General features: G+C 40.3%; 1 protein-coding gene across 2 annotated transcripts; it reads left to right on the top strand.

Annotated features, from left to right (window-relative positions):
- Nucleotides 1-46,523: 46,523 nt before the first annotated feature.
- FUS5 (Proteasome component (PCI) domain protein) lies at nt 46,524-137,356 on the top strand. 2 transcript variants are annotated; one of them, XM_089414524.1, is made up of 9 exons: nt 46,524-47,029; nt 50,949-51,024; nt 84,137-84,225; nt 84,397-84,486; nt 136,022-136,066; nt 136,210-136,280; nt 136,587-136,719; nt 136,836-136,941; nt 137,056-137,356. In XM_089414524.1, the coding sequence occupies exons 1-8, from the start codon at nt 46,868-46,870 to the stop codon at nt 136,905-136,907; spliced, it is 738 nt and encodes a 245-aa protein (XP_089270650.1). In that variant the 5' UTR covers nt 46,524-46,867; the 3' UTR covers nt 136,908-136,941; nt 137,056-137,356. The 2 variants fall into 2 exon arrangements, with proteins under 2 accessions (XP_089270650.1, XP_089270647.1); XM_089414521.1 differs by having other exon boundaries at nt 46,525-47,029; nt 136,856-136,941.
- Nucleotides 137,357-144,179: the final 6,823 nt, after the last annotated feature.

Below are 144,179 nucleotides of genomic sequence, written 5' to 3'. Positions count from 1 at the left end.
GTCTGTCCCCGACCTGGATATTCCTGAAGATGTGCCAGTGGATGAACAAATTCAGAAGCTCGCTCTCGGACTGCGCATAGCGAGATCAGAGCTGGCAAAATTTTAATTGGAACTGAACCTTAGGATCATAGAACTTTCCTTGAGGGACCAGCCCTCGACTCCGCCAGAGGTAAAGGAGCAATGCGAGGCCACTGTTAGAGATGCGGTAGCCACTGTAGATAGCGTAATGAAGGAGTGCATAGCGCTCTTCGAGCAGGCGCTCGAAGTGGTTACCAATTTGTGGGAGGATCCCACCTTGCAAAGGTTGGAAACGAGGCCCGGGAGCTGTAGCAGAGAGATGATGAAGTCAAAGCGATGGCGCGCGTGATTATTATGAAAGTTGTTTCAATGATAATGTTATGTTTTGAATTTATTATGGAGTTACAAGGTTAATAAGGTCATTTAATGGACTTAGTTGAGGACCCCGCCTACTTTATTGGGAAGAAAAAAAAAATCCTCCCTAGATGCCTTCTTCCGATCAAAAAAAGACATTTGTCTTAACACATAATTATCTTAAAAACATATTTTCCCTCCAACCACCTAAGGGAGGTATAAAATTAAATTGAAGGCAAGGAAGGAGAGAATGGAAAAATGCTAGTGAGGATAGGTATGCATAAAATCTAGAAGTTGTCATTTCTTCCTCTGATTTATTCTTCCAAAAGTACTAGAGCTTATTTGTTTTTATGGTGGTAGAAATCCTTTCAGGAGTAACAAGGAGTAAAGTGCGTTCAACTATATTTTGGTCCTTTTCTTAAGGTTGTTATTATTTCTTGCATTAATTACTGTGGTTTGAAGGTTTGGTATTCTTTTATTTTAGAAGTTGTCATTTCTTTGTCTGATTTATTCATCCAAACGTACTAGAGCTTATATGCTTTTGTGGTGGTAGAAATCCTTTTAGGAGTGACAAGGAGTAAAGTGCATTCACCTATTTTCTAGTCCTTTTCTTAAGGTTGTTATTATTTCCTGCATTAATTACTATTGTTTGAAGGTCTAGTATTCTTTTATATTAGTGCTGATTGGTATGATTTTTGCAGAGACATTTGTTGTTTGGTCTTATCAGAAAGAGAAAATGTTGTCTAGCATTATATTTTACTTTATTGGTTGATGTCATGGTGTCTATTGTATGATTTTTGTTACATTGTAGACATTCTAAGCAATTTATGGTCTTGCTTTTTGCATAAATCAGCAAAAACAAGAAGTTGTACTTACGTTTTGTCAATAAAATCAACATCCAAAAACTGATATCTTTAACATGCTTTTCCCCCTTAATTTGTTGTGAATTTTCTAATTTCATGAGGCATATTTATTTGATATTCACAATAGAAAGTTATTATTATTTTTTATATCATATTTTAGACATGTGTATGTACAACTCCCTAATAGGGCATAATTTTTTAGGAATATGCTTGCAAACTCGCCTATCCAATTGTTGTAACTTTATTTAAATTTCATTTGGATAAAGTACGATATATATATATATATATGAGTCTTCTTGTTTATTTTATTGTTTATTGTACATTTTTAAAAGTTTTTCTTAAATTTTGTTGCACGATTTTGTCATATGTATACATTTTCTTTTCTTTGATTGTAAAAAGATTCTGTAAATAGTTGTAGTGCAACTTGTGGGCTTAAAACTTTTAGTTTTTATAGCATCGGATGGTGTTATAGTCTCAAACTTTGCGAAGAGGCTAAAACACATGAGTTCTCCAATACCCATAAATCGTTTATGAAAATTCCACCTAAAGACAACTCAATTAAATTAATTAGTCAATAATTAAAAAATGCCTAAGTCTAACTTAGGAAAATCGCTTAATTAATAGGAATTAATTGAGAAAGGTGAGAATTCTCTAGAAACTCACACGGATCAACTTATAGACGATCTCACCCACCAATTAATATTTAATCTTGGTCGTTGAAGACTCAACTAGAGATTATAAAAGGAGGTCGATGGGTTAGATGGAGAACACACCAGTTGCAAATACTCGTGATCAAGGCAGTTCGATTTTCTGGTATTCAATAGTGAGATTGAGCCAGTAATCGAGTATCAGGTGGCAAAGGGGCAGAGGCAGTCAGTCCAGAGGAGGTTTTTTTAGTTCTGGAGAGGAAACAACAAGTGGCAAAGGTATTTCACACTAAGGTTGCACATTGCCTGCACATAAGCTTCAACAATGCAGTTCGATTTAACTGGAGAGGAGATTGATTTAGCTTCCAAAGGTCCATAGAGTCACTTCCAGCAATAGAGACAGGAAGGACGACTTGATTAGAGGCAGAATAGAGCCACATGTGTGAGGGTCTACACAAAGGCAGGGCAGAAGGGCATGTACAAGGGTTGGACAACCAGTTTTCTAAGGGAGCCAAGTGTTGGGACTGCAAGTGGAGAGAAATATATTTTTTTCTCTAATTATTTGTCAGATATTTGCTAATTGGATAGCCAGTGGGGCATCTATAGATTATACTCAATTTTTTTTCCACTTTTGCAAAATAATAAAACCCTCATCTGCTGCACCAATTTGCCCGCATTGGGTTTTTCTGGGGACAATTATCGAAAAACAACGGTGTCAATTTGTGTGTGTTATTGCTCTAAATTTCTCAGTTCCACATATTTTATTACTGCAACATAATTTTTATTTGTGAAAAAACCGCAGTGTGATTAATTCAATATTTTGTCGTAACAAAATAAACTCCATAATTTATTCAATTAGAAGAATTAATTCCAGTTGTTACATTTCAAGGAATTTTCACAAAAACCCTGAGCCTAGTCCCACTATCTCACCTCCGAGCAAGATTCGAGGGTGTTGGCAGCAAAGCTTAAAAATTTTGCTCGTCAACAACTAACTCCTTAGCTTCTCTACAATCCTCAAACTCAAATCTTATTCCATTTCACTATATTGTTGTTATCCACCTTTACAACTTTCTTTGATTTCCATCTTGTATTTAGTATTTATATATGTTATTTCTTTCCCTAGTCATTATAATGACTAAGCAAGCATCCTTTGGCTTGGTTTTGCTCCATAATTAAGGGTTTCTTTCCCTAGTCATTATAATGACTAAGCAAGCATCATTTGGCTTGGTTTTGCTCCATAATTAAGGGTTTCTTTCCCTTGTTTTTTAACCCCCAACATCCTCCCTCCAAGGGTGATTGTTGTTTGAGAATTTGTATTGTTGTGATTTTTCTTATTTATTATGTGTTTTTTGGGGGTCTCCTAGATGTTCATAATCTTATGTTTTCAACTATAATAGGGGGATATAGGAAAAAATTTGAGGTAATTATATTATATCTATTTTTTTCAGTAATTGAATGAATTGTAATTTTTACCCTGCACAAAAAAAAAAAAAAATGAAAGATGCCACATAGATAAAAGAAGGGATGAAACACTTTTTGAAAAAAAAACATGAGATGACCTCCCACTATGTTTCAAAGTGACGAGATGCTTCTTGTAATGTACAAAAACAAACCACCTCCAAAATAATAAAATGTATATACAACAATTTATATCCACTATACAACTAATATAAAATGTTACCAAACAATAAAATATTGAGTGTGCCCTCAATTGTTAGTTATTGGCCTTTTAGACAGTGTGTTACTATCCCTTCTTGGAAGGAGGTTGAAGAGGATTAAAAAAAACCCTATATCTAAGTCAAACAAGGTAATAAAATGAAAAGTTAACCAAAAGATTGAATAAATCATTGAGAGGAAGCCTCTAAAATAAGAGGGATGATGGAGGTAATTATAAATCTAGGCAACCTAAGAACTTGAGAAGAAATGTGAGAAAGCTTGAGTCACAAATTTGACAAGTAATATTGCTTTTTTGAAATTAAGCTAGGAACCTCAAATAATATGAGAAGGGGGCTATTTTTAAACGAGGAAACCACATGGGGGGTATAAGGTGTGACAAGTAAGGACTAAGAAAACATCATACTTCTTAATTATTCATTTGTGTGTTTAATTGAGCCACCCACAATTTTTTTGATGTAAAGGTGATCTTTGGTTTGCCAATTCATGGAAGGTAGAAGTAGAGTTGCTTGCACAACTTGTGGTTGATGTGTTATAGATAGAGAAAAATGGGGGGGAATCATATTTGACCCTATTAAAGATTTTGTGAACCTGCAAATGACTGTGAGGATTGTTGATGGTGTTGGACCCGCCAACATGTCAGGGGATCTCCCCGATAAGAAGCCCCAACAAGACGTGAGACCATTTGGTGTAGGAGTGCCAGCAGTGGGTAGTACAGTATTGTCTTGACTACAGTTGCACACAGAGGTAAGTAGGATGTCCTTGTTGGTAGCAAGGGTGTGACCTTGCAACGAGTCAAGGAAGGTGCATGAGAGGGTCTAACACACATAATGGGGGGTGAGTGTGCCCCTTAGAAACCTGTGATATCACGCAGCTTGAAAGGGAACACACGAGCAGAAAGACACCACAAGATGGAAATCAGGATGGCCGACGATCCAAAGTGATGGATTATATCAACAACACGCTTCGATAAGATTCATACAAAAACATATGTAATAGTCCATACATACATGCGTAAATAACAACTACATACATCATTAAAGTAACCAGGATAGTTGAACTACAATAACAACATATGCATGAAACATGTTGGCTCTATTATATTAAAAGAGTGAAAGATCCAATCATATATACAACCAAGACTTCCACTAGCCCCGATAGCGGAACATTACAATCATTACCGCCTACTCCTCCAAAGAGATGTACTAGCTCTACATTGTGGAGAAGCCAAGGCTCATTACAATACTTCCAAAATTTCTCTAAGTTATCCCTATAGGAAGATTGGCTCCCAAAAGCCTGTACAATGATTTATGAGGTTTTATAAATAGCAAAGGGTGGGGTGGCCCTTGACATTCCCCTTTGTGACTCTTCACCTACCCTCATGACTCTTCAACTACTACATGACTGTTACATTCTACTATTGAAACTTGGTCTTTCACTTCTACAACATGTTTACATTACAATCTACACGTACCCATGTGAGACAAAATAGGCTTGAGTAAGCCATGCCATACATCACTAAGATTCAGATAGTTGTGGGAAGACTAACTCTTCTACATCCTCGCGATGATCGACGGTGTCGAATTGATGCCAATCTTGGTAGTCTATTATGGTGTCTGCGTGCTCTTCTAAAAGCAAACTCTTGCCTCTGTTGCATCTAGATACACTAATTTGGCACCTCTGTCCAAATCATCTGATAACATGTGCATCATAGTCTTGAGTGTAGCCGGACCAGCAACATACTAATGCATAGTGTCTTCGTTGATCTCTAAGTCTGCACTGGTGGCTACGCACATAAACTGATCAAAGTACATGTCTAGCTCCAGTCAAAGTTGGTTCTTTGACTTCGCCTCAGTGAGTGTTCCAATGGATGGGATTGCATGCATGTGCACAATGACATCCATGCTCCTGAACACCCATGCATGTGAAGCCTGCAAACTGGTGATGAACTACGAGAGTTCCTCATAGTTCTGGATCTGACTCTGGATACGTGCCTTTAACTCTACCGCCTTTGGCTTCATCATCTTTGGCAAGTGCAATGGGGCTCCTTTGTACCTCATTGTCCATGTTTGCATGTAATCAACATCAGTGTGTAGATCTGACAAGATACATGCTCTCCTAGCACAACGCTATTGCCAACCATTGAGATGGACAACTGACTTATGCACGGTGATGAATCTGGAGTACAACTTCCACATGATTGTCTCGAGAGACGATACTTCAACTCGTATCGCTCTCCTCAAATTTGCTTTGACAGATGTTTTCACCTACTCTCCTCCCTGCTTGGCTGCTTGTAATTCCTTAGCCATGCGCTCGTTCTCAGCTATCAAGAATCTAACACTCGAGCTGGTGGCTTTGGCATATGCTTGGGTAGAATCGGCCAATGCAGTTGGATGTCTTCTCACATCAGATATGATCACTCGCTCTTCAAACTGTACAAGAGATATGTGGACATCCGGAGTAGGAAATATGCGCTACTGCACAACTCTGTGTTGTGACTCGTTGAAAGATATGTTGTGCATCTTCGCCTTCGGATTGTCTTCAAGGATTTATGTGTCTCCTTGATCACTTGGGACTTGCTCTGCTTCCAAATCTAGTGAAGTCAATGGGGTGACCTCTTGGTTCTGAGGCATGAGGTCAATATCTTGATCTAACTCTGGCTAAACCATATCCGTGTCCATCTGCTCTAGCATCTGTTCAATCTCTTAAGCCAAGTCCTGCTCCTACGACTGCTCACCCTGTCTGCTTTGTGCCAGCTGCTCAGATGAGTCAATAACCTGTATGGGCATAGTTTCATCAATATGTGCATGTTGCGGGTCCCATTATTCTTATTCTTGTTGTGCTTCCTTCTCTCTTCTACGTAGCTCTGGTTCCTCCCTGAGTTGTCGCTTCAACTCCTGCAACTCCCTTTCTGTTTCGTCCATCTTCTATTTCTCTCTTTGCCTTTGTGCGATCCTCCTGTCGCATTGTCGCCTCTTAGCCTCAATCTCCAAATATTCTCTCAACATAACTGGACCTTCTTTGAACTTGCAGCTTTGCTTCGCCTCTGCACTGTCAACAACCTTCCTCTTGCCTTTGTCACGCGCATGTCTGCTACCCTTTGTTGTTGCTGATGATGTTGCTCTCTGAGATGTTGTTTCCTTCTGCTTTGCTAACCACTCTAAAACTATGTTGACCAGTTCATTGAGCCTTGAGAAGTGATAGCAATATCTCCATGGGTCTTCCTCAAGCCAATGACACGCCCCATGGATCCAAGGATGTTGCACTCTCACACAGTGGTGCTTCACTAAGCAATGTGAGTCATACGGATTGAAACTTCTGGTGCCGAAGGTGAATCTCTTGAATTCTTTCGTTGATCTGATATTCACCCTATGAGTGACATCAGTTAAAGATTTATTAAACAAAGGTATTACAGACTCATGTGTTGGTGTGTGTTTTGTGTTATTTAAGCAATGGATCGATCAGATTGCCAATACACAGACATTTAAATGGGAAGACAGCAGAGAAATACAGTTAGCAAACACAAAGACACAAGAAATTTAATAAGGAGTTCACCATATTCTGCAGGGCTACATCTCTGGTCCAGCTTTCAATGGTGGCCTTGTTTTATTGTGTCTTGAAGCAGAGAATTACAATGTAGGGACTCAATGTGAGTTCTCCTGAAGTAGGTTTTGCTTGGCAGGGTGGTACTTGGATTCCGCAAGCCACTAAAGTACACTGACTCTTCTTCTTCTGCCAGCTCTGTGACCTTCTAGTCTATAATGGCAAGAGCCCAATGTGGTGCTCAACCTGGATAGATCCTCTATGGGATGGCTTGAGTCTTCAATCTCTCTGGTGCTCGATGTTGCCGCTAGTCAGCTCGGTCCTCTGTCTCTTCTGCTTTGCTTTACTGTTCTCCGTGTTCAGTCCTCCTCTCGGGGTTCACTGTTCCACTTCTTCGTCTCTCGATTTCGACTAGCCGTCTAACTTCCTCTCTTTTTTTTAATTTGACTGTCCCTATTCATGGCTTTTAGCCATCCGTCCCCTATGCCTGTTCGGTTCCTCTTCCGCCTCTGTCGATTCACCTTCTACAGTTGCGCTTGGAGTTCCCTGTTCAGCATCATCATGAACGCTCAGGAAGTGGCCACTTGTCCTCCTCTAAACGGCACTGGCATGCTTCGCCGATTCGTTTCTTCAGTTACGTCATGGATGCGTTCTTCCTCCACTGTGGTAGTCAAACGGAGTCCAAATCCTTCTAAAATGTGGCGTAATCCTTCGTCAATTCCGCTTCCTCCATCGGGCGCGACCTCAATTGTCTGATCTGAGCCCTCCAGATCTGACGCCATACGCACGTTTCATGCGGTTGACTTGCTCGACCGATAGCGCGCAATCAATGGCGGTTTTCTCTCACCTCCGCTTGCCAAGTGCCGATCGATGTATGGAATCACTCAGCCCTCGTCCAAAATCTTTTACCGTTCAAGGGCGCCCCGATCAATACCACCGGTTTTCCAGAGCGCGGGTCCCGCTTTTGTACTTTAACGCTTGTACCTTTTCCGCCTGTGATTCTCCGGTTCCCAATGCGACCCTGTGCTCGGGCTTCCCATTTCAACCCTGTTCGCCCATCAATATCCACCTCCATTTCCTGATCTGGGGCTCCCAGGGGCTAATTCGGCCTCCCGCGCAATCTCCATGGGCCTCGGTCAGCGCACTTTGACCGAGGTCCTCGTCGTCCCACATTGGCTGCCATTGCCACTGGTTCAGGGTGTTTTTGATCGCTGTTTGGATTCTTTAGATATTTGTTCCGACCTGATACATGCATGGTTCTTTGACAGTCTTCTATGGATCTAATTTGGATCATGGCCTTCCCACTGAAAAAGCTTTTGGACCACCAAAAGTTGGTTTTCAAGCATCGACTAAGTGAGGGTATTGCTTTCTCACTTGTCCAATCTCAATCCACTTTGCGCTGCTTGGCTTTGAACCTTTAAGCCCAATCCCAAGGTATTCGACATTTGCCCTGCGCATCGTCCTTACCCTCCTGTCCAGCACTGTGTCTTCCTGTAACTCATTGAGATATTTAGGTAGCAGGTCATCAATAGAAGGCAATTGACTCTGCTCTTCAGGGTTGTCAATCATTGAAGGTTCCAACAATCTCAAGCAATCTGCATTCATGACTAAGTAGATGTGCATGTAAGCTGATAGATCAAAGCGAAAATCATTTTCACCAATCTTCTCAAGTATCCTAAAGGGTCCATACCTGATAGGCTTTATCTTTTTACCTTCACCTTGCATCCAGTCCTTGTTGATATACAGCCAAACTTGGTCTCCAACTTGAAAACTATGCTCCATCCGATGCTTGTTATGCCTAGCCTTATACTTGGCCTGACTCTTTTCCAGCTATTCCTATACTGCCTGGTGGATCTCCTCGATTTGTTCAATGAACCTAGTTGCCTTGTCCACATCACTGTGTCCATCAACCATGGTATCTTTACCAAAGACAAAATCCAAAGGAGACCTTGGTGTGAAACCAAAACAAGTCTCAAAAGGAGATCTCTGTGTAGAAGAGTGTTAGGCTCTGTTGTAAGCATGTTGCAAATAACACAAGTGTTCATCCCAAAGCTTATGATGTTTGTTGCAATAACCTCTCAGTAACTGGATCACTATTCTGTTTACTACTTCTGTCTCGCCATCTGTTTGTGGATAAAAAGTTGTGCTTTTCTTCAGTTTGGCGTCCATCAGTTCCCATAGACTCGACCAAAACTTCCCCAGAAATAGGGTGTCTTGATCAGATATAATGGAAGTGGGTAATCCAAAATGAACCCATACATGTTCAAAGAACAATTTTGCAATCTGTTCAGCTGTAATCTATTTACTACAAGGTATCAAAATACACATTTTGCTGAACCTATCCACAACAACATATAAATAATCATGACCCTTCCTAGATTTAGGCAGTCCTCCAACAAAATCCATGGAAACACTTTCCCAAGGGTGAGAAGGAACTGGAAATGGAGTGTACAAGCCTAGTTTTCTATTGTTGGGCTTTCTTTTAGCACACATGGCACACCCTCTTACATATCTATAAATTGTCTCATTAATTTTCGGCCAATAACAGAATCTTTGCAGCTATGCAACTGTTTTACTTACCCCAAAGTGACCTGATAACAGAGAAGTGTGTGCTTCCCTAATTATCTTTACTCTCTCAGTTTGTGGAATGCAGAGTTTCCCAAAATGATATAAGAGTCGGTCCTTCATGTGATAGTCCAATTCTTCTACTCTTTTGCCTTGACTCAAAGTTGTATATACATCCTTAAAATCCATATCCTGAGCATATTGTTCTATGTAGCTCTCATGTAGCTTAAGTATGGTAGATGCATTTATAATGGGTCTAGATAACATGTCTGCAACCTTGTTATGTATGCCCTTTTTATATCCGATGACTAGATGAAACTGTTGTAGAAAACCCATCCATCTATAATGTCTTGATTGTTGCAACTTAGTTTGGGAGTGTAGATATTGAAGTGGTTGATGATCAGTATGTATTACTGTTTCTTTGCCCATTAAATAATGTTTCCACGTTTTCACACTCTGAACTAATGCATACAATTCTTTATCATATGTATGATAGTTAACCACTCCAGGATTAAAAGTTTCAGAATGATAACATATGGGTTTACCGTGCTGTGTCAACACTGCTCCCATGGCATAGTCGCTCGCATCAGTTTGGATCTCAAATGGTCTTTGCAGATTTGGTAGTGCTAGTACAGGTGTTGTACTAATTCTCTCTTTCAAGGTGTTGAAGGCTTTCTGATGTTTGCCTCCCCACTAAAACACCTTATTCAATCCTGTTAAAGCATGTAAGGGAGCTGCAATCGAGGAGAAGTTAGAAATGAACTTCCTCTAATATTGTGCTGCTCCTAAGAAGCTTCTCACTTCTGTAGCAGACATGGGTTTAGGCCAGTTCACAATGACTGCCACTTTAGAGGGATCTATTTTCAATTGACCTCCCCCTACTATATGACCCAAGTAGTTTAGAGATGTTTTTCCAAATTCACATTTTGAGAGTTTAACATGAAGTTTTTATCTTTTCAAAACATCTAATGTCTACTTAACATGCTTTAAATGTTCTTCCCACGTTTTACTAAAAATCAGAATGTCATCAAGATACACAATAACAAAATCATCAAGAAAAGGTCTGAGTACATCATTCATTAATCTCATGAAAGTAGCAGGAGCATTGGTCAAGCCAAAAGGCATAACCAGCCATTCATGCAATCCCTGCTTTGTTTTAAAAGCAGTTTGCCATGCATCTTACTCTGCAACTCTGACCTGATGGTATCCACTGCGCAAATCCAGCTTGGTGAAATAAACAGCTTCCTTTAATTGATCTAGAAGATAATCTATGCGAGGAAGGGGATAATGATTTTTTATTGTTATCTTATTCAATGCTCAGTAATCAATGCACATTCTCCATGAGCCATCTTTCTTTCTCACCAAAACAATTGGTGACCCACATGGTGATGTGCTAGGCCTGATGAAGCCCTTCTCGAGCAACTCCTGCACCTGCTTCTTGATTTCAGCATTCTCTAAAGCAGACAACCTGTACATCCCAATATTAGGCAAGGGAACATCTTGCTGCAAAATGATATCATGTACTATTCCCTTTTTGGGTGGCAGACCTTTAGGTTCTTGAACAAGACATCATACTCTGAAACAACCTTTTCTATATCAGCTTGTTGTTTAGCATTACAGCCCTCAAAAATATTTGTTTTATCAGGTTTCTTTTCCTTTGCAACCATCAATAAGAATCGTTTACATGAATTTATCATTCTTCTCATCTGTCCGGAGTTTATGAGAGTATAATTATTCTTGAGCTTATGAGCTCTTACAAAGTATTTGATTCCATCTTTAACAAGTAGATACTTGTTCTCAGCTCTAAAGAAAATAGCCTTTCTATCATACAAGTAAGGGCTTCCTAAAACAATTCCACATATATCCAAAGGAATTATGTCTAACTCAACCTCATCTACAAATGCTGACCCAAAAGAAAACTTGAGTTTGCACTGTCTAGTCACTTGTAGTTGTGCTTTGTCATTCAACCATCCTAATGGGTATGGTTTCTTGTGAGGTGTAGTTGCTAATCCCAATTTCTTTACAATTTCTTCATAAATCAAATTTACTTGTGAGTCACTATCAAACAAAGTATCAATCTTTTGATTTTGAAAATAACTCAAATATGGAAAAGCTCATGTCTTTTTCTCTCATTTTCTTCATCAATAACAGATTGAGCATAATTACTAATAGAAGCTTCAGAATTCTTACCTTTTATACATGTGGCTGCTATAGTGGTTTCATCTCCCGAGTCTGACCCCAAATATTTCTGAATAGTTGCAGCTATCTTCTTCTTCTTGCCCTCGGACTTCTTAGGTATTAGCTCTGGATGCAAAATCCAACAATGCTCATCATCATGCCCCTCCTTTTTACAGTGAGTGCATGAAGCTTTGGCTTTCTGTGCAGTGTTAGCCTTCCTTGCTTTCCACTTCTACTTTCTTTTCTCCTTGCTCTTACTTACAGTGGGTTGGGATGGTCCCCCAACTTCTGGATTTCCATTCTTTCCTCTAGCTTCTAGATGAGTAGCTTGTACAAATACCTTATCTATACTAGTGCGATTAAACATGAGGATGGTATGCCTCATGTAGCTGTGTAGACCACCAATGTACTTCAAAAGAGTCTCTGGTGAGTCTAATGAGATACCCAACGCCAATGCTCTCTTTCTGAATTCTTGAGTATACCCTTGCACACTTTGCCCCTTCAACTGTCGAAGAGTTTGCTAACTCATCATGGCTTGTTGCATGTAGGCCAATGGATAGAACTACTTTTTGATTGCAGAAACAAAGTCACTCCAAACAGAGATGGTCTTACCAAGTCTTTTCATATCAGCTTGGGTTCTGTCTTCCCACCAAACCAAGGCAGTGCCTCCTAGGCGTAGGCTTGCCAGCTGAATCTTACTCTTGTCTGAGTTTATGTTCTGTACCCTACAATACACATCAATTTGTCTAGTCTAATTGTCCAACTTTTCAACATTTAGCTCTCCATCATATATAGGAAAATCAAATTTAACATCTAATTTAATCAAAGATGCTTTCTTATAATGCACAGGGCTATTAGGAGGTGTGAGAAAGCTTTCCTCTTTCCCCTTTCCTTTGGAGTGGTCATGGCAGTGAGACTCATCTTCTTCCTTATCTTGTTTAGAATCTGATGAATCTTCAACCTTATGCTCTCTAAAGTCTCTATACATTTCTTCTACCATAGACTTTATAGCTAGGAAACTCTATATGAATTGAGGGTCTAGCCCTACAGAACCTTCTTCTGACATTGTCTTCCAAGAATAGACTCTCCCAATTTCAGGATTAGTTTCCACCAACTCTCCTTCTCCTAATTTGAGCTTTGATCTTGTGAGAATTCACACCTAAACCAACACAAGCTTGTCTAACCTTACAACCTAGAGCTCTGATACCACTTGATCTGATATTCACCCTATGAGTGACATCAGTTAAAGATTTATTAAACAAAGGTATTACAGACTTATGTGCTGGTGTGTTTTCTGTGTTATTTAAGCAACGGATCGATTAGATTGCCAATGCATAGACATTTAAAGGGAAAGACAACAAAGAAATATAGTAAGCAAACACAAAGACACAAGAAATTTAATAAGGAGTTCACCCTATTCTCCAGGGCTACATCTCTGGTCTAGCTTTCGGTGGTGGCCTTGTTTTATTGTGTCTTGAAGTAAAGAATTACAATGCAGGGACTCAATGTGAGTTCTCCTGAAGTAGGTTTTGCTTGGCAGGGTGGTACTTGGATTCCCCAAGCCACTAGAGTGCACAGACTCTTCTTCTTCTGCTAGCTCTGTGACCTTCTGGTCTACAATGGCAAGAGCCCAATGTGGTGCTCAGCCTGGACAGATCCTCTATGGGATGGCTTGAGTCTTCAAGCTCTCTGGTGCTCGATGTTGCCGCTGGTCAGCTCAGCCCTCTATCTCTTCTGCTTTGCTTTACTATTCTTCATGTTCAATCCTCCTCTCAGGGTTCACTGTTCCACTTCTTCGTCTCTCGACTTCGACTAGCTGTCTAACTTCCTTTTTTTTTTCATTTGAATGTCTTTATTCATGGCTTTTAGCCATCCGTCCCCTATGCCTGTTTGGTTCCTCTTCCGCCTTTGTCGATTCACCTTCTACAGCTGCGCTTGGAGTTCCTTGTTCGGTGTCATCATGAACACTCAGGGAGTGGCCACTTATCCTCCTCTAAAAGGCACCAGCATACTTCGTCGATTCATTTCTTCAGTTACATCATGGACACGTTCTTCCACCACCGTGGCAGTCAAACGGAGTCCATATCTTTCTAAAATGTGGCGTAATCCTTCGTCGATTCCGCTTCCTCCATTGGCCGCAACCTCAGCCGTCCGATCTAAGCCCTCCAAATCCGACGCCATACGCATGTTTCACGCGGTTGACTTGCTCGACCAATAGCGCGCGATTAATGGCGGTTTTCTCTCACCTCCGCTTGCCATGCGTCGATCGATGTATGGAATTGCTCTGCTCTCATCTAAAACCTCTTACCGTTCAAGGGCGCCCCGATCAATACCGCTGGTTTTCCAGAGCGTGGGTCCCACCTTTGTACTTTAGCGCTTGTACCTTTTCTGCCCGCGGTTCTTCGGTTCCCAATGCGAACGAGTGCTCAGGCTTCCCATTTCAGCCCTATTCACCCATCAAAATCCACCTCCGTTTCTCGATCGGGGGCTCCCAAGGGCTAATTCGGCCTCCCGCGAAATCTCCATGGGCCTCGGTCAGCGCACTTTGACCAAGGTCCTTGTCGTTCCACGCTGGCTGCCATTGCCACTGGTTCAGGGTGTTTTTGATCGTTGTTTGGATTCTTTAGAGATTTGTTCCGACCTGATACATCCATGGTTCTTTGACAGTCTTCTATGGATCCAATTCGGATCATTCGTCTCGGGCTCAGCATGCTTGAGATTTCAGATTCATACATCTCGATCCATAAAGGAAAAGCAGGCCAAGGTGCCTTCTTCTTCTTGTGCATTCTAGGTGACAACCCTGTTGAGATGTGATATGACACTTCTTGCATGACAAGCTTATCCATGGAAAACTTCGGTAAAACAAGTGGAGCCTTCTCCGTGTTGTACATCTAGATGAAGGTGCCAAGGGGTGAGGCATACCAATTTGTTATGTTGATATATGCCTCCGTCGTTGCCTGCGACATGAAAGGTGGATCCTGCTCAAAGATCATCTTGTACACCGGGGTGACGAAGTTATCTGATAACTACATGACAACTCCATGAAAGCTGCATTCTAAGAAAAACTTGCAATAAGTGTGCACAGAGGTTTCCGAAGATGTCCATGCCAAACCCAAGCCTCAGAACTGTTGACGGGCACACACTGCATCAAGTATGTAAGCAGACATGTATATCTTTTCTTACTGACCCTTGGGTGGATGTCGGGCTTCTGTTACATGTTCCTTCAACCTAAGAGCCAACATTTTGGACCAGTTGCAAGGTCTTCCTTCGCTTGTCAGTTGATCCAACACAATCACCCAACTCTGCAGGAAGGTCTTTGTGCTCTCTTGGCCGTATAAGCGGCATGCAAAGATGACCAAGAATTGATATGACTTCCACAATATCCTTGTCTTGTAAACCTGGTTGGGTGTTGTCCTAAACATGGATGGCTCTTTCACCTAGCTCTTTAAGATATCTCTTGAGTTTACACTGCTGCTGGGTCTAGTGAAGTGTGTATCCATTGTGATCACCAATTGCAGCAGGTGATACATCTCCTTAAAGTCCTTCGCCATGAAGGTAGAGAGTTGTGTTCCACTGGCACTGCTCAACACCCTTATCTCTAGATCAATATGCAAGAAAATCCAGTGGATCATGTCCACGCATGGAAATGCGGGATACCTGCATGCAATCTGGTACAAGCCAAACTTGTGTATGTTGACATAGACCCTACGGTCTTCCAGATTTTCCTCAAATGTGCCTAAGAAGGTGTCATTGATGTCCTGCCATTTCATATTGATATCCTTGTCTATGAACAACTTGGTGTCTTCATAGATAGGCAAGCTCATAGATACTTGCTCAACTGCATCTCCAGTTGCACTCTCGATGGTGTCCTTTGACCCTGCTATCTTGGAAGCCATTATACCTATACTTCTAAGAGACGGACAAACACCTGTGATACCTAGACATAGAGAAACACTCATGGCAAGAAATATGTCAGTTGAAAACCAAAAGCAACTTGAGGACTGACATGCAACACACCTGGGTGACTGACTAGAAAGATTGTGCAATTTTCACTGGGAGGCTAGGAGACTAACTGCCAAAATTGTGCAAAGGAGAGCCCAGACTGTCAGTGGGCTTATTGATTGCTGAAATTGTGTAATGCACAGTCCAGATTGGCCTGCTGAGGACTAGTCGGCAATGACTGCAATAGCAAATTGCATTTTCACAATTTCTAGGGCCAGCAAGGCACTTCCTCTCAGAATTGTGCAGAGCAAGCCTGGAGGCCAGTTTTGGGTCAACTTTGCACAATTTCTGGGAGGAAGGCAGAGCCTTCACTCTCATATATGCGCATTGCAAGTCGGGCAAGGGAAGGTCCGGGCCAAGGCAGCCCAGACCCGTTGACAGGCGATTGAAACATGAAAATTTTGAATGCATGGCGAAGATGAGTACAAACAAGAGTGAATGATCATGCATGCAATCAATGAGTGTAGGATTCAAAAAACAGGTAAAAAAGCAAGTGTGTGAAGTGAGTTGCCGCAACGACAACCGTAAGTGCAGAAATAGTGTCATGCATACGATAGTAGTGAGATGCAATTAAAAACTTGAAACAATGCTTCTACAAGTTAACATGCATTAAAATGACAAAAAGTGTTCATTGAAACGAAGCAAACAACACCCACACAAACCAAAATACAAAAAGCGACAGAAAGGCATCAAAAGACATGAAAAGGGAACTTACCTGGAAAAAGCTGAGTTGAGTGTGCCAAGTGCTCCTAGATGAGATGTGGGATGTCACAGCTCCAAGATCGATGTGAGGAATGACCTTTGCAGCGTCGAATAAATAAGCTTGATAAGATCGAGGCTATGATGCCCATGCCACAAATCTAGGAAAAAACAACACTTGGCAGGAGGTTTCTAAAATGACTTTTGCATGTAACCTCCAACTACTAAAAATGGATCCCTAAAATCAAGGGATACTTTTTACTTTTTTTATTTTTCGGAAAAAGCATCCCATGCATGCAAATCAATATTTCTCAGTCCTTAAGGGAATTGGTTAACCTGGGAGCACATGCAACAGTCTGCAAGCATGGGAATGACTTTTGCGCAGTTTTTGGGCTGACCAAGTCTAGTTGTCCCTCGGCCATTGCGCAATTTCTGGAGAGCAGCAGGCAGCCCAGATGGATTGCACAATTTTGGAAAGGAAGGTTGCCTAGTGATGGGCTGCATTGTGCAATTTCCAGAGGGAAGGTTGCCTGGCTATTCTGCGCATTTCTGGAGAGTAGCAAGCATCCCAGATGGATTGCACAATTTTGGAGAGGAAGGTTGGTTCTCCTCCAGAATTACGTAGTTTTCCAGATGAACACAGCAGCCGGAAAATGACCAAGGTCCGAAATGTCAGCTTGCAGTGAGAGGCAAACAAGCGAGCAAACACAAGCAGATAAACAATAGAAACTCAACTAAAGAATATGTACTTGGACAGTGCAAGACATGCTACTAAGGATGGTTGGTAGGAAGACCCCAAAATGAAACTAAGGAAAAATTTGACGGGTGGTTGTAGCCACTACAATAAGGATGTTGGAAACCTCCCAAAGGCATCTATGATGAACTAACAAAATAATTCAAACATGCATGTAAAAATTGATCTAAGGAGGAAGAGCATATATAAGAAAGAATCCAACAAGGGTTAGAGAATACTAAATGATGGTTAAGGAAAAAATACCACTAGACCTGCCCTAGGCATTAGACATCAAATGAAGAAAACATAATCACATGTGCCTATACAAGGGGATTAACAAATATATACCAATGACACACATAATCCATCATGATAATTTGGGAATCCTTATGCAATATTTATGGTTTGAATGAATGGAATCATTAAGCATGGAATCCATATAATACACATATCACCTTGTAACCAATCAACGATTATGTTAACAGGAGAGGCGCTACCTTTGTAGATGCCCTCACTGGCATAAGGGTCATGGCATATTAGGGCCTTTATGTTGTCATGAACCAATACTCACATCCACTGTGGGATAACAAGTGAAAAGTGATAAGAGATGTTGTAATTGCGTAAGTATTTTTAGGAACCATTTGCAATGTATCCAACTTTATTGTTCACACAAATGCACACACCCAACAAATTAGTTATAAAGACAAGGGGTAGGAAAGTAGATCAAGCAAACATATCAACCCAATAACCAATCAACCATTATTTTAGTAGGAGGGACACTATCTTGATCAATGCCCTCATTGGCATGCAATCATAGTATATTGGGTCTTTATGTTGTCATAGAGAAATCCTTGCAACAAATGGGGGATAATAAATATGGAAGGATAGGGGATTTTTTAGTCATAAAAGCATTTTTGAGACACCATTCGTGGCATATTTGACTCTATTATTCACTCGCACACATTCACACCCATCATATATGTCATACATAAGAGAAATTGGAAAGCTTATAAAATGAGCATATCATGGCATATTGATACCTTTATATTGTCGTAAACCACTCCTCAACCCATATGAGATTACAATGTAAGACAAATAAATGATTTTATATTGAGAGAAGCATTTCCAAGATGTCATTCATGGATGTAACACACCCTCCCACCCCCTGGACTTATTTTGGTTGTTGGAGGTGTTACCTATTGGGTTCACAAAAAATTCAAATTTCAAACTTTGTGGAATTTAATTTCAATACCATCATTGTGATAATCTTGTTGAGAGTTTTCCAATTATATAAATTTTAACTCAATTCAAGTTATGAATCAAAAGTTATGCTCATTCGAAGTTTTTCAATTATAAGGGTCTAAATTAGTTCATGGATCTCCATGTGGCACTATTATGGTCGCCTACCTATCTGTAGGGTCACCTGACCTGTTGCGCTCTATGCTAGGGTATGAAACTACCCCGACAAAATAATTGGTAGTGTGGACCTCCCCCCCAAAAAAAACAAATGGTGGTTTCGAATTTGAGGTAGCGGGGCCTTGCAATTATTCTAAATCTTCAATTAGAGATGGGCAAGTTTGCATTAATCCCAACCACACCCTCCTACTCATTAAACGTCAACCAACAAGGGGGGCCCTTCAATCAATCTTAATCGTCGATCTTAGCCAGGTAGATATTTTGCCTAGTTAACTTGCAAGGAGTTCAAACAAACTCCACAGGTGAAAAGGTGATATATATGAGCCAATCATAGTGATTTCGCCCCATATTGGGAGAGTTATAACCTTCTTTACATGTGGGGAAAAACCACTGGGATTTAATGGAGAGTAGGGTCCTCCCAAAGCCACATCACCTCAAACAAGTCATCCCAAATCACATCACCTTAGCCGCATCATCCCAAGCCATGTCATCTCAACTTTGGAATCTCAGCCTTTCCTCTACTCCAACCTTAGGTGGACAATGCCAAGGTGTTTAGAAATCTAGGGGAAACTAGATTATGTGATTTTTCTTACTTTGATAATTGCTTGTGATGTATTTTTACTTAAACTTGATTAGCTTCTTCTTTCACTTGATTATTATTAGTGTTTTATATCATCAAACAACGACCAAACAATGAAGATCAATGTGATAAGGAGACACAAAATGTAGGTTTTTAACCAAGGCCAAAACCTCTCCTCTTGAGAGGAAAACCCACAAGAACTCTTCTCTTCTTATAGAACTTCAAATGATGAATTCCAAGACCTAAGACCCTTGTCAAAGACCTCTCCAAGACCAAGTCAAACCTTCCTTTTATGAGCTTCTCTTTCCATCAATTTTGACCCCAACAACTTCTCTAGTAGCTTCTCCAACAAATTTTACTTTCCTAACAACTTTCCAACAACTTTTACTTGTCCAACAATTTTCCAGCAACTCGACTTGCCCAACAAGTTTCTAGTAACTTCGACCTTCCCATCAACTTCAACAACTTTTACCTTCCAACAACTTCAGCAACTTTGACCTTCTAGCAACTTTGAACCTCCCCAATAGTTTCTTCTGCAACTTCGATTTCCCATTAGTTTCTTCTGCAATTTCGACTTCCCTACAATTTCTTATACAACTTCAAATTTGTTGTAGTAAGGTTGCGCAATTCACACGTGTGGGGAGAAGATAGGACAAAAAAAATATTTAAAGATTTTGTTCCTTTAGTCCTCCTTTTCTTCATTCTCTTTCTCTTTCTTTATCACATTTCTTGTTTAGTGAGTGAGTGTTCTTCAAGTGAGGTCAAAGTCTCTTATATATAAGCTTCACAAAGTGGTCGAATAGCCCTTCATGATGTTGACTCACTCTTTCATGTAGACCGACGTGTTGCTACTTGTTTCACAAGGTCTTGGAGGGTCTTTATGAAATTTTTGGATACAACATGCCTAAAGGCGTCTTTCATGTATGACAATTACTTTTTTGACTTCATAATTCTATGAAAAACCTAGAAGCACTCAATGGATGCTTGACCTATAAATAAATTTACCTTGAGCATGAAATCCATGCATCAAGAATGACAATAATAAATTTGTTTTTCCCTTTTCATCAAATACATAAAATCATGATTATAATAGACATTATGAAGACTGAACCTAGTTACACTTTTCAACACTCCCTCTTAACTAGGGAGGTATTCATAATCCATACGTGGTACTTGGACATTCTCAAACTGAAGAATTCTCATAAGAATAGTCGGATTGCTAAGCCATCTTATAAGCTATTAATTAAGCTTATCTCATTACTTCTCATCATACCAACCAACAATGTCACATTGTAAGGCCTTGACTAATAACTCTATCTTTGTACAATATCAGAGCACAACATTGGCGAGACAATCACTGATAGACAACATCATCATTGTCTCTCAAGGCACATACCCCACCCGAATGTTCACAAGGTATGTCCTTCTAGGACAATTCCTGTCTTGGATTAACACATCCTCAAGGAATTTCCTCTTCGACTACTCTTAACTATTGGATTCCCTACCACATCCTCAAAGAGTATCAAAAACTATATGCTTACCCAATCCTCCATTCTTTCTTCATAACATGAAGACAATAATGATGTGTATATCTATCCTCATGGCCTTCTCTAAGACTTACAATTGTTAGTTTGGGTCTAGTGCATGACACATGAAGTAGAGAACCATATCTTTCACTCCCTCTTAACCAGGTAGGATCCACTCATTCCTATAAAAGGAATATACCCAAGCTCCCTCTTAACTAGGGACTTTCCCAAGCTCCCTCTCAACTAGGGACATGTTTCCAACAACAACTATCTACTCTATGGCGAAGATCATGGTATTATCAGCTGCTTGTAGGACTCCTCTTTTTGCATCATGTCATGAACTTAATCTTCTTCATCATGGAGCCTTCTTCATCATCAATTTATCATAGGGCATCAACCATCTTTTCCATCACTTTCCCTTCAACGAACCATAGTGTTGAACCAATAGTCATGTCATCCTTCTTTTCATTGAAAAGTGATATTCTAGTCCACATATCGCTTTTCTTCATACAACTACCTCTTCCAAGTCATGTTTCTTTCAGGATCTTCCTTCCAATCACATGAGTACAAGTTGTAGATGACATCTACAACTCATTTTTGGTAGCCTTGTTTCAACCCAACCAGATGTTTTCAAAAAAAAATGAACATCAAATCAAAATTACCTTTTTATGATGGTATTTCGTCATGGTATCAACTTCTTGTAACATCAACATCCTGCACATGTACCATCTCCAAGACATTCAATTTCAAGGGTCTCCTTCCTTTGCAGACTTTATCAGGGTCTTCATACCTTCTTCATGGAGATGTCATGGCTAATCCTTCTAGTTATCAAATGTTGATTACTTTTCTTATCTTGCTTGACTATAGTTTCATATTTCACGAACTCTCCTTCCTTTCTTCACATATTACTTTCCTAAGGATATTGTTTACATGGATATTTCAACATAGGAACCATGATTGTCAACCACCTCATATTCCATATGAGGTCATATTATGTTGATTTCATCTTATCAATATGTAGACGAGTTCAAGGCACATTGTCCACATGCCTTCATGCAGCATTCTGATGGACAAGATCCTTCTTCTTCGATCATGCTCATTAGATAGAACCTTCAACCATGTTATATGAAACTATATGATGACATGACTTTATCTAAATATATACATATCATTTCCTTTTTTTGGTCATCTAGACTTCCTTCTAGTAGTGTCCTTTCCTTGCTCGAAGATGAAAATACTTCAAACAACTCAACATGTTGCACATCTTCGTCATCATACCTTACCAGTGGATCCCATACAAAGTAGATCATAGACTATCAATGAGACACTTACTTCTTCCAAGTAGAGATGAATCTCATTATAAATATTCTAGTGGAGGATCTAGATGATCCCTATTCTGCAAATGCTCCTTTCTAATGATGATGATGTATGATGATTTCTTTATCTTCTATCATGCTACATGACTTTCTTCCAACCATATATATAACTACCCTATTTTTCCTTATATGCTTCCATTGGAGATGCCATGAGCTACTTTCTTTCTATCATGATGATTATTACAACCATGTAGACTTCTACTTCAGCTATCCTTCCATGCTTCTATGCCAATGTCATCTCTATATCAACTCTAATGCATGTTGATGCTTGTGATGATTTCCATCATGATTGTTATCTTCTACAAAACTGAAAAGAACTCAAGTATATTATAGTAAAGGTCTTTCACCTCCTCCTTCTTTGTCTTCTTCTTTTTAGGTTATTCCACTTTTCGATGACATGGGATTCATTTCTTTCTTTTCTCTTCTTGTTTTCCTTCTTAATTTTAGGGCAATTCCTTTTAAAGTGCCCATATTCATTACATTCATAGCATTATATCTTTGACATATCAGTTTTTTTTTTTTTCGAGGATCAAACTTTCCAAACTTTCCTTTTCTTCGAGCCATGGCAACATATGCTTGAACTTGTTCATTTGACCCAACATCACTCTTTGCTTTCATCCTAGTTTCTTCAATCTTACATTGCGAATGTTATTAAGGCAACCCACATATATCCAGATAATTAATATGTTCAACTTTAATCAGTGCATAATTACTTCATTATTCATCAATTAAACAATAGTCATGAGCAATAAGCAACAGAAAGATCATTAACACACAAGAATCATATCATCACACACGAACACCAAGAGTTTTAGGTGGAAACCCAATGTGGGAGAAAACCACCATTATTGTTGTCTTTGTCTTCTTCTTTTATTAAAAGAAAAGCTTCTTATAGTCTTCCACTGGTGCAGACTCTAACCAGTACACAAGCACCCACCTTTGGAAGGCTACAACCTTCTCTCATTTTCCAACACCTATTGGAAGGGAGCTCCAACCACCCGACTTTGTTTACTGACTTCTACCAAAAGGGTGGATCACTTTTCATACTAGATCCACTTTCATCATTAAGCCCAAACCAAGTAACAATTATGAAACCAATCACTAAACCAATTGAATCAACAAATCAATCACTGAAGCTTTTTCAACCACTGCAACTAGATCAAACCAATCCATATCATATGCACAACCATTCATAAGTATACCCTACCATGTACTGTTCATCATAAAAACCAAATGTCGTCACTTCAAAACCCTAATCAAACATATGTCAAAATGTATATGTTATTGTTCTGAACCATACTTGCATATGTATGTGCTTCCCCTGAAGAAGACCTGTGTTCTCAAATTATTGATACATGAATCTAAATCACTATAACATTGAATCAATCACTGAATCTTATATTGAATTCATCGCAGATCACTGAACCAAATACAGATCACCATACAGTAGCATCATTACTAATCAACATTCCACTCCATAACCAAATCAACCCAACCAGTACTATCAAACACAAATTATAATAAGAGATACAACATCTACAAACAACAAAAAACATAACAAAAATGATCAAATATCATCAATAGCCCATAATGCAAAATCCTAGCATGTATACATGAATTTTACAAAGCACATTCACGTATGTATGCACTTACCATTCTTAACACCTGTGTATAAATTATGAACTTTCACAAAATATATATGCGACTACTTAGAAAAAAATACGCATATGTATGTGACTTCTCATAGGCAAACCAGTGTACAGATTTGAAATCACTGAATCATACCTTCGTTGCAACCACAACACCTGTCAAACCCAAATATAGGCATACACATCATTACAATCACACATTATTAGACCATTATCATCATAGATATATCAAATCATAAATAGATTAACCTGTATTCATTTCAGATCTGTCAGATCTAATCTATCTCCAAGTCAACCTTGTGCACACTTGTTTTAGATCAAATCATTCATAAACAATTCAACACTTGCACACACCCAACACCTTAATCTCCATCTCTTTTATAGTATTTGCCTTAGCTAATACCTCAGGTAAATACCTTGGTTATGTTGTAAATATTCTTTGAAGGGATCGGATATTCATTGTCGCTTCGAAATACCATGGGTCGATACCATGGTAAAGACCCTTGGTATTCATAATACCATGGTGTGGATTTTGTACACGACTTCTCTTCACCATACCTGTGTATATACACGATCTTGCTTCACAAGACCCACGTATACTTTTTCACACTTTATCTTTGCCATCCATCTGTCCCTAAATTGATATTCCTTTGTTCATATAATGTGTAGCACCTGCATAACCATCATGTTGGCATCTCTATCAGGTAGGTTTCCATCAAGGAAAATACATTAGCCATAATGTCAACAATCTCCCCCTTTGGACTTGATGGCAACGACTTTGGTGTTTGTACACCACCACCTATAAATAACCGCGAAAACATCTGTAAATATATCAACCTAAACACCAAGCTTCTCCCCCTCTTTGAGATCAAGGGAAAATGGTTGAATGAAGACTTCTTTGCCCCTTTGTAGAGAGGATTTTTGCAGGGTTGATCTATTGAAGATGAAGACTGTATATTGACCATGCTCCCCCTGAGCATATGCTGAATCTTCTAGAAGATATTTAATGAAGTAATTGAATCTACGACTTTAACCAGATATGACCTTTCCTATCACCAATGCCTCATGCTTACATCAATCACCCAACACAATGAGGTTACATATTTGACTCAAGATTACATCAAAAGCCCAAAATAATGGGATTACAGACATAAATTACTTGACCCCAATAATCCATGTTTGACAATATGGGTATCTACACGACCTTTACATCAAGAGACAAACAACATCAATATATGACCAATGATTTCAAGCATCACCAAAAAACTTTAGTATCATAAGACATAGAACTGAGCAACATCATCATCAACCAATATCTTTAGCATGTCAATAAGTAATGAATGGACCATGAAAACATTATCAAGTAGTGCTCAAGCAACTATAATGCTAACAATGTGCTATTAGAAGCATAACAGATGCCCCCCTTGAACCTGTGCCAACTATTCACTATCAGGACTAACCATATCGAGCTCATCAATCAGCAAAGCCATCAAAAGAACCAAAGAAACAATGACATATTGTAGCAACTCGTGAACCATCATAAACCAATATCATTTCTAATAAAATATGAGCATCAACATACTGTAACCAATCAATGTTAGAACCAGAAGGACAAAAACTGAAGCATATCATAAACTCTCCCTAAGTCTGTCCCATTGTTTCTTCATCTTAGAGAAACATACGCGGCTATATATATCAAAATTTCGTGTATATACTCGACTGTCCTTCATGTAATCCGCGTACAGAAAGTAAACTACAGTAATTTACAGTCTCAGCTCCCCCTGAACATGAAAAACCAGTCAAAATAGTTAGCAGAGTGATGAAGCAGAGATCGTTCCTAATTTCTAAGATATTGAAAGGAATGACGTGGAAGTGGATTTTTAAATATATATGCAACTTGTTCCATTGAAGGAACGTATTCCAATTTGATCTTTTGTTCAAGCACTTGTTCTCTCAAAAAATGATATTTGATTGGAATTTGTTTGGTTTTTGAGTGCATGATAGGGATTTTAGAGATACTTATCGCACTATTATTGTCACAAAGAATAGGTACAGGTTGAGGACAAGTGATTTGAATATCTTGCAATGTTTGTCTCATCCATAGAAGTTGAGTACAACAAGATGCAACAACAAAATTTCTTCATCAACAGTAGATAAAGTGATGGAGCGTTGTTTCTTACTGAACCATGACACCAAGCGACGTCCCAAATAAAATGCTCCTCCACTAGTACTTTTTCGATCATCGATATTGCCTACCCTATCTACGTCTATATAAGCATGAAGTGCAAAATCTGCATTTTTGGAATACCATAGGCCAAAATCTTGAGTTCCTTGTAGATACTTAAATATCCTCTTAACTTCCCAGGGATGAGTTTCTTTAGGATTTGCTTGAAATCTTCCAAAAATCCCAACTGCATGCATAATATCTAGTCTTGTGCATGTAAGGTAGAGAAAGCTTCCGATCATAGACCTGTATTTTGGCTTATTAACTGAAGGAGAATCATCATTTTGACTAATATTGCATCCTATTACCATTGGTGTGCATACAGGATTGCAATCTTCCATTCCATATTTCTTTAAAATCTACTTGAGGTACTTGGTTTGTGAGAGAAAGATACCATTCTTTGTTTTTTGAACTTGAAGACCCAGAAAGTATGTTAGTTCCCCATGTAGAGACATCTCAAATTCTTGACTAATAGATTATACATTACTTCCAAATATGATATCATCTACATAAAAAACAACTATCAAAAGTTTGTTTATATCAAATTTTTTATATAGGCTATTATCTGCAAACCCCTTTGTGAAACCTTGTTGTGGAAGATACTTGTAAAGACAATAATACCATGCATGAGGAGCTTGTTTTAACCCATATAGTGCCTTATTAAGTTTGCGAACAAGATTTTTATCATTGCCTAAAATGAAGCCTTCAGGTTGTTCAATATAAACTTCTTCTCCTAGATACCCATTTAAAAATGCAGATTTAACATCCATTTGATGTACTTTAAATTTATGAAAGCTTGAAAAAGCAAGAAACGTTCTTATGTCTTCAAGTCTAGCTACAGGTGCAAATTTTTCTTCAAATTCTATTCCTTCCTGTTGAACATCGCCTTTGCATACGAGTCTTGCTTTTTATAATTACTTCTCCATTTTCATTTAGTTTGTTCTTGAATACCCATTTTGTCCCAATCACATTTTTATCATGAGGTCTCGGTACTAATTCCCGTGTATGGTTTTTTTCTATTTGGTCAAGTTCTTCATTCATTGCCTTGATCCAACGTTCATATTTGCTTGCTTGATTCACATTTTGAGGTTCAAATGTGGATAGTAAGGCTAGGTAACTAGAGTTTCCAACAAGATTTCTTCTAGTTTGTATTTTTGCTTCCTCTTCACCTAGAATTTGAGATTTCGGATGACTTTTCTGAACATACATTGAAGGGGTCTTTTCTGATGTTTTTGCGTTTTCATTTCCTTCTTCTGGTGCTTTACTAATCCCTTCTCCTACAACCTTTTGACTTGTAGTAGGAACAAGTTTATCATCTATCGATGCTTCTCTTTTGGTACATGTGGATGCTTCATCAATTACAACATCAATACGTTCAACAATCTTTTGAAGCCTTTTATTATAACATTTATATCCCTTGCTTCTAGAAGAGTATCCAAGGAGGACTTCTTCATCACCTCTAGATTCAAACTTTCCAAGCTTATCGTCATTTTTTTTATGTAACGTTTGCTTCCAAAAATTCTGAAATGTTTGACAGTTGGAGGCTTACCAAACCATATTTCATGAGGAGTTTTATCATTGTTTACTCGAACATAAGCTTTGTTAAGTATATTCATGGTTGTATGTGTTGCTTCTCCCCTGAAGGTATGTGGAGTTCCTGATTCATAAAGCTTGGCACGTGCCATTTGTTGGATTGTTCTATTCATTCTTTCTTCCACTCCATTTTGTTGAGGAGTGTTAGCTATAGAAAACTGTGTTTTGATGCCATGTTGTTCACATAAGTTGAAAAACTCATATGATATAAACTCTCCTCCTCTATCAGATGTAAGACATTTGATTTTCAAACCTAACTCATTTTCTAGCAGAGCCTTAAATACTTAAAATTTATCAAATGCTTCATCTTTATGTTTAAGTAAGCCAATCCAACACATTCTTGTAAAATCATCAAGGAATAATATGAAATATTGTTTACCCCGAGGAGACTTCTTTCTCAAAGGACCATACAAATCAGTATGAATAAATTCAAGTGGATTACTTGAAGTACCTTCTTTAGCATTAAATTGAACTTTGGTTTTCTTACCAAATTGGCATGATTTGCAGATGTTATTTTCTAATGGAGTGATGTTGGGTAAGTCACGTACTCCTCCCATTCTGCTTGATTTGCATAATTGAGAAAAGCTAAGGTGTCCCCGCCTTTTGTGCCAAAGCCAACTTTCTTCAGATTTTCTTAAGTAACAATGTTCTTGTTCACCTTCCAAGACATAGACATTGCCTAGAGTTCTTGTTCCCTTTATTATGATCTTACTTATGTCCTAATTTCTTACCACACAGTTCTTTGATCCGAAAACAACTTCGTGCCCTTGGTCACACATTTGACTAAAACTCAAGAAGTTATGTCTTAATCCATCAACAAATAAAACATTTCGAGCCTTGACCTTTTTCTTTAATAACACAGTTCCTTTCACTTTGATAGCAACACGTGATTTATTTCCAAAGTTACATTATTTTATTTCTTTATTTCATTAAAAGACATAAACTTATCTTTGTAACTTGTCATATGCTTCGAATATCCGCTGTCAATGTACAACAGATTTTCTTGATATCCTACATATAAGTCTAGACCACAATTTTCAAAGTCCATGGTTGTCCTTTTCCACAGCTTGGGTGTTATTTCCTTATGTTGATAGGATGGTCCTATTATGCTTCTACATTTAGTTTCTTTATGACCAAAGTTATTGCAAACAAAACATTCAATTTCATCTTGAAGGGGTGAGAAGACATTGTAACAAGATTTATTTGTTTCGGTCTCATTCTTTTGTTTTCTTACTTCTCTAGTCATAATAGTTTTATAAGCGACACACTGAACAACTTTATGACCAAATTTATGACGAGTAAAGCATTGACCATTGAAGTAGGAATACCTGGGAATGTAATATCTTCTTGAGTAGCTTCCCCTTTGGTTGTGGTAAGGTTGTTTTGCTTGAGAGATATTTGATCCTTCATTCCTTTGTTGAAATCTGAAATTCTAATGAGTGCTTCCTTTTACTGCATTGAGATAGCTTCTTGTATCTATTTCAGAAGATTTTATAGTTTTTGATGATTCACCATTGTATCCAAGCCCTGTCTTAATTAGAGAAGAGCGTTGTACTTTGATGATTTCTTCTAAAGTCTCAGATCCTTTAGCAAATCTAAGATTCAGAGCCTTTGTTTTTTCAAGTTCCTTTCTTAGACCAACTATTTCAAGTTCTAACTTTCACTGTGTCTTTCCTTTTCTAGAATTTGTTCCTTCAATACTTCTTTTGTTAATTTAGCTTCTTCCAAGCAAATTTTTAGCTAGGTTATTTCTTCAATAAGAGTATATTTTTCCACTAGAGCATCCATAAAAGCATCATCAAATTCATCTACACATTTATCTTCAAATGCCATCAATAATTGATATTCTTGATAAGATTCAACATCCTCGTTATTGGAAGAACATTCACTATCTTCGTGTGTATAAAAACTTTTCTTGTTATCAAACTTTCCTCTAACATTCCCTTTTGAAGAGTTCTTCCCTTTCTCGTGATTCTCTTTACAAGGACATTTAGCAATGTAGTGACCTACTCTTCCACAAGCAAAACATTTGAAAGGAAGCTTACCTCTAAACTTGTCAGTTCCCACTTGGAGTTTCTTTATGAAGTTTGCTTCTTCTTTGTCTGATATGTAACCTATTTCCTTAAGCTCCTCCTTTTCCTTTACTTTATAAGTAGCTTTGAAGATATTTGAAAGACTCCCTTTTCTCATTTCATAAGTTGTTAAGATCCCATGGAGTTGTTCAATAGTAAGGTTCTTCAAATCCTGCATTTCTTCAATGGCCGAGACTTTTGAATCGAATTTTGGGGTTAGAGATCTTAGAATTTTATCAACAAGCATTGAATCTTTTACTTCATCATCAATATTTCTCATTGAATTAACAATCTCATCTACCCTAAGGAAAAAACTTGCAATGCTTTCATCATTATGCATTTTGAGAGTCTCATATTGAATTCTAAATGTTTGAAGTTTTGTGCTCTTTACCTTAGTGTCACCTTCATAGCTTTGGATGATCTTGTCCCATATAGCCTTTGTGTTATTTAGCTGCATGACCTTCACAAATTCTTATTCTTCCAAGTTACATAAGAGACCATTGACTGCCTTTGCATTGGTCTCATATTGTTTCTTCCCTGCATCATATGTGGGGATGGAGAATGGATATTGATAGCATCCTTCAACTATTGCCCAAACATCGGCTCCAAGTGATTGTAGGTATGCTTTCATTCTGACTTTCTAGAAAACCAAGTTTGTTCCATTAAATAATGGTGGTAAAATAGAAGATACTCCCTCTTGATTTCTCATCTTGATGAATCTCCCTTCAAGCGATCAAGTTTCTTCTGAAGGACCTGCTTTGAAACCAATTGTTAAGAAAAACACTGGGGGGGGTGAATCAATATTTTACTCTTCAAATTTCCAATTACTTATTTTGATTTGTGTACGCTATTGTTATGAAGGAAACCAACATATGTACGCGACTTTTATTAAGGCAACCCATGTATATCCAAATAATTAATATGTTCAACTTTAATCAATGCATCATTACTTCATTATTCGTCAATTAAATAATAATCACGAGTAATAAGAAGCAAAAATATCATCAACACACAAGAATCATATCAACACAAATGAACACCAGGATTTTTAGGTGGAAACCCAATGTGGGAGAAAACCATCGTTGTTGTCATCTTTGTCTTCTTCTTTTATTAAAAGAAAAACTTCTTACAATCTTGTACTGGTGCAGACTCTAACCAGTACACAGGAACCCACCTGCAAAAGGCTACAACCTTCTCTCGTTTTCCAGCACCTACTGGAAGGGAGCTCCAACCCCCTGACTTTATTTACCGGCTCCTACTGAAAGGGTGGACCACTTTTCATAATATTTCATACTGGATCCACTTTCATCATTAAGCCCAAACCAAGTAACAATTCTGAAACCAATCACTGAATCAAATCACCCAATCATTGAACCAACTGAATCATCAAATCAATCACTGAAGCTTAATCAACCAATGCAACTAGATCAAACCAATCCATATCAGATGCAAAACCATTCATAAGTATACCTTACCATGTACTATTCATCACAAAAACCAAATGTTGTCACTGCAAACCCTGATCAAACATATGTCAGAATGTATACACTACTGTTTTGAATCATACTCATGTATGTACGTGCTTCCCCTGAAGAAGACCTGCGTATAAATCTCAAATTACTGATACCTGAATCTGAATCACTATAACACTGAATCAATCACTGAACCTTATACTGAATTCATCATAGATCACTGAACCAAATATAGATCACCATATCATTACTAATCAACATTCCACTCCATAACCAAATTAACCCAACCAATATTGTCAAACACAGATTATTATGAGAGAGACATCATCGATAAACAACAATAAACATAATAGAATTGATCAAATATCATCAACAACCCATATTGCAAAACCCTAGCATGTATACATGACTTTTACAAATCACATATGCGTATGTACGTGCTTTCCATTCTTAGCCACTGCATACAAATTCTAAACTTTCACAAAATATATACACGACTACTTAGAAACAAATACACATATGTACGCGACTTTTCAGAGGCAAACCAACATATAGATCTGAAATCACTGAATCATACCTTCGTTGCAACCATAACATCTATCAAACCCACATCATTACAGTCACGCAACATTATACCATTATCATCATAGATCTATCAAATCATAAATATATTAACCAATATGTATTCATTTTAGATATGTTAGATCTGATCCATCTCCAAGTCAACCTGGTGCACACCTATTTCAGATCAAATCATTCATAAACAATTCAACACTTGCACACACCCAACACCTTGATATCCATTTCTTTATATAGTATTTGCCTTAGCCAATACCTCACATAAATACCTTGGTTATGTTGTAAGTATTCTTTGACGGGATCAAATATCCGTTGCCGCTTCCAAATACTATGGGTAATACCATGGTAAAGACCCCTGGTATTCATAATACCATGTTGTGGATTATGTACGCAACTTCTCTTCACCAGACCTGCGTATGTACGCGATCTTGCTTCACAGGACCCACATATACTTTTTCACACTTTATCTTTTCCATCCATTTGCCTTTGAACTGATATTCCTTTGTTCATATCACCTGTAGCACCTGTATAACCATCATGTTGAGATTTGTATCAAGTAGGTTGCCATCAAGGGAAACACACTAGTCATAATGCCAACAAACTCTTATAGTTGATATCTTATTTGTGATACGCTCATAAGGTACGAGGCTATTCATTCTTCCTTTGATACCTTCATCTTGTATAGATCGGTTTTCAAAGATATAACTTCTCCTACAATGTTTACGAAAAACAATTCTACCAATTTATCATAGATTTCTTTCGATTTCTCCAACTTTGCTACATAAAGGATGAGGGAATCCTTGATTGATTCTATGAGGATTCTTTGAGCCCTTATTTCCCCTTTTATATACTTCGATAGTGCTTGAGCTTCCTCTTGTGATGGTTTGGAGATGGAACCCTTAACATGTACAAAAACTTCATTCTCTACGAGGATCAAATCTATCCTCTTCTTCCATGCAAGAAAATTTGATGACCTAGCATGTTTTTTGCTTTCCTTGTAGAATGAAATCATTTTGATAATAGATTCAAACATAAATATAAAGATACTTACTTGTCAAGTGAAGATGCTTCTTTTGAAGATGATATCTTCAACTTGATGCCTTCTTGATGATGTTTCTTCCTTGATGATCTTCTTCAAGGATGTTTGAGATGTGATCTTTGCTTCAATGTGATAAAGATCACCTTGATTTCTTTGATGATGAATGGTTCTTCTTGCTTCCTTAGATGATATTTGTATAATGTGGAGGTTTCCCAAGGTGCTTCAAATGTAGAGTTCTTCTTCAAATGGAGGTAGAGTTTTTTAGGTCTTCTTCTTCTTCCAAGAGTTGCTCCCTTCAAGATGATGCGAAGATGATATGATCTCCTTGATCTCAACACTTGTGTATCCTTGTTCAATTGGATGATCTTCAAGCTGCCTTTTCTTCTTGTTTTTGTCCCCTTAACTCATGCTAAGAATTCTAGGGGCAGCTATATAGGTGATTTCTCTTACCTTGATAACTGTTTGTGATGTATTTTTACTTAAACTTGATTAGATTCTTCTTTCACTTGATTATTATTAGTGTTTTCTATCATCAAATAACTACCAAACAATGAAGATAAATGTAACAAGGAGACACAAAATGTAGGTTGCTAGCCAAGACCAAAACCTCTCCTCTTGAGAGGAAAACCCACAAGAACTCTTCTCTTCTTCTAGAAATTAAAATGATGAATTCCAAGACCTAGGACCCTTGTCAAAGACACCTTCAAGACCAAGTCAAACCTTATTTTGATGAGTTTCTCTTTCCATCAATTTTGAGCCCAACAACTTCTCTAATAGCTTCTCCAACAACTTTGACTTGCCCAACAACTTTCTAGCAACTTGACTTGTCCAACATCTTTCCATCAACTTCTGTTGAAATTTCTAAGTCTAACACGTTAGAAATCCCTACTGCATTATTTGGCTTATTTTCTCCTACTTGTTCTTTTCAATAAAGTTATTTATAAATATAAATACCAAAAATAAACACAAATGCATCCTTAACACAAATACAAATCATCAACTAAAATAACTGAGACAAACACACGAGGGACACTGTTATTTTTGGACATTCGTCCCTGGAAAAACCCAATGCGAGAAAACCGGTGCAACAGATATGAGGGTTTTATTATTATGCAGTTTATGAATACAACTAGGGTGCCAGAAATGGCTCACCCAACAGTGAATGTCATGGACAGTAATAGCTCTCATCAGAGATAGATATTTCAGTTGATCAATCACTGTCTAAATGATCCCACAACAACTACAACAACTCCTTAGTTGGACAATGAAAGTTGCTCCAAGCTTCTCTACTGCTCTGCGTCACTCTTATAGGGACTGCTTCACCCTCTCTGCTCACCAACTCTCAGTCTGGCCCAAGAAAATCTCAAGCGATGCCTCTTGGCCCTGCGTCAGCTCTGCTAGCCTCTGTGCAGCTACTGCTGCCTCTATGTCATCCCTTTGGCCCTCAACCTCTGCGTAAGTCCCAACTGCCTCTGCGTCAACCTTTCCAGGGTTTGTGCTGTCTCTTTGGCACTGTCTCTACCTCTCTACTACGTATTCTCGGCCTTGTGCCGAACTGCCCCTCACTGCAACAAATCACTTGTTTGATTCTCTCAACAAACCTCACTCCAAAAATCGAATTGACTGATCAACTTGGTGTATCTCCAACTGATCCTTGAGCCTCCTCTTATACTTCCTGTTGAATCTTCAACAACTGAGATTAAGTCCCTAATCAACGACTAAGATTAGATTGGCTTCATCCATGTTACTTAGAACATTCTCACCCAATTTTAAATTAATACCCATTAATATTTTAATTTTCCTAAGTTTGGACTTAGGAACCCTATTAAAAATATTAATTATTTTAATATCTCCCCAACCAAGTGGAATTTCCACAAACGATTTCTAGGTCTTGGAGATCTTATGTGCCTTAGCCTCTCCACCAATTTTCATGGCTAGAGCACATCTGATGATACCACAAATCAACACTCCCTCTTAGTGAGGAATGTGCTCTAGTAATGCTTCACCATGGAAACATCACATGGATTCTCCGCATTGGTACCTGTGTTGATGCTTGGCTTGCTGCCTCACATCATCTGCACTGCTGCTTCCTGTACTTCTACCCATGACACTGCCACTGCCATTGCTACATCTATACTGTAGCACCCTCTCAATATGCTACCCATGCTGCCCCTAGCATTGCCATTGTTAATGGCTGCACTGCAACTTAGTTGCCGAGAAGTAGGTAACTGACTTCTCCCAAATACTGACATCCCAGTCAGTCTGGAAGCCTCGTGAAACTGAAGCTGCCTCTACTGCTATCCCGTGCTACCTCTGCTGCCACTGCGTTGCTGCATACAACTCTGTTCCTCTCACATTGCTGCAACCTCCACTGTGTTGCCTCAAATTTCTGCACCCAAGCACTACCTTGCTTCTCCACTACACTTTTCTCCATCTGACCCTTGTCATCCTGCTACTATCGTTAAGTGCTCACGTAGTTGGATATGATCCTAGAGTTTTGGCACCTCAAGGATCTTTCCCCTAGTATGTAGCCCTCCTGACTACAACTCAATGTCTCCCCACCTCTTCTCTAGTGGTGCATGAGCACTCATGGCACAATCGTCATCAATCTCGACCTCTTTATCTGCCTTAGTTGGAGCTGCCTTTGATTCGAAAGCCTCTCGCTTGTTTTTCTTCCTCGGGCACTGGGATTCATAATGTCCCAGCTCCCCACAATCGAAGCACTTAACCTTGGATATGTCCTTTTCCTTCCTCTCCCTTGTTGTCCCGCAGATGCTAGAGCCGCACCCTCCTCCTCCTCTTTCTTGATTCAACCTCCCTTGCCACTAATCCCCGCCTTGGTCATCCTCTTGATCTCTTCCTAGTGAAGAGCTGCCCACATCTCCTCCGAACTGGGAAGAGTATCCTTGCCTAAAATACTTTGGACAAATGTCTCCCACTCCTCGAAGACTGCATTCAAGGCAATCATGACCATAAACTTTGGATCCAATGTAGACCTCACGGAAGTAAGCTGGTCGCGAATCTCCTGCAACCTGAGAAGGAATTGATCTATCTGCTCTCCCTTCTGCATTTGATATGACCGCAACTAGTTCTCCAATAGCATCTTCCTATGCACGAAAGAGCCCTTGGATAAGGTGGTCAACGCCTCCCATATCTCCCTTGTTGTGTTCTTCTCAGCAATATGTGGTATAACATGATCTTTGACCCCATCTAGGATCAAGAATTTTGCCTTCGCCTCGGCCTCCTCATACTTCTCATTAGCAGCTAGGTCAACTAGGATAGCTATAGTTTTCAAGGCGAAGTCCTTGATGCGATGTCTGTCCAGGATTGCTAGGACCCTGGCCTTCTAGATGACAAAGTTGGAAGCCTCGTCCAACCTGTCCTAATCCCTCAATCCATTCAATGCCATTTCAGCTCCTCTTCTAGACTCCTTAAGAGTCTTGACTCCCCTCCTGGAAATCTCCCTCTAAGTGTTGATTTCCCTCCTGGAAATCCTCTGGCAAACTGTAGAACCGCTCCTCTCCAATCCTCCTTTGCCGTTGCAAAACGGATTTGGATTCCTTGGCTAGAAATCCATCGAGGTAGTGATTCCCTCTACCTTGGCTCTCTCTCCTTAGACATTGTTCTGCTTCGACAAAAACAACATTGCACCAGCTCCTCAAATCACAATTTGCACAATCCCAACAAAGGTTGAATCTGCTCCTCCTAGACACAACGTTGATCATTCTGATCTGCCCCTCTCTATCTCTGCACTGGCCCTCCTCCTGGCTCGAAATGATGATGCAATCTCTACATCACTTCTTCTCTTGTTACTTCTACTTCGGAACAACGTTGTCTCTCGAGACAGTTGGTATGTCTGCAAATTTCAGATTTCTACTGGTACCTTCAGTCCTCCTATGATCTGTAATTATCTGATACCATGTTGAAATTTCTAAGTCCGACACATCATAAATCCCTTCTTCATTATCTGACTTATTTTCTCCTACTTGTTCTCGTTATTAAGAAGCTATTTATAAATATAAATACCAAAAATAAACACAAATGCAACCCTAACACATATACAGATTAGAAACTGAAATAACTGAGACAAACACACAAGGGACACTGTTATTTTTGGATAATCGTCCATGGGAAAACCCATTGCAGGAAAACCGGTGCAACATATATGAGGGGTTTATTTTTATGCAGTATCTGAATATAACTAGGGTGCCAGAAATGGCTCACCCAATAGAGAATGTCCTCGAAAGTAATACCTCTCCTCGGAGATAGATATTCTAGTTGATCAATCACCGGATGAACGATCCCATAATAACTACAATAGCTCCTTAGCTGGATAGTGAAAGTTGATCCAAGCTTCTCCATTGCTCTGCATCACTCCGATAAGGACTGTGTCACCCTCTTAGCTTACCAGCACTCAGTCTGCCCCATGAAAATCTCCAGCGCTGCCTCTTGGCCCTATGTCAGCTCTACTAGCCTCTACGCAGCTACTACTGCCTTTGCGTCAGCCCTCTAACCCTCTGCGTCAGCCACGCTGCCCTCCTCAGCCTCTGTGTAAGTCCCAGTTGCCTCTACGTCAGCCTTTCTAGGTTCTATGTTGTCTCTCTGGCACTGTCTGTGCTTCTCTGCTATGTATTCTTGGCCTCGTGCTGAACTACCCCTCGTTGCAACATATCACTTGTTCGATTCTCTCAACAAACCCCACTCTAGAAAATCAAATTGACTGATCAACTTAGTGTATCTCCAACTAACCCTCAAGCCTCCTCTTATACTTTTCCCATTGAGTCTTCAACGGCTGAGATTAAGTCCCTAATCAACGCATAATATTAGATTTGGCTTCATCCATGTTATTTATAACATTCTCACCTACTTTTATATCAATACCCATTAATATTTTAATTTTCCTAAGTTTGGACTTAGGAACCCCATTAAAAATATTAATTATTTTAATATCTCACCAACAGGGTGGAATTTCCCCAAACAATTTCTGGGTCTTGGAGATCTTATGTGCCTTAGCCTCTCCACCAATTTTCATGGCTATAGCACATCCGATGCTACCACAAATAAAAAACTTCGACTTGCCCAACAAGTTTCTAGTAACTTTGACCTTCCTAGAAAATTCAACAACTTCAACCTTCCAACAACTTCAACAACTTCAACCTTCCAACATCTTCCAACAACCTCGACCTTCCCCAACAATTTCTTTTGCAACTTTGATTTCCCAGTAGTTTCTTCTGCAATTTCGACTTCCCAACAATTTATTTTGCAACTTCGATTCTACTGTAGCAAGGTTGCCCTAATCTTCACATGTGTGAGTAGAGGATAGCCCATAAAGAATATTCAAAGATTTTGTTCCTTTAGTCCTCCTCTTCTTCGCTTTCTTTCTCTTCCTTGATTAGATTTATTGTGTGGTGAGTGAGTGTTCTTCAAGTGAGGTAAAAGTCTCTTATATATACGCTTCACAAAATGGCCGAATAGCCCTTCATGAGGCCAACTTGCTCTAATTTCATTTAGGCCGACTTGTTGTTACTTGTTTGACGAGGTCTTAGAGGGTCTTTATGACATTTTTGACAAACCTAGAAGCACTCCATGGGTGCTTGACCTACAAATAAATTTACCCTGAGCATGAAACCCATGCATCAAGAATGACAATAATACATTTATTTTTCTATTTCATCAAATACATAAATTCATGATTACAATAGACATTATGAAGACCAAACCTAGTTACACTTTTCAACACAAGGTTCGAGTTAAGAGGCTAGGGTCCACTGGTCCACATGTTTACCACATCACCCCAAGTCACATCATCTCGGAGCTTCGACATCAAGGTTTCCTCTTTATTCCAGTCTCAATTGTAAAGTTGCAATTCAAGATCCGAGATTTGTTCCCCCCTTCCTTATGCTCAATGCCCTAGGTAAAGCCCATCGGTCTACATCATCTTGGGGCTTTGGCATCAAGTTTCCCCACCTCCTTGCACACGTAAATGCTGTGGCCAATGGGCAACATAAGCCCTTCAATATCAGGCCCCTCCCTGCATAGGTGCAAGTCGTTGTCATGAGATCTAACAACTTGATGGGGCCCACATGGTAGGGTTTTGATGAAACAAGGTTCCACCATCAAACCCTCAGTGTTGGGCCTTGCTATACACATATATGTATGTGTATACGTGGATTACTTTGCTCTGTTGGTCCCAATGACCAAATAAACAACAAACTTCAAGCATTCTGAAAACCAAAGGGTCGTTTGGTAGAATCTCTAATTTTTGGGGTTCCTAGAGAATAAAGGGGTAACTACGTGAAATTTCATTCCTATGCTTAATCACCAGCATAAGGGGCTAAGGTCCCAAACCCTTCAATTTTGTGAATGTGTACATGAAGGGGCGACTGCCTGGACTACCACATTTATGTGTGTCATGACAAAAGGACCCGAGGCCATGAAAACCTCAAGTTATACGTGATAACAAACGATAGAGAATAGGTGTCCATATCACCAAATTATGCAAGTTTTTGAGGCAAGAGGGGGGTAAAGCCCCAACACCCAACTTCGTAGTTTTCAATAGAACCACAGTAAGAGATTCATTAACAATGAATCCAACCACCTCTTGTAGCCTAGATAAGCTGGTTCATATCACTATGAACCTCGATTAGCTAAAAACATACAGATTTGCATAATTGCAAGAGAAGAATTACAATCCATTTACCAGAGTTTTCAAATCCTATGAAAAAGTTAATCTATATATTCATAAGCGAGAACTATAAAATAAGTGAACATAAGCACACAATTTCTCACATATATCATGAACATAATATTAGACCACATCATCTAGGCATGCATTAGAATCATGGACATACACAATATTTTTTGGGCCATGAACATAGAAATGAACTTCAAAGCTTAGGCATTTGTTTGCATTCATAAACACACGAGGTCTTGTACTAGTTATAAACATAACAAGGAACATCACAATCCATAATTTTCACACAGATAAGTAAATTTACAGTTATTTGTGTATTTAAAGATGGATGGAAACTAAAGGAGGGACTTCCACTCTCCACCCAAGTATATGCCAACTACACTGCGACTTTCTTATAGTTGACCACCCCGAAGCCAGATCCAAAGTATGAGGGGATGCTTACTCAAGTAAAATTCACACCAAATATTAGGAAACACCCATGAGATAGAGTTCATTGTCCCAGTGGTTTAACAACCACTCTCTAGCAGTAAGCATGACAATGACTTACTTACTCTTTGAGTTCAATAACAGGGCTTCACCCAAAGTCCATATGGGCTATCGTTTTATTCCAGGAGATTGAATCTACCGTGTAGGTTGTTTCATAGTTGTCTTTTCGTAGCAAGCACCATAGGGGTCTGTAGTCCACTATATATGTGGTTTAATGAATCATCCAACAAGCACCACAATGGCTTAGATTGCCTTGTCCAAGTGGTTTAACGACCATAAAACAAGCACCATAATGATTTGGTCATCCACTAACCACCAGGTATATATACATAGTCTAGTGGCTTCAAACACAATCATAGGGAATAACTCCCAAAGTTCATAGAGCACAGGGCTCAATTACAAATCCAGAATTAGTCCCTCTTGTTGTTGCTCTAGTTGTCCCATGCATTCAACTGGACATTCTTTGCTTCTCTAATCTCATCTTGTTACCTTCCCTGTTGACTCCCCTATTTTCTTCTCAAGGAAACGGTTCTCTTTGCATCAATCCATGAAGGGATGGGGATAGAAGCAATCACCTGCCCATACACTCGATCACATTTCTTCAATTTATGCTAGCATGATGGTTGGGTTGGTCAGGAAAGGTGTTAAGGAGTATAATGTGGTTGACTATGGCCTACTCACGACATGCAACAAGTGAACATAAACACATAATTTCTCACATCTATCATGTACATAATATCAGACCATATCCCCTAGGCATGCATTAGAATCATGGATGTACAAGATATATTTTCGGTCACGAACATAACAATGAACTTCAAAGCTTAGGCATTTGTTTACATTCATAAACAAAAAAGGTCTTATAGTAGTCATAAACATAACAAGGAAAATCACAACCATAATTCACACACGCATAGGTAAATTTACACTTAGTTGTGTATTTAAAGATGGATGGAAACTAAAGGAGGGACTTCCACTCTCCACTCAACTACAGGGCAACTACACTGTGACTTTCTTATAATTGACCACCCCAAGGAAAATCCAAAGTTTGAGGGGATGCTTGCTCAAGGAAAATTCACACCAAAGCTTAGGAAACACACATGAGATGGAGTTCGTTGTCCTGGTGGTTTAACAACTGCTCTCTAGCAGTAAGCACCACAATGACTCACTTACTCTTTGAGTTCAATGGTAGGGCTTCACCCAAAGTCTAGATGGGCTATTGTTTGATTCCAAGAGATTGAATCCACCATGCAAGTGGTTTTATAATTGTCTTTTTGTAGCAAGCACCGTAGGATTTGTAGTCCATTGTATATGTGGTTTAACGACTCTTCCAACAAGCACCAAAGTGGCTCAGATTGCCTTGTCCTAGTGATTTAACAACCATACAACAAGCACCTCAATGATCCAGTCATCCACTAACTACCAGGTATGAACACATATTCTAGTGGCCTCAAACACAATCATAGGGAATAACTCCTAAAGTTCACAGAGCACAGGGCTCAATTACAACTCCAACACTACTCCCTCTTGTTATTTCCCCAATAGTCCCTTGCATTCAATTGGACATTCTTTGCTTCTCCAATCTCTTCCTATCGCCTTCCCCGTTGACTCCCCTCTTTTCTTCTCGAGGCAAAAATTCTCTTTGCATCAATCCACGAAGGGGATGGGGATGGGCGCCATCTTCTGCCCATGCACCTGATCCCATCTCTTCAATTTATGTTAGCATGGTGGTTGGGTTGGTCAGGAAGGGTGTTAAGGAGTTTACTGTGGTTGGCTATGGCCTACTCACAACATGCAACAAGCCCCCTCCGCCACCTCCCCACCACCTCCCCCCCCTTTTTGGATCCGTGTTGCACACTCCTTCAATTAGCCTCCAATTAATTTTACATTAATTTCCTTGTGTTCATAATCAGTTGTGTTGGCCCACTCTAGATCCCATGTTAGCTCTTACCCAGTCATATAAGTGTGTTGGCCCATTGTGGATCCCATGCTAGCTCCTACTCAGTTATATAATTGTGTTGATCCACTGTGGATCCCATGCTAGCTCTCACCCAATCACATTTACATGTATGAGTGAAATGAAAAGGGTTGTTACAATGGAGTATCAAACTTTATCATTTTTAGACCTTTATGTTGTTATGGACTAATCCTCGCAACTGATGTGGAATATGAATTTGAGATGGACAAGGGAATTTATAGTCATAGAAGAAATTTAAAAACATCATTTGTAACGACCCATTAATAAAAACTTAAACTTTAAAACTTTATAATAATTTATATATATATATATTAAAGTTTATAAAGTATTTAATTAGACCTTATAAAATGAATTTATAAAAATTTAACTTAAACTTTATAGCTTATATAATATAAATATTACAAAATATGTCATTTAAACTTTATAACTTTTATAATGAAAATTTATAAACTTTATCACTTGAATTTTATAACGTATATACGACAAATATTATAAAATATAAAGGGAAAGGGTAAGCGTAAATCTCAGCTGCCTAAAAAAATCTATATATCTACCAGTCCATTAATAAAGGGGATCCTACCTACTGAACACTTATTGCAGAGTGCTGGGGACAGTATGAAATATCGGGGAGCCATCAATGCGTGGGAGGCGGTGGCTGCAAGTGGGAGGGCGGCCACCGCCAGGCCAGTGAATAAATAGCAGAGGCCTGAACCGGGAGAAAGGGGAAAAAAAACCAGAGAAGCATAAATTCATCAACAGGAAACCAGGAGAAGGGACTTATCAGTGGAAGAGCTTTAAGTGGTCTGGTTCTGGGCACGGAGGGACAGAGAGCCTCTGTGGAGAGCTTTCTGGATTGAGCAACCAGGTTGCTCTGTCTGGTTGGGAGGTATTGGCCATCTCGAAATTGGGTCAAAACAGCCACGGCATCACCAGCAGCGGGATTGCCAGTTCAGTAGCAGAACCAGAAATCAGCTAGCAGTTCAGGTATGGGCAGATTACAGTTTTATGCATTATTGTTTTCCAATTTTATGAATATTTATATGTTTGCTGTAATTCGAAATCTGGGCACTACATCATTCATGGTGTATCCAACTTTATTGCATGTAGCAAGCATTCATGGTGTATCTAACTTTATTGCACACAATATACAACTTCACAAAAGAGGAAGGGAAAGGTTGAACAAGTAAGCTATTCTCAACTATTTAACCAATCAACCATCATATTAGTAAGAAGGTCATTATCCCTATGAATGCTCTATTGGTGCAAGGATCATCACATATTAAGGCCTTTATGATACCCCAACTTCTCATTTGGGGGTTGAGCATGGCCTGTTGTGATAAGGCTAAAAAAATAGGCAACCCCAAGGATAAGAACCCAAAAAAAGTGGGCGTGTCTCAACCCTTTGCTGAATCATTAGTAATATATATGGTTGTGAACATAGTAATATAATCTCAAACTTAACCTAATACGACTAATCAAATCCCATGGTCTAAAAAACAAAGAATTATTCTCTTTATTGCTCGGAGAGGCGCTCTACAACCAAGTATGGGGGTAGATCTCATGTAAAAACGTAAACATGTAAAACACTCTACAACGGAGTATGAGGGTAGATCTCACGTAAAAACATAAAAACATAAATCATATCTATATATATAATATATAAAATATATATATATATATATATTACTCCAAAGTATGATAAATAATTACAAATATAAATAAATTGGTATGGTAAATAAATAAAACCTCTTTTTACATTTACTCCATAAACCTCTTTATATTTAAGAAAACTCAAAAAAAAGGTTTTATTTAGGTGTAGCCTATGGGCCAAATACCATGGGAAAATAATTATTAATACCATGGGCCAAATACCATATTTATAAAAGAGGTATGGTAAGTAATTAAATATAAAAGTGGTATAAAGAGATATGATAAATAAATAAAAATATATCGAATAAGATTAGAAATCAACATTTAATTATATACCAACCCTATGGGCCAAATTATTATTAATACCATGAAAAAAAACATTATTAACCCTAATATTAATATTAAAAGATTAATATTATTAAATTTAATAACTTTGCATTAATACAATATTAAATTTTTATTTTATAATATATATTAACTCTAGATATATATGGAAGGAAAGAATAAAAACATAGAGTGATAGAGGTGGAGAGATAAGGGGAGTGACAAGGGAGAGATGGAGATAAACTGAAGGAGAGGGGAGAGGAGGAATGAAGAGAGAGAGAGAGAAAGAGGGAGAGGAGTGAGAAATATAGAGAAGGGTAATAGGGGGGAGAGGGAGACACATAGATTGAGGGGGGAGAGAGAGAAGGAGAGAGGGAGGGAGATAGTGAGAGGATTGGAGGCTGGAAAGAGAGAGAGATAGGGGAAGAGAGAAAGGGAGAGAGGGGAAGGATGAGAGAGAGGACTTGCGAGAGAGGAGGAGAAAGGGAGGGATAAAGAGATGGAGTTAGAGGGGGAGAGAGGGAGGAAAGAAGAAAGACATATAGAGTTAGAAATGGAGAGACAGAGGGAGTGACAAGGGAGAGATCGAGAGAGAGATTGTATGTTTAGGGGTGAGATAAAGAGACAAATAAGGAGATAGATAGAAGGGGGGAGAGTAGGAGAGAGAAGGAGAGAGGGATGGATATAACAACATAGTTGGAGAGAGAGAGATGGGGGAAGAGAGAGGATTGGAGAGAGAGAGAGAGATGGGGGGAAGAGAGAGTGAGGTAGGAGAGAAAGCAAGAGAGAGGAAGAATGGGAGACATGACTTGAGAGAGAGGAGGAGATTGATGGGGGAAGAGAGAGGATTGGAGGGAAAAATGAGAGAGAGAGACGAGGGAAGAGAGAGGGAGGTAGGAGAGAAAGGGAGAGAGAGGAAGTACGAGAGAGCGTGCTTGAGAGAGAGAGAGAGGAGGAGAGAGGGAGAGATAAGGAGATGGAGTTTGGGGGGGGAGAGGGATGGAAGAAGAAATACATAGAGAGTGAGAAGCGAAGAGAGAGAGGGAGTGGCAATGGAGAGATAGAGAGAGAGAGTGTGTATGTTTGGGGGTGAGATAAAGAGACAAAGAAGAAGAGATAGAGAGAACGAGGGAGAGAAGGAGAGAGGAGAGGGGAGGGATATAGTAACAGAGTTGGAGGGTGAAGAGAGAGAGATAGAGAGAGGAAAGAAGAGAGAGAGGATGTGAGAGAGTGGAGAGAGGGATTGAAAGAGAGATGGAGTTGGCGGGTGAGAGAGAGGGAGTGATAAGTAAGATGGAGAGAGAGGGAGAGAGGACAGCAGGAGGGAAGAGAAATAGAAGCGGGGGAGAGAGAGAGAGCGAGAGAGGATGAGGAGGAGGAGGAGGGAGGGATACATAGATAAATTGGAGAAAGAGGGTGTATGTTTTTGGGATGATATAGAGATACAAAGGGAGATAGTGATATAGATGGAAAGTGAAGAGAGGGAATAAGAGAGAGATGGAGAGAGGGAGGGATTAGAAATCAACATTTAATTATATACCAAGCCTATGGGCCAAATTATTATTAATACCACGAAAAAAAACATTATTAACCCTAATAATAATATTAAAAGATTAATATTATTAAATTTAATAACTTTGGATTAATACAATATTATATTTTTTATATTATAATATATATTAATATATCATGATATATATTAAATCTAGATATGTATGGGATGGAAGAACAAAAACATAGAGCAATAGAGGTGGAGAGATAAGGGGAGTGACAAGGGAAAGATGTAGATAAACTGAAGGAGAGGGGAGAGGAGGAATGAAGAAAGAGGGAGAGGAGTGAGAAAGATAGAGAAGGGTAAGAGGGGGAGAGGGAGACACAAGAGAGGAGGAATGAAGAGAGAGGGAGAGGAGTGAGTGAGAAAGAGAAGGGTAAGAGGGGGAGAGGGAGACACAGGAGAGGAGGAATGAAGAGAGAGGGAGAGGAGTGAGAAAGATAGAGAAGGGTAAGAGGGGGGAGAGGGAGACACAAAGATTGAGAGCGAGAGAGAGGAAGGAGGGATAGATAGATAGATTGGAGAAAGAGAGTATGTTTTTTAGGATGGTATAGAGGTACAAAGGGAGATAATGATATAGATGGAAAGTGAAGAGAGGGAAGAAGAGAGAGATGGAGAGGAAGGGATTAAAAATCAACCTCTAACTATATACCAAGCCTATGAGCCAAATTATTATTAATACCACCATTCTAGATCTATCTTAACTCCGGATCTATCAAATGCGGAGAGGAATCAAATCTCTTGAGGTGCAAACCTCTTTTTTGAGTGTAATACTTGAGGAAAGATTTGCACTTTGAGAAATTTGATCCCTCTCAGTGCTTGATAAACCCAGAATTAAGATGAACCTAGATAAATAACTAATCAACCATGTTAATAAAAAGTCATTCCCTCTATACACGTACGATTCATCGCATTTTAAAAACTATGTGATGCTTAACCAATACTCGCACCCAACGTCGATTAAAGAAGGCTTTAAAGAAAGGAAAAGAAAAAATAGAGACTAAATAAAACTACATATAGCAATCAAGAGAAAGTAAAGAACCATCCAATATATAATAATCCTCTTACGGTCCTCCTTCTGCTTGTCCAAGGGCTTCAAGCGCCTAATTACGATCGTCCTCCTGCTTGTCCACAGGGCTTCAAGCGCCTAATGAGCACAATTTGCTGTCATTCCGCTCAATCCCTCGAAAGCAACTGACAGTAGAACCCTTCTGAATCCCGCACTCGATTGACCTATTTTCTTCTTTTGCAACTCGTTTCTCCATTTTTCTGCTTTCCACCGACACCCAACCATATCTTCTTTTTTTGATCTAGTTGAGAGTGTCATGCGATTGTTTTGATCTAGTTGAGTGTTAATAAGCGCACAGAGCAGACCACCAAGATGGAAATTGAACAGAGGCAAGCGGAATATATACAACAGTTCGTGAAGGAAGCAGAGAATGCGAGAGGAGCCGAGGCAGTCATCAAATTAATCGTAAATGCAACTGCGCATTCATCATTGTTCGCTTTCTCTGAAATTCTCTCGGTACCGAATATTTTGGAGGTTAGTATTTTTTTTTTTCTATTCCTCTTGGGGTTTATGATTATTATTATGTCTTGCTGTTTGTGACTAGCCGGGAGTTGAACTTGTGTGCTCCTATTGGCAATTAGGAGCTGCCAACCACTTGACCAACACCTGCGTTCCTTTAGTTTCAAATTCTGACATTTCTTTCCCTGTTTCAAATAGTCAAGTTCGCTGAACAATCATGTTTCTGGTTTTCTGTTTTGTTCATCATGCTGTTAATATTGTAAAGCTAAAGAATTGAATGAATGACAGTTTTGTACCAAATAACACTGACATTTAGTCGGTTTTCTTTGGTATTAGACGCAATTATTTTGACATCTAGTCCAAAAGACTTTTATTTGTTTTAGTCAAAACCTATATGGATAGGGTTTGTCTTGCTTTTTAGGTACATAGAGACTTACTTATGGGCTTTTACTGGCCCTCCCCCTGTTCTTATTGAGGATGTGATTTGAAGAGCGTCAGGGCCAGTAGTAAGTGGGTGAACCTTGATGATCAAAGAGTCATAGGCAGTTGGTGCCAAACAAGCACATGGTTACATTCAAATTGAAATTTCTTATTCCAGAATCTTAATTTTTTATTAAGGGTTGCCTTGCCTTGCAGTAATTTCAACAAAGTGCTTTAATATTGAACAAAAATTTGGTGTATTTCAATTAGTGTTATTTTTACTCGACTGGATAGATTGCTCTATTTCCAAAGACCACTTGACGTTTTAAGTTTGATTACTTTACCTTCCAGGGAAAGTGTGCCAAGTTTTATTACTCTTTTTAGATAAAAGTGTTTCTTACTGCTTGTTTTTTTTTTTTTCCGAAGAAAAAGCGAACTTTTTATTAAGAGAATAAAAAGTTACATTGCATATGCTGAGCATTTCCGTAAGTAGCTGCTTGCAAGACCAAGCATACAAAAACACAAAAAAGTCTCCTTTCTGAAATTGACACCAGAAATCAGAGCAGATTTGCAGTAAAACAGCTGTGGCAAAACAGCTATGACCCGAGATGGACTCGTCTAAAAGAGACAGAGCAAAAGGCAGTAAATACAAACATTACATTTCAGCCTTTGGGCCTCCTCAACAGAGAGGAAAACAGCCCACAAAAAATATAGAACCGAGTTTTTGTATAAAGAGTCTGAGTGACATTGTCTATGCAAGAGAAAAAAGAGATTATAGAACATAAATCAAAAGCATCAGCTGAAAGGTTAAAGATAAGGCGGCACATTTGATGAAACTATCTGTCCTTGACAATCTTCAACTATTTTCCACCCTCCCAGAACTTGCTGCAAACCTTCCTTAGAAAGCTTGTCCGCGTCATCATTGCTGTCCCCATTGCTTCTTCAGAAGGTTGCTGAGGCCTTTCAGATGGCTGTTCCTTTGCGGGTTCTTTCTCCAGTTCGATTTCCTTATCCAACGGGGTGACCTGATTGTCCAGATGGTCTTGTTCCGTCGGCAGCACTTCCATTTGGGCTTTTATCTCCTTATCAGCATCATTCATCTCCGAAGAGAGGTTCTGACCTTGAAAGTGATGGTAAGGGCTGTAAACGCTCTCCCACTGTGCCGGCTCCTTTTGATATCTCCGCCTTCGCCTTCCAAGGGGACATTCCTTTGCCAGATGCCCGTAATCGTGACACCTATGGCATCTGAAGGGCAGGTATTCGTAATCCAATAACTGCTCAAAAACCATATCCTTGTATTGCAGGTTAATTCTCTTTGCAAGACCTTTGCCGGGGTTTAAACTAACAAGGATTCGAGCCATGGCTTGGTCCCGAGTTTGAAGGAAGGTCATGTCAGCTTCCAGAAAGGTTCCCAGTCTATCCCCTATGGCTTTGAACACCGCTTCCGTCCATAGAAAATAGGGCAAGCCCGGAGCCCTGACCCAGACAGGGTATACATCAGTTTTCTCTCGTCTTGCATCGAACAGTGGTGTCCATTTCTTTAATAGGATTGGGATGTTCCCAATCACCCAATTTCTAGCAATAACCCAATCGGCCGCATCTTTGCTCTCAAATCTGAATAGAAACCATCCTTTTGCCAGGGTTGAGGCTTTGAAAACTCTTTTTTCTTCTACCGTCCAGTTCTTTTCTCCCCATTCTTGCAGAAAGCTAGAAGAGAACTTCTTCCCTCTAGCTCTTCCCACCAATGTGCAGTCCGCCACCTCCAGAGATTCTTCTATACTCACCTCCATTCCTAATACCAAGTTACCTTCCAGCTCCTGTTCACCAATAGGTCTATTTTTCTTGCGCTTTTCGCCTCTTTTCCTCCCACCAAAATCCTCCTCCCGGGCCTCTCTATCTGCTTCGACCCTTTGTGAGCTAGGGTTTGTAGGAAAAGTTGCATGAGAGAGAAGAGGAACCTCGGTCTCTCGGAAAGAAAATTCAGGAGGGGGAAAGGTTACCTGTAAACCCGGGATCTCTGCATGTGTTCCCTCTTGAGACTCTGAGAAAGCTGCTATCGCTTTATCCGGCCGTCCAGCATACCCTTTTGGGGTACCCAAGTCTTTCCCGATAGAAGCCCTTGTTATAGCCGATACTCTACCGGTCTTTTTCTCACCCGACCGCTCTGCACTTGTGATGAAATTAACAATGTCTTCGAGACCCCCGGATAGTACTGGCTCTTCGAGGGGCGTATTTCCCTTGCTACCATGGCTCGAATGGCGGATGCTTACATGTAGAGGACCTTCGCCCGGACTGGATGGTTGCTGTGCGTCGAGAAACCCTTGCTGTAGAAACTCGTTCTCGTGGAAACCTTTGGTCAGTTGAAAAAACGATTGTTGAATCCTATGTGATTCTGGCGAGAGGGCACCCGTTCTGCATGACCCTGACTCTCCAAAGTACCTTTCGATGTTTTTGGCGGTCGGGTCTTTGCCCCAAACAGACAAAATGTCTTCCATTACCGGATCCAAATCCACGAGCTCCTTGGAATTTACCATAGTTACAAAGGCGGATTACAGTGAAAAAACGGAAATGAGTTCTTCTTACTGCTTGTTTGAGCCTTCAAGGAGTCATTTTTAACGTCATGTTTTTTTGCAGGTTGAGTGCATGCATTTCTCTCTACTTTGCTCTTATTCTCTTTTCACAATTCCTTTCAGTAGTTGACCAATCCATCATCCAATTTAGTACTTTTGATGCTTTTTTTAACGGAAAATCTCATGGGGAAATCCCTGGGCACTTATTTGCATTTTGCAGATGTTACCCAGATGTTTGCTGAGTAACCTCCTTGAACTGGTAGGGACGTTGGCTGAGGCATGCAACAGAGGCAGCCAACCCAAGGAATTGACCCCGAGACCTCCTAAATGAAAACTCAAAGAACTCTCCTACTTGAGCTAGCCCACCAGGCTTAGTATCTTTGGTGCTTGTGTTGCACCTTGTTTGATTTTTTTGCTCAATCTAAACATTTTCCTTTCTCATCAAAATTATGGTCTTAATGGCTTACTTTTTTCAAGCCAACATCTCGATTTCTGTTTTTTTTTTGTTGTTGCATAATTTGCCAAATTTTCCTTCTGTTTGCAACATGCTTTTGTTGCACTTTGTTTGATTGTTTTTGGTCATCCTAAACATTTTCCTTTCTCATTAAGATTATGGTCCTAATGGCTTACTTTTTTCAAGCAACCATCTCGATTTCTGTTTTTTTTTTGCATAATTTGCCAAAATTTTCTCCTGTTTGCAACCTTTCCTTGTTTACATGTTAGTGTGTTTATTATGTTGGATGTTAAATATATCATGAACTGCTAGAAAGAGTTTCCCTTTTGACACTAAGATCTTCTGTCTGTTAATGTTTTTTCTTCGGAGGGGTAGATATCACTGACAATATGGTGGAAACAGTATTGGTTACTTGAGTTTGATTTGTTTAGAGGTATTGTTCCCTTTTGGTATGACCTGACATGTTTTTCTGTTTTCCTCAAAAATGCAGCTTCAGGGAACAGAGTTTTCTAAATTTTTGGATCTGCTTCGCCTGTTTGCACATGGCACGTGGAATGATTACAAAAGTAAGCGCTTACTTTTTGCAAGTTAATGTATTTTTATATTGTGTTGCTCAATTTTGTTGGTATCATCTGTGTGCTCTACATGGCAACACAAATCTTGTCTGCTCTGCTGAAGTTCCTTATTTTTGAGTTCTGAAAGATGCAGTGTGGCTGCTACTCCTCAATACTGGTGGAGAATAGTCCTCATGTTAGGTAGAAACTCAGGTTTGATGGGATTCCCATAGAAAATTAGGAATTACTATAGAATAAGCTGTCAAATATGTATAAGAACCTTTAATTGTGGAGAAGAATTAACCTTGGCTTAGGGAAAATACATTTTCTTCTTGAGAGTGGTCATATATTCTAATATTTTGCCATTGATAGTAAGTATTGCATACTCTGCAAAGGCTCTTGATAGGTCAAAAGAAATCCTATTGTTCACGAAATATATTTCTACCGGTGATAGCATGTGCATTCTTAACAAGCAAGATTGATAGACTTGCAGTCTGCCTCAAGTCTTGATTTTATACGTCATCAAGGGCTGCCTTGTAGACCAATGATATAGGTTGCTATTGTATTTTGGAATTAATTAATGTTCCATGATACATTTTAGCAGTTTTCTAGGAATTTGCATAGGGTTTAACGTAGTTAAACTATTCCTCTGCTTAGTTGCAACTGGGAATTGATAATTTTCTTTAAGAGTGGGGAATTCAGTCAGGTAGTGATAGAATCTTCAGTTGACATTTTAGTTTCCCATAGGAAGTCTAGCTGATTTTAGAGAGGTGTGGAGATTATGTAAAAGGATGCCCTTATATGATTTGCATTGCTGCTGAAACTTGTTTGTTCTTTAGATAATGTTTTCCTTTTTCAGGTGGAATGGCAAGTTTTACTTTATTGGGTTTGTTCAACATCATCGCTTATCTGCACTGATTACAATAATGAACTCAAAACATCACGATAAAGTCCTGTCCGACTCTCCCCAAACTTGTCCATACAACTACAGGAAGTGCATTTGACTTTAAAGTTTAACCCCTAATTATAATTAGAACAAAATCTCTAACTAGATGTGTCTAAAAAGAAATTATCCATCCTAAGGTGGTATAGGTGGCTTTTTGTGAGGCCAGCAAAGATATCATTATAATATATTATCTGTGTGTTTCTAACCTTGTTCTATGTCTCTGCAAATGAACCGGCAGAATTATGTCCCATTTTTAGTTCATTTGTGGGAGAGATCTGGGTTATTTGTAACCAGGGCTATTTGTGTGCCGTTTTTAGTTAGAAGGTGTAGAAAATCCATGAAATTCTGCAACTGCTTACATGAACAATCTGAAATCTAATTTCTTTTCGTAGACACAAAATTTCTCTACTTATTTTGCAGCGGAATGAGAACATAAATAAATATACAATCACACAATCACACAATTCAACAACACAATTTTTCTAGGGAACCCAATTGGGAAAACCCTCTTCTTGCTTGAGAATTTTATTGAAGAAGAATGAGCAATAGATCTCTTACAATACAATATAGTTTCAATAGAGAATACAATAATCTCCCTGCTTGAACTAAACTTGAAACACCTGCAAGACCCCTGATCCTTATGCCTTCTTGCCTTGCTTGGATGAGCCATGAAATTCTTGCACAAGTCCTAGGAAATAAGCCCCTATTTCCTAGCGCACGGGCTGCTCCTATTTCTTAGGAATTAGCTGCTATTTCCTAGTGCATTCCCAAGGCAATTCTTCCTCCATCACTTCTAGCACACAAGCTTCTAGTTCTTGTCACTTTTACAAGCTCACACAAAATACTTGTGCTCAAGAAGAATGATTACAATTGTGCTTTCGCTCCTTATAAGCAATTTGAATGGCTAAATATGGCAAGTCAATATTTTAGGAATTGAATTGGTGATTGAGTTGTTAACTGAGTTGAAGTGGCTCATGCAACTCGTTCTAAGTCTTGATCTAGAATTAGAGACTTGTCATTCGTCCTTTTCCAAGTTAACTCGAATTACCACATTCTTTGCTGCTATAGTTGCCTCCTTTGAACTGGAAGACTTCCGTGCTTTCCTTTGCGGAACCTAATTTGAAGACTTGTTCTTTCCCACCATGTTTTGCGAGTCCATTACTTCAGTCATAAGTGGCTAGAAGTGATATTGGAAGATTTAACTCTCTTCTGATCTACCTTAACCAAATCCTTTGCCCACTTGGCTCGAACTCTCCCTATGTTGGGAGTCTCTGATTGAGTGGCTGCCTCCACTCGCCCTGGGCTATGCTCCTCATCATCCCATTGATCAGCCCAACTGCCAACTAGCTTAGAATGAAATTGAGATACTGCTTGAGGCTCCATCTTGAGAGCTTTATCTTGCGCTCGCTCAACCACCACTTCTCTACTATGAGAACTCCTTGCCAGCTGCTCAAGGTTGCACCTTTCTCTACTTGCAACTTGTGGATATTCTTCACTGTCACGCCTATATGCTTCTTACATCCAGAAGCTAAGTGTTGGAGGTACAACTTACCTTTGTTGAAGATGATATCATATCCCTTGTCCTCAAGGGTAGCTACTAAAACAAGATTTTGCCTCAATCCTGGAACATATAGATCATCTGAGATGAAGAGGATTACCTGACTCCCTATGAAAACTGATAGTACCAACTCTTATAGCTGCAAATTGACCATCATCTCCTAGCTCAATTTGAAATTGCATGTCCTTCTCTTTCAGGTGGTTGAAACTCTTCTTGTTCTCGGTCATGTGGAAGGATGCTCTTGAGTCAATATATCATATATTGCTATCTGCTGAGCTTGCCGTGTAAGCAATCAACAAGAAATCTTTCTTGAACTAGGCAAAAAATGCATCTACTCCGCTGATACAACTACATGATCCTTATTGGACTCGTCCTTTTGCTTAGGACACTTAGTTGCATAGTGTCCAAACTCATGGCAACAAAAGCACTTGATCTTGCTTAGATCTTTCTTCTTGCCCATTGATTTACTTGCAAGACCAAAATTCTCCTCTTTAGTCTTAATCTTTGACCCCTTGCTACTGCTTCTTGTGAAATTTCCTTAATTGCAGCAACTAGAATTTATTCTTTTAATTGATTAGCAGTATATTTGTTATACGACAAATAACGAATAAATGACACTGCAATTCTTCACAAAAATAAATTATGTTGGGGAAAATAAATTAGAATTGAGAAAATAATGCACGCTTCAGACTAAACGTCCCTTGAAAAAAACCCGAAGGGAAAACTAGTGCAACATATGAGGGTTTATTTTATTATTATGCAACAATAAATTTTTGAGTACAATAATTTGGATGCCAAATTGGCTATTGTTCGGAGATAATCTGGCCAAAATAATTTTGAGACAAGTTGTCTCACTCCACAACTGATCTAGCTCCAAAAATTAGCTCTGACTGGGCTACACGAAATGCCTTTGCAGTTTTCGTGCAATGCTTGCACAGGCCCGACTCGCTCTACCTTTGGAATTGCCTAGAATCTCTCTCTGCCTGACTTAGCCTCTGGAAATGACTCGCTTGGCCTTTTGATGAAAATCTTGGCCACTTGCAACTGAATCGACCTGTTCTCTGGTTGAATCGAATTAGTCCTCTAAAGCCTTTACGCATCCTCATTGAGGAATAATGCGGCCTCCCTTTCTTGTTGGAAAATCAAAAGGAAAAAATATTTTATTATCTTGATAATTACTTGTGATTTCTTAATGATCTTATTAGCTTGTTCTCTTATCTTCTTATCATCAAGCAACTATTCAAACAAATGCATGAAGATCAAAATAACAAGTGACATAGCATGTAGGCTCTCAGCCAGGGCTAAAACCCCTCTTGTAGGGGAAAACCTATTAAAACTCTTCTTCTATAGTAGAACCAAATCAAATTGAGACAACCAAGACCTTTAACCAAGACAAAGACCTCTTCCAATCCACCAAGTCAACCTCCTAAGATGATTAGCCAAATTCGAAAGTCAACTTGAGTCAAATTGCATCAATACTGCATTAGTCACAAAATTTTGGTCCTCCTGCAACAAATTTTTGGCCCTACTGTAACCCTACAACTTCCACCCTCCTGCAGCTTTAGTTTCTTCGCACGTGTGAGTCAAAAGAGAGAGAAAATGGTCTTTAACTTCTTCTTACTCCTTCGCTAGCGTTCTTTGCACCCTTTCTCTTGGTATTTCGCGCTTCTTATCTCGTCCTACAATTGCAGATCAAACTTGCTTGATTGGGTGAGCAAATGAGGTCGAGTAACTTCTTATACATAGTGGTTGTAGCTCCTTGAGGCCGAATTGAAGAACTTGAGGCCGATTTGGTGGAGGAGGGTTATATGACCAACTTACATCAAAATAATTTTTCTTTCTTGACATACAAAACTTAAGAAGGGTCTATTACATGACGACATGGACAATAACTTATGACTCAAACCTAGAAGCCTTTAATGGAGGTTTGACCTAGAAACTAAATACATAGAGCATGAAACCCATGCTCATAAAAATAAATTGTCTTTTATAATAATTTTTCTTTTCTTTCTTTTTGACAATATGACTCATACAATTATGAAGACCGATACTAGTTACGTTTCTCAACATTTCCTGTACTAGAAACTAACTGGAAATGCTCCGGATTCCTCCTGCTCCTCCCTCAATCACTGTTGCTCTGGCTTGAGCTGACTTGCTGAATCACTGCACCAGATAACTCGATTTGCCAAGGTAACTCACTCTCCCTCTTGCGCGATGTGTCTATCTCCATCCCATCAATTTGCTCTTTAATCTCTTGTTGGAGCTTCAACTGCCATGATTAGATCTCCATCAACGGCTAAGATCATCTTAGACTTGATCCGTGTGATTCTCTAGGGCATTCTTGACTTTCCTTAATTAATTTATTAATTTAATTAAGGCGTTTCTCAAGCTTATCTCGCAAAACCTTTTCTGGGTTTTGGAGATCTTGTGCTCCTTAACCTCTTCGACACAAATTGAGACTAGAACGCTTGTTTGATGCTACAAAAACTAACACTCCCTCTTAGCGAGGAAGGTGTTATCTCCATCTCACTACTCCAACGTCTCTATTTTTGTAGTTGGACCATTTTGTTGGTGTATGATATTTGAAACCACCTGTCACTGTCTACCAAGCCACTGTGCATACTCTGATTCATCTGCTAACCCTGTAGTTAAACCACTCTGCATCTGTGCTGCTGTTAACACTGCACTATGCCTATCTGTACCGCTGCCAACACTGCCTGTGCTGCATTTGATCCCATGCTGTTGCCGCTGCAACTACTGCAACTGAGCATTGATATATTGTCTCTGTAATTGACTTTTGCAATTGTCTCTTGAGATTTTGATTGCAACTAGTCTCTACTCTGTCTATTGAGTATCCGTCTGTGCCCAACTGTCTCTGCGTCGCTCTAGTATCTAACTGCAACTAGCTTTGCACTGTCCCTCAAGATCTGACTGTGTTTGTTGACATCTTGATCCTACCGCTTTTGAATGCTGTGGGCCCTCATAGTTAAGGTAATGATCCAAGAGGAAACCTCTGTGTGATGCTGCCCTCCTTGGACCTTGCCTAATGCTACAATTTTGAAGCCTTAATCTCCTCCTCCATTTGGAGGTATAGTCGCTATCAATGCAAATTCCTCCAACCTGGAGGTCAACTTATTTATCTTTGCCGAAGCCGTGGCTTGTTGCTCCCCCTTCTTGTCCTCCTTTTTCTTGGGACACTGGGCGCTGTAGCGGCCAAACTCACCACACCTGAAGCATTTGCTCTTCGACAGATACTTCTTCTTTTTCTCGCCTCCTTTTGAGTTCTGTCCCTGACTGGGACCCTTCTTTGCCTTTCCCTTACTGGAAAAGGCTACATTCTCGTACATTCGCCTAGATTGAGCCTTTGGCTTCACCTTTACCTTCGTCCCTTTGCTAGTGCTGCTGGTAGTACTCTTGACTAGATTGACCCTTAGCTCTTCTTGTGTAAAGTCATTCCATAGGCGTTCTCAATTAGGCATTTTATCTTGTGAGTCGTCCAATAATCCCTTGAATGAAAGTGACCCATTCTTTGGTAAACCCATTCAAAGCTATTCGCACAAGTTCACTTTTATCGGTTTCTCTCCAACAACTGCTAGCTCATATTGGATATTCTGAATTCTAGTGAGATAGGGAGTCACTGCTTCACCCTTTTGCATTTTGTGGTCCTCAGCTTCTGCTTGAGAATCATTTTACGATTCTCTGATGGATCTTGGTATAGCTTCACAATGGCTTCCCACGTTTCTCTTGGTGTATTCTTCTCAGCAATATGCGGAAAAATATGAGCTCAGACTCCATCCAAGACCATCTTCTTTGCTTTGGCCATATCCTTCTTATACTCATGAAACTAGATAGAATCTGTCAATTCAACTACTACTGTTGTCATGAACTCTTTCCGGCTGTGCTCATCCAAAAGATATTGCATCGTAGCCTTCTAAACACCAAAGTTTGATGCTCTGTTAAGTCTATCCTGATCTCAGAACCTGTTGCGGCCATCCCAGGAAACTCAAATAACTAGAGACGAAAATTGGAAATCTCCTTTCTCCTTCTTGCTCGGCCTTCTCTCTACTACTCACGCTCCTTTTTGAAATGCACGATTTGCTCTTATTACCTCTGTAAATCCTCCTTTAGTCCTCACACTGCTTGCTACTCCTCAATTGGGTAACTCGCTTAACCTTTTGGAAGTCCTCCAAAATTTGGCACACACTCTGTTGCTCCTGAAGCTCGCACTGGTTGACGGGAAAAATTGCTACGACTTGTTACTACTCGAAATCTCAAATCTCCTCCTGAAAACTGGATCTGGAAACCCTCTGAGAAATTCTGGAAATTCCTCTTTAGTGTGCTTTTCTCTTCTTGATCTCTGCACAGATTAGTAGCTGAAAGCCTCACTGCAAAATTACTGCACCCTGATCTGGGCAATGAACTATCTGATCTGCTCGCCAAAATCCTCTATCTAACAAATCTATTGCCTGCAAATTTTGCTTCCGAGGCTACGCGACTTTTCTTGCACCTGCAACTGGAAATCAAACCCTCTGCCTCTGCAATTTGCACTCCTAGTTAGGTCTGCGCAGATTTGGAGAAATCGTACCCAAAACTCCCTCTGAAGTTGCACAATTTTTCTCCTCTCACTACTGAGCCTTTGATTTGATCTTCAACGATTTGATACCATGTGAAATTTCCTTAAATTGTAGCAACTGGAATTTATTCTTCTAATTGATTAGCAGTTTATTTTTTATACGACAAATAACGAATAAATCACATTGCAGTTCTTCACAAAAATAAAATATGCCGCGGAAAATAAATTGGAAATGAGAAAATAATGCAAGCACACAATAAAATTGACACCAATATTTTCGGACTAAATGTCCCCGGAAAATTTCTTGAAGGGAAAACTGATGCAGCATATGAGGGTTTATTTTATTATTATGCAACAGTGAAATTTTGAGTACAATAATCTGGATGCAAAACTGGCTATCATATGGAGATAATTTGGCCAAAATAATCTTGAGACTCGAAATGCCCTTATGTAATGCTTGCGCAGACCCTACTCGCACTACCTCTGTTATAGATCTAACCCAAAAATATATGATAATAGAAATAAACCTAAGAAAGCTTGGAATCTCTCCCTGCCTAACTTATCCTTTGGAAATGACTCGCTTGGCCTTCTGATGAAAATCTTGGCCACCTGCAATTGAAACGACCTCCTCTCTAGCTTAATCGAACTAACCTTCTGAAGCCTTTGAACAACCCCACTGAGGAATAATGTGGCCTCCATTTCCTGCACTGGAAAGTGATTGGAAATGCTTTGGAATCCTCTTGTTTCTCCCTCAATCATTGTTGCTCTGGCTCGAGCTCACTTCCTTGCTGAATCATTGCACTGGATAACTCGATCTGCTAAGGTAACTCACTCTCCCTCTTGCTTGATGTGTCTATCTCCATCCCATTGATTTGCTCTTATAATCTCTTGCTGGAGCTTCAACGATCATGATTAGATCCCCATCAATGACTAAGATCATCTTAGACTCGATTCGTGTGAGTCTTTAGAGCATTCTCAACTTTCCTTAATTAATTCCTATTAATTAACCAGTTTTCCTAAGTTAGACTTAGGAAAAATTTAAATGATGGCTGATTAATTTAATTAAGGCGTTTCGCAAGGTTATCTTGCGAAACCTTTTCTTGGTTTTAGCGATCTTGTGTTCCTTAGCCTCTTTGACACAAACAGAGATTAGAACACCTATTTGATGCCACAAAAACTAACACTGCCCTCGATAAGACTGTGAGCCTGACCTCCTTTTAAGTGAAATCACTCCATAGACGTTCCCAATCCAGTAGCTTATCTTGTCCAGTAATTCCTTGAATGAAAGTTCGCCATTCCTTAGTTAACTCGTTTATAGCTACTCGCACCAGCTCACTGTCTTTTGATTTCTCTCCTACAATTGCAAGCTCATCTCGGACTCCTTGAATCGTGGTGAGATAAGAGGTTAAGTTCTCACTCTTTTACATCTTGGTGACCCTCAGCTTCTCCTTGAAAATCATTTTACGATTCTCAAATGGATCTTGGTATAACTTCACAACGACATCCCACATGTCCTTTGTTGTATTCTTATATGCAATATGTGGAACTACATGATCTCGAACTCCATCGAGGACATCCTCTTCGCCTTAGACATATCCTTCTTGTACTCCTGGAACTGGATAGGATCTATCGATACAACTATAGCAACTGTCATGAATTCTATCAGACCTAGCTCATCCAATAGAAAGAGCATCTTAGCTTTCTAGACTGCAAAGTTGAAAGCTCCATCAAGTCTATCTTGATCTTTGAGACCTATTGTGGCCATCTCAACGAAAATTAAGAACTGGAAATCTTCTCCTCTTGTTTGGCTTTCTCCCAAATCTGAGGTCTTGTGTGGTGATTGATTTTGTTCACTGCTCTGATACCATGTAGAAAATCCACGAAATTGTGCAAATGCTTATATGAACAATCTGAAATCTAATTTCTTTTCATGTAGACACATAATTTTTCTACTTATTTTGCAACGGAATGGGAACAAAAATAAATACACAATCAAACAATTCAACAACACATTTTCTAGGGAACCCAATTGGGAAAACCCTCTGCTTGCTTGAGAATTTTATTGAAGAAGAATGAACAATAGATCTTATACAATACAATATTTTCAATAGAGAATACAATGATCTCCCTGCTTGAACTAAGCTTGAAACACTTGCAATACCCTTGATCCTTAAGCCTTCTTGCCTTGCGTGGATGAGCTCCGAAATCCTTGCGCAAATCCTAGGAAATAAGCCCCTATTTCCTAGCACACGGGTTGCTCCCATTTTGTTAAAATTGGCAACTAGGGCCAAATTCCACCTTGGATAGCTCATATGATGGAGATGATATTTTTATTGGAATCCTCTTTCCGAGAGGTGCAGGATTGATCTAAAGTTCATCTCATTTTGACAAGTATAAATGGAATTATGAATTTATTTCTTGTATGGACAAATTGTCAAGGTCGACCAGAAGTCTAATGTAGGTTCATGAAGCCCAACAGACATGTCTCTTCACCCTCAACATTGTGTATAAATAGAAGAGGCATTTTCCTCATTTGGGCACACATCAACTCACACTTCTCTATCTCTCTTCATCTGATTGGGTCGTATTACGTACAAATAACAGGCAACCTTTTCTTCTCCACACGTGCGAAGGTTTGACTGGGTATTTTTGTTTTTTGTGTTGACCGAGTTGCAGCCAACTTTGACCAACGTTTGACCGGGCATTGCTTGACTTCATTTGACTGTGATTTTTGAGGGAGAAGCTTTGTTTGGGCAGGCCGCATATTCTGGCATAGATACTGAGATTTTCTAGGCACTTTGACCAATGTTGATTGCAGTGCTTTAACCGCAAAAGTTGATTGTGCGTTGACTAGATTTTTCAGCACTGTTTTGGACTGATTTGGATTGTCTTTGGAGGTTGAGTTATCTGGGTTTGATCGAGCTGATTTGGAGGAGACTTTCTGCTGGTTTGACTAGCGTTGACTTTCTGGTTAGGGCATCCTGTTTACTGCAGTTTGATTGGACTATTTTATAGTGAATGGGCAAGTAAATTTTGTATGATGTACTCTCTCTCTTTCTGTTGAAGATTTGATGAAAGGGTTTTCTCCACATTGGGGTTTTTCCTTGGCATCCGCCAAATATTGTGTCCTCTTGTCTTGGCTTGTCTTCTCCTTATTGTTTATGTTCTATCTGGATGTACTAATAATGTTAATGTGATTGCTAATCTGGAAATTTATATTGGGCTAGTAAGAAAAATTGAAGTAAATTGCTCTAAAGCATAGAACATACCATTCTTATCTAAAATTAACATATTTCTTAGGAATTAACCTTGATTTCCTAGCGCATTGCCAAGGCAATTCTTCCTCTGTCACTTCTCGCATACAAGCTCCTTCTTGTTCTTGTCACTCTTAAAAGCTCACACACAATACTTGTTCTCAAGAAGAATGATTACAATTGTGCCTTCGCTCTTCCTTATAAGCAATTCGAATGGGTAAATCTAGCAAGTCAATATTTTAGGAATCAAACTGGTGATTGAGTTGTTAACTGAGTTGAAGTGGATCATGCAACTCGTCCTAAGTCTCGGTCTATAATTAGCGACTTGTCACTCATCCTTTTCCAAGTTAACTCACACTCCACATTTACACATTAGTTAACTGCTTCATAACTCATCCTAACCTTTAGGAACTCATCCTAAATTATAGGAACTTGTCCTAATTTATAGGGACTTATCCTAAATCTTAGGATTTCGTCCTAACTTATAGGAATCATCTTCTAACTTATAGGAATTCAAGCATGCTAAGGAAGAACTTGTTGAGGTCCCTTTGCTTAAGGCACAAATCAAGGAACCTTTTCTTGCTATCATTTTCAACACTCCCTCTTAATGAGGAAGGTGCTTCTGGAAGAACCTCATCCACCTGGATCTGTCTCCAATACTACCACATTTTTTGCTGCTATAGTTGCTCCCTTTAAACTAGAAGACTTCTCTATTTTTCTTTGCGGAACCTGATCTGAGGACCTGCTCTTTCCCACCATGTTTTGCGAGTCCATCACTTCAGTCATAAGTGCCATGTACCCTATGTACTTCTGATGCTGCTTCCTGTGGCTAGAAGTGATATTGGAAGATTTAACTCTCTTCTGATCTCCCTTGACCAAAATCTCTACCCACTTGGCTCGAACTCTCCCTATATTGGGAGTCTTTGACTGAGTGGTTGCCTCCACTCGCCTTGGGATATTCTCCTCCTCATCTTGCTGGTCCGCCCAACTGCCAACTAGCTTAGATTGAAACTGAGATATTGGCTGAGGCTCCATCTTGAGAGCTCTATTCTTCTCTTACTCAACCACCACTTCTCTACTCTGAGAACTCCTTGCCTTGCTGCCCAAGGTTGCACCTTTATCTACCTACAACTTGTAGGGATTTTTCACCCTCACACATATCTGCTTCTTACATCTAGAAGCTAAGTGTAGGAGGTACACCTTACATCTACTGAAAATGATATCATATCCCTTGTCATCAAGGGTAGCTATGGAAACAATATTTTGCCTCAATCCTGGAACATAGAAAACATCTATGAGATGAAGAGGATTACTTGACTCCCTCTGAAAACTGATAGTACCAACTCCTCCAATTGTATATTGACCATCATCTCCTAGCTCAATTTGAAACTGCATGTCCTCCTTTAGGTGGCTAAAACTATTCTTGTTCCTGGTCATGTGGAAGGATGCTCCTAAATCAATGTACCATATTCTGCTATCTACTGAGCTTGGCATGCAAGCAATCAGTGAGAAATCTTTCTTAAACTGGGCAGAAAATGCACCCACCTCCGCTGATGCAACTACATGATCCTTACTAGACACCTTTTTTCGCTTAGGACACTTGGTGGCATAATGTCCAAACTCATGGTAATGGAAGCACTTGATCTTGCTTAGATCCTTCTTCTTGCCCTTCTCATTAGACTTAGCCTCTCCTTGGCCCTTATTGCCCTTGACTTTACCTGCAAGAGAAATTCTCCTCTTTAGTCTCAATCTTCGAACCCTTGCCATTGCTGTGTATGACATTTCCTTAAATTGCAGCAACTGGAATTTATTCTTCTAACTGATTAGCCGTTTTATTTGTTATACGACAAATAGCGAATAAATCACACTATAATTCTTCACAAAAATAAAATACGTTGCGGAAAATAAACTGGAATCGAGAAAATAATGCACATAATAAAATCAACACCAATATTTTTGGATTAAACGTCCTGCGAAAAAACACCAAAGGGAAAACCAATCTGGCATCCAGATTATTGTATAGTAAAATCAACTAATATTGCTTGTTACTGCTCAAACTAGGAGGGGTCCTAGGAGGGGGATCCTAAAAGGGTAGCTGCTAGGTTAAGGGCAACAACAGAGAGATAGCCCACTATCACCTCAACTAAGGCTCCATACTCTTTACGGACTTTCACCGATGGGATGAGACCCAATATAAAGGGAATCACTAGATGAATGAGCTAGTGGAAGGATAAGGAGTGATTCCTAAGGCCTATTCACAAGAGAGACTCAATTGTATGGTTTGCTTGCTTGAGAAGCAAAGTATAAGTCTCCCTAGGAAGGGCCAAGGGGATTTCAAGGGCTAGGGTTTGAGGATAAGACTTGTAAGAGAGATACCTAGTCCTAGAAATCCTTGTGAAAACTTGGTTTCCAAGTGGTCTTTGTGGAATTGGAGTCAACAAGTTGCGGGACCACAAAGGGCCAAGTGGACCCAAAATTAGGTCAAGTGGAATTGGTCACTCAAGGAGGGGCTTGACCTAATTGTGGAAGAGAAGTGGATCAATGGGCAAATCTTCTTGGAATAGAATGCAATGATCCAAATGAGGTCACTAGCCAAGGGAAACCTAGGGCAAGAAATGATACTTGAGCTAGGGCTTGCTATATCTTGAGACCCCACCGTCGGATTTGCTTCAAATTTGGAGGGCCTCTAGAGTAAATTTCACCGCAGTTGTGGACCAAAAATTGAAGTGTTTGGATGTCTAGATTGTGAGATAATTGATGCCCTAGGTAACCTATGTAGGCTAGGCCTACAAAGAGAGAGGTGAGAAGATTAAGCATTGAAAATGATCACCAATGGAGGATTAGTGCCTTGTCCTTTAGGAGAGATGGAGTCAAGGAGAATTTATAGTTTGGAATAGATTCACTTGGTCAAGGAGGCCTTGAAAACAATTTCGCATGGCATTAGGGCATGAGAGAAGCAACTTCAAGGTCTTTACACTTTGATTTGCAATATTTGATGACTTATCAAGATAAATTTTGACACAAATTATCTCTAGGAACATTCACTCATTCATACATGGCCCATGACATGATGCAACACTATAAAAGATCAAATTCCCACAATTTCACATAAGAAAAGCAGTAAATTTCAGCCCATTATAGCAAAAATCCCATCAACATGCATGTGACAAAAGTAAATAACAAGAATAGCATTAAAAGAGAAGTTACATGTAAGAAAAAGTATACCATTCATCAAGATATGCCAATAGAGAAGCTCCAAGACAAAATGCAAGAGATCCAAACATCAAAATTCAGCCATTCATCCAAACTCATCCTCCAAGAAGGATGGCAAATTTCTTACAAGAGGAGATAAACCCACTACAAGTGATGATGATCAAAATGAATCATCTCACTTCTATTTATACACTCTTAATGAATTTGATTTAGCTAAATTGGCCTAATTGAGCCCCTAAAATAAAATAATGTGCATAATAAAATTACTTGTGGAGACAAGCCCACCAAATAGCTCAATAATACATGAATAAGCCTCTCAAGAGGGCCAAATGATCAATAAAGTGAGTCGTTGGGCCGTTGAGGAGGCCTAATGAAGTCCAAAGTGTTGCCATGATGCAAAAATTGACTCCCAACATAGTGGACAAGGGGTTGGCCCCTTGTTTTCCAAGCAAGAACCTGCGGTGCTCCCAAGTGGGTGTGAGGGCATAAGGACATCCTCATGGGTCTCCAAGTGGATCGAAAATGCCTATAGGCCATCTGTAAGGGTTAAGATGGTGATGTAAGCCCTCTCTCTGCAGCGGGAGACATCCTTTATAACCTAGAACATCTGCCAAGTGTATGGTGCAAGTGTGGAGCCAGCTGGGCATGGTGAACCAGGTGCATCATCCTCATCCAAAAAGGTGGAACACGAGCAATCAATGATCAATGCTGGGTGGCTAGGACCTCGTATAGGGAGACCAAGGCCCAAATGAAGAACCACGTGCAATTTTGCATAAGATCCAATGCGTCCCCTTGCCCTCCAATATAAGAAGTCATTAGAATACTCAAGTAATAAAGCTTACAAGTCATGGGATCAATGGGGCACTTCATGGTGGCATGCCCTTCCATAGTGGGCTTTGGCATGTACAAGTGTCTCCAAGCTCAATAGGGGGTTAACCAAGGACCCTATTAGGTGGTTTCAACCTCTAAAGGGGGTGACATGTCCATGGTACATCCTTTAAGTGGTAGGTGGCAAATGATATAATAATGGAATGGAGTGGGGATCAGGGGAATCATCCAGACCACATGTCAAGGTTCATGGGTAGCTATAATAAGGGAAGCCCACACCTGGGTATGTGAGTGTAGGAGGGAGCAAATCATGGTACATGAGTTACCTCGACCTTTGTTTTTCCACCCTTCTTCATATGCCTTTTGCCTTTTATTGATTTTTCTTCATAACTGCTTGAGGTTCCAGGGGATAAGAACATGATATGTAATATTTAGCAGTGGATACCCCCTTAAGGTGGGGCAGTTCATCGTCCACTAGGGGTTGGGACAATCATGGGTTCCTTAATGATAAAGGGGGCTCATCTAGAGTCCATAGGAACCAAGGTGATGGCCATGGATAAGGGGTAAAGGTCATGTTTGGCTTTTACCCTTGCACTAAATTTGTATATCCCAACCATTTTTTGTATTTTGTGGTACATTTACTGTTGAGAGTGGCCAAATTATGCTTTTCTTTTCTTTTTAGTTGCATCAACCTCCAGGGCATCGTTCCATGCCCACCCCAATGTGTGGACAAGGGGAGGGGGAGGCTAACCCTATGTGGACTTGTTGGACACGTGGACTCAGATGGGAAAATAGATGAATGGGGCTAAAATGAGTAGAACGAGAGTGATGTAGGTGGTATTGGGAAGCGGGACCACGAACCAAATTCGGGATTTTCCATGTAGTGCCAACCCAAAAACCAAATGGTTAGTAAAGGATATTCCACAGGACTAGGATACAAGGGTAACCACGAAATTGGGCAGTGGAAACAAGAAAACAAGACTAACCTACTCTTTCCGTCGAATCCCCCCACCAATTGATGACCAAAAGTGCCCATGACAAGTAAGGAAAATTACTCAACTATGCCAATGAAAAGCCATACCTTTGGGGTTGGGAGGCCCACCTTCAAACATACATTCATAACAGATGGGCGAGGGACCACATGGTTGGCTCAGGTGGCGGAGAAAATGGCACATCGAGCTATCTGGGGGCTGCAAGGGGTTGTTGGTTGCCGACTGAGGACCATCTAGGAGAAATTTTTTCTGTTATATACACTACCCATGGGTGGTGGGTAACGCCGCTATCATGAACTCTTTCAGGCCATGCTCATCCAAAAGGATTTGCATCCTAGCCTTCTAGACACCAAAGTTTGAGGCTTCATCAAGTTTATCCTGATCTTAGAGGCCTGTTGTGGCCATCCTTGCGAAACTCAAATAACTGGAGACCAAAACTGGAAATCTCCTTCTTCTTGCTTGGCCTTCTCTCTACTACTCGCACTCCCTCTTGGAATGCACAAATCTGCTCTATTTGTATCCGGAAATCTTTCTCCAGTCCTCACATTGCCTTCTATTCCTCAACTAGGAGACTCGCTCAACCTTTCGGAAGTCCTCTAGAATCTGGCACACGATCTGTTGCTCCTGAAGCTTGCACTGTCTAAATGGCAAAATTTCTATGACTTATTGCTACTGGAAATCTTGGATCACCTCTTGAAAACTAGATCTGGAAACCCTCTTAGAAATTTCTTGAAATTCTTCTTCAGTGCGCTTTTCTCTTCTTGATCCCTACACAGATCTGCAATTGAAAACTGTGAAATTTCCTTGATTGCAGCAACTGGAAACTTATTCTTTTAACTGATTAATTAAGCGATTTATTTGCTACGAGAAACAACAAATAAATCACACTGTAATTCTTCACAAATAAAACGCTGCAGAAAATAAAATGCTGGAATTGAGAAATATAAAGCGCACACAGAATAAAATGACACTGTTATTTTGGACAAATGTCTCTGGGAAAAGCCATTGTGGGAAAATCGGTGCAGTAGATGAGAGTTTTATTATTATTATGCAACAGTGGAATTTTTGAGTACAATTTGGATGCCAAACTTGGCAATCCTCAGCAAGATAATCTGACAAAAATTATTGAGGGATTTTATCCCTTCTCCACGAGCTATCCTGACACAACCTGCCTATGAAAAACTGGCCGTCCAAACCCTTGCGCAAGCCCTTTGCATAGTGCTTGCGCAGGCCCTCACACGTGTGGCCCGAAATTGTCCCTGATTAAGCTGTCCTGCCTGCTATTACTACTGGAAGTGACTCTTCGACCTCTGGAAAATTATCTCGGCTTTTGGAACCTGATTGACCTCCTCCTCAGCCAAATCAAATTGCTCACTGAAGCTTCTTGTGCAACCTCTCTGTGGAATAACTTTGCCTCTTGTTGTTGCCTCTCCAGAATTGGAAACATCCTCGTGAATCACTTCTGCTGCCCCCTCTCAGCCTTTGCGTCCCTTCTGGGTCGAACTTCTCTCCCTTGTTGAATCACTACAACTGGGTAGTTCGATCTGCCAAGGAACTTGCTCTCCTGATGTGTTCTCCATTTACCCATTGAGTTGCTCTTATAATCTCTCATTGGTGAACCAACAACCATGATTAGATCCCCTTCAACAGCTAAGATCATCTCTAACTAGATCCATGTGAGTTTCTAGAGAGTACTCACCTTTCTCAATTAATTACTGTTAATTAATCACTTTTCCTAAGTTGGAATTAGGACATATTTAATTATTGATCAATTAACTTAATTGAGTCATCTCTAGGTGTTTTCTTCTGAAACTTTTTATTTGGTTATGGAGATCTCGCATTCCTTAGCCTCTTTGGCCAAAGTCGAGACTAGAAGACTTTTCTAATGCTACAAAACTAGCACTCCCTCTTAGTGAGGAAGGTGTTCTCTCACTTTGTCTCATAACATCCTCCTCCATACATGTTGTTGATGTTTGGCAACTGTGACAATCTGTGGCTACCCACCAACTACTGCGCAACTCTTCATCTGCCACATTATAGTTTAACCATCCTGCATTTGCGCTACTGTTGACACTGCACTATACAACCTATACTGCTGCCAACTCTGCACTGCGCTGCAACTGATTTCATGCTACTACTGCTGCAACTACTGCAACTAGTCTAAATCTGAATCAATTGTGTCTTTGGACTCTGACTGTTACTAATCCATCTGCTATTGAAAACTATGGGCCCCTATAGCAAGAGTACTGATCCAAGAAGAAACACTTGTCTGATGTAGTCTTGGACCCTACACAAATATCTACATCTTTGGGAACTAGAGCTCAATGTCTCCCCACCTCTCTCCTAGAGGTATAGCTGCATATAGTGCGAATTCATCCTCCAACCTAGAAGACAAATTGTCGACCTCTATTGAAGCTGTTGCTTGCTCCTGCTTCTCCGTCTTCTCCTTCTTCCTCTTTAGACACTGGGTATTGTAGTGACCAAATTCACCACACCTGAAGCACTTGATCTTCGACAAATTTTTCTTCTTCTTTTCTCCTTCCTGTGAACCTTGTCCCTGACTGGGACCTTTCTTTGCCTTCCCCTTTGATGCAAGGACTACATTCTCCTCTTCCTTCACACTCTTTGGTTCTTTGCTACTGCTGCCACTGATATTGCTCTCAACTAGAGAAAGCTTCATATATTCCTGCGTAGAATATGCCCACAAACAATCCCAACCTTGTAGATTATCTTGTCCAATGATACCTTGGACGAAGGTAGCCCACTTCGGGGTGAAACCATTCAGAGATGTACGCACCAGCTCACTCTCTTGAGGTGCTTCTCCAACTGTGACAAGTTCATCTCGGACATTCTGAATCCTGGTGAGATAAGAAGCAACCCCTTCACCCTTGTACATCTTTATGGTCCTCAACTTATCCTTCAAGAACATCTTCTTGCTCTCGGAAGGATTCCAAAAAAGCGTGATAACTCCATCCCACATTTCTTTGGCTATATTCTTGGCCACTAAGTGTGAGACTATATGATCCCGAATGCCATCAAGGATCAACTACTTTGCCTTGGCCGTCTCCTTATTGTAGTTCTCTAGTTGCTACGGGTTTGTAGGTATGACGACAACTCTCTCTGCGTATGTCTTAAGCCATGCTCATCTAGCAGGAAAGACAATTCAACGCTCCATGTAGCCTATCCTGATCTCGAAGTCCCGCTGAGGCCATTTTCTGCAAAACTCACAATTGGGAAATAAACAAAAATATCCTCCCTTTCCTGCTTTGTTGCTTGCTCTGCTACTCACACTCCCTCCTAGAATGCGCAGTCTTGCTAGCTGCTATTGGCACCTGCAATTGGAAACCACAGATTTCCTCCAGAAAATTGATTCTGGAAACCCTTCGATAAATTCCTCTATGTGTGCTATTTCTTCCACTCGACACTGATCTGCAACTGCAAAACTGATGCTAATCAACTGTGCCCATATCTGCGCAACGAAAATGTTGATCTGCTCATCAAATTGCTTCCTGACAATACCATTGCCTGCAAATCTTTGCAACTGAGGAACTTCGATTTTTATGTTGCTTGCACACTGAAAATCGAATCCTTTTTATGCTAATTCGCACTCCTTGGCTGGCTTTTCCATAGACCCTAAAATTTTGCTCAGAGACTCCCTCTGACGCTGCAAAATTTCTCCTCCTTCGCTACTGAGCTCTTGATCTGTCAAACTTGCTTTGATAACAGTTGAAATTTCCTTAAATTGCAACAACTGGAAACTTATTCTTCTAACTGATTAATAATGCAGTTTATTTGCTATGGAAAACAACGAATAAATCACACTGCAATTCTTCACCAATAAAACGTTGCAGAAAATAAAATGCTAGAATTGAGAAATATAGAGCACGCACACAATAAAATGACATTATTTTGGACAAATGTCCCTAGAAAAAACCCAATGTGGGAAAACTGGTGTAGCTTTGCAGCAATGAAATTTATGAGTACAATTTGGATGCCAAACTTGGCAATCCTCAACAAGATAATATGACAAAAATTATTGAAGGAATTTTCCCCTTCTCCATGAGAAATCCCGACACAACTTGCCTTAGAAAAACTGGCTGTCTAAACCCTTGCACAGGCCCTCTGTGTAGTGCTTGTGCAAACCCTTACACATGTGGATCAAAACTGCCTCTGATGAAGCCGTCCTGTATGCTACTGCTGTTGGAAGTGACTCTTTGACCCTCTGTAAAATAATCCTAACCTTTGGAACTATCAACCTCCTGAGTGAAATCAAATTGCTCACTAAAGCTGCCTGCGCAGTGCTTCATCAACCTCTCTCTGGAATAACTTTGCCTCTTGCTGCTGCCTCTCTGGAACTGGAAGCTTCCTCCAGAACCATTTCTGCTGCTCCTTCTCAGCCTCTTTGTACCTTTTGACTCAAGCTTCTCTACCTTTTTGAATCACTGCAACTGGGTAGCTCGATTTGCCAAGGAACTCGGTCTCTTGATGTGGCCTCCATCTACCCATCGAGTTGCTCTTATAATCTCTTTCTAGTGAACCAATGGCCATGATTAGATCCCCATCAATGGCTATGATCATCTCCAACTCGATCCATGTGAGTTTCTAGAGAGTACTCACCTTTCTCAATTAATTTATGTTAATTAATCTCTTTTCCTTAGTTAGACTTAGGAAATTGCCAGGCCAGGGGGGTAACTCCGAATTAACTTGTCTATTGCATTAGCCATATCATGAATTTATACATGAGTGGAGAGACACTTGGGATTCCAATTCCATTGGTCTCTTGGTTTTCTCAAATGCATAACTAACAATATTTACAACAATCCTTTCGAATTAGGTGTCAACATTCCCCCGCCTTAATCTGAGGGATGTTGTTGAGTCCAAACATCATTCTGAATCTTTCAAACTTTTCCCTTCCAAGCGCTTTGGTGAATATGTCTGCAATATGCTCATTTGTGAAACAATGTCATAGGTGGATTGTTTTGGCCTCAACATGATGTCGAATTAGATAGTATTTTGTATTGACGTGCTTCGTTCGATCATAGAACTTTGGGTTCTTGGCCAACTTTATTGCAGAAGTGTTTTCAATCAAAAGAGGAGTTGACTATACTTGTATCTTCGGTAGATCTTCTAGAATTTTCCTGAGTCTCACAATTTCCTTCGTTGCTTCAGCTGCTGCCACATTTTCTGCCTCAGTTGTGGAATCTGCTAGAACTGACTGTTTGTGTGATCTCCAAGAGACAACTCTTGATCCAAGACCTCATAACATAACCTGAAGTAGATACTCCAGTTTCTTTATCACCATCTAAATCTAAATCAGAGTATCCAATCAAGCTGAAGTCATCCGCCTGTGTATACTTGAGTCCAAAGTTGTGAGTTCTCTTCAAGTACTTTAGAACTCTTTTTGCAGCAGACCAGTGACCCTCACAAGGCATTTGCATAAACCTAGAGAGGATTCCAACAACAAATTAGATGTCTGATTTGGTAGTAGTCAGGCAGGTGAGACTTCTTACGAGCTGGTTGTACTTTGTTGCATCCTCAAATTCTTTTCCTTTAGTGGATGTGAGCTTTACATTTTATTCCATTGGAGTAGTCAAAGGATTGCACTCAGCCATGCCAAACCTGTTCAACATATTTCCAATGTACTTTTGAGAGGAATATAAACTTCAAATGTTGAGTTACCTCAATACCAAGATATTAGTGAACATAGCCCAAATCTGTCATTTCAAACCTTTCCTTAGTTCTTTCTTTATGGATGCAATGTAGCTCTCATTGTTCCCTGTCATCAGAAGATCATCTACATATACCACAAGTTATATCACTGTTTTGCCAACTTTTTTGACAAACAAAGTTGCATCATCAAGATCATAATGTTTGAAATTTAGTATCTGAAGATGCTCAGTTAACTTCTCGTACTAGGCTTGCGGTGCTTGCTTGAGGCCATATAAGGATTTTACAAGCTTGCATACTTTGTGTTCCTGATCCTTCTGGTTGGGACATAAAAACATTCTCTTTCAGATCTCCATTCATGAAAGCAGTTTTTACATTCATTTGATGGACTTTCCAACCGTTCTGTACTGCCAAGGCAAAGAGTGTCCGGATGGCCCATTTTGCTATGGGGGCAAAAGTCTCCTCATAGTCTACCCCTTCCTTCTGTGCAAAACCTTTTGCCACAAGCTTGGCTTTGTGCTTGTCAAGTGAGCTATCTGCTTTATACTTGTCCTTAAAGACCCACTTGCAGCCAATTGGTTTGGTTCCCGATGGAGGATCAACCAGCTTCTGGGTGCCATTCTTTATCAAAACATCATATTCTTTCTGCATCGCTTCTTTCCATTCATCATGGGAAGCGACTTATTTGAAGGAAGTTGGTTTGAAATCTGTAGACATTCAGTTCACAATCATAAGAAACATCCATATCCGCAGCTGAATCAAAATTGTCTACATCACTTCCATTATGTCTGGTTGAGCTTCTTGTTCCCGTCTTTCCAACCTCATAAGGACGAACACTTTCAAGTGTCCTTGTCAGCCATTTTGGAGAACCTTTTTGAGATGGTTCAGGTTGCTCAGTTGACTGAGATGGGGTTGAATCAAGATTTAGTCTTCCAATTCTGTCAATCACATCTCTCAAAGTGTCATCAGTGGCTGGAGCTTCACGCGGGGGAGAGGGTGCTTCAGAAGAAGATTCCACAGATTGATCCAGTATAGAAATGCCTCCTTCAAGATGTGGAATCTCATTATCAAAATCTTGAAAAGACTTTGCATGTTCGAATCTATCCAAGCGATCAAGCTGCCACTCAACAACATTGACAGTCTTGGAATATTCAAGAAATATCACATCTCTAGATATTATAAACTTCTTATTCACTTCATCATAGAGATGATATGATTTGGAGGTATTTGAGTACCCCAAGAAGATACATTTGCGACTCATTGCACCGATTTTGTTTCTCTGTTCCTTGGGTATCAAGGCATAACAGGTGGAACCAAAAATCTTGAGATACTTCACCGGAGGAATGTGGCCATACCACATTGCATAGGGAGTCTTGTTTTTGATAGCATTAGATGGACACCTATTCTTTATATACACAACACATATAATTGCATCAGCCCAAAACATCAGTTTAACATTCTTGAAAAACATCATGGAACGTACCATACTTAAGATTGTCCTGTCCATTCTTTCAGCTACTCTGTTCCGTTGGGGATTATAAGGCACAATTGTTTGATGTTTGATCCCATGATGGTGAAGATAGTTTTCAAATTCATTTGAAGTGTATTCTTTTCCATTATCAGTGTGAATAGAGCCAATATGAGATTGTGCATCATTTTCAATCCATGCATGAAAGTTCTTGAATGTTTCAAAAGCTTCAGATTTGTTCTTCAATAAATAAACCCAACACATTTTGGTGTAGTCATCAATAAATGTCATCATATATTTATTACCATTTGCAGAAGGAACAAGCATTGGGGCAGACAAATCATAATGAATGAGTTCAAGTTTTCTATGTGCTTTGGAATGAGAATCATGAAAACACTGTTTGTTGTGCTTTCCTAAGATACAAGCATCACATTGCTTAAGTTTCCTAGGAATTGTAGGCAAACCAGTAACACCATTTTTCTTCAACAAACGAAGGCTGTCATAGTTCAAGTGTCCAAATCTAGCATGCCATAAAAGACTTGATGGAAATGTACCTTCATCATAGTGAGAATTGTATGAAAAGTTCTGTGCATGAACAGAGGTTCCTTGCAACTTCAGAAGTCTTTCTTCTTCTATCCCCGTCATGACAAGTGAGTGATCTGATGCTTTTCTGACCTCAACCTTGCCATCAAATATATGAATGGAGTGTCCTTGTTGGTGGATGTGGACCAAAGACAACAAGTTTCTCCTTAGCTCCGGGAGGTATAGAACATCATGCAGAAGAAAGTCTGGAAGACCAGGTAGTTTGAGCCTGATGGTGCCAAGCCCTGATGGCTTGAGTTTTGACTTGTTTGCAAAGTATACTGCTCCATCAACATTGTCAGTGAATTCTTCAAAGAAATCTCTCCTGAAAGTCATGTGGCAAGTTGCTCCTGAATCAAGCAACCAATCATCTTTCCATGAAGCAAGTGAAGCATTGAATAAGTCTTCAGTTACTCTAATGTTGCAATGTGCCACAACATAATGAGCGGACTTGGGTGCTTTACCTTTCCCTTTGTCAATTGTTTTACCTTTTCCTTCATTTCTTTCCTGCTCAATTCGGTCCCAAGGCAATTTACAAGTGGAAGCATCATGATCGTATGCAATGAAGATCAAACTTTTCTCCTTGGAACCATCTGCCTCCCTTGCCTCTAAAATTCCTCCTTTGTTCTCTTCGGCCACCTCTTCCTCTAGAAGAATCTTTTGCATGATTCTTCTCCTTTTGTGCAAGGCACACAACTTCTTCAAACTGCCTTCTTCCCAAAAGCCTTCTCTCTTTCAACAAACTTCTTTTCAAGGGAGTCAAAGGTAATCTCCTTAAGGTTGCCACTTGCTTGCAATGACTCAAGATAATGTGAATAGGTGGGCAATAGTGCTTTGACATAAGCTATGAGAGGAATGTCTATTTCAACACCAATGGTTTTTATGTTATGCATAATGGATCTTAATTTTGATGCTAAGGCAAGAGGGTCATCATTTTTCAACTCAAGATTGAACAACTTTATCATCAATTGAACAACTTCAAGTTCAGAGTGTAAGTCATACAATTCCTTCAACTTCTTTAAGGCTTCAAAGGCATTCGAAAATGAAGAATTATGTCGATTCACCTCTTCATTTACTGACGTTGTAATCAAGGCATAGGTCAAGCTGTTCTTGTTTTCCCAAATGGCAAGCTCCTTATCTGAAGTAGGCTTTTCCGGTGCATTGTCTCCTTCTCCTTCACAAATCCCTTTCCACAACTCATTGAAAATAAGGGTGTGTTTTATCTTCCGGGACCACTCATGGTAGTTCTCTTTTCCAGTGAGGACTACGCCAACTATGGAAATAAGGGAATGCATTTCTACAATACTTTTGGGCTAGCCAACATATATGGTTCTGAATATATAATAAACATTCAAATCTCACATGCACATATAAGTTGATTTAATGCCATCAACATATATATACCATATATGTCTTTTATAACCATATACAACCAATGCACGATCTTCAAAACAAGCACCAATGCGCAATATTCAAAAGAAGGAACAAATGCACAAAAAAATATAACTCCACGACCTCGAAAATATTCAATGCATAGTTAAAAGCATATGCACTTATGCAACAAGGAATTTCAACACAGTTCAACACATACTTTCAACACAGTACAATGCATACCACGACCTTCAAGTGACTATTCGACGCTGTTCAACGCAACATATATACCATGGCCTTCGTACACGAACTTCGCACAGTTCAACGCAACATATATGGTTACACTTCAGTGATAAATGACTGTGATCTCCTCCAGCAACAGTGGTAACAATCCTCAACCTCTGCTTCAATATATTGGCCCAACAACCATGCAACTCTGTGACAATACTTAACTTGGCCCACCAAAGTACACACAACCCAAAAATGGCACTAAGAACAACAATACCTAACAAACTTCAGTTAAGGGATTCGATCCTCCTCAACTAGCCACACAAACCCTTAATGATGATGAAGACTAGCTGTAGCATATAACATCCCTTCGACCAACAAGAGAGGAAGGAAACTCGACCTGTGCTAACTAGGAAATGCACTAGCAAAGAGAATGACTTCGACCTAGCAGAGAAAAAGCTAAAATGGGACAAAATGTGGCATAATACTGACAGTTGTTACAACACAAAAGACTATTTTGGGCGCTGGGTCTGATACCATGTCAGACTAGGAGGGTAACTCCAAATTAACTTGTCTATCGCATTAACCATATCATGAATTCATACATGAGTGGAAAGACGCTTGGGATTCCAATTCCAAGGTCTCTTGGTTTCGCAAATGCATCACTGACAATATTTACAATAATCCTTTCGGATTAGGTGTCAACATAAATATTAATTATTGATCAATTAACTTAATTGAGCCATCTCTAGGTGTTTTCTCTTGTTTTTTTTGGGTTATGGAGATCTTGTGTTCCTTAGCATCTCTGACCAAAGTCAAGACTAGAACACTTGTCCAATGCTACAAAACTAACAAAAACCTCGCTACGATATGCTCAACGAACTAACTGATTTGCTCACCTAAACCTTCCATTTGACAAATCTACTTCTTGCGTTTTGAACTGTGGAAGCTCAAGATGGAGGATCTGTTGGTGGATGGAGATCAGTGGATCACTGTAGATCTAGGTACGACACCAACAAGAATGTCGGTAGAAAAATGGGCGAAATTAGATCAGAAGTCGAAGAGCACAATATGATTTTGTCTCTTAGATCGAGTATTGTTGAATGTATTAGAGGAGGCTACAACGAAAGCTTTGTGGGACAAGTTAGAGACTTCTTATCAATCTAAGTCTTTGGTGAACAAACTGTTCCTGCAGAAAAAGCTGTTTAACCCAAGGATGGAGGATGGAGACTTGGTGACAAAGCATATAAACGTATTCAATATTGTGGTAAGCCAGTTGTTATCTGTTTATATTAAAATTTCAGATGAAGATAAGTGCATCAGTTTGTTGTGTTCTCTACCAGACTCATGGGATAGTCCAGTTGTTGCAATAGGTAGAAATGCAACTACCTTGAAGTTTGATGAGATAGTCTCATCCTTGTTGTCGGAGGAGATGAGATAAAAAAATATGGAGAGCCGGAATGGAGATGCCTTGTCTATGAGAGGGCGGTCCTAGAATAGAAGCAAAAATAAGTCAAGTGAGAGATCTAAATTTAGAGGGAGATCTAAATCCCTAGGAAAATTTGTAAAGGTATGTTGAAAATGCGGAAAGGAGGGGCACTACAAAAAGGGTTGTAGATCTAAAACTCTTGAGAAAGGAAAGAGATCTGATGATGCTCCTTCTGTAGAGGCAAAAACCACCTCAGATGAAGGTGGGGATGTGTACTTGGCTTCTTCTTTAAGTATACACATAGATCATGAGGCATGGTTTATTGACTTAGGTGCATCTTTTCACTTCACTTCCCATAGGTATTGGTTCTGCGAGTACGAGAAATATGATGGTGGTGATGTCATCCTAGGGGATGATAGGAAGGCTAGAATCATAGGACGTGGAAAAATAAAGCTGAAGTTGCAAGGTGGAAGGATTAGAACACTTCCTAGTGTTCTGCATATTCCTGCATTGGCCGGAAATCAAATTTTTGTAAGCAAGATGAATGATGCGGGTGTAAAAATAGTGTTCGAGAAAGATACTTGCAAGATGGTTCGGGGAGCACTGGTACTAATGCAGGGAATTCAGATCGGAACTCTGTATAAATTACTGGGTTGTACTGTTATTGATCTGTGTAACAGTTTTGTGGTTCCTGAAGGTGGAGCAAAAAATATTCTAGTCTTTGGAGAAAAGACTATGTTGTGGCATCAATGATTAGGATACATTAGAGAGAAGGGCCTTCGAATGCTACATGGTAATGGTATGGTAGAAGGTATGTCTAATTGCTCTTTGAATTTCAATTTCTGTGAACATTGTGTATATGGGAAGCAAAATTGGGTGAGTTTACCCTCTGGTGCTAAGAGGGCGAAAGGGATATTAGAGCTTGTGCATAGTGATGTGTTTGGACATGCGTCAATTCCATCACTGGGGAAGTCTGTGTACTATGTCTCATTTATAGATGACTTCTCGAGGAATACATGGATATATTTCCTCAAGAAGAAATTTGAAGTTTTGATAGGTTTAAAGAATTTAAGGCTCTGGTGGAAAATCATACAAAGAAGAAGATTAAGGGGTTGAGGACTGATAATGGTGGAGAGTTCTGCAAGAACGAATTTGAAGAGTTTTGTAAGAAGTGTGGTATAGCATGACAAAAGACTACTCTATACACACCTCAGCAAATTGGAGTTGCAGAATGAATGAATAGGACGTTGATGGAAAAGGCAAGAAGCATGTTACTTGTTTAATAGATCACCTTCATTGGTGTTGGAGGACAAGACTCCACATGAGGTATGGACTGGTAAGAAACCCTCTCTCTCACATCTGAGGGTATTTCGCTGTGTTGCACATGTACATGTTCCAAAGGAGAAAAGAACCAAGTTGGATAGTAAATCTAAAAGGTGCATTTTTATTTGGTATAAGGATTGTTTAAGATGTTATAAGCTTTGGAAACCAGAAACAAAGAATGTTGTGTACAATTGATATATGGTGTTTAGAGAGGTTAAAGATGTTATTAAACATGAAGTCCTACCAAAGGAACCTGAGAAGATAGAGTTTGAGTTGAAGGAGGAAGAATCAGATTCTACAGTAGAACATGAATCAGAAGAGGAAGAGCCACACACTCTAGTTTTGAGGAGATCAGTTCGAGAGAGAAGGCAACGAGAGAGGTATAGTCCATTTGCGTTCTGTTTAACTTTTGCTTTATCTATTATTGATAATGATCCCAAAATCGTTAGGGAGGCAGTGGATTTAGAAGATGGAAAACTTTGGAAGGAAGCCATGGTTGAAGAAATGGCATCCTTGGACAAAAATGAGGCTTGGGATCTAGTGGAGTTGTCGGCTGGAAGGAAACGCATTGGCAACAAATGGGTGTTTAAGAAGAAGATGAATGCAGAAGGCAAGGTGGAGAAATACAAAGCTCGGTTGGTAGCAAAAGGTTATTCCCAGGTGTCGGGAATTGTTTTTGGTGATATTTTTTCTCTTGTTGCCAAGTTAGCTTCTATTAGATTACTTTTATCTATTGCTGTTGCTTTTGATTTTGAGGTAGAACAGATGAATGTGAAGACAACATTTCTTTATGGAGATCTGGAGGAAGAGATCTACATGAAGGAACCAGAAGGCTTTGCATTCAAGGGTAAGAAAGAACTGGTATGCAAGTTAAAAAAGTCTCTGTATGGGTTAAAACAATCACCAAGGATGTGGTATCCAAAATTTGATATATCTATACGGGGACTTGGCATGATCAAGAGCAAAGCGAATCACTGTGTATACTAAGTTAATTGGTGATCGTCTTATTTATTTGGTCTTGTATGTGGATGATATGTTGCTACTTGGAAATGATAAAGAAATTATCCAGGATTTGAAGACACAATTGTCCTCCAAATTTGACATGAAGGATCTTGGTGCTGCAAACTCTATTTTGGGCATGGATATTAAACGAGATTGGACAAAGAGGGAGCTCTGGTTAAACCAGAGAAAGTATGTTGAGACAATATTGTAGAGGTTTAATATGTAGGATAATAAACCGATCAAGGTTCATATTCCTATAGGTGTAAAGTTATTTGCTGAATAATGTCCGAAGACACAAGAAGAGGAAGAGGACATGTTTCGTGTTCCATATGCAAGTGTAGTTGGTATCCTAATGCACACAATTGTTTGCACTAGACCAAACCTTGTGCATGTAGTGGGAGTATTGAGTAGGTTTATGTCGAAACCAGGGAAGGCTCATTGGACAACAATGAAGCGGGTTTTTAGGTATTTACACGGCACTAGTGATTATGGTCTGTGCTACCAAGGAAGATCAGGATTGGACAGAGTTTTGGACATCTGTGGTTTTGTTGATGCAGACTGGGCTAGAGATCTGGAATAGAGAAGATCTACAAGTGGGCATGCATTTAACCTATTTGGAGCAGTCAGTTGGATGAGCAAGAGACAGTTTGTAGTGGCACTTTCAACCAATGTGGAAAAAGTCGAAGTCGGGATTAAATCGGCAAGGGTCCAGAAGTTGATAAAGTCATTAAAGTTGGGAGTTTTTTGAAAAGTCGGCAAAATAAAAAAAAAATACAAAAATATTCATTTTTTAAAAAATCCTGATTTTTTCAAAAAAAAAAAAAATTTGTTAAAGAAACTAATCATTCATGATTTTTTGGAAAAAGTCCCGATTTAATCCTGACCTTTTCGATTTAATCCCGACTTTTTCAACTGGGAAAAATCGGCAAAAAATTGGCCAGCCAAAAAAATCGCATTTTGGGGATTTAATCCCTATTTTTTCCCGACTTTTTCCACACTGCTTTCAACTACTGAGGCTGAATATATGACAACCACTCATGTAAGAAAGGAAGCAATTTGGTTGCAGAGATTGTGTTCAAGTATGGGGTTGGTACAATGAGCTATAATGATAGATTGTGACAACCAAAGTGCATTTTTCTTGGCAAAGAACCCTGCTTATCATTCAAAGACAAAGCACATTGATGTTCAATATCACTTTGTGAGGGATATGGTTGAAGATAAAAAGGTGTTGTTGGTGAAGGTGGACACTCTGAAGAAGGTTGCAGATGCATTGACAAAGTTTGTGAGCACTTAGAAGTTTTCTTGGTGTAGAGAAACAATGGGCATGACAGCCCTGGACCAATGACTAAGCTCTCTTGTGACCCTAAGTGTGGAAAGAAAACAAGAAGTGGGAAAATGTTGGGTGTGTGTTATATTCTTTCCACGCGTCATGGGGTCCAGAGCAGTGCCCCCGAAATTTTTTATTTTTATTTTATGCAGACCCAATAATAGTTGGGCGGACCCAAGGATGGGGCAGGGGCAAACTCAAAGATGGTGGGTGGACCTACCTTGGTTTTCGCACATGGTTTTTGACCATGGTTTTTGAGCACGGTGGTTTTTGCCCATGGTATTTGTAAATCCAGTTAAGCGAACTACGGTTATGTTCTAATCCAGGGTTAATGGATTGGGGTTTATGAATGCTTTGACATGTATATATATGTATTGTAACATTGAAAGGAATATAGTGAAAATCAATTTGGTATTCCCAGTTTTGGGATCTAGAGGAAAATCCCTGTGTATATTTGTCTTATGTTCTCGCCATTTTATATTTTCTTGTTTTAAAAATTTGTTTGCAGGTAATTTCTGTACAGGGTTAAAACCTTCAAATCATTGTTGCTCTAGCTTGAGCACACTTCCTTGTTGAATCACTGCATTGGATAACTTGATTTGCCAAGGTAACTAACTCACTCTCCCTCTTGTTTGATGTGTCTATCTCCATCCCATCAATTTGCTCATATAATCTTGCTGGAGCTTCAACAATCATGATTAGATCCACATCAACAACTAAGATCATCTTAGTCTCGATTTGTGTGAGTCTCTAGAGCATTCTCAACTTTTCTTAATTAATTCGTATTAATTAACCAATTTTGCTAAGCTAGGCTTAGGAAAAATTTAAATGATGGCTAATTAATTTAATTAAGGCATTTCGCAAGCTTGTCTCATGAAACAATTTTTAGGGTTTTAGAGATCTTGTGTTAGCCTCTTTTACGCAAATCGAGACTAGAACACCTATCCAATGCTACAAAAACAAGCACTGCCCTCGACTTGATTGAGCTTGAGCTCCTCTTGAGTGAAATCACTCCATAGGCATTCCCAATTTGGAAGCTTATCTCGTCTAGTTATTCCTTGAATGAAAGTTCGCCATTCCTTGGTGAACCCGTTTATAGCCATCCACACTAGCTCACTGTCTTCTGGTTTTCTTTTGTTGCTGCAAGCTCATCTCGGACTCCCTGAATCCTAGTGAGATAAGAGGTTACATTTCTCACCCTTTTGCATCTTTGTGACCCTTAGCTTCTCCTTGAGAATCATTTTACGATTCTCAAATGGATCCTGGTATAGCTTCACAATGACATCCCACATGTCCTTTGCCGTATTTTTATTTGCACTATGTGGAACTATATGATCTCGAACTCCATCGAGGATCATCCTCTTCGCCTTGGGCATATCATTTTTGTACTCATGGAATTGGATAGGATTTGCGGGTACAACTATAACAACTGACATGAACTCCTTCAGGCCCAACTCATCCAATAGAAAGAGCATCCTGGCCTTCTAGACACCAAAGTTGGAAGCTCCGTCAAGCTTATCCTAATCTCCGAGACTTGCTGTGGCCATTTCAACGAAAATTAAGAATTGGAAATCTTCTCCTCCTGTTTGGCTTTCTCCCAAATCTGAGGTCTTCTGTGGTGATCGATTCTGTTCACTGCTCTGATACCATGTAGAAAATCCACGAAATTCTGCAATTGCTTATATGAACAATCTGAAATATTATTTCTTTTCATATAGAAACATAATTTCTCTGCTTATTTTGCAGCAGAATGGGGACAAAATTAAATGCACAATCATACAATTCAACAACACAATTTTTCTAGGGAAACCAATTGGGAAAACCCTGTACTTGCTTGAGAATTTTATTGAAGAAGAATGAGCAATAGATCTCTTACAATACAATATAGTTTCAATAAAGAATACAATGATCTCCTTGCTTGAACTAAGCTTGAAACACCTGCAAGACCCCTTATCCTTATGCCTTCTTGCCTTGCCTAGATGAGCTCCAAAATCCTTGCGCAAATCCTAGGAAATAAGCCCCTATTTCCTAGCGCATGGGCTGCTCCTATTTCTTAGGAATTAGCCCCTATTTCCTAGTGCATTCCCAAGGCAATTCTTCCTCTATCAAATCTCGCACACAAGCTCCTTCTTGTTCTTGTCACTCTTACAAGCTCACACACAATACTTGTGCTCAAGAAGAATGATTACAATTGTGCCTTCGCTCTTCCTTATAAGCAATTCGAATGGCTAAATCTGGCAAGTCAATATTTTAGGAATCGAACTGGTGATTGAGTTGTTAACTGAGTTGAAGTGGCTCATGCAACTCGTCCTAAGTCTCGATCTAGAATTAGAGACTTGTCACTCATCCTTTTCCAAGTTAACTCGCACTAGAAGACAATGAACTCGGCCTTCCACTTTTGCACATTAGTTAAATGCTTCATAAGTCGTCCTAAATTTTAGGAACTCGTCCTAATTTGCTTCATAACTCATCCTAACTTTTAGGAACTCATCCTAAATTATAGGAAATCATCCTAATTTGTAGGGACTTGTCCTAAACCTTAGGAATTTGTCCTAACTTATAGGAATTAGCTCCTAACTTATAGGAATTCAAGCATGGTAAGGAAGAACCTGTTGAGGTCCCTTTGATTAAGGCACAAATCAAGGAACCCTTTCTCGCTATCATTTTCAACAAAAGGTTACATGCCTTCTCAATCTTTATGGGCATAAACATCTACTGTCTTTTTTCTAACAAAAGATTGAGTTTTTTTCTAACAAAAGATTAAGTTTCTTTCAAGGCTAATTACTGAGGTGAAGGTTATTTCTGGGAGAGTTTCAGGATTTTTGGTGCTAGAATTTTAGGGCTAAAAAATGGGGTTCTTTTCAGACAGTGTTAAAAACGTTACCTAGTTGATGTGCTGGTGAGTCAAATTCTGACCCATGAGCCTTGCCAATTCATGGGTTGGTGAGTTTGACTCATGAGCTCATTGAAAAACTCAGCGGGTCCCTTTATAAAACTCAAACAGCAAGATTTTCCTGAGTTTTGGCATACTCGAAGTTGAACTCTTACTCTTTGGCCATGTTGAGTTTTTCCCTGAGCCAAGATTTTGAACATTGGTTCAATTGGCTGTATTTAATAGTATTTAAAGGATTTTGTTTCTATTCTATGTATGGCTCCAATATTTCATGGTTTTAACAGTCATCCTATGGTGCTTATTTTGTAGGTTTCATATCTTGTCTTGATATTGATCTTATTAGGCACCATCTTTGTCATCTCTCTGGCGCTTTTGACTCTGTTTTCAGCTTTGGATTTCATTTTTATACAATGATGAGTTAGGGAAAAATAAGTTAAATCCTTAACCTTCCAGGCCTCATTTTTCAACAGGTAATGCTGCTCATCTTCCATCATTAGAAGCTGACCAAGTGCTCAAATTGAAGCAGCTAACAGTGTTAACATTGGCAGAAACTGCAAAGGTAGTTGCATGAAGAATACTTTTTAGTATTAGAGGCCTATGGTTCATTCCTTTCAGGTTAGGTATAACCCTCTAGGGGCTTGCTGATTATGTTCGTGCGGTTGTAGAATACCGTAGAATGGCAAATGGAGTGTCTGAAGAAATTGTGTTTGATGGCAAACTGTTTTGTCAGGTGTTACCTTATGATCTCTTGATGCAACAACTAGATGTTTCAAATGTTCGTGAGCTTGAAGACTTTCTTATCAATGAGTGCATGTACTCGGTAAGTTGAATATTATACTGCCTGTGTTGTATGTGCTGGATAACTAAAGGAAGAAGGGAGGACTGCGGTCAAGAATCCCCTTCGAGAATATAAATATTTAGGGATAAAATCTCCCAGTAGCCTTTAATTTCTTAAAATTTTTGTTTTGCTATGTTTTAGGAATTTATTAGTCAGAATGAAATACTCAGATAACAACAGGGATGATCTGGTTGTACCATTGTATAATATACTGATTACTATCCTTCACCTGGAAGCCTTTTTCAAAGATTTCAATATTAAATGCTCAAAATGAAGGAAAACAGTACCATTAACATTTTCATTAAATTTTCCAGGAGACTAGACAATTAAAATTTCTATTGTACTACTAAGAGGCTTAAGTTGGTTTTGCCATAGAGTAGAAACTCAAGTTTCTTGTTGATCTTTTTGTGTTCTTGCGGTCATGTTGATTTATTGTATAAGCTATGTCAGACAAATCTGCCAGATGTAGGGATTTATTTGTTACTAATATTTTGTCTCAGATATGCATGTGATACTCCTAGATACATTAAACTCAGTTTCATATCTTTATTACCCGATATCCAAGAAACTGGATTCATGTGTTAGAGCCTGTGTGTCCCAAATCTGTGTGTCTAATGAGTGGATTTGTGGACAAGCAGGCACTGCATGTCTGACATGTGCCCTGTGTTGGATGCATGTTGCAGATGTGTTGGTCACTTAGGTCCCCATGTATCTAATCATTGCTGACAGCAAGAGGCCCAAAAAATTTAAAAATTTAAAAAATGTGTGCATGTTTGTTGTGATGTGTTAAAAAAACGTCTCTTGATGTCTCAAAAATGTTTCCAGAGGTGTGTTTTACGTAGTTCTCTGTTTTAAGTGTTCAAACTCTGCATCTTATGTCTGTATTCTATATCTGTAATTTTAATATATTTTTTAAAAGTTCTATATTTATATTTACATATCTCCCATGTCCTTTTTTGGATGTGTGCTTTGCAAAGTTAAATGAATTTGTTATATTGAAAAGGTACGAAAATCCATTCTACTGGAATCCTTTTTAGAACTCTAAAAAATAAACTGACATCTCTCTTTACACAAAGAGGATAGAAATAATGAGTTGAAGGACATGCAAACCCATCATTCCTGTCTTTTAGAGCTAAGGATTACCAAATAGGCTTTGTTCCAATGTATACAGCTACAGAAAAGATCATGAAATTACTTCCCTATATAAGAAAAAGAGTTATCCTGTATTGCAATTCCAAGATATTGTATAAGAATTTCTTTCTTGTGACTGGATAGGTATGCCATCTATTAGACTAGGTTTTGCCAGAGTATGTTTGCTAACCAGTCCTTGAAACAAAAACTGTGATACAAGCACCCTACGTTCAAAAGCACAGGAAGTCTGCCAAATGGTATTATTCCTTTTCAACCATTGTTCCTCATTACCCATGGTCAGCCACCTGGAGTTTTATTTCCTTTTATTTGCTTGGGACTGATATGATTAGTAAGAAATAAGAATCAAAACAAAGGATAGACTTACCATTGGGCTAAATACAATCTTCACATCTCAGCTGATCCCGTTAGTAGCAGCTTAAAATCTGTCCAAATTGTTTACATAAAAATGATTTTGCAGGTAGATGCTTTTTACTTTAGTGTCAACCTCTTGGAAATGACACTTGATGAGAACCAATCATGATGTTCTGTAGTCTGCAAATCTTCCCATTTGCTGCTATCTTGCTTATAGAAGGACACTACTAGAAGCTTGCATCTTTTTCTCCTTATTTAGCATATCCTCTATTACTGCTTTCAAATATTTGAGCATTTTCTATTTACCAAAAGCTGCCCTCAAGGGGATACAAGCCAGGGTTCTTCAATTGCTTATGTTACAGCCTTAATTAAAGTCAAATCAAATTGTCAGAGATATTCGACAACACTATCTATGTGATAATGTTCTTATTTCCTGCTAACAGCTTCAAGTTTCCATCTGGTACCTCTGCACTTTTAAGCTAGGAGTCATCATGCCTTAATATATGTGACCTCCATCATAGATTGAAATCGGTCAAAGTAAACCCTGAAATCCAAGTATTTTTCACCTGGAACATACTTGTAGTGCAGTTGAAGCAAAGAAAGTTGGTCAATGCACAGATTTCAAAACACAGTGAATGAGTAATAATATCAGCAGTGGAAAATACACCAAAGCAGAGTACGTATGTCATCTTTTAATAAAAGCATCCTATAAGAATCATTTGAGAGGAGGCACTGTCCTTATTATGACTGATAGTGCAGAATATTCAGGAAGGCAATCATGAAGGAATGCATATACCACGTATGAATCACCATCATAAAATAAGTGAACTATCTTGAAAAGGAAAAGAGTGGGTGTATATATATCAGAAAATCTATTAGATAATATAAAGATGAAAAAGAACAAAACCCCTTACCAAATGCAAAGCAAAAGATATTGTAGGATATAAAGTAGGATATTGTAAGATGTTCTTCAAATATCAAACAATCATTACAATCCATGTAGGTTATTAAGGTGCAGTTATATGATATATTACTCAAGAAAAGATATTGGTGTTATAGATTGGCAGACTTAACAAGCATACCTCTGCTTTGCATAGATTGTATGGTCCTGCAAGCTCATCATACCAGTAATACCAACATACAATCAACAATGCCTTATAAACGATCACTAAATGAAAGCTTTAGAGATGCCCAAAAATCAAAGACCAGATAGATGATGTGATCGCAAGAGATAAGGATTGAATAGAACCACCAGCAAGCTCTAAATCAGCATAAACCATAAGCACATCATGCAAAGAAGAGAAGATAAATCCATGAACAAGAGAAACACACCATATGGCAATTGTAGGTTAAGCAATGCAAAAAAAGCTAAAGAATCAATCAATGTGCATTCTGAATCAATATGATGAGATGATGCACATGAGAGCTTGAGTTGTGTATTTATCAATGTTCCACCAAGACTCCGGTGCGGGGAGACGCGGGTGCGGGGAGACGCACAGGGGGGACGTGTGGGAGTACCCTCAAATTTTAGGGAAATTTCGGGGGTGCGGGGAGTCGTCGAGGTATATATATATATATATATATATATATATATATATATATATAATTCAAGTTGATATTCATTGTTCATTGTTCAATAATGAAAGCATAAAAATATTAAATAGACAATTGAAATTTGAGTCATTGATCCATCCTCATCATTCATTTTAATACATACATCATTCATATGACATACTCAAGTGACAAGTCTCATTATTGAATTAATTATTATTCATACATACCATGAGATTCGAAAAACAAAAATAAAAATCAATAATAAAATATTCAAATACATTGATCGATAACTCATTCAAATCAGCATTGCATGGAAATGGAAATGACTTTGGGTTGAAATGAAGTGAGCTTTTAACTTTAAGTTTTGCCTTTCATGTCTTTTAGGTTTAGGCTTTTAAGTTTTAGTTATTTAGTTTTAATTTTAATTTTTTTTTTAGACTTTTAAGTTTTAGTTATTTAGTTTTAATTTTAGTTAAAAAAAAATTAATGGTTTTGATTTTTGAATTTTGAATTTTGAATTTTTTTATTTTTAAGTCTTATTAGACAAATTTAAAGGGGGACGCCCAGGGGCACCCTTTTTGGGGAGTCTAGACTCCCACACTGAAGGGGGACGCCCAGAAGCACCCTTTTTGGGGAGTCTAGACTCCCACACTAAAGGGGGACGCCCAGAAGCACCCTTTTTGGGGAGTCGTGGGGAGTCGAGACTCCCACACTGGGGAAACGCACCCCCTTGCGTCTCCCCAAGACTCCCCAAAAAGGGTGCGTGGGGAAACGCACCCCCAAGAGACTCCCCGTCCCGGGTGCGTGGGGTGCGAGGGGTGCGCGCACCCAACCCTGGGGGACGCGTCCCCGTGGAACACTGGTATTTATGCACTACTCAAATGAGACACCCCTTAAAGAAGGGGTTGTAGGCCCACAAAACAAGGGCACACACCCCAAATGGATGACTAAGCCAACCTAATCAAATATATAAATTACAATAAGGAGGGCACTTAGGCATAAATGAGTCAAATGACTGCAGTGAAGATTACCATCATTCCAACACCCCCTTAATCTTAGCATGGGGACATGAGGAAGGATGATAAGGTATAGGAGGAGTGGGCATACCCAGCACAAAAGGGGTACAACTGTAGCTGAAAATATAAAGGAGAGTGGGTATGAGATGATCCAACTCAAATACAAGTGTGTATGGATGTATGAACTATGAAGACCCAACTGTCATCATAGAACTGCCCAACTTCTGGAAATGTCACCATCGAATAGCTCAAGCTCATCACCTGGAGACTGATTTGGCCATTTGATGAAGAAGTGCTGAAAAATTGCATAAATACAAGAGAGGAAAGTGAGCGTGCATGCCCAACTCAGTGTAAAATCAATGATAGCTGTAAGAAGAGAGTGTAGGGGAGGGTGGGAACTTGGAAGACATATCCTTGCCATACTGTGCACCTATTTGGAAAGTGGTGCTACTGAATTGCTCATTTAATGATGGGGTGCTAGAAGAAACAATGTGTATAGAGATGGAGAATGTAGCCATTGATCTACCCAAAAGTTGGAAAACCCTGTCATTAACTATCTTATCCAATGCAGGAGGGTGGAAATACATATCCCTACCATACTGCTCATCTATTAGGAGAGCGGTGCTATTGAGTTTCCCATCTAAAATAAGTGTCGAAATCTTGGATATGAATGATGAAATCGACCATCAATCATCTGCTCTTTTTGCTGGAAACAATGTCACTGATCGTCTCATCCAATGAAAGATGGTGAGAAGATATAGCCCTGCCATGTTGTGCATACATCGGGAGAGTGGTATTGAACAATCTATTTGAAGGGGTATCAAAAGAAATATTTTGTAATAGAATAGAATAGAAGTACCCACCTTAAATAAGATCAGCTATAGCTAAAGTGGAAATAAGAAGATCTAACTCCATATATCTAAAAGAGCTTGAATATGGCGGAACAAGCTCAAATACAACAGGTGTGTGGTTTTGTGGATACTTCACAGAGGTGTGTTGATTTATGGTAGCATCGGATGTGCTCTAAGTCTCAAAATTTGCAGGGAGGCTTGGACACACCTATTCCACAATACCCAGAAATCATTTTGGGAAATTCTACCTGGAGACAATTTTATTAAAATAATTAATTAATTTTAATGGGACCCTAAGTCTAAACTTAGGAAATTAAAATAATTAAAGGGTATTAATCTAACTGTGGTTGAAACTTCTAGAAAAAGACGAAGATCAAGTCCAAATGATTTGAGCCATTGGTTAGAATCTAATCTGGGTCGTTGGTTCTCAACTGAAAGATTATAAGGACTTCGATGGGCATTTGGAAAATACACTAGGCAGATACTCAGTTACCTGAGTAAAATCGATTTTCTCACTGGTCGAAGTTCGACAAGAGAAAATTGATTCAGAGGAAGAGTTGCAGGTGAGGAGGAGAGAGAGGGTAGTAGCATCAGTTGGGAGTGCAAGAGTAGAAGACGCGGAGCATAGAAGGGACAATGCAAAGGCTATGATGCAGAGGGACAACACAGAGGATTACACTGGGACTCCACTGTCCTCACGCAGAAGCTGATGCAGTGAGACACAGAGGGGGTAGCAGGTCCTCTCCTGGATCAGAATCTCGCTGGGAAGTGTGAGAGAATTGTCAATAAAATTCTCACAGAGATTCCTCTTCTATTATGCTGGTTGTATCTTGTACATGAGATTTTTGCTGAAGATTAATAAAGAAACTCTCATCTGTTGCACCGGTTTTCCCGCATTGGGTTTTTCCGGGAACAATTGTCCAAAAATATCTGTCATTGTGATTATACTTGTGCTAGTATTTTTTCTTGCATTTACTTTCCACATTATTTTAATTGTGAAGACTGCAGTAGAATTTGTTTCGATATTTGCTGTAGAAACACTGTGAATAACTTATTTTTGAATTAATAAGTAGAAGAAATAATATAAGTCACTGCAGTTGGATTTCTATCAAGAAATTTTCACATGGTATCAGAGCACAAATTGTAAGCAGAAGAGCTTAGAAGTAGAGAGGAAAAGGATTTCGAATTTACTGCAAATACAACACTTCGAAACCCCAAAGCAACGAAGTTTGAAGTCCAAGGAGGACGAAGTTTTGAGGAGAAATCGATTTCTCTAAGTGAGTTGACAGAGAAATTCAATCTCCAGGTCAAAGCTTACCATAGGCAGAAGGGAGCAACGTATTTTTCCTTGCAGAGCAGATCTTCAGCTGGGACGCAGATATTTTGCAGCAGTTGCGGGGGTAGAAAAGCGTCAGAAATCAATAGGAAAATAACACAAAGAAGGATGGAAAATCAAGATGTCTCTGAATTATCTACGAGATTAGAAGAAAAAATTGTATGCTTGACAAGTTCAGCATCAACAGATGTTTTGTACATTGATAGTGGGGCTCCAACCCATATGACTGGAGTACGAGAATATTTCTCGAGTTATCGAGAAGAGCAAATGGACTTCCAGATTACTATGGGAAATAGAACGAAGTGTACTTCAGTAGGGAGAGGCACCATAGCATTTCAGATGGAAGCAGGAACCAACATTCGAGCCACTAATGTTTTGCATGTGCTCGGGTTAGGAATGAATTTGATTTCAATGTCCCAGTTACAGGACAAGGGATATGATGTATATATGTCAAACATCCAAGTTGGAAGAAGAAGAGACAAATTGGAGCTCGAAGCAACAAACTGTATGGGTTGTAGCTCGAGTCTCCAATGGCACTAATAGGCAACAATCTTAATGGTGAAAAAGAACTGAATGAGCTATGTCACAGGCGAATGAGACACTTACACCATGGAGCACTGAGGATGTTCAGAGAGGCTGTTACAGGAGTTCCAGTGCTTAGCACTGAGCATGATGATATATGCAGAGGATGCGTACTAGGGAAGTACGTAAAGTAGCTTTTTCTTGGAGTAAAAATAGAGCAGAGGGTGTATTAGGATTGATACACTTAGATATTTGTGGTCCAATGTCCACAAGAGCTCTTAGTGGTGGCGAATACTTCGTCACTTTTATTGATGACCACTCTAGAAAAACCTGGATCTATTTCTTAAAGACCAAGGATGAGGTCTTTGATCGGTTCAGAGAGTTTAAGGCTCTCGTTGAGAACATGACAGGGAGAAAGATAGAGGTATTGCATTCAGATAATGGTGAAGAATATACAGACAAAGAATTCACAAACTTATGCGCAAAAGAGGGCATCAAAAGAGAATGGACAACTCCATATATTTCGGAGTAGAATGGAGTAGTAGAGCATAAGAATAAAACTATTGTTGGGGCGGCAAACGCTATGTTGTATGATCAAGATTTGCCTAGATTCTTATGGGCAGAAGCTTGCAACACAACGGTGTATATCCAAAATAGAACTCATCACAGAGCTTTGGGGAAGAAAATGTCCGAAGGTTTCTTCACAGGGAAGAAGCTAGAAGTCAGTCATCTCAGAATATTCAAAAGTGTGGCGTACTGTCACATTCCAGACGAGAAGCGTAGTAAACTGGATCAGATTGCAAAAAAGGGGTAACTTGTAGGATATAGTGAGACCTTAAAGGCATACAAAATCTACATTCCTAGTAGCAGGAAGATTGTAGTAAGACAGGATGCGAAGCTCATGGAGGATAGAGCTTTCAAGAAATCCCAAGAGATGCCAACGGAAGATCAGTCAGTAGAAGTTCCTTTATTCTAGCAGTAGCAGGGGCAGCAAGGAGGACAAGCAAGAGGACAGACACCTGGAACTAGCACAGTGACCAGTACCAGTATTAACTCAGAAGAATGAAATCCAAGTAGTTCTCAACAGGTGGAACAACAAGAATAGGAGGGGGATTTGATTGAGCCTCCCACCACCAGTGGCAGAACCAGTAGTGAAGTACGACAAACATTGAGGGATGCAGAGGAGTTTGTCGGAGCTCCTAGAACCGAGAAGAGGTAGCATAGACAGCCTGACAGGTACCAAGCCTTGGTACCACAGGTTGAAGAACCCTTTAGCTTTTGTAGTTGTTCAACACCAAGTATGGGTGGATGCCATGGTAGAAGAGTATAGTTCTATCATGACGAATGATGTCTGGGAAGTGGTACCTTGGCCAGAGAATAGATCAATTGTAGGATCAAGATGGATCTACAAAATCAAGTATGCTGTAGATGGTAGTATAGAGAAGTACAAGGCTTGGTTCATAGCAAAGGGGTGTGCAAAAAACGAAGGAATAGACTATGAATAGACCTTCGCCCAATAGCTAGATATACCTCTATTAGAACCGTTATATCCCTAGCAGCTCAAATGGGATGGGAGATTCACCAGATGGATGTCAAGACAACATTCTTGAACGAGGTGATAGAAGAAGAGGTGTATATAGAACAACCCGAAGACTTCAAAACTTATTGGAAGAGAACTCATGTATGTAGGTTAAAGAAAGACCTGTATGGGCTCAAGCACCCAAAGCATGGTATGGTTGGGATTGATCGTTACTTGCAGCAGTTGGGATTCGTCAAGATTGATGCTTGATCCCAATCTCTACTATCTAATGGTGGAGAATGAGCCATTTATTCTGGTATTATATGTGGATGACTTGTTTCTAACAGTGTCGTCTAGGCTCATAAAGGATTGCAAGAAGAATCTTGAAGCAGAATTCGACATGAAGGATATGGGGTTGATGCATTATTTTCTAGGGTTGGAAGTGTGGCAGAATGATGGTGAGATCTCCCTTGAACAAGGAATATATGCTATAGAGATTTAGAATGCAAGATTGTCGGCCCATGGCTACACTAATGATCACCAACCAGAAGAAAATAAATGCATCAGGGGACAAGGAGGTGGACCCCACCTTGTACAGACAACTCATTGGGTCGCTCATGTATCTGGTCAACACTAGGCCAAACATTTGCTTTGTTGTCAACACCCTTAGTCAGTTCATGGTGGAACTGAAAAGGGTGCATTGGGCAGCAACTAGGCACTTTCTTAGATATGTGCATGGAACAATCAGATATGGGTTGAAATACACCCGAGAAGATGAAGTCAGATTAAATGGATTCACAGATGCAGATTGGGCAGGTAGTTCAGTAGACCGGAAAAGTACCTTCGGGTATTGCTTTAGTGTTGGATTAGGAATGATTTCTTGGTGCAGTAGGAAGCAGAAGTCAGTAGCTCGAAGCTCAACAGACGCAGAATATATGGCGGCCAACACAACTGCGTGCGAAGCTATATGGCTTAGAAAATTGCTTGTGAGTTTGTTCAGAAAAAGAATGGACACGATCAATTTTTTTTGCGATAATCAGAGTTGTATCAAACTCTCTGAGAATCTAGTATTTCATGATCGGTCGAGACACATTGATATCGGATGTCACTTTATCAGAGACTGTGTTCAGCGTGGGGCAATACAGTTGTAGTATGTCTCCATAGGAAATCAGGTAGCAAACGTACTCACAAAAGCTCCAGGAAGAGCTAAGTTCATCCAGTTCAAGGAGCAAATGGGTATGGTAGAGAATCTGATTCAGTGGCAGAAACAGATGGTTTCTCAGTTACAGTAGCAAAAAGTTGTAGTGTTGGCAGTGGCAGGGTCAACAACTGTACAGATGCAACATTTGTGCAGTGGTTGGTGGGCAGTGATGTCGGACATCAACAATGCAGAGGGAGATCTTACATAACAGGGTGACGCTTCAACAGGGTGCATTACTGGACCACACTCCTCGCTAAGAGGGGGTGTTGATTTCTGGTAGCATCGGATGTGCTCTAAGTCTCAAAATTTGCAGGGAGGCTTGGACACATGTATTCCATAATACCCATAAATCGTTTTAGGAAATTCTACCTGGAGACAATTTTATTAAAATAATTAACTATTTTTAATGGGACCTTAAGTCTAAACTTGGGAAATTAAAATAATTAAAGGGTATTAATCTAACTATGGGTGAAACTTCTAGAAGAAGATGGAGAACTGGTCCAAATGATCTGAGCCATTGATTAGAATCTAATCTGGGACGTGGGTTCTCAACTGGAGGATTATAAGGACTTCAATGGGCATTTGGAAAACACACCAGGAATATACTCAGTTACCCAAGTAAAATCGATTTTCTCACTAGTCGAAGTTCGGCAAGAGGAAATTGATTCAAAGGGAGAGTTGCAGGTGAGGATGAGAGAGAGGGTAGCAACGTCATTTGGGAGTGCAAGGGCAGAAGACACAGAGTAGAGAAGGGATAACGCAGAGGCTGTGACATAGAGGGACAATGCAGAGGATGACGTTGGGACTGCGCAGTACTCACGCAGAAGCTGGCGTAGTGAGACACAAAGGGGGCAACAAGTCCTCTCCTTGATCAGAATCTCTCCGGGAAGTGTGAGAGAATTGTTAGTAAAATTCTCACAGAGATTCCTCTTCTATTATGTTGGTTGTATCTTGTACATGAGATTTTTGCTGAAGATTAATAAGGAAACCTTCATTTGCTGCACCAATTTTCTCGCATTGGGTTTTTTTGTGGATAATTGTCCAAAAATAACTGTCATTGTGATTATACTTGTGCTAGTATTTTTCCTTGCATTTACTTTCCGCAGTATTTAATTGTGAAGGCTGCAGTAGAATTTATTTTGATATTTGCCGTAGAAACATTGTGAATAACTTATTTATGAATTAATAAGTAGAAGAAATAATATTAGTCACTGCAGTTGGATTTCTATCTAGAACTTTTCACAAGGTGCACCTCATAGAGTGAAGCTCACAAGGAAGCTTGAATTATAAGATGCAATTGGGTTTATAAATACCCAACTCACAAAGAATGGTCACCACTAACACAAGGCCAACAAGAGAAAGCATCAGATAACAGCTTCTCATCATAATATTGAATGTATACCTTTTGAAAATACCATAGCACCTATACCAATATGGTTCTAGAATTGAGCAAAGGGGATCTCTGCCAAAGATTTGAAAGTAGTAGTCATTGAAGTGTGTTGCATATAAGATGTCTGAAAGGATAAATATCAATTTAAAGGACAAAGATCCACTCAGTCAAGTTGTTCCATCGAAATAAGTTGAATCATTCGTAGAATCGTTATTGAAATAGAGTGGGATAGATCTGAATGACCCTTAAGTGGAAACTGCATCAAAGGAGCTGATAGGGGCTTGTTAGAGTGGCTTATGAATCATCGTCAGAAGATGAGTAGGCCTTGTGTCACTAATTGCCCATACTCAATATAATAGTCTCTATCCTTGAAATCTAAAGAATATCTCCAAAAAAGGTGCAGTTAATGCAAAATCCAACCTGTTCAGAAAAGAGAAGTCTCTATGAATGATACGAACTTAAATAGGAACGCTACAACTTACAGATATAATCATAAACACAGAGATGCAGTGGAAAAACATTTCATTTCATTAATAGAAAAACACTGAACTATGCTTACAAACAGAATTGAAATAAGATAGCTCGGGCGATGGTAGCTTATCTCTGAGAAGAGATGTGGCGGCTACATGCCTCTGAACTGAGTTACAATGAGGCTCAAGGGCCTTTTTATTATTGAACACTAAGAGAAAACCCTAAACAACCAAAACCCTAACTCGAGGAGATGTAACACCAAGAGTTTATGGGCCCTGTTGGGGTTAGTTGGGCAGCGAACTTCCCGGGGTTGTAACTTGGTCATATTATCTCCGTTTGACGTGTATGGTACCTTGTTGGAAAGATCTTTCCGAGGACTACAATTGTCGATGCGATTGCCATGTGATTGCAACAACAATCGCTAGAGGAATTTTGCCAAAAAAACATCGTTTAGGGGCCTCAAAACGGCTCTGGAAGTTTAGGACCGTAAAACTGCGAAAAATATTAAATTGTGCTACAATTAGGGAAATTGAAAAACTGAAAGAAACAATGGTGAGGGTCCAAGTGGAATAGGCGGGTGGCCACCAATATCCACTTGGATCAGTCCTCCCTCCTTAGGAAGCAATGGTCCCCATTGCGTTGAGTTCCTCCATGAGATGAGGAAACTTCTGCTGAACTTGGTCCCTAGTGAGCCATTTGCCTTGGTGAAGGAGTTGGCCTACTTTGACAACTCGATATAGTTGTATCCTTTATTGCCGAGTGTTCTTGATCTATGTGTCCATGATCTAATCAGTTGTGGCCTGTTCCATGCAGTCCGGGTTGAGCTCTGTTGGTGTGAGCTGTTTTGTAATGTCAGATGTGTCCAACAATGGTGGAAAGTATGGCTGAAGGCGATCTACATTGAACACTGGGTGCAGACCAAGGAACGGTGGGATGCTGAGCTTGAAGGCATTGTCACCGACGACCTTGGTGATGGTGTATGGCCCATATTAGAGCGGGCGAACCTTGCGGTGGGGTCCAGCAAGGTGCTGCTTCTGCAAATGTAGCCAAACTTTGTCGCTCATCTGAAACTTGTGTGACACTCGATGTTGATCATGGCGTTGCTTGTACTTAGCATTAGCTCTGTCCAATATATCATGGACCTGTTGGTGGATGTGTTGAATGCGCTCAATGAAACTGTTAGCCATTTTAACTTCGCACTGCATGTGAGCCGAATCTACCAGAGTGGCTGCAAATGGTATGGCCACATCAATGGGGCATAATGGCTGAAATCCCAGCCCTACCTAAAAGGGGATGTGGCCTGTTGCGCTGTGGAGAGATCTGTTGTAGTTGTGTTGGACATAGGGATACTTTCATCCCACGTGCGTTGATGCTTTGAGTTGTACATGTGCAAAATGTGTACGATCATCCTGTTGACAACCTCAGTTTGGCCATGAGTTTGGGGATGGAAAGCCGTGGACTTAGTTTTGTATCTAGCATCGACTAGAGACTTAACCAAAATGCACTCAGGAATCTGTTGTCTCGATCTGAGATAATGGATTGTGGGATCCCAAAGTGTACCCAGACTCGCTCAAAGAAGAGCTTAGCAGTGGCCTCTGCTGTGATACTCTTCTTGCAGGCCGCCATGATGGCCATCTTAGAGAATTTTTCGACGATCACGAAAATGCAATCGTTGTCGTGCTTTGTAGAAGGAAGGCCCGACATATAATCCATGGAGACAGATTCCCAAGGCCGACTAAGAGTAGGTACCGGAGTATACAGGCCTTGCTTCTTGGTTGTTGGTTTGGAAATGGCGCAGGTGGTGCAAGATCTAATGTACTTCCCAACATCTTGACAAAGTTTCAGCCAATAAAAATACTTCTGCAATACCGCCACTATTTTCTCTACACCGAAATGTCCAGTGTTTCAACTGTAGTGCGCCTCCCAAATCATCTTGGCACACTCACTCGAAGGAGTTGAGCAAAGTGATTAGCGCCATGACCGATGGTCGGCTAAGGCAATCAATGACATTATTGGTGCTGCCCTTCTTATACTTAATGTTCAAATGGAATTGTTGCAGATAGGTGGAACATTTCTGATGGTGATTGTTCTACAACTTCCCTTTTGTCTGTATGAACTGTAGAGAGGCCGATGCTCTCTGTGGATGACCGTTTCCTTCCCCAGAATGTAATGCTTCCATTGATGGCAGGCCTGCACAATGGAATACATTTCTCTGTTGTAAGTGGGGTACTTTCAGACTGTGTCTGAAAGTCTGAAAGTGTCTCACTGTGGTAAGCCACTGGATGCCCATGCTGAGTAAGAACCACACCAATAGCATAGTTAGAGGCATCTGTCTCAAACTCAAATGGTTGTTGCAGGTCTGGTAATGTGAATACTGGTGCAAAACAGAGGCGATTCTTCAACTCAGAGAATGCTCGCTGTTGGGTTTCGAACCAAAAGAACTTTGCTTTCGCTCTGCCCTTGGTGATTTAAAGGCCGAGTGATATGAGAGAACCCCAACATAAACCTACGGTAGAAATTGGCATGACCCAAAAAGTTGCAGAGCTCTGTTAGAGTGGTTGTGGTTGGCCAGTCCCGAATGACCGGTATCTTGGATGGGTCCACATGTACACTCTGCTCATCAATGATGTACCCCAGATATTGAACATGGGTCAGGCCAAAGGTGCATTTCTCCAAGTTAGCACCCAACATGTGTTGTCGAAGGGTCTGAAGGACACGTCGAATATGGTGGAGGTGCTCTTCCCAACTCTGGCTGAAGATCAAGATGTCATCTAAATACACCACCACAAATGCATTGGTGAAGGGTCGCAAGATGTCGTCCATCAGTCTCATGAAGGTTGTAGGGGCATTCGTCAATCCGAATGGCATGAACAAACATTCGAAAAGGCCCTCCTTGGATTTGAAGGCAGTGTTCCACACATCAAAGGGTTCGATAGGCACCTGGTGATAATCTGACTTCAAGTCAATCTTGCTGAAATATTTTTCCCCCTTGAGCTAGTCCAAAAGGTCATCAATTCGCGAGATTGGGTACCTATTCCGGACAATGATTTTGTTCAACGCCTGATAGTCAATACAGAGCCTCCAGGTCCCATCCTTCTTTTGTACCAATACAATCGGGCTCCCACAGGGTGATGAGCTTGGTCTGATGTGCCCTTTCTGCAGTAGTTCCTGAATCTGCCTCTTGATCTCATCATTCTCCAGAACAGAGCGTCGATAGATCGGTCCATTGGGTAGCGGCACGAGCGTTGATGGAGTGCTTGACCAGACAGTGCAGAGGTACTCTTGTGGGTGAGGCAAAAACACCCATGCACTCCTCCACGACCTTGCCCATCTGTTGCTGCTGTGCAGAGGAGCCCTGCCTAGAAGCCGTGGCCACAACCTTCTTCTTGCCTTGGGGGCGAACATAAGAAAAACAAATTTTGTCGTCTGGGAAATGATCTTATTGCATTGTTTTACAGTGATCAAAGAGATGGCGGTAGGCGGGGCTACCTCTGGTATCCTGTACAACTTATTAGCCAAAGTAATAATCACAGAACAAGGTCTAGACTCATATACAACATGTCGCTTCCACAAGTATGGTTGTCCTAACAATACATCAGAAACTTCAAGAGGAGAAACGTCACACAATACCTCATCTGTGAAGGGCTTGATGTTGTAGGGAAGGCGACACTGTTGGTTGACGCGAAGATCTCGTCCTTGGTGAAGCCACCCGATGGTGTACGACTGTGGATGTGCTGTAGTCTTTAGGCCTAGCTGCTTCACGACCTCTGCTGAAATGAGGTTCTTTTGGCTCCTGTTGTTGACAATGAACTGCAGCGGAGAACCCTTCACCCACATCTGTGAGTGGAAGAGGCGTTCCCCCTCCTTTGGATCTTCAGGCTCAATTTTCTGGATCTTTGTGGTGGCCACGGTGGCACTGGGCTCCGCATCAATGATATGCTTCCCTTTGTCAGTTCCCTTATCAGGTTCTGATTCAGAGTCAGAACCTGCGTCTAATTCGGAAGCCTTCAACTCGGCCACCAGTGACTGCTTGGCCCGACACTCACTTGTATTGTGAGTGGATCTCTTATGGAACTCACACCATTTCCCTGTGTCCTTCTTCGTCTTCGTGGTGTTTTTCTTTGCTTGCAGCTTCGACGGGTTATCCTGGGTAGCATCGCCTTGGCTTGGTCCTTTGTTCTTTGGTTTGGGGGCGCCTTTTCCTTGCTTTGGATTTGCAGATCCAAAGTCTCGCTTCTTGTGTTTAAACTTTTGCTCAATCTTTATAGCGTATCGATATGTCGTGCCGAGCGAGGAGATTTCCAGGAACTCCATCTCATCCTGGATGTACTTGTGTAGATGGCCGCAGTACTTGAGAACCAAATGCCGCTGGGTATCCTTGATACCCAGGTTTGTGCGAAGGGTATGGAAAGTATTTGTGAACTCTGGCACATCTTGGTCCGTTCCCTGCCGTAGCATGGTCCACTTTATGTATTTATCTTCATAGCTCCCGACAGGGTAATACTGTTTCTTGATGGCGTCTCGGAAAGAATTCCAAGTGGGTGCGACTGAAAATAACGAGGGTTCACTCTCATCCTTTTGTTCACAGTAGGTTTCCCACCAACCTTTGATGTGTGGGGCAGCTTTGAGAAGTGCAAAAGTAATCTTTTCCCGATTGGAAAAGTCATGAACTGAAAAATATCCTTCCAACAGATTTAACCATTTATCTACGACGTCTGCATCTATCAGGCCTTCAAATATGGGAATATCGAAGTTAACTTGTACCTTAAAAGGAGTAGTGCTTCCAGAGTGGCTGCTGGATGAAGATGCATTGCCTGTGGGTAGCCATCGAAGGATCTGGGCAAAGTTATCCATCATTGCATCCCTCTATCACTCGAGGGCTTCCTCAAGCAACATTTTGAAAGGATCTCCTGCCCCCTCGTCTTTCTTTTCTTCCGCCATGGGAGGTCGTCGGGTTTTGCGAGGTTGATCCTGCAATGGTTCAACCAGATCGAGCCCTAACTCCTTATACCCTGACCTTGTTGGGGACATGCAAAGAAAAACAGAGAAAGAGCAGACCGCTCTGATACCACTAATCCGAACTTAAACAGGAACACAACAACTTACATATATAATCATAAACATAGAGATGCAGCAGAAAAACACTTCATTTCATTAATAGAAAAACACTGAACTATGCTTACAAATAGAATGGAAATAAGATAGCTCGGGCAATGGTAGCTTATCTCTAAGAAGAGATGTGGCGACTACATGCCTCTGAACTGAGTTACAATGAGGCTCAAGGGCCTTTTTATTATTGAACAATAAGAGAAATCCCTAAGCAACCAAAACCCTAACCCGAGGAGATGTAACACCAAGAGTTTATGGGCCCCGTTGGGTTAGTTGGGCAGCTAACTTCGCGGGGTCGTAACTTGGTCATATTATCTCCGTTTGACGTGTGTGATACCTCGTTGGAAAGATCTTTCCGAGGACTACAACTGCTGACACGATTGTCATAGAAATCGCTGAAGGAATTTTGCCAAAAAACTTTGTTGAGGGCCTCAAAACGGCTCAGGAAGTTCAGGACTCGAAAAATTGCCAAAAATAGTAAATTGTGCTATAATTAGGGAAATTGAAAAACTGAAAGAAACAATGGTGAGTATCCAAGTGGAATAGGCGGGGGGCCACCAATATCCACCTGGATTAATGAATACCTCAAGAGAAGGTCCAAGAAGAGGTTTGAAACACTGTAATAACAATGATCCTAAAAATGTCGCTGCCAAGCAATCATCTAGATGGGTAGAACTAGTGCTGTTGTAAAAAATCTGCAGATTTTAGGGTTTTGAGAGAACAAAAATGAGTGCAGTGCTCTAAAAGAGGGCACAGATATGCAAAATGTTTGAATCTGCTGAAAGATCCAAGAAAGTGCCAAAGAAGAAGGGTACTAGTGAAATTAGAAGGTATAAACCCTAGAAAAACGTGTTGCCTCAAAAAATGCCAAAATCCTTAATTTTCAGTGCTGGAATGGTCCAAATAATAGGCTAAAAACCTTAGTTTTAGAGCTAAATCCAATCCTTCGACAATTTTTACCAGCCACAATTCCAGATCAGCTTCAAATGAGTTCACTGAAACGACCTCCCTTATGTCTGGCTCCTCAAATTTGATACAGTCAAGGACTGTGGTTGAACAATGAAAATGCCAGTATGTACAACCACAATTCACATGAGTGTGCCGTGGGAGGGAAAAATTAGTCCTTCCATTAATGCACACAGGAGAGAAATTGCCAATCAGAAGGAAAAAAAACTAAGCATAAAAAAGGTTGAATAAGGAAGAAGTTCGCACCCACTCTCATACCATGTTGAGAGAGAGATTGAATGGAACTGCCAACAAACACTAAATCAACATGAACCATAAGCATGCCATGAAGAGAGGAGAAGATGAATCCATGAACAAAGGAAACACAAGATATGGTGTTTGTAGGCTAAAGAATCAATCAGTATGATTCAATAAGATGAGATGATACAAATGAAAGCTTGAGTTGTGTATTTTATACACAACTTAAGTAAGGTGTCCCTTCAAGAGGGGGTTATGGGCCCACAAAACAATGAAACACATCCCAAGAAGTCAAATGTAAACTACAATAAATAGGGTCCTTAGACATCAATGACCACATGTGAAGATTACCATCATTTCAACAATTTGCCCACAAATGCTCAAACATGTAAATATATTTGAATTAGTTTTCCAAGGAATCTGAGTTGAAACTGCTGCATTGAAAGAAGATTGATGGATAGAAAGCCTTAAGTGGTTATTTCCTGAATAGTGATAAAAGACTTGTAAAAACTTACAATGAGCTTCTAGGAGAGAGCTGCCACTCCAATCTACCTCCTATGTTTTAAAATTTGATGCAGGTTTACAGTCTTCAATAACGTTTGTATTGAAATTTAAATAGATATAGAGCCTCTTAACAACTTATAAGCAACAGAATAAAAACACATCACACAAATTGACACGCTTATTTTTCTCAGGAAACCCAACAGGGAAAACCTGCTTGCTTGATGTGGTTATTTTATTGATTGTTCTTGGAGCAAATTGAATCTATTACAAAGCAATTTGTCTCTTTTGAGAAATCGTTTTGCTTCTCACACAATTCTCACTTGATCTTTGTTCCTGCACACAATTCTTCCTCTGTTGCCTCCTTGAATTGCTCTGCCAACCCTGTTGTCTTGCTTCAATTATGCTCCTCTTCCATTGCGCACTTGAGCCCCTTATTCTTTGCGTTGATCTCCTATTTCCTAGTGCACTCCAGGCCCTATTTTCTAGCGCCCTCCAGATTTTCTAGCATACTTGTGCCCTATTTCTTAGTGCACTTGAGCCCCCTATTCTGTTAAAATTGGCAACGAGGGCCAAACTCCACATGGGTCATCTTATTTATGACAACTGATATTTTTCTTGGATTCCTCTCTCCGAGAGGTGTAGGATTGATCTAGGATCATTCGATTCCGACATGTACAAATGAAGTTATGAATTTATTTTGATTATGGACAAATTGTCAAGGTCGGCCAACAAACTTATGTAGGCTCAGAAGTAGTGACGTCTATTCATCCTCAACGTTTGCTATAAATACATGATGACTTAGCCTCATTTGGACACACTCACACTTCACACATCTCTCTCTCTCCTCATTGATTGGGTGCGCATTTCTCGGCATCATTCTCTCTCCACACGTGCGAAGGAAAGAAGGAGAAATTTCGGTTTTTGGGCATTGACTGAATTCTGGGACAATTTGACCATGCGTTGACCAGCAATGTTGACCTCTTTGACTGTGATTTTTGGTGGAGAATTTTTGTCCCAGCTAGGGCTGGCCACAGGTTGACTATTTGACCAGATTTTGATTGGGCTGATTTCAGACTGTTTTTAGGGCTGATTCATCTTGCTGTTTGGAGGTCGAAGTTGACTGAAGTTGACCAACTTGTTGAGGGTCAAATCTGCGCTATTGATTAGTGTTGACTTTTCTGGTTAGGGCTCTTTTGCTGCTATTATAAATTATCAGATTTGTAAATTGTACTATCTCTCTTTGTTTAACTATTGAAGACTATAAGAAGAATTGATCAAGGGTTTCCCCACATTGGGGTCTGTCCCTCGTTGGTGCCACATCTTGTGTCCTCTTGTCTTGGCTTGTCTTCTACTGTTTATGTTTATGTTCTATCTCCATTTTACTATCATGTTGATGTGATTGCTAAACTGGATATTGATATTGGGCTAATAAAGGAATTGAAGTAAAATGGCTCTAAAGCATAGAAAAATGGTGCCTAAAATTAACATGGCATCAGAGCTGAGGTGAAGACAAAGCCCAAGCAAGAGTGAAAGAGCAATCACCAAATACAATGGGACAAGGACAAAAGGCTCAATGGGTTCCTCATCCTACTTTCCGGCTGAAGACAAGCTCCATTATAAATTTGACTATCATGGATGGAAGATGTCTCTTGATTTGACCTTGGAAGAAAAAGAAGTGATGGATTATGTGCAGGGTAAAATCCCTGAGCCTCCTTCAAATGTACCGGTTGCTGTGAAGACCAAATAGAATAGGGCTGAAGTCAAAGCAAAGAAGATTATCAGGGATTCCACTAACAAGCATCTGGTGGCCTATATCTCTGAATTGAAGACCTCCAAGGAGATCTACGACAGGTTGGTCAACATGTTCAAGGTTAGTAATGCTAATCAAATTCTATTTCTCAAGAATAAGTTGAAGGATATTAAGAAGGGCAAGGGCGAGGAAATTCAATCATATTTCTTGAGGATTACTGAGATCAAGAATGACCTACTCTCGATTGGAGAAGTCATTCCTGACAGGGAACTTACTCTCACCGCCCTTGGAGGACTCTCACCTGAGTGGTATGTATTTAGAACCACTATACTCAACAATGATCAAATTCTAGGGTTTGAAGAATTGATGTCGAGATGCATTCAAGAAGAAACAAGAATGGTGGAGCAAGAAATGCCTTCTAATAGAAGCAACCCCACTACATTCTCCGCTCATGCCAAGAGGAAGAACAATGCAGGTTCAAAGAAGCAAAGTCAAGGAAGACCGAGATTCAAAAATGGAAGGAAGGGAAGATGCTTTGTTTGCAATAAGTTTGGCCACTATGCAAGGGAGTGTCCAAATAGAAGGGACACATTGCTTGATGATGATCACAATCATTCCAGGGGAACTTTAACAACAACGATCAAAGGAATGGCAAGTCCAATGGTAGAGGAAAAAGGAATGCGTGACATCAAGGAAATGGTCAACCCTCCAAGAAATCAAGGAACTCCGGGTATGAAGAATCCAATGTTGTTAACAATAAGCAAAAGTAATACTATCTTATATCGGCCCTCTCCACTGCCTCTCCTCCGGACACTTTTTGGGAAATTAGCTGTTTGATAGTGGTGCCTCAAGGCACTTCACCGGATACAAGGAAGCTATCTCTAATCTGATAGAAAAAGAGACAAACTTGGAGATCATCCTAAGGGAATGTTACCCTTCAATTGAATCAAGGTAACACTATTCATTTGCAAGAAGTACTATATGTACCTGATCTCAAGAAGAACTTGGTGTCCATTTCGACAATGGAAGACAATGGATTCAAGGTGGTTTCTATCAATGAAAAGGTACGTGTTTGGAAAAGAAATTTTAAAGATACGTTTACTCTTGGGTTTAGGGTTGACACTTTATATCATGTTGGAGGAAGTCCATTAGGAGCCATGTGTTGCGACACATCTCTACAATTTGAACTATGGCATCGGAGGTTTGCCCATCTTCATTATAAGGCCCTACCTGATGTAAGACAGATGGTGACAGGTATGCCCGAGTTCAAAGTAGAGCATGAAGGTGTATGTTTGGGATGTGCCGAAGGAAAAATTACAAGGGGACCATTCCTTTCAAGTAATAGCAAGACCACAAATATATTGCAATTGATCCACTCTGACATATCTGATATGATGCACGTAAACTCTTTGGGAGGATGCTTATATTATCTCACCTTTATGGATGATTATTTTCGCAAAACCTGGATCTACTACTTGAAGAAGAAGGATGAAGTGTTCACCTAGTTTTGACACTTCAAAGCCTTGATCGAAAACCAATTCGAGAAGAAAATCAAGATATTGAGGAATGATAATGGGACTGAGTACGAATCCAATGAATTCCAAGATTATTGCAGAGAAGCTGGCATTAAGAGGGAGACTACAACGCCATACACTCCCGAGTAGAATTGTGTGGATGAAAGGAAGAATCACTCTATTGTAGACGCTGTCTGTGCCATGCTTCGTGATCAAGGACTTCCGAAGTTTCTATGGGCTGAAGCAGCAAATACTGCTGTGGATGTTCAAAATCGATGCCCTCATCAAGCAATGGACTCCAAGCCTCCCGAAGAAATGTTCACTGGTAAGAAACCCGATGTCTCTCATTTTAGAATTTTTGGAAGCCCCTTATATTTTCATGTGCCGAAAGAGAAAAGAAGCAAATTGTGTGCATCTGGAAAGAAATGAATCTTTGTGGGCTATAGTGAAAATTCTAAGGGATATAGAATTTATGTGGCTGGTCAAAAGGAAGTTGAGATAATTCATGATGTCACCTTCGATGAAGATATGGCCCTCAGGAAGATCAACAACCTTCCTATCCTAAGGAAGGACAAAGAAGCTGACACCGGAAATTAGGGTGAAAAAGAGGACGAAACGATGCCTGATGTTGATGAAATTATGGATCCCATTGATCCTCCTCCTCATGAGACCTCCTCCTCCAAAAGGAGACCCTCATGGCTTAGGGAGACTGTCGAAGATGCCGAGAGACACATTGCACCAAGGGGAACTTTCTGTGAAAGCAAGAAGCCGAACATGTATCAAGGATATTTGACTGTCATGAGCACTATCATTCAAAATGAATCTTCATCATTTGAAGAAGCCGTGAAGCAACAAGTATGGAAGGATTCTATGAATGAAGAATACGAGTCAATTATGAAGAATGCTGTCTGGGATGTGGTCCCTAGACCCCAGGACAAATCGGTTGTCACCTCCAAGTGGCACTTCAAAATCAAGCATGGAGCTGATGGAAGTGCAGAAAAGTTCAAGGCTCACTTTGTTGCTCGAGGCTTCTCTCAAAAGGAAGGTGTAGATTATGATGAGATATTTGCACTTGTTGCTCAATACACCACCATCCGCTCGATCATAGCCCTTGCTGCCTTGCAAGGATGGAAGCTACATCAGATGGATGTCAAGACTGCTTTCTTGCATGGTTCGATCAAAGAGGAAGTCTATGTGGAACAACTCGAGGGGTTTGAGGTTCATGATCGATAATCTCATGTATGCAAGTTGAAGCAAGCACCTCGAGCTTGGTATGAGAGGATCGATAGCAATCTGATGAAGTTGGGATTCACTAGAAGTGAAGCCGATTCGAACCTTTAAGGTTGAAAACGATAAACCTCTCATTCTGGTACTTTATGTGGACGACCTCTTTCTGACTAGTGCCTTGAGCACCGCCGAGGCCGAATACATAGCTGCTAGTATGGCCTCCTGTGAAGCTGTCTAATTGAGGAAGCTCTTCAGTGAGCTGTTTGGACATGTGCTGGATACCACCGTGATCCTCTGTGACAACCAGAGTGGGATTCGATTATCAGAGTATCCCGTGTTTCATGATTGATCCAAGCATATAGGTATTAGGTACCACTTTATCAGGGACATGGTACAACGAGGAGCAATAAGGCTCCATCACATTGGGACTGAAGAGCGGGTTGCCGATATTCTGACAAAGCCCCTGGGGAAGGTCAAATTCTTGGCCTTTCAAGAACGACTTGGAGTCGTGGAGAGACCCTTTTATGAGGGTCCTGTATGGGATGGACATTGAGCTTTGGGAGCTCCGGGGGGCTTGGGGTACTTCTTGGACCGGTGAGCAACCATAGGGTGAGTGGTTCAGCCTTCCCATAGTGGTTTGCTATGTACAGGGTGAGTGCTTCAGCCTTCCCCTGTGATACCCCTTGGCGACATGTAGGCAGGATGAGTGGTTCATCCTTCTCCTGCTGAGACATCCTACCCATGCAGTATGGGAATCATGGAAAGTACCTCTCATCTGGCCAATGAGTAGGGAAATGAGGATAGGGACCATAGTACTACCGATGGATGCATCGCATACTACCGTACTCCCTATGCTAGGATGACCGATATTGATCTGGGATCAATGGGAATTGACTTCGGGTCAGTAAGAGTGGTATGATAGACTCTCTTTTGATTAAAACTGACTTCAGGTTAGTAAGAGTGGTATGAGACACTCTCTTTTTGTTGGGGACTGACTTTGGGTCAGTGGAGAATGGTATGATACATTATCGATCACTTTTTCTTCTTCATAGTTCAGCAGAGCAGTGCATTGATGGCAGAGATAGTACAAATCAGTAGATGGATTAGCAGATGGAGTTCTCCCTAGTTGAGAGGGAGTGTTAAAATTGGAAACTAGGGCCAAACTCCACATGGGTTATCTTATTTATGACAATTGATATTTTTCTTGGATTCCTCTCTCCAAGAGGTGTAGGATTGATCTAGAGATCATCCGATTCCGACATGTACAAATGAAGTTATGGATTTATTTTGATTATGGACAAATTGTCAAGGTTGGCCAACAAACTTATATAGGCTCAGAAGCCCAACAGTCACGTCTATTCATTCTCAACGTGCTATAAATACATGATGACTTAGCCTCATTTGGACACACTCACTTCACACCTCTATCTCTCCTCATTGATTGGGTACGCATTTCTGGGCAACATTCTCTCTCCACGTGCGAAGGAAAGAAGGCGAAATTTCTGTTTTTGGGCATTGATTGTGTTCACTGAATTCTAGGACAGTGTGACCATGTGTTGACCATCAACATTGACCTCTTTGACTGCGATTTTTGGTGGAGAATTTCTGTTGCAACAGGCCGCATTCCTGGGCACAGAAATCAAGGCTAAATGCTGACTTTGACTAGCATTGACTACAACTAGGGCTGACCACAAGTTGACTGTTTGACCAGATTTTGACTGGGCTGATTTCAAACTGTTTTAAGGGCTGATTCATCTTGCTGTTTGGAGGGGGAAATTGATTGAAGTTGACCAATTTGTTGATGGTCAAATGGTGGCTGGGGTGCAGGCGCAAGAGACAATCGTCCAATTCCAGAAACTATTTCTTCAAGTTCAGGCGGAATTTCTTCTTGGATTTCTTGCAGAGTATCAGTCATCTACCTCCAAAGTTATCTATTTTGCTAAGTTAGCAGAATTGCTAAATTATAGCCGCAATGACAAATGATTTTACAAATCCTCCTCTAAGCATCGCACATCGCAATCACAAGCTCACCAGTCAGGGTTCATTTACTCAAGGATGATGCGATGCGATATTATCAGCGATCCTCATATCGCACATCACATTCTGCAATTCCTCCAGGCCAGGGTCCCTCCACTTATGACCGATGCGATGCAAATTTAATCCAACAGTCGACAGTCATCAGTGATCCAACGGTCACTGTGATATTGCATAGGAATCTGCGCAACGTTTACCCACCCTCATGGAGCCGATGAGGTTTACAAACCCTTGGTCTATAAAAGTTCGGGTCTGGTATTTAGATTAATGCCCGATCGTCTTAGGACCCGATATCCTTCAAATAACAGAGGCCAATAGATCCAACGACTCGCGGGACTTCTATTAGTACATGGGTTAAAACCAAGGCCAACCCTCGCTGTTGACTGTGATGCAAGGCGTTGAAAATGAAATCGACGGTTAGGAATGAGTGCGACGCTTCAACCCCGATTAAGAAATATGTATAGTTTCACCCCTGCAGTTGCTAATACATGGCGAAAAGAATTTAAAAGCGATCACACAGAACTCTAATATTTCAGGGCTAACTGGAAATTCAATAATACACAGAGACACTACAGAGGGATGCAACACCCCGGGATTGACCAATTATACACAAAAATGCACAGAGATTTAATTTCTGCAATTTTAATCATATATGGCCAAAACAAGCCGAATCAATCAAAATCCTTTTACAATCATTCATAACTTACATAAATACTATTCCATCCTAACTATCAGATCCTTAAAACACTGGATCGAATTTGCCTAATCTTAAACAATATCTAATTTGGTCGATATTCTCCTCGAGAATCTCAACTGAATCAAAACTGCATGAATTAATTACAAAACCACTCAATCCCTAAATCCTAGCTCAAATCCTATCTAGAAAGCTTGTAAATTGACAGCTAAAGGATCCCACTCCTTTGCTTGTAATTTTTTTTGTATTTTTGGAATAAGTTCGAAGCCTTTTGCCTTCAAGCCTCATGCTCCTGCATCATCAAATCTGCCATGTTGACCAGCGTTGACTTTTCTGGTTAGGGCTCTTTTGCTGTTGTTATAAATTATCAGATTTGTAAATTGTACCATCTCTCTCTGCTGAACTATTGAAGACTATAAGAAGAATTGATCAAGGGTTTCCCCACATTGGGGTTTGTCCTTGGCCGGTGCCATATCTTGTGTCCTCTTGTCTTGGCTTGTCTTCTACTGTTTATGTTTATGTTCTATTTGCATTTTACGATCATGTTGATGTCATTGCTAAACTGCATATTGATATTGGGCTACTAAAGAAATTGAAGTAAAATTGATCTAAAGCATAGAACATACCATTGTTGCCTAAAATTAACATATTCTTTAGGACCCCAACTCCCCTCTCTTGTGCACAACCAACTCCTAAATCCTAGCGCACTTGTGGCTCCTATTTCTTAGGAGACAATTCCCATGCTTCACAATCAAGGTTCAATCACAAACTCGTGAGCTTTGTCCTATCACAAACCTTTGTGCACAAAACAATTGTAATGTACTTGTTCCTTCGACCTCTCTTTATAGGTGAACTTTGATCCATGCAAGGAGGCCCACCGCCCAACTTAATTTAGAACTCGAGCTCTGATAGCAAGTTAACTAAGAGTGTTACTCGCTTTCCTAATCATCACCGGAGTTGTTAACTCGTTCTCCCTCCAATCAACACTAGAGATTTACTTGCTCTTCCTTCAATCAAGACTGAACACTAACTCGCTGTAACTGAGTTGCTAACTGTCACCTCTTTCCGTAGTTAAACTGAAGAAGGAACACGTAACTGATCCTCCAACACTACGCATGAACTCGTGAAGTTATTACTGCAAATTGGAAATAAGCTCACCATCTCCACGAACTCGCTCCATGGTCAAAGAAAGGACAACTCGTGGTCTTTCTGACTAAGGCACAAGGCAGAGAAGACCTCCACTCGCTACAGTTTTCAACACTCCCTCTTAGCGAGGAAGGGATTCTGTGCAACTCCCAAATTGTCTCTGAAATATATACAAAATTGCTTCTTTCCAATCCCTTGGTCAAGATATCTGTTGTCTGCTCCTCTGTTGGAATGTACAGTAGCTTCACTATCCCTTTATGCACACAATCTCTGAGATCATGATACTTGATCTCGATAATACTTGGAGCGATCATGAAACACTGGATTCTCAGAGAGCTTAATGCAACTTTGATTGTTACAATGTATCATAGTAGGCTTCATCCACTGTTTGAAAAGTTCTACAAGCAATTTCCCCATCCATATAGCTTCACATGTTGCCAAACTAGTAGCCATGTACTCGGCCTTTGCTGAATTGAACACAACTGATCTTTGCTTCCTGCTAAACCAGGAAACCATAATCCATAATCTATTGTGCCTCTGAGATACCTTAAAACATGCTTCTTAGCAACCCAGTGAACTTTGGTTGGTTCCATCATGAACTCACTCAATTGGTTTACTGCAAAATAAATATCAGGGCATGTGTTGACCAAATACATCAATGACTCGATGAGCTGCCTACTCTCACCCTGGTCTCTCCTCTTCATCATCCTGCGGTGCGACCCTCTTGCCACCTAGAAGAGACTCAATATGTGATCCTGGATGAGGCTCCTCCTTGGGTACTCCAACCTGCTCTCGCTTTTAAGGATTCCCTCAGAGCTCTGTCCTCCTCAAACCTCATGTCCCACTTGATAACTGTCTTCTTGAGTGATGGAATATATACCCTGTACGCCAAAGATATCTCACTGTAACCACGAAAATACCCTTTTTAGCCGTGGGATTCAACTTCTTCTTGCTATCTTTGGACACATGGTAGTAAACTTTTGTGCTGAAGATACAAAAGTGTGAAACATCGGGCTTCTTGCTTATTAAAGCCTCCTCTGTTGTAATTTGTCCAAGCACCTTGTGTGGACTCTTGTTTTATAGAAATACTACATTGTTGCATGTCTCTGCCCACAAGAACATAGGTAGTCCCTGATCATGAAAGATGGCTTTGGCTGCTCCAACTATACTGCGGTTCTTCCTCTCGGCCACCCCATTCTACTAAGAGTTATGGGGTGTTGTCAACTCTCTCATATTGCCCTCCTTGGCGCACAAGTCCAGGACGGCATTGGAGATATATTCCCCACCTTTGGCACTCCTCATTGCTTTGATCTTCTTCTCGGTCTAGTTCTCTACCAAGGCCTTAAACTCCATGAACTTGGTTAAGACCTCTTTCTTCTTCTTCATAAAAAATATCCAAGTTTTCTGAGAATAATCATCTATGAAAGTAACATAATACCTGTGTCTCATAAGTGATGGAGAAGAGAAGGGCCCACATACATTTGAATGCACCAGCTCCAAAATCCCTTTGGCTTTGTTGTCTTGGCCCTAGAAAGATGACTTGGCATACTTGCTAAGCGTGCACCCCTTGCACACTCCATTCTTGTCAAGATTGTACTATGGTAGCCCTGTGGCTATCTACTGTAGGATCTTCAGCGCCTCATGATGCAAGTGTCCCATGCGCCTGTGCCAAAATTCTCCTACATCTCTGCTCTGCCCACCTGTTGCCTTACTACACAAGGCTACACATGTATCAACTTGCAACTTGTAGAGCTTCTTCATCCTCACACCTATTTTGTTCACTGATTTGAAACTAGAGGTAAGCCTTACCTCTATTGAAGATAACATCAAAACCCCTTGTCCTCTAGGGTTGCCACCGAAACAAGGTTCTTCTTTAGGCCTGGAACATAGAGGGCATCTCTGAGATGGATGGAGCTCCTAGACTCCCTCTCAAAGTTGACAGTACCAGCTCTCCTTGTTGCGTACTTGCCATTATCTCCTAGGTCAATATGAACTTGTGTGTCCTTCTCCTCTAGCTGGCTGAAATACTCCCTATTCTTTGTCAAGTGGAAGGATGCTACAAAATCAATAGACCATGTGCTGCCTACTGAACTTGCCATGCAAGCTATATCAATGAAAAGTCTTTCTCGAACTAAGATGTTAGAAATAAAATTTCTAATTTGGTATTAACTGTTAAAAATACACTAGATGAGTTCTGAATGTAATATTATATATTAATTGATAAAATTTGAATGATGATTACAAGGCTGAGGTGGTGCTCCTTTGATAGGAGTTGACTGGCCATCCCTAATTAGAGAGACATGTCCCTTGGGACTAATGTCTCTTCATTTAACTAATAAATTGCTAATTAATTGATTATAACTAATCATTTATTAATTTAGATAATATTTAATAATCTTAATAATTTTTATGAATTTAAATTCATAACATTGCTTTCCCCTTAAGATGCTTTGTCCTCAAAGCATAGGTAGGTTTGGGTGTGGATGAAGAAAACGTTCTGATTCCCAAGACTAGTCTTCCTTTGGTAACCTCTTCCATTTGATGAGGTATTCCTTTATTGTCCGGACCGTAAAACTTTTTCTCGGGTAGTGAGTATACCTTCAGGTTCGAGGACTATTCTTCCTTCTTCATCGGTCTCTGGTATTTTTGTTTGTGTTATTTGATTTTTCCCTAATACTCTCTTTAGACTTGATACACGAAAGGTATTAAGGATTTGACAATTATCAGGTAACTTTAAGCCATAAGCTACGCTACTTATTTTTTTGATTATTTGATACGACCCATAATATTTAGGTGATAATTTATTCTTCCTTTGTTGTTTTAGTGATAGTTGCTTATAAGGTTGGAGTCTAACAAAGACCCAATCTCTCCATCCTTGAACTCTCTTTCAGAGCGGTGTTGGTTGGCTTGTTGTTTCATTCTATCACGAGCCATGGTTAGATTTTCTTTTAGTAAGTTGATGATCCTTTGACTTTCTCCTAGGTGGTCTTTAACTGCTGGTACCTTGGAATCAAGGAGTGCAAAGTCTTTCCACCTGGGTGGCTTGTAACCATATAAAGCTTGAAAAGGTGTCATTTTAGCTGAAGTGTGGTACGTGGTATTATACCACCATTCTGCCAGGTATAGCCACTGGGTCCATCTGTTTTGTTTATCTGTAACAAAACAAAGAAGATATGCTTCCAAGCATTAATTAGCGATTTCAGTTTGCCCATCTATTTGGGGGTGATAGGGCGAACTCATGTTGAGGTATATTCCTGCTTGGTGACATAATTCCTTCCAAAATTTGCCTTTAAACCTTACATCTCTATCGTTGACGATGACCTTAGGAAAACTGTGTAGTTTGTAAATATTTTTACAAAACACATCAACGATTTGTTTAGTTGTGTCAGTCTTTTTAATAGCCATAAAGTGGGCATATTTAGTGAGCCTGTCGACTACTACAAATATTTTATCCTTCCCGTTAGATGCAGGTAGTCCTTCAATAAAGTCCATCGAAATCTCCTCCCACTTCTGATTCGGAATGTGTAGTGGATGTAGTAATCTTGGAGTTGGAACATTTTCGCTCTTGTTCCTTTGACAAATATCACATTCTGCAACATATTTCTGAATTTCCTTGCTCATACCCTTCCAATAGAATGATTGTCGGATGTTGTAGTAAGTCTTGTAGAATCCGACATGTCCGGCTGCAGGTGAATTATGATTCTTTTAGTATTTTCATCTTAAATTTGGATGCGGTTGTTAGGTAAATTCTACCCTTGTACCGTAAGATGTCATTCTTCCACTCGAAGTTGGTATACTGATTGATATTCTTAATCATGGAGTCACAATCCTCATCCTTGGCATATTCGGTTCGTATTTCATCCAACCATTCCGAAACAACTATCATGGCGGCACATGTTGTGTGGTCGTAATTCTTACGTAAGAGTGCATCAACTATGAAGTTCTCCTTTCCTTTCTTGTGCAATATTTCTAAGTCGAAAGCTAACAACTTCTCCATCCACTTTTCTGTTGTTTTGTTGATAATGTCTTTTGCTGAAGTAAGAACTAAAGACTGTTGTGGTCGGTTCGGATTGAAAATTTACTCCCTAGCAAATATTGGCGCCACTTTGTTAAAGCGTGTATGATGGCGAGCATCTCCTTTTGGTATGTTGATTTTAAGCCTTCTCGTTTATTAAGCTTCCTGCTCTCAAATGCAATAGGGTGGTTGTCCTGCATTAGTACAAGCTCCGATTCTGAATCCAAAAGCATCACATTCGACTTTAAACGGCTTGGAGAAGTTAGGAGTCGCTAGCACTGGTGTGGTTGACATTACTTCCTTTAGATTCTCAAAACACTTGTTTGCTTGGTCATTCCACTGAAAAGCATTTTTCTTTAACAAGTTGGTCAGGGGTGCTGTCAGAGGCACATATTTTTTTATAAATCTTCTGTAATACCTGGTTAGCCCTAGAAATCCTCTTAGCTTGGATACGTTCTTGGGTTTTGGCCATTCTTTGATTGCCTTTATTTTGTTGGGATCCACCTTGACTCCCTCCCTGGATACATGTCCTACGTACATTTTGATAGCTTGGCATAGAACTGGTTCTTCTCCAATACAGACAATACTTCTTCCAAATGCTTGAGATGTTTTTTCCACATCTTACTGTAGACCAGAATATCATCAAAGAAAACTAATACAAACTTCCGCAGATAAGGGTGAAAGAGTTCATTCATGGTTGCTTAGAAGGTCACTGGTGCATTTGTTAATTCAAATGGCATTACCTTGAACTCATAATGCCCCTCATGAGTTCTGAATGTTGTCTTTTCGACGTCTTCTAGCCTTACTCGTATTTGGTAGTAGCCTGATCTTAGATGTTAAATTTGGACAACTAGGTCCAAACTCCATGTTCTGATGCTCAGATTAAGAGGCTAATATTTTTGTTGGATTCCTCTTTCTGAGAGGTGTAAAATCCATATAAAAATAGTCTTAATCCGATGAGCAGAACTTATATTTTGAATTTATTATTCTTAATAAATTATATGTGCAAAGGTCAGCCAGTTTTGTAATGTAGGCTCACATGCCCAACAGATGTGTCACACACCCTCATTGATGGATATATATATACAGGAAAAGTTGGAGAGAATTTAATCACAACGCAACTCACATCTTCCTCTCTCATCCTAAAAAGTACGAGCTACCTGGAGGACGAATTTCAGCCTCACGTGGGAAGGACGAAGAGGATTTTTTCTGCTGCTAGGGTTTCTGCTGCTAGGGTTTCGCAGAAGTTTGACCAGCATTGACTTTGGTCAACGCTTGGTCCAAACAAGCTGAAAACTTGTGGGAGGTTCGATTTTTGAAGGCCATACTACCTGGCACAAAAATCGAGGTCAAAGGGTTGACCGTTTTGCTGCTGCGTTGACTTTTAGCTTGCTGCCCCTGCGTTGACTTTTCAGGACAGCGTTGACTTTTGTAGAACTGACTTGGGTTGACTCATCTACTGGTTGGAGGGTTGTTGTGACACATGTTGGGCTGGCTGACCAAAGGAGACTTTGCTGGTTGAAGCATCCTGTTGACCGCCGAAACAAACACATACATTTTTTTTCTTGTTTTTGATTTGTCTTCTGTAAGATCTGCTTATATGTTCTATCTGCATTTTGCTTATCTACTTGTATGATTGCTGTGAGAAAAGTGAAATTGCTCTTAGCATAGAACATCTTCAAAACTTTACATGGTATCGGAGCTGAGGTGAAGACAAACTCTATCTATAGCAATCATCATCGAAGGAAATGGATTCCTCTAAGCTTGAATTCAGGGAGAATGACAAGCTGACTGGAAGTGATGACTTCCATGCCTGGAAGATGTTATTAGATCTCAAATTAGAAGATCATGATCTCCTAGATCATGTGACAGGGAAGATTCAAGAACCTCCATCAAATGCCTCTGCTGCTGTTAAACACAAGTATAAGAATGGAGAAATCAGAGCAAAACTGCTGATCAGGGAATCCATAAATAAGAGTGTGGTTGTCTACATATCTGAACTAGGCACATCCAAGGAGATGTATGACAAACTGATACTTATGTTCCGAGTAAACAATGTGAACCAAGTGCTATTCCTCAAGAACAAGTTGAAGAATATGAAGAAGGGCCGAGACGAGTCTATTCAAACTTTCTTTATGAAGTTGACCGAAACCAGGAACAATCTGCTAGCTATTGGGGAGACAATAGCTGATCGTGAGATGGTTCTCACCGCACTTGGAGGACTTCCATATGAATGGCAAGTATTCACAACTACCATTCTCAACAATAATACCATCCCTAACTTTGATGAGCTTCTGTCTAGATGTATGCAAGAAGAAACAAGGATGAAGGAATTTGATAATGAAAGAAATGTTGCCTATGTTGCTCATTCCCGAAAGAAGAACTCTGGTGGTTCCAAGGACAAAGGAAGGACTAAGACTCAAAAGAAGAAGGGTAAATGTTTCACCTGCCATAGGACTGGACACTATGCTAGAGAATGCCCCTTCCAAAAGAATTCTCCCGATAGTGACGACAACAACAACAACCGAAGGAATGGGAATCAAAGAAATGACAAATCCAAAGGAAAGAGGAAGGCTCACTTTGAAGGAAACCATCCACCTTCTAAAAGGACCAGAAATACCAGGTATGAGGAGTCTAATGTTGTTGATAAAAGAAATGAGTATATTCTAATATCTGCTCTCTCAGCTGCATCTCCGCCCGACACTATGGATGTCTGGCTAATCGATAGTGGTGCCTCAAGACACATCACCGGATTCAAGGAAGCACTTTCTGACATGGTTGAAAGGGATACTGATCTAGAAATTATCCTTGGGGATAATGCCACTTATCCTGTGAAAGGGACCGGGACTGTGACCCTCCACTTGTCTCAAGGACAAGTCCTCCATCTACAAGATGTACTCTATGTACCCAAATTGAAGAAGAAGAACCTTGTGTCTGTATCTGCCATGGAAGACAAAGGATTCAATGTAACTTTCTCTGATGGAAAGGTACTCATGTGGAAGAAGAGCTTCAAGGAAGCTATCTCAATTGGTTTTAGAGTTGGTACACTCTACCAGGTTGGAGGGAGTCCGTTGGGAGCTATGACTTGTGATACTATCCGTCAAACCGAACTATGGCACCGAAGATTTGGACACCTTCATTACAAGGCTCTTCTCGAAGCAAGGAAGGTGGTGACAGGGATGCCTGATTTTGGAAATAATCATAAAGGTGTATGTAAGGGCTGTGCTGAAGGAAAACATACAAGGGGACCTTTCCCCTCAAGTGTCACAAAGACATCTGAGATATTGCAACTGGTCCATTCTGATCTTTCCGGTATGTTGCCTGTAACATCCCTGGGGGGATGTTCTTACTATATGACATTTACTGATGACTTCTCTCGCAAAACCTGGATATACTTCTTGAAGAAGAAGGATGAGGCTTTCATGTGGTTCCGTACCTTCAAAGCCTTGGTGGAAAATATGACCGGAAAGAAGATCAAGATTTTGAGGACCGACAATGGCACTGAATATGAGTCAAATGAGTTCAAAGACTTTTGCAGAGAAGCTGGCATTAAGAGGGAGACTACCACTGCATATACTCCTGAGCAGAATGGTGTTGCCGAACGCAAGAATAGGACTATTGTGGAAGCTGCCCGTGCCATGCTATGTGACCAGGGTCTTCCAAAGTTTCTGTGGGGAGAAGCTGCAAATACTGCTGTGTACATTCAAAACCGATGCCCTCATTCCGCTTTGGACTCCAAAACTCCCGAAGAGGTTTTCTCTGGTAAGAAACCTGATGTCTCACATTTTAGAATTTTTGGATGTCCTGTCTATTTTCATGTGCCGAAAGAAAAGAGAAGTAAGCTGGATGCTACTGGGAAGAAAGGAATGTTTGTGGGCTACAGTGAGACTTCTAAGGCATATAGAGTCTATGTACCTGGTCAAAGGGAAGTAGAGATAAGCCATGATGTCACTTTTGACGAAGATGCTTCCCTGAAGAAAGTAGTAGATCTTCCTAGATCTGAAGAAAACCATGAAGAAAGACCTGGAAATCTGGAAGAACCCCAGGATGAGACTATGCCTGATGTTGAAGGGCCAATGGACCCTATTGATCCTTCCCCTTCTCTAGGAAAGAGGCCATCATGGCTCAGGGACACCCTCGAAGATGCTGAGGGTCATGCTGCCCCAAGGGGAACATTCCGAGAAAGCAAGAAGCCGTGTAGATACCAAGGGTATCTAGCTGCCATGAGTACTATTATACAATCTGAACCTGGATCTTTTGAAGAAGCCATCAAGCATCAAGTCTGGAAGGATGCTATGCATGAAGAATATGAGGCTATTATGAAGAATGATGTCTGGGATGTGGTCCCGAGATCGAAGGACAAATCTGTTGTCACCGCTAAATGGCTCTACAAGATTAAACATGGATTTGATGGGAGTGCTGAAAAGTTTAAGGCAAGATTTGTTGCCCGTGGCTTCTCTCAAAAGGAAGGAATTGACTATGACGATATATTTGCACCTGTGGCTCGATATACCACCATCCGATCCATCATAGCCCTTGCTGCTACGCAAGGATGGAGTCTTCATCAGATGGATGTCAAGACCGCTTTTCTGCATGGTGCAATAAAGGAAGAGGTGTATGTAGAACAACCTCTGGGATTTGAAGTTCAAGATCGAGACACTTATGTCTGCAGGTTGAAGAAAGCCCTCTATGGGTTAAAGCAAGCACCCAGAGCTTGGTATGGGAGGATGGATAGTTACTTGATGAAGCTGGGCTTCACTCGAAGCAATGCTGATCCAAACCTTTACTTTAAGGTTGAGGAAGGAAAGCCTCTCATTCTAGTGCTGTATGTGGACGACCTCTTCCTGACAGGTGATGACCCTCTCATTCATCAATGTAAGAGGGAGCTTGCTGCTGAGTTCGAGATGAAAGACCTAGGACTGATGCACTATTTCCTAGGCCTGGAGGTCTGGCAGAGACCTGGAGAGATTTTCCTTTCTCAAGGAAAGTATATTGTGAAGCTTCTGGAAAGATTTGGGATGGTGGACTGTAAGTCCGTGTCGACACCAATGGAACTCAACTTTAAGAAGTTGAGTGGCAGCGCTGCAGGGCCTATCTTGGCCAATCCTACTGAGTATCGTCAACTCATAGGAGCTTTGATGTTCTTAGTGAACACCCGTCCGGACATATGTTTTGCAGTGAATACTTTGAGTCAACAGATGGTTGAGCCTCATCATTTTCACTGGGTTGGTGCCAAGAATCTTTTGAGATATCTTCGGGGCACGATAAACCATGGGCTGAGATACACTGCCGGGAGTGTGATACTCCGGGGATATACTGATGCCGATTGGGCTGGCAGTGTGGTGGATCGTAAGAGCACATCTGGATGCTGTTTCAATCTTGGTTCTGCTTCGATCTCATGGATGAGCAGGAAGCAGAAGTCGGTGGCTTTGAGCACCGCGGAGGCCGAATACATTGCTGCTAGTATGGCCTGTTGTGAAGCAGTTTGGTTGAGGAAGCTCTTTAGTGAGCTGTTCCAACATGTGCTAGATACCACTGTAATACTCTGTGATAATCAGAGTGGGATTCGTATGACTGAGAATCCTGTGTTCCACGACTGATCCAAGCATATTGATATCAGGTACCACTTTATCCGGGATATGGTACAGCGAGGCGCCGTAAGGCTCGATCATATAGGAACTGATGAGCAGGTCGCGGATATTCTCACTAAGCCCCTGGGGAAGGTCAAGTTCCTAACCTTCCGTGAGAGTCTTGGTGTCGTGGAAAGACCCTATGATGTGGGTCCTGTTGGACGATGAGCTCTGGGAGCTCTGGGGGGCTTTGGGGATAGCTTCTCGGAGCTATAAGCACTCATAATGCTTCTGCCCCACCCTTGTGATTATTGAGCTGGTTCGCCACTCATTTAATCTGTGCCCCGTATGCATCCTACCCATTGAGTTCAGGGCTCATGGGAAGTACCTCTCATTTGGCCAATGAGGTGTGGAAAAGCTAGAGACTATTAGCAAAGACTGATGGACGCATCAGAGATTGCCGTACTCTCTATCTAGGATGGCATGGTCCAACCACTTGATCTGGGATCAAGATTTGTGAGGTCTGGGACCTCTGGACTGATTATGTCAGTCGGGGAATGATGTCTTTGTGACTGACCCACTTCTGTTCTGAAATAAAGAAGCCAGCAAAGCAAGTTTCGGCGGGATGACTCACGATGTTAATTGCACTAATAGATGGAGTTCTCCCTAGTTGAGAGGGAGTGTTAAATTTGGACAACTAGGTCCAAACTCCATGTTCTGATGCTCAGATTAAGAGGCTAATATTTTTGTTGGATTCCTCTTTCTGAGAGGTGTAAAATCCATATAAAAATAGTCTTAATCCGATGAGCAGAACTTATATTTTGAATTTATTATTCTTAATAAATTATATGTGCAAAGGTCAGCCAGTTTTGTAATGTAGGCTCACATGCCCAACAGATGTGTCACACACCCTCATTGATGGATATATATATACAGGAAAAGTTGGAGAGAATTTAATCACAACACAACTCACATCTTCCTCTCTCATCCTAAAAAGTACGAGCTACCTGGAGGACGAATTTCAGCCTCACGTGGGAAGGACGAAGAGGATTTTTTCTGCTGCTAGGGTTTCTGCTGCTAGGGTTTCGCAGAAGTTTGACCAGCATTGACTTTGGTCAACGCTTGGTCCAAACAAGCTGAAAACTTGTGGGAGGTTCGATTTTTGAAGGCCATACTACCTGGCACAAAAATCGAGGTCAAAGGGTTGACCGTTTTGCTGCTGCGTTGACTTTTAGCTTGCTGCCCCTGCGTTGACTTTTCAGGACAGCGTTGACTTTTGTAGAACTGACTTGGGTTGACTCATCTACTGGTTGGAGGGTTGTTGTGACACATGTTGGGCTGGCTGACCAAAGGAGACTTTGCTGGTTGAAGCATCCTGTTGACCGCCGAAACAAACACATACATTTTTTTTCTTGTTTATGATTTGTCTTCTGTAAGATCTGCTTATATGTTCTATCTGCATTTTGCTTATCTACTTGTATGATTGCTGTGAGAAAAGTGAAATTGCTCTTAGCATAGAACATCTTCAAAACTTTACATTAGATCTCATTTGGAAAAGTATTCTGCACGGTGTAGTTCATGTAGCATTTCATCAATGAATGTAATCTGAAACTTATGTTTAATAGTGATTCTATTTAAACCTTTGTAATCTATACATAATCAGAAGGATCCATCCTTCTTCCTGACCAATACCACGGGTGCAGCGTATGGACTTCTACTTTTCGTAATGATTCCATGCTTCAGCAGGTCTTGTATTAAGTGTTCTATTTCTGTCTTGTGGTTGTGTTCAATTTGCCTTTCAGGGGGTAACTTCATTGGTAGATCTTGAAAAACCTTCTCGTATTTCTGAATCAAGGATGAAATATTTGATCGCTGGTGAGTCCCTTCTATTGATAATAACTCCAACTGCTGGCATTGTGCGACAAACGCTGGTGCCTCCTTGCGAATAAGTTTCTTCATCTGCTGAGTGGAGATGACTTGAGTTGGTGGTGCTTGAAACCCAAACAACTTATATTTCCTTCCATCCCACTTGAATTTAATGAGCTGCTTTATGTGATTTGCTGAATACGTGCCTAGTGTTCGTAACGATTGTACACCTAAAACGACATCTACTCCTCCTAGGGGAACCATATAAAAACTGGATTCCATTGCATAGTCGCTTAATTGCAACTTAACCTTATGGCACTTGCCTACTCCATCTATACGTTTTCCATCTGCTACCATAACTTTTAAATCTACTACTGGGTAAGTAAAGATGTTCAGTCTTTTTGCAACAATGACATCTATGAAGTTGTGCTTACTTGCTGAGTCTACTAGAATGATAACGCTTTGCTTCTTGATGTGACCACTAAGCTTCAGTGTCTGTGGTTGAGCTATCCCTGTGATGGCTGCTAAGGAAATTCATGGCATATCTTCTTCTGATTTTGGACTAGGGTTGGCATTTTATTCATTGTCCGCCCTCTTCGTCAAAGCTGTCTTCTGTAGATTCCTCTTCTTGTTCGGCTTCACAGTTGTACAATTTTTGTGTTGCGCATTTGTGTCTTGCGTAATACTTGTCTCCGCACTTCTAGCATTTGCCATCCTTTTTCCTTTTGACACTAGATTGTTGTTTCCCTTCATTTCGCAATGGTGGTGGAATGTACTTGCTAGTATTCTCTGACGATGGTTTACCTACCTTCCCTTGGAATAGCTGTTAGTTTTGTCGTTGCTGGCATATGGTGCTTTGTGAAGTTTATATTTCCGCTCTGTACTTATGGTTGTGTGTTTGGCCTCCTCAATGGTTTTGGGTTTATTCAATTTTAATCTTCGTGAATGTAATCTTTAAGGCCACATCGATACATTTTTAGCAGCTCCTCATCTGACAACCCTCTCTGCCTTACTGTTAATACTTCCCACTTGTGAGTGTATTCACTCACTGATCCTTTTTGTTTCAGGTGAACGAATCTCTTGTAGACGTCATCCTCCTCCTCGTCATGAAACCTCTTTAACAGGACTTAAGTTTTGCCAAGTGAACGAACAACCCGTACATTTAGATGAACACCACAAAAACCAATTGTACGCTTCTGCTTCTAAGTAGTTGGATGCAGTCATGGCTCTTTCTTCCTCGCCGAGTGGAGGGTTTGCTAAAAAATTTGCGTCCATCTTATTTACCCATATGACAACGCCCTTATAGTTCTTCCCATTATACTTAGGTAACTCATTTTCGATTTTAAGATGGTTCTTTTCAGAAGATTTAGTATAATATTGGCTTCCTTCGAAGTGAATTTGTGGTATTCACTGCTTCTCATGCCTTATGAACTCATGCTTTGGAGAAGTATCACCTTCCGGAGTCTTGGGACTCTATGTTGCTGAAGGTGGATTAGTCTCTCCGAAACACCGACTCATCAAGTTTTTTAAGTAAGAGATATCGTTGGCCATCTGGTCCTGCTTACTAACTGACTTCTCGACGTTATCTAGGCATTTGTTTAACTTGTTGATGTCCTCTTGATTTTTTTCATATCGTCATTGTTATTGCTTGCCATTTTATTTCGTTTTTTCTTGACGACCCATTTTTTATTTATTTTTAATATATATATATATATATATATATATATATATTTTAATAATAATAATATTTATATATACTGTATAATTATAATTATATAAAATATTTGTAGTTTTTAATTTGTTAATGGACCGATGTTTGACCGAAAAAAAGAATCACGACCGTTGACCGCAATTGGATTTGTAGCAATGATCTCCCGTCGCCTTGGACTTGCACTCGTAGATAGAGACAACAAATATTTCCACAGTGGCACGAATGTTCTAGAATTGCAGACGTCACGTCGTTGACCGTAATTGGATTTGTAGCAGCGATCCCCCGTCGACCTGGACTTGCACACGCAGATTGATGCTGACAACAGATCTTTCCTTGGTGGCATGACTGTTCCAGAATTGCAGTTGTCACAACTGCTCCTCCACGACATGCTGTTCCTCCACACTGTTGAGCACAGGGAACCACACAGCTGTTTGGAGAGTAGTGACCTCGCCGTCACAGAGCACAACGCACGTCTGCTCTGAGAGCAACAACGAAACAATAGAGCAGGCTGAGGATGGGGAGGCTCGCAGGGCTTGACGGCTAGCAAGGTGACGTGGGGTGTCACCAGAAGAATTCTGGCTCTGATACCACTATTAGGTATAAAATTTCTAATTTGATATTGATTGTTAAAAATACACCAAATGAGTTTTGAATGTAATATTATATATTAATTGATAAAATTTGAATGATGATTGCAAGGCTGAGGCAATGCTCCTTAAATAGGAGTTCACTGGCCATGCCTAATCAGAGAGACATGTCCCTTGGGACTAATGTCTCTTCATTTAACTAATAAATTGCTAATAAATTTATTATAATTAATCATTTATTAATTTAGATAACATTTAATATTTTTAATAATTTTTATGAATTAAAATTCATAACATGAGAAGCAAACCAATCTACGTCAGTTGATGCAACCACATGATCCTTACTGGACTCCTCCTTTTGATTAGGACACTTAGTGGCATAGTATTCGAACTCATGGCAATGAAAGCACTTGATCTCTCTCAGATCCTTCTTCTTCTTCTTGCCCTTCTGATTGGACTCGACCTCTCCTTGGCCCTTCTTACCCTTGTCTCCGCTACCTTTGCCTACTAGGGTAAAGTTGTCGTCCTTTGCTAGAGCTTCTCTACCAACTCCCGTTCCTCTTCAGATTTCTTCTTGAACACATTCTCTCCATAACTTTTCCCAAGACTGATGGAGTCCCAAAAGTGCAAGACTCACAAGGTATTTTTCTGTTACTGTCCCGCCCACACCACGTAGTTCATCCCAAACTTGAGTGAACTTTGAAAGATATGTGATGCTGGGCTCTCCTTTGCTCATTTGGATACCTCTTAGCTTCTCCTTAAGAGCAAGCTTCTTGGCATCATTGGAACCTTGATACAAGTCTAAGATGGCTTTAAACATCTCAAATGTTATCTTCATCTAACGGAGATGAGGGATAATATGGTCTCTGATCCCCTCAAGAATGATCCTCCTCGCCTTGGTGTCATTCTTGTTATGTTGGGTCAACTACTGGGCATCTGTAGGTGGCACAATTTTCTGCTTCACAAACTCTAGCACCCCACTATCTTCCAACACCACTGATATTTGCTTCTTCCATGCGCAGAAATTTGAGGCTTCCTCTAAACTGTGATCTGACCTTAGTTGTTGGAACTTTGCTCTTCAAACTCTAGTGCAAGCCTTCTACTTGATCTACATTGTCCACTAATTGGTCAATTTGGTGCTAGTCTTTATACTGTTCGATCCCATGTTAAATTTCCATGAAACTCTGCAATTACTTAGATGAATAACTAAAACCTAGAACCTAGTTAACTTTCACCAAGATACAGAGCCTCTTAACAACTTATAAGCAGCGGAATAAAAACAAAGAGATAAAAACACATCACACAAATTGACACATATTTTTCAATTTTCACAGTTAGCTCAATATCTTTTCCAGATTAGCAATCACATCAGTATTAAAGTAAACTGCAGATAGAACATAAACATAAATTGCAGAAGACAAGCCAAGACAAGAGGACACAAGATGTGGCGCTAGCCAGGGACAAACCCCAATGTGGGGAAACCCTTGATCAATTTTTCTTATATGTTCTTTAATAGTTCAGCACAGAGAGAGAGAGTACATTTACAATAGAAGTCAACACTTTGACTTATCTAAATAAGAGCATAGATCATCTCTAAGAAGATGATAGATGAGATCAGTTGAAGACATGCTACTCAACTGATTCTACAAGGTGACTCTTTCACCTATCATTTTGCTGCATACCGTCATCATGCTGCACCATGCTACACCCATCATTACAATGCTGGACCTCATGACCATGCTGCACCCATCATCACAATGCTGGACTCATGACCATGCTGTACACATCATACTGCTGCACCTTATGTTGCACTGCTGTCCCATGTGTCATAACCATGGTGTCAAACAGCATGTCTCATGTGCTTGCAGCACCATGCTTGTCATGCTGTCCATGCTTGCCACTGTCCTTGTTGCCATGTCACAACTGTCCCATGTATCTATACAACACTATGTACCTTGCTGTCCCATGCATCTATACAACACTATGTACCTTGCTGTCCCATGCATTTATACAGCTCAATGTACCTTGCTGTCCCATGCATCTATACAACACTATGTACCTTGCTGCCCCATGCATTTATACAACACTATGTACCCTGCTCTCCTATGCTTTCTTGCACTAGTTAGCAGCTGTCCCACTTGTGCCACTGTTGCTCCTATGATTGCTTGCTGTCCCATTTGTGTTTGCAGCACCATGTAACCTTGCTGTCCCATCTTCCTTTGCTGCCAACACACCATGCAAACGCTGCTGTTTGTCACTTCATTACTGCTGTAATTTCTGGGACTGGTTAGGGCACACAACAGTCCCTAACCATCCTCAAATCTGGCCCAGAATTTCCCTTATGAAATGCAGCGTATCCTAGTGTGAACAAACCTCATTTAGATGACTGCGTCTAGGGCTTCCTTAGGACTGCGGCTAGGGCTTCCTTAGGACTGCATCTAGGGCTTATTTAGGACAACATTAGGGCTTCTTTAGGACAACATTAGGGCTTCTTTCCATCTGCGTCTAGGGCTGCCTTCCACTAGGGCTGCCTTCTATTTATGTCTGGGCAGCCTCTTTTCCTCCAACGTCTAGGGCTTCCACTTCTAGATTTCTCTTCCACTAAAACCCAAGGCAAGTGGAGAGAAATCAAGATAGAAGTGTGTGTGAGAAATGACTCTCAAATCATCTCCTTTTATACTAAAACGTTGAGCACATGTGGGGTTTATTTGGTTGCTGGCCGACCTTGATGAATTGGCTTATAACACAAATAAATTCATAACTCCATGAATACTTATCGGAATCGGATGATCTTTAGATCAATCCTACACCTCTCGATGAGAGGGATCCAAGAAAAATATCAACTGCCATAAGTAAGATGACCCACATGGAGTTTGGCCCTAGTTTCCAATATTAACAAAACCCAATAGGGAAAACCTGCTTGCTTGATGTGGCTATTTTATTGATTGTTCTTGGAGCAATTGAATCTATTACAAAGCAATCTGTCTCTCTCGAGAAAGAGTTCTGCATCTCACACAATTCTCAGCTGATACAACTGATATTGGCCTGCCTTGATCACTACTTGATCTCGGTTTCTACAAACAATTCTTCCTCTGTTGTCTCCTTGACTTGTTTTTAAACCTTGCTGTCCTACTTCAATTCTGCTCCTCCTTCCTTGCGCACTTGAGCCCCTTATTCCTTGCGCTGATTTCCTATTACCTAGCTCCCTCCAGGCCCTATTTTCCAGTGTAATTGTGCCCTATTTCTTAGTGCACTTCAACCTCCTATTCTTTAGGACCCCAACTCCTCTCTCCTGCGCACAACCAACTCCTAAATCCTAGCACACTTGTGGCTCCTATTTCTTAGGACACAATTCTTGTGCTCCACAATCAAGGCTCTCTCATAAACTTGTCACAAACCTTTGTGCACAAGACAATTATAATTTACTTGTGCCTTCATCCTTTCTATATAGGTGAACTTCGATCCATGCAAGGAGGCTAGCTTAATTTATAACTCGAGCTCTGATAGCGAGTATTGAAAGTGTTACATTGATCCAGGTGGATATTGGTGGCCACCTGCCAAGTCCACCTGGACCCCCACCATTGTCTTTCTCAGCATTTTCAGTTTCCTTAATTGTAGCACAACTTACTATTTTTAGCAGTTTTTCGGGTCCTGAACTTCCGAAGCCGTTTTGAGGCCCTAAACGACGTTTTTTGGGGAATCCGGGGGCAACATGGGTCCATGGAATGGACCGATGTTGCCTGTTCCAACAATGATAGTGTTCGGATAGATCTTTCTAATGAGCTATTGTACGCGTCAAACAGAGATCATATGCCAAAGTTACGACCCCGGGAAGTTGATGTACCAATTTACCCCAAACGGGGCCCACAGTTTGGCGTTTCATCTCCTAGGGTTAGGTTTTGGAACGTTAAGGGTTTTCCATTGTTTCTCAACAATAAATAGGCCTTCGAGCCTCATTGTAATAAAGTTCAGAGGCATGTAGCCATCACATCTCTTCTCAGAGATAAGCTACCATCGCCCTAGCTGGTTTATTTCCATTTCTGATTGTAAGCATATTTCAGTATTTTCCATTAATGAAATGAAGTATTATTTCCGCTGCGTCTTTGTGTATATGGTTATCTCTGTAATTTGTTGCGTTCCTGTTTAAATCCGGATCAGTGGTATCAGAGCAGTCTGCTTTTTCTCTGTTTTTCTTTGCATGTCCCCAACAAGGTCGGGATATAAGGAGTTAGGGCTTGAACTGGTTGAACCTTTGCAAGACCAGCCTCGCAAATCCCGACGGCCTCCCATGGCGGACGAGAAGAAAGACGAGGGGGCAGGAGATCCCATCAAAATCTTGCTCGAAGAAGCCCTCGAGCGACAACGGAACGCGATGATGGACAACTTTGCCCAGATCCTTCAGCGGCTACCCAGAAGCGACGCATCGGCTTCCAGCAGCTACTCTGGAAACGCCACACCCTTTAAGGTACAAGTTAATTTTGAAATCCCCATATTCGAGGGTCAGATAGACGCAGATGCCGTAGATAAATGGTTAAATTTGCTAGAGGGTTATTTTTCTGTTCATGAATTTTCGAGTCGGGAAAAGATTGTTTTTGCTCTTCTCAAAGCAACCCCCCACGTCAAGGACTGGTGGGAAACCTACTGCGAGCAGAAGGATGAAAGTACTGGCTCACTATTTTCAGCCGCACCCACCTGGGATTCGTTCCGGGATGCCATCAAAGAGCAGTACTACCCTGTCGGAAGCTATGAGGATGAATACATAAAGTGGACCACGCTGCGGCAGGGAAGGGACCAAGACGTGCCGGAGTTCACCAATCTTTTCCATACCCTTCGCACAAAGTTGGGTATCAAGGATTCGGAGCAACATTTGATACTCAAATACCGTGGCTGCCTGCACAAGTACATCCAGGAAGAAATACAATTCCTAAACATCCCCTCGCTCGGCGCAGCATACCGATATGCCGTCAAGGTCGAACAGAAGTTTAAACAAAAGAAGCGAGACTTTGGATCTGCGAATCCAAAGCAGGGGAAAGGTGCCCCTAAACCACAGAACAAATGACAAAGCCAAGGCGGGGCAGCCCAGGACAACCAGCCGAAGCTGCAAGCAAAGAACAGCGTCGCGAAGCCGAGAAAGGACACTGGAAAATGGTGCGAGTTCCATAAGAGCTCCACTCACAACACAAGTGAGTGTCGGGCCAAGCAATCACTGGTGGCTGAGCTAAAGGTTTCAGAATCAGATGCATGTTCCGACTCTGAGTCAGAACCCGATAAGGGGTATGAAAAAGGGAAGCAGATCATTGATGCGGATCCCAGCGCCACTGTTGCTACCGCAAAGATCCAGAAAAATGAACCCGAAGATCCAGAGGAGGAGGAGCATCTCTTCCACTCCCAGATGTGGGTAAAGGGCTCCCCGATACAGTTCATTGTTGATAGCGGGAGTCAAAAGAACCTCATTTCGGCAGAGGTCGTGAAGCGGTTGGGCTTACCGACCACAGCACATCCACAACCATACACCATTGGGTGGCTTCACCAAGGACGAGATCTTCGCGTGAGCCAGCAGTGTCGCCTTCCATACAACATCAAGCCCTTCACGGATGAGGTATTGTGTGACATTGCTCCCCTTGAAGTTTGTGATGTATTACTAGGACAACCATACTTGTGGAAGCGACATGCTGTGTATGAATCAAGGCCCCGTGCTGTTATTATTACATTGGGAAATAAGTTGTTCAGGATACCAGAGGTAGCACCACCTGCCGCCGTCTCTTTGATTACTGCAAAACAATGCAGTAAGATCATTTCCAAAACCAGGAAATTTGTTTTCCTGATGATACGCCCTCAAGGAAAGAAGAAGACAGTGGCCGCGGCCTCCAAACGGGGTCCCTCTGCACGACAACTACAGATGGACAAGATTGTGGAGGAGTACGAGGACATCTTCACCTCCCCGGCAGGGGTTCCTCTGCACTGTCAAGTCAAGCACTCCATCGATCTAAACCCAGGTGCGCCGCTGCCCAATGGACCAATTTATCGGCGCTCCGTTCTGGAGAACAATGAAATCAAGAGGCAAATTCAGGAGCTCCTGCAGAAAGGTCACATCCGTCCGAGTTCATCGCCCTGTGGGAGCCCGATCGTGTTGGTACAGAAGGATGGGACGTGGAGACTCTGTATTGACTATCGGGCGCTGAACAAGATCACTGTCCGTAATAGGTACCCGATCCCGCGGATTGATGACCTCCTAGACCAACTAAAGGGGGCGAAATATTTCAGCAAGATCGATCTGAAGTCAGGATATCACCAGGTACCAATCGAACCCTCCGATGTGTGGAAGACTGCCTTCAAATCCAAGGAGGGCCTATTCGAATGGTTGGTCATGCCTTTCGGATTGACGAATGCTCCTGCAACCTTTATGAGGCTAATAGATGACATCTTGCGGCCATTCACCAACTCCTTTGTAGTAGTATACTTGGATGACATTCTGATCTTCAGCCAGAGTTGGGAATAGCACCTCCACCACATCCGACAGGTTCTCCAAACACTGCGGCAACACAAGCTTTGTGCCAATTTGGAGAAATGCACTTTTGGCATGACCCAGGTTCAGTATCTGGGATACATCATTGATGAACAGGGGGTGCATGTCGATCCAGCCAAGGTCCAAGTCATTCGGGATTGGCCCTCTCCAACCACTCTAACAGAGCTCCGCAGCTTTCTAGGTCTTGCCAACTTCTACCGCAGGTTTGTGTTGGGGTTTTCTCATATTTTTTGGCCCTTGAGTCAAGTCACCAAGGGAGGGGCGAAAGCAAAATTCTTTTGGTCTGAATCTCAACAGAAGGCATTCAGGGAGTTGAAGGATCGCCTCTGCACGGCACCAGTGCTCGCGTTACCAGATTTACAACAGCGATTTGAGGTCGAGACAGATGCCTCTGACTATGCTATTGGGGCAGTCCTTACTCAACATGGACATCCAGTGGCATATCACAGTGAAACACTTTCAGACACAGTCCGCAAGTACCCCACTTATGATAAAGAGATGTATTCCATTGTACAGGCCTGCCGACAATGGAAGCATTACATTTTGGGGAAGGAAATGGTCATCCACACAGACCACCGACCCCTGCAGTTCATACAGACCCAAGGGAAATTGCAGAATGACCGCCATCAGAAGTGGTCTACATACCTGCAACAGTTTCACTTGAATATCAAGTATAAAAAGGGCAACACCAATAATGTTGCAGATTGCCTCAGTCGACCACCGATCATGGTGCTGACCACCGATCATGGCGCTAACCACCGTGCTCAACTCTTGTGGGCACGAGACTTCTGATTGGCCACTTCTCTACAAAAGCGACCCAGAATTCGGCCACACCTACCAGACACTCTTGGAGGGTCGGCATGTTGCAGATTTTCACCTTCAGGATGCCCTATTATGCCACCTCGGTCACCTTTGTGTTCCTTCAAGCGAGCGTGCCAAGATGATTTGGGAAGCACACTACAGTCGGGCTGCTGGGCATTTCGGGGTCGAGAAAACAATGGCAGTACTGCAAAATTATTTCTATTGGCCGAATCTTCGACAGGATGTTGGGAAGTACATCCGATCATGTACTGCCTGTGCCATTGCCAAACCGACCATTAACAAGCACGACCTCTATACCCCGTTGCCTACCCCTAGTCGACCTTGGGAATCCATCTCCATGGATTACATGTCAGGCCTTCCTTCCACTAAGCATGGAAATGACTGTGTTTTTGTGGTCGTCGACAGGTTCTCGAAGATGGCCATTATGGCGGCCTGCAAGAAGAATATCACAGCAGAAGCCACTGCTAAACTCTTCTTTGAACGAGTGTGGGTGCACTTTGGGATCCCACAGTCTGTCATCTCAGATCGGGACAGTCGGTTTCTCAGCACATTTTGGTCCAGTCTCTGGTCAATGCTGGACACCAAATTCACGAAGTCCACAGCCTTCCATCCTCAAACTGATGGCCAGACAGAGGTTGTCAATTAGGATGATTGTGCACATTCTGCGCATGTATAACTCAAAGCATCCACGCACATGGGACGAGAGCCTCCCCTATGTTCAACACAGCTACAACCGAGCTCTTCACAGCTCCACTGGCCATAGCCCTTTTCAGGTGGGTTTGGGATTCCAGCCACTATGCCCCATTGATGTGGCCATGCCACTTGCAGCTACTCACATGAATTCAGCTCATGTCCAGTCCGAAACAGATAAGGCCACCAGCTTCATTGAGCGCATCCAACATATTCGCCAGCAGGTCCATGACATTCTTGAGAAATCAAATGCCAAGTACAAGCAGCGACATGATCAACATCGGGTGCCACACAAGTTTCAGGTGGGCGACAAAGTCTGGTTGCATTTGCAAAAGGAACGCCTTACTGGAGCCTATCGGAAATTGAGACCACTCCGATATGGTCCTTACACCATTACTAAGGCTATGGGAGACAATGCATTTGAGCTCAGCATTCCCCCATTCCTTGGCCTGCACCCAGTGTTCAATGTGGACCGCCTTCGGCCATACTTTCCACCATTGCTAGACACATCCGACATTGCAGAACAGCTCAAACCCACAGAATTAAATCCAGATTGCATGGAACAAGCTGCAACTGATCGGATCATGGACACACAGATCAAGAAGACTCGCCAACAGAATATCCAACTATATCAAGTTGTCAAAGCAGGCCAACTCCTTCAGCAGGGCAAGTGGCTCACCAGGGAACAAGTTCAGCAGAAGTTTCCTCATCTCATGGAGGAGCTCAACGCAATGGAGACCATTGCTTCCTAAGGGGGGAGGAATGATCCAGGTGGATATTGGTGGCCACCTGCCAAGTCCACCTGGACCCCCACCATTGTCTTTCTCAGCATTTTCAGTTTCCTTAATTGTAGCACAACTTACTATTTTTAGCAGTTTTTCGGGTCCTGAACTTCCGGAGCCGTTTTGAGGCCCTAAACGATGTTTTTTGGGGAATCCGGGGGCAACATGGGTCCATGGAATGGACCGATGTTGCCTGTTCCAACAATGATAGTGCTCGGATAGATCTTTCTAATGAGCTATTGTACGCGTCAAACGGAGATCATATGCCAAAGTTACGACCCCGGGAAGTTGATGTACCAATTTACCCCAAACGGGGCCCACAGTTTGGCGTTTCATCTCCTAGGGTTAGGTTTTGGAACGTTAAGGGTTTTCCATTGTTTCTCAACAATAAATAGGCCTTCGAGCCTCATTGTAATACAGTTTAGAGGCATGTAGCCATCACATCTCTTCTCAGAGATAAACTACCATCGCCCTAGCTGGTTTATTTCCATTTATGATTGTAAGCATATTTCGGTATTTTCCATTAATGAAATGAAGTATTATTTCCGCTGCGTCTTTGTGTATATGGTTATCTCTGTAATTTGTTGCGTTCCTGTTTAAATCCGGATCATACATGCTCTCCTTCCAATCATGACTGGAGTTGTTAACTCGTTCTCTTTCCAATCAACACCGGAGATTAACTCTCTCTGCCTTCAATCAAGACTGAAGACTAATTCGCTCTAACTGAACTGCTAATTGCCACCTTGTTTTGTAGTTAAACTGGATAAGGAACCACGTAACTGATCCTCAACACTGCACATGAACTCGTGAAGTTATTCCCGCAAACTGGAAATAAGCTCACTGTCTCCGTGAACTCACTCCATGGTCAAAGAAGGACAACTCATGGTCTTTCTGGGTAAGGCACGAGCCAAAGAAGACTGTCGCTACAATTTTCAATTGTTGTATTGAGAAAATATTGATGGATAGAAAGCCTTCCGTGGTTATTTCCTGGATAGTGATAAAAGACTTGTAAAAACTTACAGTGAGCTTCTAGGAGAGCGCTGCCACTCCAATCTATCTCCTACGATTTAAAATTTGATGCGGGCTTACAGTGTTCAAGTAGTGTCTGCCTTGAAATTTAAAAGGAAATGGGAATGAATTATAGTTTAGGGATTCAATATTTTTCCCTTTACGACACTTAATTATGTCATATCTATGCTTATTCAAAAGTATTATGTTTGGAAAACAAAGTAGGCTCTTGCTTTCTTGGCCCTTTGTCCCTGTGTAATTGGGCCCCAATTAAGGTTTCATCTCTCTGGCTATGTCACATGGTTCGCCGAATTTGAACCTTGAGGTTTGAAATTTGGCAAACCTATTTTTTTTTTTTTTTTTTCAAATTCGTTCAGGGTCGCCGAACCTCAAATTCTAACCTCAACGAGTTCGAACCTGAAGGCGAACCTAAAGATGAACCTGAAGCCGAATTTTATAATTTTTTAAATTTTTTGGGGTTCGAGGTTAGAGTTTGGGCAGTTTTTGTCAGTTGTTTTAAGGTTTATGAGAAAAACCATGGACAGCACATGGTTTTCTCTTGTTTCACTTCCCGCCAGTTAGTTTCCTGCGATGGCCACTGGTTTGGCTTTATTTACCGTTGCTGTCAATATGTTCACAAGCCAACTTCAATCTGAGTGTACTCGCTCTATTGTGCTCAGTGCTGCTGCAGCATGTTGTATTCTCTGCAATTTCCTGAATTCAATTTCTAGACGCTGATTGTCCCCGCCGCCCGGAGTGTGAAATGAATAGTGGTCGTGATTTGTGGCTCATGGGTGTTCACTGCTGCTCATATAGCTTTATTGATTATTTTGATTTTTTATTATTTTATGTCATATATATATATATATATATAGTCGAACTTAATGCCGAACCTCATCCGAAAATTCAAATTCGAAATGAACTTAAATTCGAACCCGAACCGTGTGACATAGCTTCATGGTATGTTATTTTATATCCCAGGATTATATGCAGAATTTCTACTTTGGAGATCCATATGAGAAACCCAGCTACGTTTCACTGAGTTTTGGGTATGCAAGGATGGGGAACAGGTTTTAGAAATTGCTGGAAGGTACCCCCAGATTTATAAGGGACCGGTGGATGGGGAGCAAGGAAAAATTTAAGGATCTGTTCTTATCTAAACTGTTAAATTTTTTTGTCAAATCTTACTAATTCTTAAACCATAAAATGTTTGGTGATACTTTTGTAAAAATATTCAAATTTCGAAGAGCTTTGGAAAAATGGCTGCTGCGTAATGTTTTGGATAGAGTGCCATGGCTTCCCTCCAACCTACTCATGATCATGTCATTATCTTTCTTTTTATCCATCTTGTGCAGATGACCGATGAATTCTGAGGGCCTGTTTCGTCTCTTTGCAGGGAATTGTGAAAGGAAAATTGGATCAGTGGCGCAGGTGTTTTGAGGTTCTGTTCAAATCTTGACTTTGTTTCCTTCTTTTGTAGACTTTGGCTATTTTTGAATGACAAAGAATCCTATTTCTGAACCATCTAATCTCCAAATTCTCATGGTAATATGACATGTTTTCCTAACTTTTTGTTTGGAACAGGTGCAATTTGCTGCAGGGAGAGACTTGAGACCTGGCCAACTCGATAATATGATGCAAACAGTAGCAAATTGGTTGGTTAATCGTTTGTCCTCTAGCATTGTATTTTTCTATGTAGCCGTTTTTCCTCGTAATTTTGCATTGTCATTTAAATTGTTCCTGGGATTTGTTCCCTTTTATCGTTTGTATAGCTGGCAGTGGATTTCATCGAATCATTACATTCACTCGTAATATATAGGTTCTAATAGCAACAAAAAGTGTATCTGTTTACCAGGAATTGAGCACTGGGAAGGTCACCAAAAGAAAAGCTTACTGTCTTTGCTTTTTGAAAACTTTTTTCCCTGTCATCTGTATAACGTGAGTTGCACTTATTTTAACAGGTTGACCACCTCAGATAATATGCTTCTTACAATCCAAGATAAGATCAACTGGGCAGACACCATGAGTGAACTTAATCAAAAACATACTAAAGAGCTTGAAGAGAAGACAGAAGAAATGAAATCTTCTATCAAGGTCAGCTCTTCTGATCTTAAAAATACTAAATTTAAAACTAAACGAAAAACATATAGGTCTTTAATATTCAAATGCAGAACACAGTTGGGATATGTTTGTTTCTTACTGGTTGGCAGAAGTTACAAACTGTAAGCAGGAAGCCTTACGGGGGCACGAGGAACTTTCCTATATTGAATCTGGAGGAGTGATGGATTACGATGAAGATAGAAGTCGACAAAAAAGGTTTGTTTGATGTAGTTATTTACCTGAAATTTATACGCAGACTTGATTTGGAAGCAATAAATTGTTTTTCTGTGGTCCCTGGAGCTAATTTGTAACATGTTGTTGAACATACAGGAGGCGGTAGATGATATCCCGGTTACTAATTTTAACTGGGATTGAGCAAGAGATTCCCATATTTCAGTCACGGTTCAGTTAAGGGAACATATTTTCTGCGTCATTGGCTGTTGATATCACAAGAATATTGTAGATCCAACATAAAAATGTCCAAGAGAGAAGCTTATTTTTTGCCATTGCAATTCAAACGATTTGATAGTCTTTTTCCATGTAACGATAGAAATATGTCCTTGTTTTTCAAAACTTATTAGACATTGAATCAAATGAGTTTGGATATATTATCAATGAATTGTTTCAGCAATTTCCTCCTGCTGGCTGACTATGTTTTAGTTAGCATATCAGACCATTTCGTATTTTTATTACATGCCATTCTTTATGCTTTTGATTTTGTTTTTATTTACTAAGGGGTCTGATGTAATATCAAATTGTGGTGTTAAAATATTAGGTACACAATTTGGTCGAGTAATTTGGTTCATCAAATTTGTTGAAGTGTGGATCTAACGAAATGCCGAATTGTCACTCTGTACACAATTTAGTTGGAAATAACAAAATTCAAATTGAGACGCAAAGTATGGAAGGTTTTACAACAAATCTATGAAAATGTGCCTCTTGTATTATTGTAAGCTTCACTCACGAGGTGTCGTGTTTAATGACCAATCAATTTGACTAACCAATTTAACATGTATTATGACAACCCAAAAAGTCGATTAGCTAGATTAGAAAAATGAATACAGGCCTGGACTCTGGGTTATCAGTTGGCCTGTTACGGTATATATATGTCATCATAATATATATTTTATATGTTACATGCTTCTGTACCTGTGACTGTCCATTTGCTACTTTTTTAACCTACATTATTTCATCCTTGTTCCATAGCAATTACATTTTCCACCTCTGTAATAACCATATAAATAAAAGAAAGTAGCAAATTCCTACGCAAAGTGATTTAGTATTTTGATCAGTGCAAACTCGTATTCTGGAATCAAGGTCTGAAAATTTGACAAGAAGTCGAGGACACATTTATCTACATGCTTACAAATTGTCATTAAATTTTAATGTCGTGCAGGTGTTGCAACTCATTGGGGACTATTCTTTTGCAATTCAACTTATGCAGGGCTATATGTTTGTAACTCGTGGGGGCTAGTTCTATGTTTGTAACTAGTGCACAGTGATTTTCAAATTTTGTTTCTACACTAATAGGTCTGTTACAACAAAATCTAGTACCCCTGTATGATGTGAAGTTTCAAACTTCAACGGGCCAGTCTTATGCAATTCGAGAAGGCTACCCATTGTCAGCATAGTAGTTTTTATTCTCTCTTTTGGTTGGCTGTTGTCTAATTCAAAAGCGCCTTCCCTAAAAGGTAAAATTGCTAAGGCTATGAAGTGAGGTTCTTAGGTGATCTAGGAAGAGTTGGCTGTTGCCTAATTCAAAGGGGCCTTCCCTAATAGGTAGAATTGCTAAGGCTATGAAGTGAGGTTCTTAGGTGATCTTGGAAGAGTAAACAAAATGTGTGGTAGTAGTATAAATTGATTAATGAGCGGTGTAAGAAATACTTGATGTTTGATGGAGTTAGCACTTTCTTATGTCTTTTATGACGATATATAGCCTTTTCTGAAGGTTGGATTATGTATTTGAGATATTAATCCGTTGATGGCGTTGTACCCTAAGTTCAACCCTAGGTGGATCTTATATTTTGTTATCATGGTGGGGCTTTGCTAGGAGTTGTAATTTTTATTTACATGGTACAACAATTTAGTAATGTACCCCTCATTAGCACAAGTATTCGTGGTGATTTAATTATCCACTATATGGAGGAGGATTATGATTATACTAGAGCTCTAACCTTTGTGCACACATGTTGAGGTTTATTTAATCATTGAATGGTTAAGTTAATTATTTTTATATTGATGTGGGTCGATTACTTGGGTACCCTATTTCATTTGGCATTTTTTCACACTTGAAGGGGTTATTTAGAGGAGGCACATGGATCTGGATGGAGCACTCTCTTTGTCCTAGATTTCAAGGCATGCATGTATTATATTACTATTTTGGAGAGGATGACACACTTCTCTGGGATGCACACCTCTTGTGCCTATGATTTTGGGTAAATAATTTGATGGTTTAAAAAAAACAAATGATTTTTGTTCATTATGTGATGAGTTGTAACCACTTTATTGGGGACTTGACTTGGTTAAATTTCATAGAGTTGAGATGGTTGTACATTGGAGAGACTTCATTGGCAGAAGTTTTGAGTTGTAATCATGATATATTTTATATTTATTTGAAGGAGTTGATTTTGACAAACTTGTCAGGCAAGAAGGTAGCTCCTCAAACTGAATTGTGTTGTTGCATTGAGGCCGATCATAGATATATACATGGAGTGAGGGACTCTTGGGCTTCATCTCCTAGTGTCTTTTCATATTCCAACTCTCCTTATTTTCTATTTACATTATTTTACACATTCACCCAATCCTAAGGATTAGGTGTCAACATTCACCCCATTAATCTGAAGGGATGTTGGTGAGTCCAAGCATCGTTCTGAATCTTTCGAACTTTTCTCTTCCAAGCGCTTTGGTGAAGATCTCTGCAATCTGCTCATTTGTGGAACAATGGCATAAATGGATCGTCTTGGCCTCAACATGATGTCGAATTGGATGGCATTTTGTATTGATGTGCTTCATTTGATCATGGAATTTTTGGGTTATTGGCCATCGAAGTCTGAATTAGAGTATCCAATCAAGTTGAAGTCGCCCACCTGTGTATACTTAAGTCCAAAGTCTTGAGTTCCCTTCAAGTACTTTAAAATTCTTTTTGCAGTAGACCAATGTCCCTCACAATGCTTTTGCATAAACCTAGAGAGGATTCCAACATCAAATGAAATCTCTGGTCTGGTTGTAGTCAGGTAGTTGAGACTTCCTACAAGTTGTCTATATTTTGTTACATCCTCAAATTCTTTTCTTTCAGTGAATGTGAGCTTTAAGTTTTGTTCCATTGGAGTAGTCAAAGGATTGCACTTAGCCATGCCAAACTTGTTTAACAGATCTCTAATGTACTTTTTCCGAGAGAGGAATATAAACTTCAGATGTTGAGTTACTACAATACGAAGATAGTAGTGAACATACCCCAAGTCTATCATTTCAAAACTTTTTCTCAATTCCTTTTTTACGAATGCAATATAGCTTTCATTGTTCCTTGTCATCAAAAGATCATCTACATATACCACAAGATGTACAACTGTTTTGCCAACTTTCTTGACAAACAAAGTTGCATCGTCAAGATCATAATGTTTGAAGCTGAGTTTCAGAAGATGTTTCGTTAACTTCTCGTACTAAGCTTGTGGTGCTTGCTTGAGGCCATACAAGGATTTTACAAGCTTGCATGCTTTATGTTCTTGACCCTTCACAACAAATCCTTTTGGTTGGGACATAAAAACAATCTCTTTCAGATCTCCATTCAAGAAAGCAGTTTTTACATCCATTTGATGGACTTTCCAATCGTTCTGGGTTGCAAAGGCAAAGAGTGTCTGAATGGTAATCCATTTTGCTATGGGGGCAAAAGTCTCTTCATAGTCGAACCCTTCCTTCTGTGCCAAACCTTTTTGCCACAACCTTGGCTTTGTGCTTGTCAAGTGAGCCATCAACTTTATACTTGTTCTTGCAGACCCACTTGCAGCCTATTGGTTTGGTTCCTAATGGAGGAGCAACCATATTCCAAGTGCCATTCTTTATCAAGGCATAATATTCCTTCTGCATCGCTTCTTTCCATTCATCATGAGAAGAGATTTTTTTGAAGGAAGTTGTCTCAAAATCTATAGACAAATTCAGTTCACAATCATAAGAAACATCCATATCAACATGTGAATTAGAATTTGTCAGCCCAGGAGGAAACTCTTCAAATTAACTGTGTTTATTCATTTAGATTGTTCATAGTTATATGCATGAGGGAGTGAATTTTGAGTTTCACCTCTCGATTACTCTTATTTTTCGATTATTTATTATTTACATTATTTACAAATGTTCACCCAATCCTCATGATTAGGTGTCAACATTCCCCCCCTTAATCTGAAGGGATGTTGGTGAGTCCAAGCATCATTCTGAATCTTTCAAGCTTTTATCTTACAAGCGCTTTGGTGAAGATGTTTGCAATCTACTCATTAATGGAACAATGGCATGGATGGATTGTCTTGGCCTCAACATGATGTCGAATCAGATGGTATTTTGTATTGATGTGCTTCGTTCAATCATGGAACTTTGGGTTCTTGGCCAACTTCATTGCAGAGGTGTTGTTAATCATGAGCGGAGTTGAATGGACTTGTTTTACCTGCAAATCTTCCAAAATTTTCCTGAGCCAACAATTTATTTTGTAGCCTTCGTTGCTGCCACATATTCTGCCTCTGTTGTGGAATCTCTTAGAACTGAGTGTTTGCGTGATCTCCAGGAAACAACCCCTGATCCAAGGTTCATAGCATAACCAGAAGTAGATACTCCAGTTTCTTTGTCTCCATCAAAGTCTGAATCAGAGTATCCAATCAAGCTGAAGTCGCCCACCTGTGTATACTTGAGTCCAAAGTCTTGAGTTCCCTTAAGTACTTTAGAACTATTTTTGCAGTAGACCAATGTCCATCACAAGGCTTGTGCATAAACTTGGAGAGGATTCCAACAACAAACGAAATGTCTGGTCTGGTAGTAGTCAGGTAGTTGAGACTTCCTACAGTTGTCTATATTTTGTTGCATTCTCAAATTCTTTTCCTTCAATGGATGTGAGTTTTAAGTTTTGTTCCAATGGAGTAGTTAGAGGATTGCACTTAGCCATGCCAAACTTGTTCAACAGATCTCCAATGTACTTCTTTTGAGAAAGGAATATAGACTTCGGATGTTGAGTTACTTCAATACCAATATAGTAATGAACATAGCCCAAATCAGCCATTTCAGAACCTTTTCTCATTTCCTTCTTTATGGATGCAATGTGGCTCTCATTGTTCTCTGTCATCAAATGATTATCTACATATACCACAAGATATGCCACTGTTTTGCCAACTTTCTTGACAAACAAAGTTGCATCATCAAGATCATAATGTTTGAAATTGACTTGGGTTGCGTTGTTTGCTTGAGGCCATACAAGGATTTTACAAGTTCGCATACTTTATGTTCATGTCCCTTCACAGAAAATCCTTCAGGCTGGGACATAAAAACTCTCTTTCAGATCTCCATTCAAGAAAATAGTTTTTACATCCATTTGATGGACTTTCCAACTGTTCTGAGTTGCTAGGGCAACGAGTGTCTAGATGGTCGCCCATTTTGCTGTGGGGGCAAAAGTTTCCTCATAATTGACCCCTTCCTTCTGTGCAAAACCTTTTGCCACAAGCCTTGCTTTGTGCTTGTCAAGTGAGCCATCAACTTTATACTTGTTCTTGTAGACTCACTTGCGACCAATTGGTTTGGTTCCCAATGGAGGATCAACTAGTGTCCAAGTGCCATTTTTTATCAAGGCATCATACTCCTCTTGCATCGCTTCTTTCCATTCATCATGAGAAGCGACGTCTTTGAAGGAAGTTGGTTCAAAATCTGTAGACAAATGTAGTTAACAATCATAAGAAACATCCATATCAACAGGGGAATCAAAATCATCTACATCACCTCCATTTTGCCTGGTTGAATATCTTGTTCTTGTCTTTTCAACTTCATCAGGATGAACACTTTCAAGTGTCTTTGTCAGCCACTTTGGGGGGCTTTTCTGAAATGGTCCAGGCGACTCAGTTGATTGAGTTGGGACTGAATCAAGATTGAGTCTCCCAATTCCGTCAATCACATCACTCAAAGTACATCAATGGTTGGAGTTTCATGTGGGGGAGAGTGCTTCAGAAGAAGATTCCAAAGATTGATCTAGTAAAAGAATCCCCCTTTCAAGATGTGGAATCTGATTATCAAATTCTTGAAATGATTTTGCATTTGCAAATCTATCCAAGCGATCAAGTTGCTACTCAACAACATCGTCAGTTTTGGAAGATTCAAGAGAGATTACATTTCTAGATACAACAAAATTTTTATTAACTTCATCATAGAGATGATATGCTTTGGAGGTGTTTGAATACTCCAAGAAGATACACTTATGACTCCTTACACCAAGTTTATTTTTATGTATTTTTGGTATCAAGGCATATCAGGTGGAACGAAAGATCCTGAGATGCTTTACCGAAGGAATGTGACCATACCACATTTCATAAGGAGTCTTGTTTCTAATAACATTAGATGAATATCTATTCTTTACATATATAGCACATAGCACATAGCACTGCATCAACCCAAAACATCAATTTTACATTTTTGAAAAACATCATGGAACATACCATATCTAAGATTTTCCTATTCATTCTTTCAGCTACTCCTTTCTGTTGGGGATTATAAGGCATATTTGTTAGATGTTTGATCCCATGTCGGCGAAGATATTTTCCAAATTCATTTGAAGTGTATTTCTTTTCCATTATCAATGCGAATACAGCCAATATGAGATTGTGCATCATTTTTAATCCATGTATGAAAGTTCTTGAATGTTTGAAAAACATCAGATTTGTTCTTCAATAAATAGACCCAACACATTTTGGTGTAGTCATCAATAAATGTCACAATATATTTATTTCCATCTGCACAAGGAACATGCATTGGACTGCATAAATCTAAATGAATGAGTTCAAGTTTTCTATGTGCTCTGGAATGTGAATCATGAAAAGACTGTTTGCTATGCTTTCCTAGAATGCAAGCATTACATTGCTTAAGTTTCCTAGGAATTGTAGGCAAACCAATAACACCATTTTTCTTCAACAAACGAAGGTTGTCATAGTTCAAGTGTCTAAATCTAGCATGCCATAATAGACTTGATGGGAATGTACCTTCATCATAATGAGAATTGTACGAGAAGTTTTGTTTACAAGCAGAGGTAACTTGCAGCTTGAGAAGCCTTTCTTCTTCTATCCCTGTCATGACAAGTGAGTGTTTTGATGTTTTTCTCACTTCAACCTTGCCATCAAACATATGAATGGAGTGTCCTTTCCGGCGGATGTGGACCAAGGACAAGAAGTTTCTTCTCAGCTGTGGGAGATATAAAACATCATGCAAAAGAAAATATG

This window comes from Pinus tabuliformis, chromosome 6 (assembly GCF_031772625.1).
Source record: "Pinus tabuliformis cultivar Carrire ecotype Pingquan chromosome 6, CPIR1, whole genome shotgun sequence".
In the NCBI taxonomy this organism is placed as follows: domain Eukaryota; kingdom Viridiplantae; phylum Streptophyta; class Pinopsida; order Pinales; family Pinaceae; genus Pinus; species Pinus tabuliformis.
This window is presented reverse-complemented; position numbering and strand designations above follow the sequence as displayed.

Bases quoted from the DNA above. Each gene is read 5' to 3' on its own strand.
- FUS5 (XM_089414521.1), top strand. From the start codon at position 46,868: ATGGAAATTGAACAGAGGCAAGCGGAATATATACAACAGTTCGTGAAG. The intron at 51,025-84,136 runs GTAAGCGCTTAC...ATTTTTCAACAG, and splicing joins CACGTGGAATGATTACAAAA to GTAATGCTGCTCATCTTCCA. The intron at 84,226-84,396 runs GTAGTTGCATGA...CTGTTTTGTCAG, and splicing joins CATTGGCAGAAACTGCAAAG to GTGTTACCTTATGATCTCTT.